The sequence below is a fragment of the Vigna umbellata genome, chromosome 10 (genome assembly GCF_029865625.1).
Source record: "Vigna umbellata cultivar VRB3 chromosome 10, Vumbellata_1.0, whole genome shotgun sequence".
NCBI lineage: Eukaryota > Viridiplantae > Streptophyta > Magnoliopsida > Fabales > Fabaceae > Vigna > Vigna umbellata.
This window is the reverse complement of record NC_142174.1, coordinates 16116377-16231260: the sequence shown is the minus strand read 5'-3', so window position 1 is coordinate 16231260 and position 114884 is coordinate 16116377. Positions and strand designations below refer to the sequence as shown.

General features: G+C 32.6%; 12 protein-coding genes, 1 non-coding gene and 1 pseudogene across 17 annotated transcripts; 4 read left to right on the top strand and 10 right to left on the bottom strand.

Moving 5' to 3' along the window:
- Nucleotides 1-176: 176 nt before the first annotated feature.
- On the bottom strand, nt 177-1839 carry LOC148192040 (uncharacterized). The gene has a single exon (XM_088099993.1). It carries the CDS (start codon nt 1509-1511, stop codon nt 177-179), a length of 1335 nt encoding a protein of 444 aa, XP_087956119.1. The 5' UTR covers nt 1512-1839.
- Nucleotides 1840-4852: 3013 nt separating this feature from the next.
- On the top strand, nt 4853-6537 carry LOC148192039 (AAA-ATPase At2g18193 pseudogene; annotated as a pseudogene).
- Nucleotides 6538-23760: 17223 nt separating this feature from the next.
- LOC124826015 (AAA-ATPase At3g50940-like) lies at nt 23761-25602 on the top strand. The gene is made up of 2 exons (XM_047298778.2): nt 23761-24921; nt 25035-25602. Exons 1-2 carry the CDS (start codon nt 23893-23895, stop codon nt 25407-25409), a joined length of 1404 nt encoding a protein of 467 aa, XP_047154734.2. The 5' UTR covers nt 23761-23892; the 3' UTR covers nt 25410-25602.
- A 1013-nt stretch (nt 25603-26615) lies between these two features.
- On the bottom strand, nt 26616-30688 carry LOC124826016 (AAA-ATPase At5g17760-like). 2 transcript variants are annotated; one of them, XM_047298779.2, is made up of 2 exons: nt 29584-30688; nt 26616-27474 (listed from the first exon to the last, which is right to left on the bottom strand). In XM_047298779.2, exons 1-2 carry the CDS (start codon nt 30571-30573, stop codon nt 26935-26937), a joined length of 1530 nt encoding a protein of 509 aa, XP_047154735.1. In that variant the 5' UTR covers nt 30574-30688; the 3' UTR covers nt 26616-26934. The 2 variants fall into 2 exon arrangements, with proteins under 2 accessions (XP_047154735.1, XP_047154737.1); XM_047298781.2 differs by having other exon boundaries at nt 26616-27444; nt 29584-30686.
- A 14872-nt stretch (nt 30689-45560) lies between these two features.
- LOC148192038 (heavy metal-associated isoprenylated plant protein 43-like) lies at nt 45561-46532 on the bottom strand. Its single transcript, XM_088099924.1, has 2 exons — nt 46250-46532; nt 45561-46130 (listed from the first exon to the last, which is right to left on the bottom strand). Exons 1-2 carry the CDS (start codon nt 46332-46334, stop codon nt 45802-45804), a joined length of 414 nt encoding a protein of 137 aa, XP_087956050.1. The 5' UTR covers nt 46335-46532; the 3' UTR covers nt 45561-45801.
- Nucleotides 46533-49494: 2962 nt separating this feature from the next.
- On the bottom strand, nt 49495-52801 carry LOC124833846 (S-adenosyl-methionine 4-1-methyl-2-pyrrolidinyl-3-oxobutanic acid methyltransferase-like). The gene is made up of 4 exons (XM_088100807.1): nt 52697-52801; nt 52144-52554; nt 50122-50376; nt 49495-50034 (listed from the first exon to the last, which is right to left on the bottom strand). The coding sequence occupies exons 1-4, from the start codon at nt 52769-52771 to the stop codon at nt 49660-49662; spliced, it is 1116 nt and encodes a 371-aa protein (XP_087956933.1). The 5' UTR covers nt 52772-52801; the 3' UTR covers nt 49495-49659.
- A 10652-nt stretch (nt 52802-63453) lies between these two features.
- LOC124833853 (uncharacterized) lies at nt 63454-64160 on the bottom strand. The gene has a single exon (XM_047308415.2). The coding sequence runs from the start codon at nt 64135-64137 to the stop codon at nt 63574-63576; it is 564 nt and encodes a 187-aa protein (XP_047164371.2). The 5' UTR covers nt 64138-64160; the 3' UTR covers nt 63454-63573.
- A 7639-nt stretch (nt 64161-71799) lies between these two features.
- LOC124833841 (lipid phosphate phosphatase epsilon 2, chloroplastic) lies at nt 71800-76724 on the top strand. Its single transcript, XM_047308400.2, has 4 exons — nt 71800-72291; nt 74313-74535; nt 75113-75186; nt 76371-76724. The coding sequence occupies exons 1-4, from the start codon at nt 71953-71955 to the stop codon at nt 76593-76595; spliced, it is 861 nt and encodes a 286-aa protein (XP_047164356.2). The 5' UTR covers nt 71800-71952; the 3' UTR covers nt 76596-76724.
- Nucleotides 76371-79457, bottom strand: LOC124833840 (mannan endo-1,4-beta-mannosidase 7-like). Its single transcript, XM_047308399.2, has 5 exons — nt 79021-79457; nt 78725-78919; nt 78356-78478; nt 77870-78072; nt 76371-77785 (listed from the first exon to the last, which is right to left on the bottom strand). The coding sequence occupies exons 1-5, from the start codon at nt 79339-79341 to the stop codon at nt 77326-77328; spliced, it is 1302 nt and encodes a 433-aa protein (XP_047164355.1). The 5' UTR covers nt 79342-79457; the 3' UTR covers nt 76371-77325.
- A 3163-nt stretch (nt 79458-82620) lies between these two features.
- Nucleotides 82621-86196, bottom strand: LOC148192037 (uncharacterized). Of its 4 annotated transcripts, none has more exons than XM_088100961.1 (5): nt 85841-86196; nt 85144-85307; nt 84238-84927; nt 83643-84080; nt 82621-83310 (listed from the first exon to the last, which is right to left on the bottom strand). In XM_088100961.1, exons 3-5 carry the CDS (start codon nt 84923-84925, stop codon nt 83120-83122), a joined length of 1317 nt encoding a protein of 438 aa, XP_087957087.1. In that variant the 5' UTR covers nt 84926-84927; nt 85144-85307; nt 85841-86196; the 3' UTR covers nt 82621-83119. The 4 variants fall into 4 exon arrangements, with proteins under 4 accessions (XP_087957087.1, XP_087957089.1, XP_087957086.1 ...); XM_088100963.1 differs by having other exon boundaries at nt 85144-85240; XM_088100960.1 differs by lacking the exon at nt 85144-85307.
- Nucleotides 86197-92676: 6480 nt separating this feature from the next.
- LOC124833854 (uncharacterized) lies at nt 92677-93370 on the bottom strand. Its single transcript, XM_047308416.2, has one exon. It carries the CDS (start codon nt 93300-93302, stop codon nt 92922-92924), a length of 381 nt encoding a protein of 126 aa, XP_047164372.2. The 5' UTR covers nt 93303-93370; the 3' UTR covers nt 92677-92921.
- A 2613-nt stretch (nt 93371-95983) lies between these two features.
- LOC124833848 (uncharacterized) lies at nt 95984-102135 on the bottom strand. Its single transcript, XM_047308408.2, has 8 exons — nt 101644-102135; nt 97740-101046; nt 97594-97666; nt 97397-97491; nt 97251-97316; nt 97081-97170; nt 96652-96828; nt 95984-96257 (listed from the first exon to the last, which is right to left on the bottom strand). Exons 1-8 carry the CDS (start codon nt 102012-102014, stop codon nt 96222-96224), a joined length of 4215 nt encoding a protein of 1404 aa, XP_047164364.2. The 5' UTR covers nt 102015-102135; the 3' UTR covers nt 95984-96221.
- Nucleotides 102136-105455: 3320 nt separating this feature from the next.
- Nucleotides 105456-105527, top strand: TRNAE-UUC (transfer RNA glutamic acid (anticodon UUC)). Its single transcript has one exon. It is a non-coding gene; the product is annotated as a tRNA-Glu (tRNA).
- A 187-nt stretch (nt 105528-105714) lies between these two features.
- LOC148192036 (gamma carbonic anhydrase 1, mitochondrial-like) lies at nt 105715-109197 on the bottom strand. Its single transcript, XM_088099882.1, has 5 exons — nt 108967-109197; nt 108730-108873; nt 106814-106939; nt 106573-106724; nt 105715-106323 (listed from the first exon to the last, which is right to left on the bottom strand). The coding sequence occupies exons 1-5, from the start codon at nt 109079-109081 to the stop codon at nt 106048-106050; spliced, it is 813 nt and encodes a 270-aa protein (XP_087956008.1). The 5' UTR covers nt 109082-109197; the 3' UTR covers nt 105715-106047.
- Between the last annotated feature and the right edge of the window lie 5687 nt (nt 109198-114884).

Genomic DNA, 114884 nt, shown 5'->3' with positions numbered 1-114884 from the left:
TTTTGCCCTACAGGTTGTGGACCGTGAAACACCAATGTTCCACTTCTTAGAAACTTTGTTATGGAGGTTATACAGATTAATATTTGGATTGTCTTTCATAGTCTTCTCTAACCTCCCACTCAACCATTTTGAAGTCATTAGACGGATGTTAAATTCTCTACTGCAAGTGTGGTTGTCTACTTTTTCCTTAGCTGCCATGTATTTTCAGCTGCCTTATATGCACAATATGCATTCCAAGGACATTTCCCTTTTGCCCCACAACATCTGACACGCACTCTTCTTTTGTCATTTTTATAAACCTTTAATTTTCTACCATTCTCTACTCCATAGGTTCTTATAGCTTCTGTAAATTCTTTTTTGTCACTGAAGTACGTGCCCACTTCCCATTTATATTGTTCCATAGTTTTGGGCATTGAAAAAACACCAAAATCCCCATGGTCATCCCTGTCATCATCTGTGTTATCACTTTCCACAACACTCTTCAAACTGTCGGATTCCCAATCACTGTCAGATAAACCCCTAGGTCCACCAAATTCAACTTCATTAGTACCTTCAAATATATCAAATCCCACTACATCTCCATGGTCAATCAATACATCCTCTTCGGACCCATTCCAACTGCTAACATCATACTCATCAGTTTCTACTCCATTACCCTCTACCTCACCCTCTACTTCTGCCTGCCCCTCCACATCAGACTGGACGTCTACATTCACACCATTTCCCTCTACTTCAACCTCTGCCTCCACACCAACATCCTCTACCTCAACCTGTGCCTCCACACCAACATCCTGTACCTCAACCTCTGCCTCCGCACCAACATCCTCCACTGCATCCTCCACACCAACATCCTCCACACCAACATCCTCCACTGCATCCTCCACACCAACATCCTCTACCATACCCTCTATATCAGCCAGTACATCAACCTCAACTTCTATCATTTCTGGATGAACTTCTGATTCAGGTTCTACCTCAGGTGCTATTGTCTGAACCTCTGCTTCACCCACTGCCTCAACATCTGCTACACCAATCTCCATCTGAACTTCCTTTTCAGCACTCTCTCTCTCAACTTCTCCTTCAACACTAGGTCTATCAACTTGCAAATCAGCACTCTCTCTCTCAACTTCTCCTTCAACACTAGGTCTATCAATTTGGGGTTCAGATATGCATTCCAACTGTAGAAGATACTCAGGTTCACACACCCTATGTATAACATAGAGGTGAGCTTCACCATTCAACATAGCAATATTAATCAGATGACAAGCACCCTTGTCATCTAATAAAGGTTCCAAACAATCTTCTAATACAGGACCACGACCCAATGAATACCATAAGTCCTTTACATTCCTATAACCCATCTCCTTTAGAATGCTTAATATTTCAAAATAACTCCATCGATCAGGGTCTATTTTTATAGTTGTGGTTTGACCATAGTGATATCCAAATGTCCCATTATTCTCAAATTTCCCCCCATGGTGAAACACGACTTCAATGCGTGAGTTGGCCATATTATCTAATATAAAATTGGTCACAGTTAGTTAATCTATGCTTAACCCTTAACCCAAATGATATCTAAGCAAAAAACAAAGCATAAACATACTACTGTACAGACCATAAACAACTCAAACAAAACAAAACCACATTTATGACATTAAATAAAGCAAATGCCACAACACAGTACCACACACTATGAAGGGGGACCACAACGACAACGTCGCAACAGAAACAAAGCAAATGCACTGACAATGGGGCACACAACACAGACAAACCATAAAATAATTCAAAACTTGTGGGGGGACCACAACGAAAGCAACGATACACAGAACAAAACCTACCATAAACGCACCTTCGAAAGTCGCTTTTTGGTTTTCGTTATTTACCCCACCACTGCTCCGTCTTCCCGCGATCACTGCATCCTCTGTCTTCTTTCTCGCACACGGACGTGCCCTAATCTCGAACAAATGAGCCCCAAATCCTTTATCCCCAATTTTTAATAGGCACGAATTTGAAAATGGGGAACCCTAACACCACGTAAGCACCGTATTGACACCTCACCAAATACAACTGCCACATCATCAGTCCACTAACTCCGTTTCCTTCTATTTAACGGAAGGGACTGATTAGAGTCAATTAATTACAAGTAAGGATCCATTCAACTCACTTTTCTATAAAGGGACTAATTTGAGATTTCCGAACCAAAGTGGGGACAAAATTGGGTATTTTGCCAAAAAATTTATGATCAATCTTGTTTATTTAGAAAGTCAATTGTGATAGATCTTTAAACGATCATAACTTTTGTTTTGGTTAACAAATTTACCATTATTATATGTCCATTTGGGATAGAAAAGAATTTTCAAGGTTGTGGCAGCCTGCATAGCTGACTATTTCTTCTAGATTTTTCTAAAAAGGTCGTTTTCTATTTTTCGTCAATTTATTTTGTGTTTTTTCTTCTTTTTTTTCAAATTTTGCAAAAATATTTCATATACTTAAACTTTGGATTTTGATCCAAACATTTTTGTGGGGACTTTTCATGATTTTTTTGTTGCTTTGAACAAACTTTGAGTCGTTTGGAGTTCTTTTTAATATATTCTCAGTTTTACCCTATGTTTGGATGTATATGGCGTATGACTAGGAGAATTAAACAAAATATAACCAGTCACATATACAACAAATAAATTCAACAATACTAATATCAAAAAACGAAAGTTCATAAAAAATCCAAAACTAACCTTGCAGGTGGGTTCGTTGTCGAAATAAAGCCCTACCGCTAGTGAGGGAGAAAGGAGCACATGCTTATGGTGGTTGCTATGGTGGAACTTCAATGGAGCACGAAAACACGAAATGAATCCCTCAAAACAAAATGACAATCAAGAGGAAACACATATTTAAGGTAAATGACACATGATTGACATTTGTTCTTCCTTGCACTCATGAATGAAGCAATTTGTTTCCCTAAAAGTGGTGGAGTTTGAAATCGCGTTCAGGATGTTAATGCTAAACTAAAAAGCTATACCAATTGATAAAAACTAAAGAAATGTCCAAACAAAGGCAACGAAACACTTTTGTTAAGGGAAATTACACAAAACTTACATTTGTTCTCCCTTGCACTCGTGAAAGAAGTTCTTGGTTCAAGCAGAAAAGAAAGCGCAAATAAATAATGTAGTGGCGCTGCTTTTAAAAAATAATTACAATGTATATGATGTTAAAAAACTTCAAACTTTGACGTCTTATACCTTTGTAACGTTTGAAACTAGAGCATTCAACGTAACATTTTCACTTTCGCACTGACCATTTTTTCATGACATTTATCCAATATGACATCGAAAATTGAGAGTTTCAACCTTTATTGAGTATAAGACATCAAAAAAGTATAAATTCTGACTTTTTGAAATTAACATTTATTTACAAAATTACTATCAATATTTTTTACATTAATTTTTTTCGTATTTCAACATTAAACACAATACAACACGTCAAAGACTTATTTTGTAATTGTACTTAAAACAAAAGAAAAAAATATAGATTTATATAATCCCATTGTAAATTAAAATATTTTCATTACAAATTTCAAACTTAATTATTATAACTTTGACATAGGTATTTAAATTATTATAACTTGAAATAGGTATTTAAATTATTATTATTAATAGTCAATATTATGTTTATACAAACCAAACCAACCTCGTATTGATTTTTTTTTATGTATACAAGCCTTATATCTCATATATTGCTAAGAAACTTTGAAACCAACAAGATAAATTAATTTTGTTTCACATATATCAGTATAGACAAAATCAAATTTAAATGGTATCCAAATTGAATTTTATTTTCGAAATATTAATGGAATTTTATGAATAGAGTATAGAGCTGTCAAAACGGGTCATCCGACCTGGTCCAGTCCACCACGGGTTGGTCACTTAATGAGTCAATCCAACCTGGTTCATTTATTAGCGAGCCAGAAAAATTCAAACCCAGTCCGACCGACCACGGGTTGATGGTAAACGGGTTGGCTCACTGACTAATTAATTACAATTTTTTTTAAATTAAAAAAATTTTACAAATTTTCTATAATTCAAATCTAAACAAATTTCACTCTCAACAGGTGTTTAATTAATTTTGAAAATAAGGAATTTAAATAAATTTTTCAAGCAAAAAAAATAATAAATATCTTTTTATAAAATTAAAATTAAATTTTATAAAATAAAATTAGATAGGTAGTTTGATGGGCCGGTCCACCACGGGTTCAACCCGCATGAGCCATGTTTAAATGAGTGGGTTAAAATCTGACCTGCATAAAAAAAAATATAATTTTTTTAAACTCAACCCAACTTGAATCATAGGCCATGTTGGCCCCGGGTTATAACCCATTTTGACAGCTCATGACATTATTATAATTAATCATAAACAATTAACAGTAAAGGCAATTTATATTCCTAGATTTTGCATGAAAAGATCATCTCCATTTCATTTTCTAAATAAAGAAACGTAATTAATATCACTCGTTTTAGCTTTAAAATGATATATGTTTTTCAAAATTAAAACATAAGTAAAAACAATGTTTTTATTATATCCATAATAAATAACAAAAATTAATTTTTTAATCATGTTAGTAACGTGAAGTACCAACGGACTTGATAATTAATCTCCATATAATAAAACTCGAGATGGAACTTATTTGTAAAATAAGTTTGTAAACTTACTTTATATTCTCATAATTTATTTTAAACGAGACGCTTCATTCATAGAATTAGGTTACAAAAATTGAAAAAATAACTATAAGAAAAGAGAAAAATATTAATGGAGCAATGAAACCTTGACGATATATATATACTTTAAATACAAAGAAAGAGCATATTTCTAAAAATAATATTAATAATACTTTAACATTAATTACAAAGAAAATTAAGAGAAACGGCTACGCGGAGTAATAATGTAGTAAAAGACAAAATCAAAACTTGAGGTGCAAGAATTGAAATTAGTATGAATACCTACTGAGTTTTACACAAATTTCATCAATCCTTGGTTCCTCTCTTTCTTGTATTCCCTAAAGTTTACCAAACCATGGTATCCAACATGCGCAAACATCTTCCTTCGTTTGCATCAGCTTCGTCGTGGTTCGAGGTGTACGCTACGTTCTCCACATTCACCATGCTCCTCAGAACTGCATTCAATGATCTCATACCCCACCAAATTCGATCCTTTCTTGTCTCAAAGCTAGAAGCCTTTTTCCATAGCCAACCAAATAATCAAATATCTCTCCGAATCAACGAATTCTGGCACGATCGGTATAATGGAAATGAAGTTTTCCTTGCAGCGCAGGAGTATCTCCCCACCAGGATTACCAGCACCTACAAATCACTCAAAGTTGGTAAACGAGAAAACGAAAAGCACCTGAATCTCGCAGTGGATCCAAGCCAAGAGGTGGTGGACGAGTTTGAAGGCACCAAGTTCACTTGGAAGTTGGATGAGAATTCAGACGAAAACTCGCGCGATTCCTGGAAGCAAGCCTTTGTACTGACCTTCGACGAGAGGAACAGAGAGAGAGTGTTGGATCGGTATATCCCACACGTCCTTAAAACATACGAGGCCATGAAAAGTGAGAAGAGGATTCTGGAAATCCATTCCAGGAGGAGTTACGGATGGACCGACTGGGAGTTATCTCATCCTGCCACATTCGACACGCTGGCCTTGGATCCCGAGTTGAAGCAAGCTGTAGTTGATGATGTAGATCGGTTCCTGAAGAGGAAGGAATTCTACAAGAAGGTGGGAAAGCCTTGGAAACGTGGGTACTTGCTGTATGGACCTCCGGGAACAGGAAAATCTAGCCTCATTGCAGCCATTGCCAATCACTTGAAATTCGACGTGTATGATTTGGATTTATCTTGTATTGCTTCTGATTCAGACCTGATGGAAGCCATGAGGGATATATCTGGCAGTTCCATCTTGGTGATTGAAGACATAGATTGCAACAAAGAGGTGCATGATCGATCAAAACCAAAACAAGATTCAGATATTGAGAAGGAGCGGGGTGAGGGTAGTGGGAAGTTTAGTCTGTCGAATTTGCTGAATTTCATCGATGGTTTAAGTCAGGCGGTGGAGAGGGGTGGGTTATAATATTCACTACTAACCACAAAGAGAAAATAGACCCGGCGTTGCTGCGCCCTGGTCGCATGGACATGCACATTCACTTGTCCTTTCTCAGAGGTAGGGCGTTTCCGATTATGGCTTCTAATTATTTGGGTATTGAAGGACATCATCCTCTGGTTGAAGAGATCAAAGGAATGTTGGAGAAAACACAAGTCACCCCTGCAGTTGTAGGAGAGCATCTCATCAGAAACGAGGACCCTGACCATGCTTTGGAAGCACTTGTTGAATTTCTCAAACAACAGATGAAGGAGACCCAATGAACTCTGCTAAAGAAAACTATTTTCTATCTGTGTTTTTCTTTTTAACTCTGTTCAACTTAAAAGAGAGGCAAGAACATAATAGAAAATTATGTATGAATTATCAATTATAATTTATACTACAAATGCTTATTTGCTTTCTTATACTAGAAAAATGTTTTTTTAAACACAAGTTTTTTACATTCATTTTACATTACATTTTTTTATTTTTTATTCTTTTCTTTTCTAAAAAAATACAAAAATTTATTCTTTTATAACCTTTTTATTAATGTAAAAGTATGTCATACCAATTTTCTTTATATTATATTATATTAATGTGTTCCGTGACTTCAGTGCTTCTTTCGTTAAGTATTTTTTCTTCTCCCCTTTTGATGTAATATGTGACGTCCCAAAATATATACATCAAACTTATATAATAAAGACGTCATCACTTATTAATATAGGAAAGCAGTCAAGAGTAATTTAAGGATTTCAATCATCCTTAGAATAGCATGGAATTGAAAACTTAGAGTATTAGGGTTTTCTCCCTAGAAATTACATAGAATTTAAAGCTTTAAACGTACAAAAGTTCATCAAAGCTAACTAATAAAAGCTAGTGAATCTAAGCTGCAGCATTGCCTTCCCCATCAAGTACTGGTTCCAACGTATCCTCCTTGCCATCTGCTCCCGTATAACGAATTATACGATCATCGCACATACCCAAACACAAACAAACACAAACAAGTAGGGTAAGCTAACATGCAACCAATCATTTATGAAACATGCATGCAAACCTCATATAATAATTATGTCATACATACTCATACCATCATACAACAATCACATCATACATACTTATCCATTACTTTGATACACATGGTAAAATGATATCACAAGACGTGTTACTTTATAACCCGACTCGTCCGGACTAGAATGATTACCGAGCTATGGCGGGTCTTGCACTCGTGGTGGCTTTATGAAACTTGGCACTACCGCCTTATGAAACTTGGCACTACCGCTTTGTGAAACTTGGCACTACCGCCTTATGGAACTTGGCACTACCGCCTTATGGAACTTGGCACTACCGCCTTATGGAACTTGGCACTACCGCCTTATGGAACTTGGCACTACCGCCTTATGGAACTTGGGCACTACCGCCCGGCCACAGTCACGAGGTTAATCCGTTATCACTCACCTTGGATCATATGGAAGCACCCAAGACTAGGACCTCCTGCTACTCCTCACCACATGGTTCAATCCTCTCTACATGAGAAGAAAGGCCATTGGAGTTTCAGGATGACCCCCAAAACTGAGCTACCATGCAATCATTCTATACACCCCCAAATCACCACCATGTATCCTCTCCTTGAGGATCATGGAATTACGTTCATGAATCATACTATTACCTTGAAACTTAACCCAAGACATGAATAACCATATACCATCATATTATCACAGTGAATCTAACATATCTCATACATTCACATACTTTCCACATAAATAACATCATTATAGTTCACAATCATGTTCAGATGCATAAATTCAAATGTAATAAAATCCAATCATTTCAGAAATCATACAAACTGAATATATTCCAACAGATATATTACACAATAATTTAACAATACATAATCTGTTCAATAGGATTTAAGTTAAAAACTTGTCGAGTAGACTTCCAGGAAAGAGAGGTGCGTCACAATGGACAACTTAAGTACCAAGTCTTTCCTTAGCCAAAGTGTTCCTCAACTAGTTTTTAACAAATTTCTTATTTACAGATTCAAAATAACAGCATACAATATTTACACCGAATTTCAACATAGATAAACATACAGTAAGCATTAACAGTATTTACACAGAATTTCAAGATATGAATAGTAATAAAACAATACTAAATCATAATATAAAAGCATAGAAATACTAAATCATAATATAAAAACATAGAAAAGTTAGCTCCCCTACCTCTATTCCAGACTTAATCTCCTGCTCCGAATTTGTTTCCCCGAAACCCTTCAGAACCTCTACTCTTCTTGCAACTAAAAATTTCTCCCTAATTCTTTCTTCTCTATTTCTCAAGCTCTCACTTGATTCCTCTTTTCTTGGTGCAAAATAACCTTCCCTCCTATGGCTATTTATAGGTAAAAAAAAAAATTTACTATTCATTAATATTTTAATATTATTTTTATTATTTAAAAATAATATTTCAATCATTTTCTCACCAAATCTGATCCTAATTTCTACCTACTACTTTCTTCCATGCTAAGGAATCCAAATGCTGAAAATTTATTTTTACTATTCACTTTTTACTATTTACTATTTACTTTTTACTATTTACTATTTACTTTTTTTTTTTACTATTCAAATTAAAAAATTTACTAAATAAGTTACCAAAAATTTGAACCTCTCCTTCTAAAATTACTATAATTTTATATCCAAAATTTACATTTTTCTATCCATTAAAATTATTATTACTAATAAAATACTAAAATTTACTACTATAATTATTTTCTTTTTCATGGGTCTTACATTCTCCCCAACAACAAAAATTTTCGTCCTCGAAAATTCAATACATCAAGAAAATAGTTGAGGGTATAATTGCTTCATTTCTTCTTCTAACTCCCATGTAGAGTCACCTGTTCTCCTATCCCAAACTACCTTGACTAGTTTGACAGTTCTCCCTCTAAGTTGTTTGTTTTGGCTCTCTTCAATCCTTACGGGTTGCACTTCTACTGACAAATCCTCTCTGACTTGCACATTTTCAACTTCAAGTACATGAGAAGAATCAGACACGTATTTTCTCAGCTGAGATACATGGAACACCGGATGCAGGTTTGCTAACTGGGGTGGCATGGCTATCTCATAAGCTACCGGTCCTATACGTCGTAGGATCTGATAGGGACCAAGGTACTTAGGAGACAACTTCCTAGCCCGAATTGCTCTCCCTACACCGGTAGTTGGAGTCACTCGGAGAAACACATGGTCCCCAGCTACAAACTCTAACGGCCTGCGCCTCTGATCAGCATAGGACTTCTGCCTGTTTTGAGATGCTCGCATCCTTGCCTGTATAAGCTTCACTTTCTCTGTAGTCTGTTGAACTATCTCTGGTCCCGTTAACACATACTCTCCTTCCTGAAACCAACACAAAGGTGTTCTACAACGTCTACCATACAGGGCTTCAAACGGAGCCATACCGATACTGGCCTGATAGCTGTTATTATAAGTGAACTCAACCAGTGGTAATATCTCATCCCATACTCCTAGGTGGTCCAAAATACAAGTCCTCAGCAAATCTTCGAGCGATTGGATTGTCCGCTCAGACTGCCCATCAGTTTGGGGATGATAAGCCGAGCTCATCTGAAGTCTGCTTCCCATCTCATTCTGAAGGGTTTGCCAAAACCTGGATGTGAACCTCGGGTCTCTATCTGATACAATACTCGAAGGCACTCCATGCAACCTCACTATCTCCTTAACATATAGTTGTGCCAACTTTGTCATAGACATTCTCAAATCAATTGCCAAGAAGTGAGCACTCTTGGTCAATCGGTCCACTATTACCCATATTGCGTCATGTTTTCGAATAGTGCGTGGCAAATGGGTAACAAAGTCCATCGCGATGCTATCCCATTTCCACTCGGGAATCTCCAACGGTTGCAACAAACCTCCAGGTCTTTGATGTTCCACTTTTGCCTTTTGACAAGTCAAGCAAGAAGCCACAAATTGTGCCACGTCCCTCTTCATACCCGACCACCAGAAGGACTTCTTGAGGTCTTGGTACATCTTTGTCATGCCTGGATGCATGCTAAAACGGCTTTTGTGACCTTCTTCCATGATTAACTTCTTCAATCCTGAGCTGCTAGGAATACAGACTCTGCCTTTAAATCTCAAAACACCGTCGACCCCCAAGGCAAAATCTTTACCTTGTTCAGTTCCAATCAAACTAGCTGACGTCTGAAGTTCAATATCCTTCGACTGCTCTTCTTTAACACACTTCAACAAGTCATTGGATACCACCAAATTATTGCATCTGATGCTGTCAGCTTCAAATTCTACTTGCAACCGCAAATCTCTGAAGCTTGCTACCAGCTCTAATTCTCTTATCATCAATGAGGAAATATGCACTGCCTTTCTGCTCAATGCATCTGCCACTACATTGGCTTTCCCAGGATGGTATAAAAGATCAAAGTCATAATCCTTAAGGAACTCCATCCATCTCCTTTGCCTCATGTTAAGCTCTTTCTGATCAAAGAGATATCGCAGGCTCTTATGATCACTGAACACCTGAAATTGCGCACCATACAGGTAGTGTCTCCAAATCTTTAAAGCAAATACTACAGCCGCTAATTCCAAGTCATGAGTGGGGTAATTCTTCTCATGAACCTTGAGTTGTCTTGACGCATACGCCACTACCCTCTTCTCCTGCATCAGCACACACCCTAATCCCTGATGAGAGGCATCACAGAAAACCTCAAAAGGTTTACCTGTGTCAGGGATAACCAAAACTGGAGCGCTAGTCAACTTTTGCTTTAGTTCTTGAAAGCTGACTTCACACTTGTCAGTCCAAACAAAAGGATTATCTTTTCTGGTCAATTGCGTCAACGGCGTTACTATTCTGGCAAAGTTTTTGATAAAGCGGCGATAATAGCCCGCCAAACCCATAAAACTCCTTACTTCAGTAACAGTCTTTGGCTTTTCCCACTGAAGTACAGCTTGTACCTTAGCTGGATCCACAGCGATTCCACTAGCTGAAATGACATGCCCCAGAAAAGGAACTTCTTCCATCCAAAACTCACACTTGGACAGCTTGGCATAAAGCTTTCTTTCTCTCAATATCCCAAGCACTGTTCTAAGGTGCCTTTCGTGTTCTTCCCGAGTCTTAGAGTAAACTAGTATGTCGTCTATGAAGACAACTACGAATTTATCTAAGAATGGTCTGAAGATCCTATTCATGTAATCCATAAAGATGGCTGGAGCATTAGTCACACCAAAAGGCATAACTACGTACTCGTAGTGGCCATATCTAGACCTGAAAGCCGTCTTCTGTACATCATCGGCTTTTACCAAAATCTGATGGTAGCCCGACCTCAGATCGATCTTAGAAAATACAGTAGCTCCGTGTAATTGATCCATCAAATCATCTATTCTCGGCAACGGATACTTATTCTTGATTGTCAACTTATTCAGCTGTCGATAGTCAACGCACAACCTTGAGCTACCATCCTTCTTCTTTACTAGCAACACCGGCGCACCCCACGGCGAAGCACTCGGCCGGATAAACTGTTTCTCTAACAGTTCTTCAATCTGCTTCTTCAACTCAGCCAACTCGGCTGGAGCCATCCGATAAGGGGCTATAGATACTGGCCCTGCTCCTGAGACCAGATCAATAGAAAACTCCACTTCCCGTGGAGGAGGTAAACCAGGAACTTCTTCAGGAAAGACATCCATGAAGTCATTCACAACCAGAAGGTCTACACTCTGGTTCTCATGCATTGAAGAGTTTAAATCAAAAGTTCCATTCATATGGAACAAGATTAAGAAACAGCTGGCGCCCTCAAAGATGTCTTGCCTCAACACACCGAGTGATAACGACAGGTCTTCACCTTCATCGGGAAATATTAGCTTTTTCTCACCGCAGTCTAAGAGAATACGATTGGCGGCTAACCAATCCATTCCTAGAATTACCTCTAGACCTTGCAAAGGTAGACAAATAAGGTTCACTTTGAACCTACGTCCCTTGACTTCGATAGGACATCTAGGACACACATTAGATGTCTTAACTAACCCAGCTGCTGGTGTAGACACCATCAGATCGCATGGAAGCTCTCTGACAACTAAACTAAGCCTTTCCACACAAGCCTTCGACACAAAGGAATGTGTCGCCCCCGAGTCAAACAATGTAACACATGAAGCTCCAAATAACAAACAACTGCTAATAATCAAATTACCTGCACTGGCTGCCTCAGCTCCAGTCAATGCATAGACTCTCCCTACTGCTTGTGGTCGGTTACCATTCTCCTGGATGGATCTTCCAGTCTGGCGTGGTTGTGGTCCTGCCCTTATAGTAGTAGGACAATCTCTGGCATAATGTCCCTCTTGCCTGCAGATGTTACACTTCCTATACCCTTCTAGCTGAGGGCACACAACCTGGAGGTGTGGTCCACCACACTTGAAGCATCTCACGGGAGTGGCAAAGCTGGATTGCCCCGATAACTGAGAGGAATAACCCCTGGACCCAGAGGAAGTAGGTCTAGAGAAAGGGGTACTCCTAGAACTGGAGCCTCCCCTGGATATCATAGGTCCGCCAACCCTTAGTGGTTGGCTCTGTTGTTTCTGAGGTCCCTCTGATTCCTTCTTAGTCTTCTCCATGTCACGAGCCATCTCCACCAGAGCAGAAAATTCTCTGATGCGTAACCCCTTCACAAGTAGCTTGATATCACCTCTCAAGCCGTTCTCAAATTTCCTGCATTGCCACTCTTCATCTACCGCCATAGTGTTGAAGCGAAGCAGATGTTTGAAACGATCAACATATTCTGATACTGTTTTGTTGCCCTGTACCAACTCCAGAAATTCCACTTCTTTGGCAAATCTGACACTATCAGGGAAGTACTCAGTGTAGAACTTGACCCTAAACAGCTCCCAGGTAATAGGAGTCTCACTTCTTTCCAATATCATCCTCATACTGCTCCACCAGTGGCCAGCTTCCCCGGTCAATAGATACTGGGTGTAGGCCAGTTTCCTCTCATCAGGACACCCCTTAGCCTCATAGATTCTTTCCATGTCCCTAAACCAATGATCAGCTTCGTCAGGGCTACATTTTCCTGTGAATCGGGCTGGATGATGTTGGAGAAAGCTTTCCAGACTCCACTCTTGAACAGAAATAGTGGAAGAAGAAGCAGTTGGAGTGGTTTTGCCATTAGTCAACACTTCCATGAACTGCCTTTGAGTGTTCTCAGATGACACTCTTGCATTCTCAGCAGCTACCCTAGCAGATTCCAGATTTTGTAAGGCTATGGTGTTCTGTTGAACCAATGCAGCATTCTGCTGTTGCAACGACTGAAGAACCGCATTTAACATCTGGTTAGAGTCAGGTTGATCAACTCGCGGAGGAGAAGGATGAGGAGACGTAGGTGCCATCTTCTGTTCACACAGAGAGAAAGACCATTAGTCTAACTCAAACTAATACACGAGACCAGGGTACGCAATCACAAACGAAGCACACCCACAACCTACAGGTTTCTAAGGAAGGAACTGCTCTGATACCATTAATGTGACGTCCCAAAATATATATATCAAACTTATATAATAAAGACGTCATCACTTATTAATATAGGAAAGCAGTCAAGAGTAATTTAAGGATTTCAATCATCCTTAGAATAGCATGGAATTGAAAACTTAGAGTATTAGGGTTTTCTCCCTAGAAATTACATAGAATTTAAAGCTTTAAACGTACAAAAGTTCATCAAAGCTAACTAATAAAAGCTAGTGAATCTAAGCTGCAGCATTGCCTTCCCCATCAAGTACTGGTTCCAACGTATCCTCCTTGCCATCTGCTCCCGTATAACGAATTATACGATCATCGCACATACCCAAACACAAACAAACACAAACAAGTAGGGTAAGCTAACATGCAACCAATCATTTATGAAACATGCATGCAAACCTCATATAATAATTATGTCATACATACTCATACCATCATACAACAATCACATCATACATACTTATCCATTACTTTGATACACATGGTAAAATGATATCACAAGACGTGTTACTTTATAACCCGACTCGTCCGGACTAGAATGATTACCGAGCTATGGCGGGTCTTGCACTCGTGGTGGCTTTATGAAACTTGGCACTACCGCCTTATGAAACTTGGCACTACCGCTTTGTGAAACTTGGCACTACCGCCTTATGGAACTTGGCACTACCGCCTTATGGAACTTGGCACTACCGCCTTATGGAACTTGGCACTACCGCCTTATGGAACTTGGCACTACCGCCTTATGGAACTTGGGCACTACCGCCCGGCCACAGTCACGAGGTTAATCCGTTATCACTCACCTTGGATCATATGGAAGCACCCAAGACTAGGACCTCCTGCTACTCCTCACCACATGGTTCAATCCTCTCTACATGAGAAGAAAGGCCATTGGAGTTTCAGGATGACCCCCAAAACTGAGCTACCATGCAATCATTCTATACACCCCCAAATCACCACCATGTATCCTCTCCTTGAGGATCATGGAATTACGTTCATGAATCATACTATTACCTTGAAACTTAACCCAAGACATGAATAACCATATACCATCATATTATCACAGTGAATCTAACATATCTCATACATTCACATACTTTCCACATAAATAACATCATTATAGTTCACAATCATGTTCAGATGCATAAATTCAAATGTAATAAAATCCAATCATTTCAGAAATCATACAAACTGAATATATTCCAACCAGATATATTACACAATAATTTAACAATACATAATCTGTTCAATAGGATTTAAGTTAAAAACTTGTCGAGTAGACTTCCAGGAAAGAGAGGTGCGTCACAATGGACAACTTAAGTACCAAGTCTTTCCTTAGCCAAAGTGTTCCTCAACTAGTTTTTAACAAATTTCTTATTTACAGATTCAAAATAACAGCATACAATATTTACACCGAATTTCAACATAGATAAACATACAGTAAGCATTAACAGTATTTACACAGAATTTCAAGATATGAATAGTAATAAAACAATACTAAATCATAATATAAAAGCATAGAAATACTAAATCATAATATAAAAACATAGAAAAGTTAGCTCCCCTACCTCTATTCCAGACTTAATCTCCTGCTCCGAATTTGTTTCCCCGAAACCCTTCAGAACCTCTACTCTTCTTGCAACTAAAAATTTCTCCCTAATTCTTTCTTCTCTATTTCTCAAGCTCTCACTTGATTCCTCTTTTCTTGGTGCAAAATAACCTTCCCTCCTATGGCTATTTATAGGTAAAAAAAAAATTTACTATTCATTAATATTTTAATATTATTTATTATTTTAAAAATAATATTTCAATCATTTTCTCACCAAATCTGATCCTAATTTCTACCTACTACTTTCTTCCATGCTAAGGAATCCAAATGCTGAAAATTTATTTTTACTATTCACTTTTTACTATTTACTATTTACTTTTTACTATTTACTATTTACTTTTTTTTTTACTATTCAAATTAAAAAATTTACTAAATAAGTTACCAAAAATTTGAACCTCTCCTTCTAAAATTACTATAATTTTATATCCAAAATTTACATTTTTCTATCCATTAAAATTATTATTACTAATAAAATACTAAAATTTACTACTATAATTATTTTCTTTTTCATATGGGTCTTACATAATAGATCGTAGATCGTGATGTTTGCGATATTTCCGGATATTAAAAAGATAAGAATGGCATTTCGTGTTCATAAAATTTTATAAAAAATAAATGATAAAAAAGGAAAATTATTGGAGTTCTTGTTACCATTAATCTTACACTTTCCTTAGCTAGCTATATGTTTCACTTAATCACACCACTTAAATTCAAAATTGTTGGTCCCATAAAATATATATACGTAAAATTGGTATATGTTTTAAATATTCTTTTAATTTAAATATATTTTGTATACAAAAAAATTTATACATTTATATCAAAAATTTAACATCCCAAAATATTTGTTGAAAATTTACCACTACCAATAAATATTTTATCAATAATAAAAATTCAAATTTATTAACAGATTTATTACTAAATAATATTTTCATTTTGTAATTAAAATTCACATTTTATTTTACTAACAATTTGTTTTTTTTCTATAATTTAACAATTTCATGTAATGGTATTTAAAAAAAAAACTACAAATATTTTTTCTTTACATGTAAGATAGATAATAAAATTAGTAATCAAAATTCTTCTTAACGAGGCAAACAATAGATAAACACTACCATATATATTGTTTTATGTAGTGTGGGTTTAGATGAATATTATTACATTAGTTGAAAATCAAGGTCAACCTCGACCAACCATAATATTGTTTTGTGTTGTGCGGATTTAAGGTAAATATTATTTCTCTATGGAATTAAGAGAAGTGAATAGATATAAATATAAATTGTGTATGAAATTCACTAAAGTAATATTTTTGTGAACTTTTTGCATTACTTTATGTAATCATTTTCGTATTATCTAACCACCAAAAAATATTTATTTTAATATTGTATACTCCACCTAATTAACGAAAATAAAATTAGATTAAATATTTTGAATATTTTTAAAACAAAATTATATTATTAAAAATTACATATATTTTGTTATTAAAAGAATTTAAAATATCTCTGTATATTTTTTCCATTTTACCATGCTATATTACTTTTGTAGATGTGTTAGTTATTTTAATCCGGATAAAATAATGAAAATATAAGATAAATAGAATTTTAAACATGAATATAATTAGAAAAGTCCAGATGTTATGATTCTAATCTGATCTTTGTAAAGACAAATTAAATAAATAATTTAATATTTAAGAGTGGAATATCACACTTTCGCTTTATTTAATAGTTATGTCATTATATTATTAATAAATAAACTTATATCTAATTGTAAAAAAAAAGTTAAATATCTATAATTTTAAAATTTATACGTTAAAAAAAACAAATTAAAAGTTTAGTAGTAAATTCGAAAAAAATTAAAGTTCATCAATAAAACTTATTAAAAATCCAACATTAAAATTTGAAAAAAAGTTATTAATATAATATACCTATTAATCTAAATTATAAACCATGTATATTTATTACGTTATATTAGTAATTCCGTATATAATTGAAAAGTAAATGTGTAATTAATAATTTTTATATATAATTGAAAAGTAAATGTGTAATTTTTATTTTGGGTATAAGGTTGAGTTTCTACTTAAAATAATTTTTTGGTCTTTATATTTCAATACTATCTTTTCCGTGTTAAGGTAATATATTTACCAATTCAATGAAAATACATACCTTGATGTTAAAACAATTCATGTTCAACTATTAAAGTAGTTAATGCTATAATAAAAGCACAATTAAATGGGTTAACAATCATACTTTTAGCATTTTTATAATTTTGTTTGTGAACTTTTGATTAACTTCAGTCTAATTACGACTAAATTTTTTTTAAACTTGATTATTAACTTGTTTATGCAAAATATATGTTTAGCTTATTTTAATTGTGATCGATTGATTTTTTTTTCTATGTTTGAACTGTCGGTTGCACTATTGCAGTTGGTTTCAAACAGTTAGTCGGTATATACAGTATAATTTTAAAATTTAGATTATTAAATTAGCAAAATTTAAAGTTTAACAACTGTTTCGGTTTGTGGGATCTTCCAAACTTTGTTCATCTAACTCCTTGTATAGGGCACCAATGTCCTTAACTCCGTTTAGATGCCAAAGTCAGTCAAGATGGGACAGTCAAGCAATAAATGTATATTAAATATAACCAACCTACCGTCAAATTTGTATTTATAGATTTTGACACGAACTTCATATTAATGTCCGCATGTTTGTGCTTTAACTTAAGTTAATTATCTTCAATCTTAATTTTTGTTTAAGATTTATACCTTGATAAGTGTGAAAAAGAGTTGTTTTTATACTTATAAATGAGCTCAATCTTGTAATTATTCATGTTGTTCCTCATTGAAAAGTTGTAATAGGTAGTAGATTGTTATGTAAAATATTGTACAGGAAATGGTGTATTATTTAGACTATGTCAGCCAATTTTCGCAAAGCGAAAGCCAAAATTCGCACTGCCAGAAGAAGGAAATTCGCATAGCGCACACCAGTACCTGTGCGCTGAGCGAATAACATCAGTTTAAGTGCAGCAATTAAGAAAATTCGCATAGCGCACCGGTACATGTGCGTTGAGCGAATTAATGAAGTTAAGTGGCTTTAAAAGATGTGACAGAAAGACAGAAACATTCTTCTGACAGAAATTCCAGACAAAAGAAAGAAACAAAAACATCTCAGGAACTTCCGGAGACTACTTCAAGGCATCAAGACACCATTGTTGCAAGGGATTGCTTCAAATGTGTACGTTTTAGATGACTAGGAGTAGTTAAATTTCTCTTTCGTTGGGATTGGATGTAATGAACTGTGATTTAATTTTCCTGCTCAATATATCGTTGTTCGTTCATATGCTCTTTCTTGAATTTATTATCATTGTATGAAAATATAATGTTATTTGAATGTCTTTGATTACTGGAAAGTAACTTTGAACATGAACGTAGATAGAGCACTTAAGTGATTGGGATCTAGGGATAGACTCAATAACTTTCATTCTTAACATCAGACTTAATGCAAATTGTATGTTAAATTGACTAAGGGATTATCATTTTAATATATTAATTTAGAACTAGTTGCTAAGGGATTAGGACTAGTATGCCTTGATATGAATGTTTGAATGAAGTAATGAAATATTGAACAGAGTTTTATATTCATATGATTCATGAAACTCAATTCCAACGAAGTTTCTTTTAAATATAAATTCCTTGCACACCAACTGTTTGATAAAATACCAAAAATAGTTTCTTGTGTTGTTTTGTGCATTTTGATGTCTAATTGAGTTATAAAAGGAAGAATTGTCATGTGTTGCACAAGTCCCTTGGGAGACGATACTTTTACTTATTCACTGTATTACTTGGAACAATTTGGTATACTTGCCAAAACAGTTCATATTACTCGATCAACCGGTTCGTTAGGTGCTCCTGATTGATAAGATCGTCCAATCTTGAATTGAAGAGAGAGTCATACAATACAACAATAATTCTTTACATAAGTATAAATATGTTTAATGGTAAATTAAACAAATAAGCTAAGATACTTTCAGTATTTATTTTCTCTCTTAAGTGAATGCACATAAACTTAGAGAGGTCTTAAATAGATTTTATATTTATTTTAATTTAAAACATTAGATTCAACATCTCGATCTCAACTTGTATGAAAATAACGAAATACAAGAAAAAGTAGAAGAGAGAGTTGAAAAAAAAAAACATACGAGAGCGAAACACATTTTACTATATATAGAAATATATATTAGACGAGACCCATCAATTTGGCTCCCTAACATGATTTGGTCTTGACTCACGTGGGTTAAGGCCAGAAAAACTCACAAGACCGAAAAGCCTCTCATTAAAAAAAGCTCACAGGACCAAAATATGTACAAAGGTCCTGTGCGTTAGGGTCAACTCAAAAGGTTTTTTTTAAAAAAAAATGTTCATTTTAAATACAAGAAAAAATGTAACTAATCCTAATTTATTACAAATCTAAGTGTTATAAATTTTTAAAATGATCAAATTAGATAGACCAAAATTATTGTCAAAAACATCTATACAAGTTTTCTAAAAATAAAAAAAAAATGATCAAAGAATTCTTAATTAAATTGACAGATCAAATTGATCAATTCTTAATATTGTAATTAGTTTCTTTAACTACACTTTTCATATGTGAAAAAATAAATAAAATACTGCAACTTGAATCTTAATGAACTAACTTATAAAATTACAAAAAATTAAGAAAGATAATTTAATTTATATATACCAATAAATAATAATATGATGTAATAAAATACTTACTTCTTTAGACGTCTTCTCATATAATACAAATATTTTTTGTATTGAAATCATGTAAATTATACTTTTGGTTTCTTGGTTAGTAGGTGGTTAATTTGTTCATATAGTTATAATTATTCTATGCGTCCAACAAATAATTTCAGCCTTCATTCTTTTAATTATTTGACTTAGTCTACATATATTAAAAAATTGTTAAGGTAAGGTGATGATGCGAAAACAATATAAATATCTACGTGACATTAGTTTTTTTTTGTTTATTAAATGTAAATGAATTATAAATACTTTAAAAGTAAAATTATGAAAAAAAAAAAACATTATCTAACCTGAAGCAATAAGCAAATTAAATTGACGCATAATTCAAATCTTCACAACTTCGTGATAGGTTAATAGTAAAAAAAAATTGTCCATTTTTTAAATATATAAACTAAAATGGAATTATTAAATTTATGGAAGACAAAATTATCCATTTTTAGAATATGCGAATAGAGAATTGAACGATTAAAACTATGGACTGCCAAAATTGTCTATTTTTCAAATATATCAAAATTATAATTAAACTATTAAATTTAAAAAAAAACGAACACTACCAAAAATATTAAATTATTTGAAAATTATATTTAAAAACATTCGTTACTTGTAAATTACTACTGGTGATATACATATATATATATATATATATATATATATATATATATATATATATATATATAATTATATATAATTATATTATTACGATTAAACATATTTTTTAAATTAAAATTTTTAAAATGATTCATATTAACTATATTAAACGTTAAAATGAACATTTTTGTCTTTTAATATATTGATGGTATAATAGTGTAAACATTTAATCATACAAAAAAATAATTAATCACATCCTAACTTATAATCACCATTAATATATAATTCACGTATTAATTAATCATAAATTAATAAAAAGAAATAAATATCTACGTGGTCTAAATAATTTATATTTTTAAAAAAATAATTTAATGAGGTTAAATTCACCTTAATCCTAATTCTAATTCATTTGAGAGATGATTTTGAAGATTGAAACTTTTTTCGATCCTTCTTAAAGGATTTCTTAAAGTAAAATTTTTCAAGAATGGATTACAACTGATCCATGAACCATGAGTGAAGTTTAACCTTTAAAATAGAGTTTTTTTCACAAATGAACTATCGCTTCAGGTTAGATAATGTTTTTTTTCTTCATAATTTTACTTTTAAAGTACTAATAATTCATTTACATTTAATAAACAAAAAAACTAATGTCACGTAGATATTTATATATATTGTTTTCGCATCATTATCTTACCTTAACAATTTTTTAATATATGTAGACTAAGTCAAATAATTGAAAGAATGAAGGCTGAAATTATTTTTTAGACGCATATAATAATTATAATTATATGAAAAAATTAACCACCTACTACCAAGAAACCAAAAGTTTAATTAAAAAAATTACATTTAATCTTTACATGATTTCAATACAAAAATATTTGTACTGTATGAGAAGACGTCTAAACAAGTAATTATTTTATTACATCATCTTATTATTTATTGGTATATACAAATTAAATTATCTTTCTTAATTTTTTTTAATTTTATAAGTTAGTTCATTAAGATTCAAGTTGCAATATTTTATTTATTTTTTCACATATGAAAAGTATAGTTAAAGAAACTAATTACAATATTAAGAATTGATCAATTTCATCATTCAATTTAATTAAGAAATCTTTGATCATTTTTTTATTTTTAGAAAACTTGTATAGATGTTTTTGACAATAATTTTGGTTTATCAAATGTAATTTGATCATTTAAAAAAATTATAACACTTAGATTTACAACAAATTATGATTAATTACACTTTTTTTTTATTTACAATGAACATTTTTTTAAAAGCCTCATGGGTTAATCTTAGCCCACAAGATTTTTGTAGATGTTTTATTCATGTAAACTTTTTATAAGAGACTTTTTGACTCTGAGTTTTTCCGGTCTCAATCCATGTGGATTAGGACCAAATCATGTTAGGAGACCAAATTGAGGAATGAATGTTTTTTCAAGAATGAATTAAAGCTTATCATGAGTCATGAGTCAAGTTGATATAATATGTTTTATATAATTAATTGAAATTTGTTTGCATTACTATCTTACAAGGAAAATAACTTTTATTGTACTAATCTATTATTTAAATTGGAGTGCAACGCTAAAAATGTATGAGAAGAACCAACTACTTTTTATTAATTCATTTAAATAACATAATAGAAAAAAAGTATCAATACTTCTATACGTCGTTATTATTATTATTATTTAGATGATTTCGACCTAACAACTAAGAATATAATAAATTAAAACATCTATTTCTTCTCTTAAAATTGAAAAAGACAAATATACTTTTGGTAGCTATTGACATCATATAGTATATACTCTAAATCAATGACCAGTATCACATTAGATAGCCACTGGACAAAATTTACTTTCGTACACAGTAGAAAGGAACTATCTCAAATAGAAATGATTTTCATTGGAATTAACACATATATGTCGATGAATTGACTCTTTGTTACCTAACAAATACATATCCTTATATATTTTATTCACCAAAAAATTTATTAGTTTATTTACATAATAATAATATTATTATTATTATTATTTTATGTACATTCAAACTTCTAAAAGAAAACATGAGATATTACTATAGTCATTATATTTTTAACTTATTTCATATTTTTTTCTTCTCTTTTGTTCATTTTCATCGATCCCTCTTTTGAGCGATGTGTACTTTCTTTTTTCCACATCTCATTGCAATTGTTTTCAATGTGCTTTTGATTTTTATGGATTTTATTTTTAGTCAAGAAAGTTATCTATAAATGTGACATTGAGGTTTACTTTACATAAGGAATTTGAAATCATTTTCAAATTAAAATTAAGATGATAAATTAATGATTTTTTATATGATATATAATTTTGTTACTTTTAATCTAATCTAAGATTTAGATTTACACTTAAATTATTCTCAACAATTTTTATATTTAAATTTTTTTAGCATTTTTGAAAGGGATTTTAAATGTGTTTGTTGAAATTTTATATTAAATAAATTGATATGATTTAGATAGTAGAAATCTTATCATAATTATTTAAAATTTATTATTTGTTAAAATATATTATATTAATATCCATTGTCAGATCTTATGAAACCATCATTAATATTTAATTCGTAGTATATGTTTAAGAAAATGTATTTTGATTCACGTTAATAAATAAGACGAATTAACACTATATAAATAACATGAATCTGCACTTTACAAACTATTCTTATAAAATGAAATAGGTATACTCTTTAAAAGTGGTTCAGATTCATTTTTATGATTGGTTTGGAAGGGAAAGTCTACTTTGCCTCTGGGACAACGTTCAAACAGGATGGAAAAAAAATGCTTATACCAAACAATAATGCTACATTAGTAGTCCACAGCGACGGCTAAGAATTAAAGTTTTGATCTTTTAAGTTGTTCCTTTGCCACATATCTTCCTAGAGCTGAATCATTACTTAACCTAGAAGTTTCTCAGGTAAATTTCTAAGAATATGCATCCGAAATGATTTCTGTATGGAAGCATCCTTTTACGTTTTGAGAAAACCAAAAAGTATCACTGTATAGTTCCAAAGATTCTTAAATTATATCTTATTATTTGATTAATACTATAATATTGTAATTTAATATTCCTAGTGATTCATTGATTTAGACTTAGGTGGGGATATGTCTTGATGAGAAAGAAAAGGGTCTCAGTCTCATCCTTTATTATTTATACCTGGTTGTGGCACTCTTGGTGACTCTGTCTAGCTTTGAAATTGTAGCATAAACCACAACCCATTCATTTCACCATGAGACCTTCTGTGGGGAGTTTCTCTTCCTCCTTCACAAATGTTCGTTCTGCCTCGTCATGGTTCGAGTTGTATGCAGCTTTCTCCACATTCATCATGCTTCTAAGAAGCGCAATCAACGATCTCATACCCCAACAAGTTCGCTCTTTCGTACACTCCAAACTGAAAGGTTTCTTCTCAAACCGTCAAAAAAGCAACGTTGTCTCACTTCAGGTTACTGAACTTTGGGATGGCCACACCAACCAACTCTTCCAAGCCGTCCAAGAGTATCTCCCGGCTAGGATCACCCACTCTTACAAATCCCTCAAGGTTGGGAAAATTTCAAAGCACAAGAACATAGTAATGGCAGTGGATGGAAATCAGGACGTGGTGGATGAATTTGAAGGCATCAAGCTCAAATGGAAGCTGGTTGAACAAAACTCCCAAAAAGAATCTGATAATCGCGATCCTCTTCGTCCTCGCAAGTTACCTAGTTTCCAGAGGGAGTCATTTACTCTAACCTTCGATGAGAAGCATAGAGATGTGGTCATGAACAAGTATCTCGTGCACGTTCTGAACGAATACCAGGAGATGCAAGCAAAGCAGAGAACCATCAAGATCCATTCCATTGGTGGTGGAAGATGTTGGCAGAAAAGCGACTTGACTCATCCGGCGTCGTTCCAGTCGCTTGCATTGGATCCAGAGCAAAAACAGGGAATCATTGATGATTTGGACCGGTTTTTGCGGAGGAAGGAGCTGTACAAGAAGGTGGGGAAGCCTTGGAAACGTGGCTACCTCTTGTATGGTCCCCCAGGAACAGGAAAATCTAGCCTTATTGCTGCCATGGCCGACCACTTGAAGTTTGATGTGTATGATCTGGAACTAACCTCTGTGTTTTCTAACTCAGACCTCATGCGGACCCTGAAGGAGACAGCTAACCGCTCCATCATCGTCATCGAAGACATTGACTGCAACAGAGAGGTGCATGTTCGACCAACACCAAAAGCCTTTTCAGATTCCGATTCAGACGATGACCACAAGCATGTCAATGTTCGTTTTCTAAATCAGCACCTTTCCCTTTTTATTTTCTACAAAATTTAAAAGTTTCTCCAAGCTCTCTTTTTTTTTGTTCAGAAAATAACTGACTAACTATCATTGCGTAGATTAAGACAAGCAGGTTTACTCTGTCGGGTCTGCTTAACTACATGGATGGGTTATGGTCGAGTGGTGGAGAGGAGCGGATTTTGATCTTCACCACCAACCACAGAGAAAGAATCGACCCTGCGTTGCTGCGCCCTGGTCGTATGGACATGCACATTCACTTGTCCTTCCTCAGAAGCAAGGCATTTCGAATTCTAGCTTCCAATTACTTAGGCGTTGAAGGAGATCATCCACTTTTTGAACAAATTGATGATCTGTTGGAGAAAATAGATGTCACCCCTGCAGTGGTAGCGGAGCAACTAATGAGACACGAGGATCCTGACGTTTGTTTGGAAGCACTTGTTCAATTTCTCAAACAAAAGGCCAAGGAAGCCTAATTTTAGACTAGTCATGTTTTAGAGTCTTCTCAACTGTATCATCACTCGGATAAGATGCAGAACAAAAACCAGTATCTTTTTGTTCTGTAGTGTTTTAGATGGGTAATTGTGTGTCTTGAACAGTGGTAAAATTCAATGCCGAAAACGATTTCGGGATTCTAAATCTATGATAACTTTTAGACTTATGCATAAAGTACGACACTAGTTTTGCTGGGAAGTTTATATTTTACAAAGAGTTAAGAGAACATGCCGTAGAATCTTGGTTTGGTAGGTTCAAAACAAAATTATGAGCCAACAAGACTAATTAAAAATAGGGAATTATGATTATTCTCACACGCTGGGGTTACTCATACTCTACAATCGCGCTTTTACTACTTCTAATTTGCTTTACAACTTCCTTTAAAGTAAGATGTTTCGTTACATTGTGGTTCTTATGAGCCATGTTTAGACTGATATTTAATATGTTAATGGGGAATATGAGATGTAAAATATTGTTATTTGAAGACGTGTTTAGCACTTGGATATTTTGAATTGCTGTTTTGGTACCATGTTACTGGTTGAAGAAAGATCCAATAATAGTTGTCCCTAATTTTTTCTTATTTGGAGGTGATACCGAGTGACTGACTCTTACAGATCATGATGTTTATTTAGGTATTACAAAAGGCAAAGTTTCTTGTTATCATTTTGTCTCCTTTCGTTTGTTTGTATATCGTGACTACTGCTTTTAAAGTATGTTCCGACGCTATATCAAAACCCTGTTTTTTCTTTTTAATGTATCAGTCTTAAACCTTTTCAAATTCTCTCGTTTCGCATAACCTGTCTTTCTGAAAGATCCATGACAAGGGAAAATCTGTAGCTGGAGGAGTGTGTCATCATCACGTGTCAACAGGTGTTTCGTCTTCAAGCCTGGTGTCGACCTCCATTTTCGTGAGATGGAGAATATGTGTGTCTTGGGATATAAAGAGGTCTTGTGGTGAAATCTGTTGTAAAACACACATGCTTGTTTTTTGTGTTATGGTGCGTAAGAAATAAGCATACATATTTATTTGTTAATGTGAAATCTACAAAACACCGTGCTCATCTTTAATTCATTTCATCAATTAATGATGGATACACATTACATGGACAGAAAAACAAAAGAACAAGTATATTACGGACTTCATTTTTATAACTTTTATTTTATATATTTATGTAATAAATACTTCGTAGGATGAATTAACAAGATATTACTCTCAAGAACCTATGTTGCTTGAATACAGTGGGCAGTGTCCGTTGTTTGGACAACTATACACAATTACATGTACGTACATATATTGTTCATTTACCGATACCAGCAATCACACAGTGCTACCCTTTCATTTCAACGAGAGTCTGAAGTTTTGGATAGAAAATGTAGCTAGCTAGCCTCTTAGCAACTGATTAAAAGTAAGAAAAGCCCGAAGCCTACATCAGCGATTTTAGTTTGCGGAGACAAGTAGTAGTAGCTGCAACAACCTTATTCGACCATATATCTTGGACCAGGAGACTAAAAACTACGCTCTCTTCTCATTCTCCTTGTCCTTCTTTGAGTCACACCAATGTTGCTCTTGCTAATGCCGACACCTGGTTTTTGCTTGCAACCAACCTTGCGCCTTTTGGAAGGTTGTGGTTTCTCAGGACCATAGTTCTCGCAAACATCACCCTCCATCTTCTTTCTCTTCAGTAGCTTCACGAATGCTTCAAGTGTGGCCTCCGCGTCCTCGTTCTTCATCAATTCCTCTGCCACTTGCGCTGGGGTTATCTGTATGTCCTCTATCAGCCCCTCTATCTCTCCAAAGAGGGGATGTTCAGAGGGAGTTTCCAAGTAGTTTGAGGCCAAAAGCTTGAAGCCTTGGTAGGAGCAATAGGACATGTGAATGTGCATGTCCATTCTTCCGGGCCGCAACAGTGCTGGGTCTAGTCTCTCTTTGTGGTTGGTGGTGAATATGATTATTCTCTCGTCTCCACAACTGGACCATAGCCCATCAATGAAGTTTAGTAACCCCGACAAAGTCAACTGCATCCATCCATCAGATTCTCTGTCAGCCTATCATCAATTTGACTTTACAAACTTTAACAATCACAACAACAACATTGAACTTCATAAACGATAGTGTACGTGCACGTTCTTTTTTTACTGTCAGAAATTATCAGGTTAAGTGCATAACAATTTGAACTTGTAATCTAAACGCAAAATTCTATTTTATTTCAGTTGACCAACTCATTCAGATGAGAGTAAAAAAAATTATAAGTTCAGATATGTTGACTGTCAAATCCATGAAAACAAAACTGTCTGAATAGTGGGAGAGTCAAAGAAAATGGAAAATGTTATTATTGTCACATAAAATACATATGATGTTAGATCATAGAAGTTATTTCAGTTATGTTCATTGTGAGTTAGTTATGTACACATGTTTCAGTTAGGGGATGTATCCGGGAAAGTATCCGTAAATAGGGATGCAGTAGCCTGTGAACTCATATACATGCTAAATAGAACAGAGAATTTTTCACCCTGTGTGTGGAGTGACAGGTAACGACAAAAATTAGCATATATAGCAAGCAAGCAGTGATATAATAATAAAATAGGACATATGTAGAAAAATTAGAATGTAAAAGAGGAGTTTGAAAAGTAGATGTGAGTAACATAATCTTGCTTTCATAGGTGGAAAGATGCTAAATTTACTTAAAAATTGGATAACATGTTGTAGAATAAAAAAGTAGCGCACGCGGCGGGTTAAAGAAAATTGAAGGCGACAGTAACAGTGTTGCTTTTTATACATGGATGGTTTTAATTGTGATGAAAATAAGCAATGTAAAATATTCCGTAACATGTCCTACCAAATTAACAGAGAATAAAATATGACAGCAACATGAGTCCATAATAGAAGCTTTACACGGAAGATCGTCTTGTGTGGCATCCACCATCCAATGACATTTAACAACGACATTCGAACCACAGGTACTTGTACTCTTTCTCTCGCTAATTGTCAAACACAAAACAACAAAAAAGAGGAAAAGAAAAATGAAATGGCCGAACGAATTGCGTGGATTGACAGTGAAATGCCCATTTTTGATCCTTTGGAATTGAAAGTGGCATTTGGACGATGTGGCAAATGCTTTGGATGGTTTTAATTTAACTTCTTCATTCACTGATAGTCTTTAAATTACCATCAACACCCAATTACTAAACTGCACGGTAGTCCCCACTAACCAATTCAGGGCGTGCTTTTATAAACGGCATGTTTCCACTAGCAAGAGAAATGATAGAAAAAGGTTTCCACTCCAATGAGAAAATGAGTCTAATAACACATGGTAAAGCAGTGAACCTGTCCTGTCAAATTCTATAACTCTATCTATTGTTGCATTCTACACACTTAGATCAGAACCCACGTGGTCGGCTTGCCTTTTGGAAAACAACCATTTTTGGCCAAGAATTCCCCTTTGGTGCTTTTGGTAAATGTAGCAAAAGGAACACAACGATTCGCATTTTCTTACGAGGTCGACCAGACTACTTCTCTCTTTATTCTTTTTAACTACAAATTTCACCTTTTTATTTATCTTTGTTTACTTGAATGTATTTGGAAAGAGTGATAGAGTGAATTTGAAAATAAATTATTTTGTTGCTTATTTGACTAAATTTAGAAATAAGTGAGAGTAAATTTAGAAACAATTTTTATAAAAATTAGTATAAAATTTGATTAATTTATCATATTAAAAAAAATTCTTCCAAATTAACTGCTATTCACCCTCAAATTCACTCGAATAAAAAAAAAATATTTTTAAATTCTCTTAAATCCAGAATAAAGCTTCCTAAAAAATTTAAAAACAACAACTAATATGATATGATAAGTATTAGCCACTGTGACATGAATACTGGTTCAAGAAATCCATATTTTTTCTGTCTACAAACATCATAACTTTTTATTCCGTTAAAAATCACAATTAGCAGCATAATTTTTAAGACATTAATTATAGAAATCAACCGGTGGATGGCATTTTTAGATAAGTGCCTAAATTAATCTGTTTTAATTCATTGAATACAATGATGAGAAAATCCAAATGTATTAATTGCAGGGATAAGAGAGAGGTGAAAGTAGAATGAATGAAAGGGAGGATATGATAATAGAGAGTAGAAAAGTAAGAAAGAAATACTAACCTGTACGTCAGTTTGTTTACGTCCATCTCCATGGCGGCGCTCTGGGAGATCCACACTGCAATCAATGTCTTCAATGACCAAGATGGACCTGTTAGCGGTGGCGAGAAGAAGCTTTCTGAGGTCGGAATCCCTTACAATGTTCCCGAGTTGGAGGTCAAAGATGTCAAATTTCAAGTAATTGGCCATGGCAGCGATCAAGCTGGATTTGCCAGTCCCAGGAGGGCCATAGAGCAAGTAGCCACGTTTCCATGCCCTCCCTACTCTCTTGTAAAACTCCCTCCTTTTGACGAACCTGTCCAAGTCCTCTATCACCGCATTCTTCAGGTCCGGCTCCATCGCCAGCGTCTCAAACGTGGAAGGATGCTCCAGGTTTATGGAGTCCCATTTGACCCCGCTGAAACAGTAGGAAGTGTTGAGCGTGTGCATCTTCAGCACGCGTTCCTCGTCTTTCATCTCCTTCGCCTTCTCCAGGATGAAGGGCAGATAGCAGTCCAGCACCATTTCCTTGTGTTTCTTCGGGAAGCTGAGCTCGAACGACCGCTTTTCGGATCTTACGGAGATGTTGCTGTTGGTGTGGTCGTTGGGGTTGTTCTTCTCGGACTCGGCACAGATGAATCTCCACTTGAAGAAGGCGCCGTTGAAGCAGTCCACCACCTTCTCACCCTTTTCTAAGCGAATGGTTAGTTTCTTCTCCTTGGGGCTCTTGCTGATCTTGAGCCTCTCGTTTTCGGGGCTGACGCGGGTGGAGAGGTAAGCCTCCGCGGCGTCGTAGACTTGGTTACGGGCTATGCCGGTGGACTCTTCGATGATGAGGGTGAGGGTAGGGGAGCGAGGCCTGATGAGGTAGCGGAAGGTGTTGAAAAGGTAGCCGCGGATTGGGTGGGGAATGAGCTCGTTGGCCATGGAACGCAGCAGCATGATAGAGGCTGTCATGGAGGCGTAGGCTGAGAAGATTGAGGAGGGAGAAGGCATGTCTCTTGGGGAAAACATGGTGGTATGCGGTGGCTATGGCTAATGCTATACAGAAACTAATCACACACTACACAGAGTTGGTAGAGCAGAGAGAGAAGAGGGACATATATAGAGTATGTTGGGCTTAGAAATGTTATGTGTTTGGTGATCACAGCTATGGGTTTTGATTGGGAAGCAGAAGGTGCATGTATGTGTGGAAATCCTACTGTGCATGTCTTTTCCTTTCCTTTTTCCTTTTATTTTCATTTCAATAAGGAAAATGTTATTTGGACAACAAAAGTTTGACACAATTTTGACAACGGCGACGTGGCAGCTGTGCATTGGCTCAGTGAATTGAAAACAAACCAGAAAAAACCCAAAATACCCCTCACCCCGGTTCACTGAGCCAATGCACAGCTGCCACGTCGCCGTTGTCAAAATTGTGTCAAACTTTTGTTGTCAAAATAACATTTTCCTTTCAATAAATATCTGTGTGCTGTGTTTTTTCTCTCTCGTATAACGCTTATAGATGTATGTATGTGACTCACCCCGGCCTACACTTATCTCCTTTCATTAAGAAAAAATTGAATAAAATTAACGAAAGTGAGACAAATCTCATTAATATATACTCTAAGACTCTAATATCATATCGTTTATAGAATGATATAACTCTAATATCATATCGTTTAAAGAATAATTATGATGTATTATTTTAAATAATAGAATAATATATATATATATATATAAATATTCTATAATTCTCTATTTATTAAAGGAATGACAATTGCATAAATCTGCACAAAATATAATAATGTCTAAATTATAGTCAATACAATATTGGATTACCTAATATTTACTAATAGAATATTTGATATATTTTAACATCCTCACCCAAGTTGGTGCATAGATATCACACATTTCCAACTTGAATATAGACTCATTAAACAAGTTTCTTGACCTTCCTTTGGTGAGAACATCAGCCAACTGCAATTATGATCTCGTGTCCTTAAAGAAAACTGTGAGCTGCAAAAGTAATAGTGTCAATCACACCAATAATCCTTAGTAACCACTAGTGCAGCGAAGGGCTTTTACCGCGGTTCATTTTCACTATACGTCGCGGTTCTTGAACCGCGGCATATTCAGCCGCGGTAGTAAGTCAGACACTTTATACCGCGGTTCGAACCGCGGTATATAGGCTGCGGAATATGCCGCGGTTGTCTAGGGAACCGCTGCCTAAACCCTAAAAAAAATTTAAAAAAAAAATTAAAAAATGCACTATATGCCGCGGTTGAACCGCGGCATATAGGCCGAGGAATATGCCGCGGTTAGTGTCAAAACCGCGGCCATATGTCTCGTTTTTAAAAAAAAACGAAGCACTATATGCCGCGGTTGTGGTTAGAACCGCGGCATATTCCCCTGCAGTTTTTTAAAATTGCAGGTCTGTTTTTGTGATATCCACTACCACAAAAACAGACCTGCATATAAAAACATTTACAGAAATTCAATTTCAACATAACAAACACATGTTCAAATGTATTTCAACATCAAATAAAGTAGAGAGTCTAAGAAAATTCTATCTAATCAAATGCATTGTTTAAATCTAAATCTAAGAGCTATTGTATAATCTAACTATATACTTCGCAGCAGCGTTCCTAATGAATAGTAGTGACTTCTCAGGAACTGGTGTAGTAGTCTTGAATCTCTGCAAAAGACAATTCATTTTAATTAGTGTATATGAATTCAACATTTGTTAAAAAATCAAAATTTGTTAAAGTTAAATATTACCGTTTCCCAGCTTCTTGTGATGTGAGAACGAACAATATGGGTCATCCAATACATTACATAGTATCCACACTCATATGACCCATTTTGTCTGTTACACTACAATATATCATCACAGTTGATAATAGTTAGTGAATAACATTTGTTATAAAACAATTCTAACAAAGTCAGACTTTAGCATATGTCAAACCTTGAGAGAAATCCAAGCAATCTTTCTACTCTTAGCAATTGATCTCCCGTCCATCATCAACAGTTCTGTAAAACTCTTATCAGTCCATCCATTGCTCGCCTTCAAATTCATGAGCCTTAACACCGCTGATAAACGTGTGAACTTAGTTGAACCGACATACAAAGGTGTTTCCGCATCAGTCGACATCGTCTCATACACATGAGCTTTGGCAAAATTTTCTGCTCCAACATCGCGGATCATGTCCTCCAATTTGTCTTCATCCGGTCGATCTTCTTCCATGGTGGAATCAGTAACATTTACACTTTGAGAGTCAGTGGGAAAATCCATTTCTTCGCCGTGCCAGATCCATGTTGTATAGCATCTTAGAAAACCATCACATATAAGATGTTCTCTAATTTGAGTTGCGTTCAACTTTCTCCCATTCAAACAGTTCACACAAGGACATCTAAACTTCACTTCATCATCAGTTCTCCCCTCATTACGTTGCGCAAATTGTATAAATTCCTCTACACCTCTCTCGTACTCAGCACTAATACGTGGTAAATTAATCCAATTTCGATCCATATTCCTAAATATTACATAAATAATATTTTAAGGTTTATAAATAATACAAGAACTACAACACACATTACCAAAACTATAGCAAACACCATTCCATACATTACCAAACTATAACAATTTCATGCATTATCAAAATTAAAGCAAAAATTATACCATACATTACCAAAACTATAGAAACTTCATACATTATCAAAACTATAGCATTATGCAAAAACTAATGAAGAAATCACGTTAAGAATGCAAAAGGACATAAATACCTGGAAGAGGAACGGCGGCGGAGAGGGTGAAAAACGCAACACAAACGGCGGCGGAGAGGGTGAAAAACGCAACGAAATCACGATTTTGATCGGCTAAAACTCGTTTTTATCGTCAAAAATGAATAATGACCGAACAATCTTGAGTTTAAACGGTGAAAAACGCAATATCTGAGATGATTGGTGGTTCGGAGAAGAAGAAATCGCGAAAACAGTGAGGCACGCGAAGAAGACGATCACTGTTCAAAGTTTTAATTTTTAACTCTGAACGGGGGAATCTACCGCGGTTCACTACTTAACCGCGGTATAATGTAGGTATATGCCGCGGTTTCACGCCCAACCGCGGCATATAGTGATTAAATAAATAATCCTAAATGGCATTTTTGAAATTAAATTCAAACTATATGCCGCGGTCCAGCGGGCAACCGCGGCATAAACCTCGAAATATTTCAAATAAACATTAAATTAATTTCATATAGGAGCATATGCCGCGGTTGCTCGTAGAACCGCGGCATATACCCCTGAAACGTGTTCAACACAACTGTCTCCCCAACTGCCTTTCAGAGAATTTCAGAAGTTACAGGGGGTATATGCCGCGGTTCCCCAGAGAACCGCGGCATATACCCCCTGTAACTTCTGAAATTCTCTGACTGGCAGAGAAGTTGAGACGTTACAGGGGTATATGCCGCGGTTCTCTGGGGAACCGCGGCATATACCCCCTGTAACTTCTGAAATTCTCTGACCCAGTCAGCACCTGCAATAAATTGGCTGGGTATATGCCGCGGTTGTGCAGAGAACCGCGGCATATACTCTGTTATTTAATTTTTTATTCATACGTGGAGTCAAAGGCAATGGTTGACTGGGGTATATGCCGCGGTTCCCAGTAGAACCGCGGCATATATGTTCGTTTTATTTACAAAACTGCCACCGCGCACCATTATGCTGCGGTTTTCGTTGAACCGTGGCATAATGTGCGCTGTAAAAACCCGATTTTTTACTAGTGAACACATGCATGAAAATAGTAACATTGAGGAGGTGAATGAAGGAGAAAGTGAAAGAAGAGAAAAACGAACGAGAGAAAAATAAGATTCAAAAAAGGATGAAAATGACCTAAAGTAGTAACGATAGCTTAACAATCAATTAGCAAGAAAAATGAAAAAAAATAATAAAAAAGAGGAAGAAAGAGACGAAATAATTTATTTTATCGTTTGATGTTATCTATAAATATTTACTTAATTACATTTCTTAACGAATTTTTTATGGTCAATACTTATAAGTAAATGTTTGCATTGATCAAGTTGATTGATAAATTTAATTCACCGATAAATTTATGTTTGTTGATCCAAGTGATTTATATCAAATGTGTGTTATCAATAGTAATTTTATGATTTTTAAAGTGATTGTTGAAATAATATTTTGTATAATTATATGTAATAAATTGTATATTTTTTATAATTTGAGTGTGTTTTAACGATGAAATAAAATTGTCAAGAAAGCAGGTCATGTACAACTCAATATTACTACTTTCATAATCAACGTTTTAGTTTGAATGATTTGACTAAAATTTCAGAACTTTAAATAACTAAATATCTTCATTTTAAAATAAAAAAGTTATAAATAAAATAATCAAAAGCATGTTGTAACTTTATCTTTCCTTATTTTATTATTTAGAATAGAATGAATCTTTCTCAAACACTATCTTCGTAACGCGACACTCTTGAAGTTTCTAACTATCAAACTAATTTTAAAAGCCTTGAAAATGATTTAATCGATATTTTTTTGACAGCAAACCCAACCTGAGAATATTTTTAGTAAATCTATCTGATTTCACAATCAACCTTAACCAGTCATAAACACTAGCTCGTCATTGATTTTGTCTAGCTATCTTCCAGTTCATATTTTCTTCCGGTTCTACAGTTGTAATGGAAATATTTCTTAAAATACAGAATTAAAATGAGAATCACAATATTAAATTGTTTTACTGGTATAATATTTGATTGCTAACTGTGCTTGATTGAAAGAATAAAATCAAGAAGATGAAGAATAAGGTTGTACACGTATGGTGATCAGGGAACAGTCACCAAAATCGGTAACAGATTTTCTCAGCAATCTCAACCAATGTGCGAACGACACTCCCCTTTCTCCACCATCACGCCCTGTCTCATGCAGAGTTAGTGTCAGGCTACTTTGGATTTTAGTTGTTGCGTGCAGCACACTTACTCCCAACTGATTCTCTTCTGTGATTCCATGCAGATTTTTTCTACGAAGCATTTCCATACCTCCAAACTTTTTGATGATTAATTCACACCAGACAACATGTGCATGTCCACAATTCGCCATGCATTTCAATCCCATGAAGAATGAAACATACACGTCCTAAAACTTTGTATCCTGTAACGAACTAGTCCTCGTGAACACATCAAACGAATTCCAATTTCAAACCTAATAATCATGTCACGTACCCAATGAAATTTCAGCAAATTTTATGACTTGTTTACAAGGAATCTTGTGTGTGACACGTTGATAATTCAAAATTTAATATTATTGCTTATTTTATTCCGTTAACTTTATTTGCACTCATGAGAGGCATCACTGGTGTTACCTTGTATATATATATATATATTTTACTTTATATGAACTAATGTCGGCGTGTTGAATTGAAAATTAGCTCGCTCTGATTTTTATAATACTGAAACATGCATGACCAAACCTGACTGTTTTTTCTTTATCCGTGATTTGTCTGCATTAAGTTGTTAAATGATAAAATGATGAATTAAAACAAAGTGAATGGGGAAAGGGAGGAGAAGCATGGGTCCCTGTCCTTGTAAACTGCGACTGACTACTGTGTATTGTCCAATTCTCGATTGGTTTGATAATGTATACTGTTGGATGGGCCTTCTGGCTCACGGCCCATCTCGTTTTCCTTTTTCTCTTTTTATTTCTTTCTTTTGTACTAACTGAAGACACATCACATTAATAACAGTTTTCATTTCTCTGGATAGTTCTCTTGCACTTTACTCTCTCCTTCTCTGTAATTCATTTTTCATTGTGTGCATATCTTTTATCCTTCCATCCTTCCGCATCACCGTGCTAGGGAAGATCTGCAGAAGCTCTCCTGTCAGGTATGGCACCTTTACTTCTCTCGATGGATAATTGGTATAGTATAGTTATCGAGTCTTCTCTGTCTGGTATATATTTCATCTACTGTTTCAATATGGTTAGCTTCCATTTTCAAGAAATAATTCCACGACGTGTCGAGTACTCAACACACAAATGCCTCACGAAAGTGACAGCGAATGGGCTCCCAGATTTCTTAATGGACATCCTTTGTCTTGTTCCTACGAAAAGCTATGGTGCTTGCTTATGTACGAGATGCTTTATGTAATGACTCGCCTTAAATAAACAACATGCATGACCAGGAGCAAGCCCACTTCTATTATACCATAGTCGGCATTCCCTCCTCTCGATTTTGGTGAATAGAGAAAGAAAAAGTTGTTTCATCATCATGTATCTACGTGCTATACGTGTCTTGGTACATGCCACGTATATACACATTTACTGTTATTATATAGTTTGATTCCTAAACCTAAACTAATTTATAAGACCCTTCGGAGTTGTAAATTTGTTTATAAAGACTACACATGTGAAAGTTAGAGTAGCTAAGTAGGTTCCGAGTGGATTAATGGAAAAAGTGGCACTTTTTCTACATTAAATATGGTTAAGGAATGGAATAATTAAAGATCAAAGATGGAGAGAGTGATTTTGTTCCGAAAGGAATCTGCAAATTGGTAATACGGTGGACCAGTAAATGCCATAGAGAAACAGCTTTCTCTGCCTTTTGGCTAAGATCAAGTAAATCTCATGGAAAAGAGACCACTAAAAGTTGAATCAAAAGCAGATTTAGCTTTGCAACTCGTTGTCATTGTGATCCTCTCTGTTTCTATGCCATGAATCAGTATTTTTATAAATATGAAAAAAATGTGAGTCACAAAAATTTGTTCTTATAAGAAAAGCTTATCCAAATCATCTACGTCAAGACAAGGTTGTGACGGATAAGGAGAAGTAAAATTAGTATAATTTATGGAAAATTCTTTAATATTTTTTTGACAATTTTTTAACAACAATCTATACAATAGTGTGTGATTGATCGGTTTTAAATATGCGGACCAATAAAATAATTATACATATTATAAAAAATTGTTAAAAAAAATTATTAAAATATATAATTTATGCATTTTCCCTAACCACTCGTAATCCCAAGAACTCGCCGACTACTATGTCTTTCAGTTTCGTCCGATGTCACCACCAAACAACACTACTTTCGCACGCACTTCACTTTAGTCAACATGTTTTCCATTTTTAAAAACGAAAATACATTTTATTTCAATAACAATTTAATGTGATAACTTATTGCATTAAATGCAAAATAAAAAAGTTGTGAAACAAGATACTGCATAAATAAATAATTAAGAAAACTACTTTTGTCAAGGATGTTTGAATGATGGTCTCTGTCTAAAAGTGAGAAATAAAAATTTGCAGCTTCTTAAACAGTTTATAACATAAACATCAACCTAACAATTAAAACCAAATTTAAAAATCAGTCGCATGAAGATTATTCCAATTATATAAAGGATATTTTAATTATGCTTTTAACTGTATCTTTGTATACACATGATGTTAGTATAAGATATTAATAATTTTGTTTTTCATTAATATACTGTTCGGAATAAAAGTTATTGGTATTAATCCATTTCTTGTTGACAAAAATATGGGTTTAATAGTATTAAGCATATATGTATTGTGTTACTTTTTAACATTTAATATTGACGTACTTTCTTTTATAAATAAATGCTAGTAATCATGATAGTGAAAATATAAATCTATAATTTCTCTTATTTTTTCTTTTAAACTTTTTAACTCAATTTTAAAATTTTCAAGAGTTTTAATAAAAAAAAATATGGCAGTCTCTCAAACAGAACATTCAGTGTTTTTTTTTTCATTTTCATCCTTATTTAAAGGATTATTTTTATATGAATATATTTTTTTAATTCATTATATTTATTAATAAAATACTTTTTTAATATCTTATTAAAAATAATTTAAATGTAATATTTGTTGATTAAAAATATATTAGTATCACATTAATAGTATCTGATTGGATGGAAACCAATTAAGTGTTAGGATCGAACTTGAATTCTAACACTACAATAATATTGGAAATACAGCTGTAATCACGAGTTTTCCTATGTGTAATAAGATCCTACTGAATAGGGGGAAATTTATTTCTTAAAATTAAACCATGCAAAATAAAGATAGGAATCTTCATCTCAAAATTGGAATAAAACAAAATGTCACGTAGTTTTCTTTTTTCTTTCGCTGCCAAAAGTATGGAATAATATATATTATGTTTAGAAAAATGTCAAGTCTTATTCAATTTTCTTACCAAAGTGCAAATGATTTTTTCAACTATTAATCAAGGTAGTTACACTTCAAGAAATGCAAACTTTAAAGTTGAAATGTTAGCACCGATAAAGACACACCAGTTTTCGTACTATCCCTTAATTTGAGAGAGAAATGGTAGTGTTTTAGAAAAAAAAAATTACTTTTTTTATTCTGCAAAAATATTTTGTTCTTGACTTAATCCATGTCATTCCAGAATTTTTAAGAGAAAAAAAATATATAGTCTTTAATTTGATCCATCATACTAAATTCTTCTTCTAAAAAATAATTAGCGACAACAAATATTAATCTGAGTACGATAAAGAAGGTTGTCTCTTCCTTGACATGTAGCTTAGTCCACACATAACAATATTAATATTTTATTTAATTGTTTTCTAAAATAGAAAGTTATTTTTTTATTATTATAACAGAAGATTTTATTTAACATCTTAAATCTAATTTTTTATATCATATCGACATATTATAATGGGAGTCTAATAAGACATAAATCTTAATATTTTGATATGGTATATTGTAAGTCGTGGATTTATAAATTCTTTCTTAAGATCACTCTTCGTGGAATAAGGGAGAGTTCTTCCTAGGTAATAGAATGACTTAAATGCTTGCTTCGTCCCCATGTTAAGAGTTAAATTTATGTTTAGTATCCGGTTTTAAAAATAAAGACATTGGGTCTCTATGTTATAAAAAGTATATGAATAAGATCCATAAAGAAACAACAAGTTCAACAAATCATCAAACAAAAAGTTGAACAAGAGAGAGAAAAAACTAGACAGCAGAAGAGAGAAGAGAAACAATATGACAATCAGCATGGACTTAACGCCGTTGCTGTCAACTTAACGGACAAGACCTTATTCATACACTTTTCAACATAGGGACCCAATGTCTTCATTTTTAAAATCGGGTACTAAACAGAAATTCACCTCTTAACATGAGAACGAAGTAAGCATTTAAGCCTAATAGAATCAACAACATCAACCATTTATTAGCATATAATTAATATTACAGAAGGGATGACAAATATTTTACTTAAAAAATTTATTTTAATAAAAGAAAATATATTTTGACCTAACTTTACATTCATTTAACACTATTTTTTATATTTTTATTTTAAAAATTATTTCAACTGAATATAGGTGTAAGAACCTAGAAAATAGAATATTAGAGTAGATAAGTGTATTAAAATAATGAGACCGAGTATTTTATTATAAAATAATCTTATAATATAAATAGAATTTTTTAAAGTTCGGTTCATTATTTAAAATACTTTTATCTCTCTAAAACATTATTATCTTCTCTTTCTCTCACATCTCTCGAACTTTTCTTACGTTTGGGACACTTATTTGTCCGATCAGATTTTCAATTAGAGTAAATAAGTTTCGTTCCCTTTTTCTTAGTTCTTTTTTCCTAAATCGGTGATCATGCAAAGAATTTGTCCTTGCATGTGATATGAGTCCTTCTTTCTTAATTCTCAATTTAGGTTCTAAGGTTGGTTTTTCCTCATCAATCAATGATTTGTATGTTTTCTAGGTTTCCCTTGCGATACAAGTCACGGTCGGGGTATTTTCTTGAGCTGTGCAAGTTTAATAGAGGTAAGGGAAGCTAGATAATTGCTTCTAATTGAAGTATGTGGCGTGAGTTTATGACTTATGATGATTTAATTGTTTAGTTGGAAAATGTGGTTTTGTGTTCATAATAATTGGAGTAATTGGGTGAATTCATGTTTTGTATGTTGATGGATGTTGTAAATATGTGGAATTTGTTGTATGTATGTTTGTGATGTTGGATTTGATGTTGATGAATTGAACTGTACAAATTGGACTGTTAAAGGAGAAAGTAATCTTAGTTATTGATTATTTGGTAAAAAATTGAGGTTTAAGGTAGTGAAATGGTTAGAAATGGTTGGTGAACTGTTTTGGTGAACCTGGAATTGGTTATGAACTGGTTTGAGTCAAGTTTAACATTTGGAAATGTTAGAAAATTGAGTTAGAAGGGTGTGGTGGTAATGAGATAGAGTTCTACTTAGTTTAAAACTCAACTTTGAGGAAGTGAAGTAGTGAAACTTGAGTTTGGGGTTCTGTGTGCAAATGGTCAGTTTGGATAGTGTTGGTAAGTCAGTTGGGACTTGTTAGAGTCCCTAAATTGCTTGAAATTGTACCACAAATGGTAGAATTCAATTTGGGTCTCTAAGTTGAGTTTTTGTAAGTTTTTGGTTGAGATTTTGTGATGACTTGTTTATAATGAGTTTAGAATGGGTTAGACACTCTTGGTTGAGTATAATTAGTTGTATAACACAATCTAGGAGGGTTAGAAGTTAGGAAAAATATTTACAATTGGTCATTTTAGGTGCAGTTTAGTGTTGTAGAGTTATGTAGACTCGTTGAGCGAGTGAAGTCGCTCAGTGAGTGGCTGAGAGGTGTGGCACACTGTCTGAACATTCGTACAACGAGCAGGGTCGTTGAGCGAGTGCTTGGAGAGTCTGGACCATTGTCTGTAGGATTCGCGCAATGAGCAGGGTCGCTGAGCGAGTTCTTGGAGGGTCTGAACCACTATCTAGAGGACTCGCCTAGCGAGTTGTGTCACTAAGCGAGAGGTTAGGGTTTGGTATCACTATGAATTTATTCGATCAGCGAGCAGGGTCGCTCAGCGAAAGGGTTCGTTGAGCATCCTGTGAGTGTAAGCAGAGGGAGAAAATTAAATGTTGGATGAAGGCGATACGGCTTTATAGATTAGTTAGATCCGTAGTGTATATAGTTTTGTACTATATGTGTAGTATATAAAGTATAAATTCTATGATTATTGTGGATAACTGAAAAGTTTATACTTATATTAAAATCTGTTAACTGTTCTATTATATTAGATATGTGATAAGTCGTCTTCTATAATTCCTTGCTATATTTTTTTGGACGTTAAAAATAGATGGAAATGTTGCTTAATCAAAATTAGAAGAATTACCTTTTTGATTTCTCATATTTATAGAAATAGTTTTGCATAACTTCTCCTTTATTCGGTGAGATTGGAAATGGGTTGAAGATTAAGTTATTCGGCAGTATCAAAATATCTTCTTTTGGAAAATTATGATTTGACAATTATTTAATGTAGCCAATTGACAACTATTTATAATAATATAACAATGATAACATTTGAATTAACAAATGATATTTTTATAAATAATTAAATAAGTAGTTGTATGTGTGATATGAATAGTGAGTATATCACTAGTGTATTTCGTTCCACGTTGTGAAGTCACGTGTTAAGCACGATATACTGATGATTTTATTCATTAGAACAATGTTTATGTAAAACGAAAGACAGACCCAATGGAAGAAAAGAAATCTAAATGAGGTGGAAAAGATTTCGGAGGAACTATATTCGCACTTTGTCCTTTTTATAAGATTCATACAAAAATGTTAACCATAAATTGAAGTAGAAAAGCGGTCAATTTAAAGTATGTACAATGCAGACATACGTAGATTACTATAAAAAAGCTACTTACGTCAAAATGAGCGGTTGGATTAAATTAAAAAAAAAAGTTTTGCAAAATGTGAGTTAAACAAAATTCAATCCACTTAATTTGTGGGTTAACAAAATTCAAATCAGATTGAATGTGAATTGGCTCGAGACCAATAATAATAATTTTTTATTTTTTATTATTTTTTACAAGTTTTTTTATTATAATTAGTTATTATTTTTAATTATATAAATGAATATTTTTATATTTAAATACATAATATTGTTGAATAAATTTTTTAAAAGTTTAGAAGTTTAATTTTTTTTAAGTCATATAGGTTACTTTGATTTCAATTATCTTTATAGTATAATAATGTTTAGTGGAATAAGTCAGTATTTTAATTTTTGTCCTAATCATGCTTATGTGGACAGATTCATGTTATCAAAGTGACTTCACCTGTAAAACACCTTCAAAGTAAGAAAAATTTAAAATCTATAAGAATAAATTAATAACTAGTTAGTATTCCCTGAAGAGTATGTATAGGATTAATGATATTAGTTATGATTGTTGTTAATATGTGAATATTCTTTTAGTATATGTATTTTGGACTATTTATAATATATGAGATTGACATCGTTTTTTATCCAAAACTTTAAGGCAATGAGTTAATGAATAAATCTTCAATCTTATATGGTATTTTACTTTCTCATTTTTACCTAATATGAAACTTAGACTCACTTAGATTCCAAATAATCTTTTCCTAAAGGAATAGTCCCTTTCACATTGGTATCTAAGCTTAACCTGACTCTGATACCACTTGTTGGCTCTATTAAGGAGGAGGTTTACTGGAGAGATACAAACACCAATGAAATCTGAGCCTAACCACATAAGAGATTGACATCACTCTTTACCCAAAACCTTAAGAAAATCGGTTAATGGATCTTTAATCTTATAGGGTACTCTACTTTCTCATATCTACCAATATAAGACTTAAACTTAAACTTGAATTTCCAAAATGATCTTTAGTATATTATTGGATCACTTTAAATGAATAATAATCACTTTCAACAATTTCGTATACAGATTTAGAACATCATCATGCAACTCTATAAAATCATTGAAAAAAAATCCTTCATTTGTGTGGATTAATCTTTGTCAAATAGATTTAACTCTTTATTATATTTAAATTATTAAATAACAATTAAAAAACTGTAGTCAAAATGATTATAGATGAATCTCTCTCAAATTTGTTACTAAACTCGGGAGCTTGATCGTGAACTAGTTATAATTATACAAAAGAGGCTAAATTTGACTTATTCTTGAATTATAAAAGAAAAAATAAAAAAAAAAATCAAATAGTCAATCGGTCCTTAATGAATAAAAAAAACAGAGTAACTTTGAGTAAGAATGTCCGGAAAACATTCAAATGTATTCAATTGGTTAAATTTAAATTATTTCATTTGAATAAAAAGATTTAAATTTATTAAATTTTATTTTATTTATTTAGATAAAGTATTTTAATTATTATTCAAGGTAAAAAAATATTCAAGGAAAATAACTATTTAATAATTTAAAAATATTAATATCAATTTTTTTTATTGGTTAATGTTATATTTTGTCAAATAGACAATTTAATTGATGTTGATTGAAATTAATTAAAATCAACTATAATTATTTAAGTTATTTTTATCATATTGTTGACTTTCTTTACTTCCAGATTAAATGCTAGCTCAAAAAGTGAAGTCTAGATTAAATAATATGTTAGTTGATTTCTTTTAGTTAATATTAGAAAATAAAATATTAACAAAATTTTAATAAGTAATAATATTTGTAACAGACACTACACTTATAAGCTTAATAAGTTAAATCGAATAAAATAATATTTATAAACATTAAGAAAAAAAAAGTTAAACTTAACCAAAATATAGTGGTCCCAATAATAATATTCAAACCAAAATTGAAAAAAAGAAGAGTAAATTACATAAGAATTTCAAAAATTTCTTTTTATGTGAAGTTTCAAATTATCTAATTTTAAATATTTTAATTGTTTTCATGGTTTTTTTTTAAAACGTTTTACTCAAACAACACAATTATCATAAACCAAAGTTTTCTTTATAAAAATAATTATCTTCTAAAAATTCTCCATCCAATGTAAAGATCTTGAATTGGTAGGTAAAGATTAGAGTGATTAAATTGAGTGATTTCTTGAAGAGAGAATTATCATGACACACAAGGTTAAAGGTAGTCTCAAAATTTCCAAGTGAAACCGCTATAGCACCCCTGCCAGAAAATTGCTTGTGATTGAAAAAAGAAGCAGCATAAGACTTTTATTACTCTCTCTTATCTACATTGCATCTAATATGGTTATGATGTAAATTGCAACCAAACCATAAATTGGAATGACATGATAAAAATCCGTCTCCACCAGAAAAAAACCGAACACACATAAAAACAAATCATCCTCTCATAACCACCACAGAAACTTTCTCTAGGTTGATATGCAATTTTTTTAATCATTTAATTTATATATAAAAAGAGTTGTATGAAAAATAGATATTTCCAATTTTATCTTATTTATAAACAACCTGTTTGATTTTAGTGTGCATACTTTTTTATTTTTTTTAAAATAGATTAAAAAAAAAGAAAATGAATTATTTAATTGTTTCTTATTCAACGATCCGGATAAAAACAACTAAGAGATTTTGTACTTTTTTTTTATTTTTTGATAGAAAAAAAGAAATTTTGAAATGTAAAAACAAAATTTTTGCCTCTATTTGAGCTTCCATATTTGACTCTACTTTTTCATGGTATTTAGATTCTTCGTCTAAATTTTTATATTTAGACTTAGTATCATTTTAAGCCATTCAACTTGAACATCAACGTTAATACGTGTACAATTTTGAAAGAAAAGTTTCGATATAAATATATATTATATACTACATATTACAAAATTTATAAAAATTAAACTGATTCATTTTTAATTCAACCCATAATAAACCAATAATATAAAATGTTGCAAAAAGTATTAAACTACATCACTCTTAAATTAAATGTTAATGTTATTGTAGAAAGTAAAAACCACTATTACGGTTCGTTCGTGTTAGACAAATTATTTTGTTTTGTATGTTTCATTTGACAAAAACAAGAAACTTAACAGCTAAACACGAAATAGATGATTTTATTCTCACATTCATTAGCTGTATTAGATGTATTAAATGTAGGAAAATAATCGAATTGACTTAATCAATTTTGCCATGTTCTAAAAATGAAAAATAAGAATCAAACTTAAAACTGTGTTCATGACTCTTGGAAATGATTCATCATTCTTTTTTCTTCAAAGTACACAGTTACTTTTTAATTGATACGAAAGAAATGACTTTAGAAATTTACGATGCAAAAGTACTTTCTTAACCACTAACAGATATTATTTCCAATCTGCCTGAAAACAATAATAACTTCTTCATACCAAACAAATTCTCCATTTTTTTTCCCACTGGTTGTGCCCTTCATATTTCTCTCTCCTTTGGTCTGAGTTTTGCTGAAAACTGCGCATTCTGCACTTGTGTTCGTGGTTACAATATAATGCAAGATGGATTGGGCTCCTCGTATCTGCTCACGTACACCACCACCGGTTGGTGTGGTGGGTAGTAATACGGCATCTGCGTGTAGGGCTCATTCGGTTTTTGCTCTTGTTTAACTGGGTCGGGCTTCTTCTTTTCTTCGGGCTTTTTCTCTTCAGGCTTTTTCTGGTCTTGTTTTGGAGGGGCCGGAGGAGGCCCAACACTCACAACTTCGGCATGCTTCCCAGCTTTCCTAATGCGAACTATTATGTCGTATGGGTCTGCATCCCCTGTCACGGTTAACGTACCCTTCCCTTCATCGGCTTCAATTTTATCCACCCCTAAAATTGAATCAAAAATTAAAATTCCAAAAGATAATAATTTTATTAAAACAGCGCATGAATTTTATTTTATCGAAGCTATGAAACAAAGATTAAGGAGTAGTGTTGGGGTTGGTTACCTTGAAGTGAAGAAACAGTCCTGAGGAGTTTCCTTTTGCATTTGGCGCAAGTGATATCAACCTTCAAGACCGTCTTCTTAACCATGGAGAAATAATCACTCACCTGCTTCTTTTGATCGCGCTTGTAAATAATGCTACCGGCTTTGCCAACTTAACAACAATGCTGGTGTTGGAATATTGAGAGATATATTATTTCAGGTGAACCAAACAAAAGAATGATGAAACTAACAGCTTTTTCTTGTATGGTTGTTTACCGTCCTTGGCTAAACTTGAAGAACATTGTCTTTTGTTCTGTTGGCGTGTGTGTAATTCTACCTGAGGTTTCTTTCTTTATGATTTTGCCGTCTGTGATTTGTTACAACTTGCATTATCCTTGTGAAGTGACATTGTTTGAAAGCGAAAGGGTTGGAATTGTGCATAGATATAATAGAGAAAACGCCAATTCTCACATGATTAATTGGAATTCTACTTTTAATATGCTACCCTTTTTTTTTCAACTTAATTTGATGAAGTTCTCACAACTGATTGGATAACTGAGCTTATTATTTGGTTTTATGTTGATATTTGGTGAACTATAATACTTATTTGACACTGTCAACTTGGCCAATGCCAATGAACGGTTGAACCAAAGTCCTCTTTTTGTTCACAGTGTACTCATTATACACATCCTTTCATTTCCGTAAAATGGATATCTAATTATTGACCGTAATTAGTTAATAAATTAGCGACTTGATTTGTTTTTCTTAACGTATATGGTGTTAGGATAGTTGCAAAGCGAAATATTTACGTTCAACAAAAATTAAAAGGATGGACGAATTGGTTTCTTCATAAAAGTTTATGTTTTTTATTTTTTTTTCTTTTTTTAGTATTAGAGTTATAATAAAAATCATTTCTTTTATAATATCATGATATAAATAAAGAAAATATTATAAAAGTTATTTTATATTCGTTCAAATCAAAAGATCATATCTCTAAAATTCTTAATAATTTAAAAGAGATTAACTAAATAATAAAATAAATTGAGATTACAAATAGGAGTAAAGAAAACACTATTCTTAAAAGGTTTAATCCTTTACTACATCCCTATTTATGTACGAATTTCTCAATTGGGTCCTCGTTTTTTAAAGTGTATCAAAATGGTCCCTAATTTTGAAAATTGATATCAATTGAGTCCTTTCCGTTAAGTTGGCTGAACGACGTTAAAAAAATTGATGAGTGGATGCTGAGATGACAAGCGAGCGCTCGTCCACCAGCGAACGAACGCTCGTCCAGCAGCGAACGAACGCTCGTCCACCAGAGAACGAACGCTCGTCGACCTCTTACTGCTGGACAACCGTTCGTTCCACACTGGACGACCGTTCGACCGTTCGTTCGGTGGTCGACGAGCGTTCGTTCGCTGATGGACGAGCGTTCGTTCGCTGGTGGACGAGCGCTCGTTCGTCATCTCAGCATCCCACTCATCAATTTTTTTAACGCCGTCTAGCTAACTTAACGGAAAGGACTCAATTGATATCAATTTTCAAAATTAGGGACCATTTTGATACACTTTAAAAAATGAGGACCCAATTAAGAAATTCGTACATAAATAGGGATGTAGTAAAGGATTAAACCTTCTTAAAATCACAAAAGATAAATACGTTTTTAAGTCACAGATAATTAAGACGTCTCTCTTAAGTCACATAAGAGATATTTTTTTCTATGGGCTGCGGTCTTTTTGTAATTAGCTTCTTTCTAATTTTTTCTATGGGTTGCGGTCTATTTGTAGTTAGTTTCTTTCCAGACTGTTGTTTCCCGCACCTTATCGATTTTCTTTTTTCATTTCATTATAGTTTTCGAATTTATTTATTTTCGAAATAAGAGTGGGTGGGTTTTTTTCTAGATAAGTAGGTGAGTATGTTCCAAAAAAAATGCTTTCAGAATTGATTTAGAATGTTTCGGAAAATAAAATCCAGAATAATATAGTGCTGGAAAATTTGATGGGGTACAGTAAGAAATAACCTTCTTTCTACTCACTCTTAAGCGCACGTTATTGGCCCAAAAATAGTTTGAAGGTTCTATTTATTTGACCAACAAGCTCAATGAATAAGGATTGCTACCAGTTTAAAAATTATGTATCAGTTAAAACTGTTATTCACTAATAATAAGGATGTATATGCTAATCACATTTTTATGAATCATTACTCAAAAAAAAATTAATGAAGGTAAATTATGGAACTTGTAATTTAATTGCATTCGAAATCATAAAATAATCTTTCTAGTGGAAGCACACTCACAAATAAAAACACAGTACAAGTATTATTACTTCACATGCAATTTTTCTAGTAAAAATTACAAACTTTCATATCATTTTTTATAAAAAAAATTAAAAATCATCTTATACAATTTTTTTTAGCGAAAACTGGAGATGCAACTTTTTCTAGCAAAAATTACAAACCATCTTGTGCAAAACAATGAAAAAAATTGCAAACTCTTTGACACACAACTACATAAACCTAAGAGACTTTTTAAGTTGTGATAATTTTTCTCAAATCAGGTATTCATTTTTGTACTAACTTTTTTCTAATCTCTTAATTGTATTATTTGATGTAGATTTTGGTGAACACTCACTAAAAGACTAATATACTTCCATCTCACATACTTTAGAATGAACATTTAAAATCTTATAAATATATGTTCAAATCACTCTTGTCTATATGAACAAACTTATTGACGACAACAATCTTTTCTTGTCATCTGTTCTCATTGTCCTGCACATCAGACATGTTGTCGATAATTTTTACACTATTAACTCACTCATACTCAAGATAGAATTCATCACTAACGATCAAGTCACTCAATCACACATGTATCAACGAAGTTATTATAAAAGGAATCATGAAGACTAATCTCTCTTCAAAAATGTAACACACAGTTGATTTTGGTCAGCTTCACAAACTATCCTACTTCCTCCAATAATTAGAACCTAAATGAAATCACAATAGAAAAAAATTAAAATTAAATAAAAGTACACAAAAAAAATTCAATGTTTCGACGCCTGTTTATATATACGAATACTTATTCCACATAAATTTTTTTAATAAAAACTGCAAACTTTCATAAACTTTTTTAACAAAAATTGTAAATATTATCATACAATTTTTCTAACAATAACTACAAAAATAATCTCGTATAATTTCTTTTACAAAAGCTGGACAGTTTAGAATTTAGTATAAAATTAACATGACGAAAAGTTGATTTCGCACAAATCCATTCATTTTCATGTAAAGAGAACTACTAGTTTATAGTACAGAAAGAAACCAGTGGCACAACACAATAAATATTACTAGTGAAATTAGACACACGGCGACCGCGATGGAGCAAGTTTTTTGGGGTTGGTTTTAATAAGAAACTATACAATTATACAAACAGCATCATGCCGATCTTGCTTTTCTGATCAAAGATATGGTGACATTAACAAAATGATTTTTCTCCTCAGACATTGTTTCAGTTAAGATTTGTTGATAGCGGTAAAAAACCTCTTCGACTATAGCTTCTCCAAAGTGACTTACGAGCAAAGGCTCTGCGACGGCCCTCATGCACTTTGCGACGTTGTATCCTCCATTTCTGAGTGATTCAGACAAATTACCATATTCGGAATCATCGTAGGCATTCCAAGGTACTACAGATACTTCCATAGCAGTAATGCTGAATGAACCTTCCTTTTCAACCTCAAGTTCTACTTCAGTTGGAGAAGGTGTGTATTGAGGGATGTTGAAACCCTCCATTTGCTCCTCTTTTATGATTCCCTGTAGATTGAGATAGATTGTAAAAATTAAACTAAGATGATTATTAATGAATATTTAAGAAAAAAAAAAGCATTATTTTATATGTACCTTGGAGACCATGTGATTAAGAGCCCTAGCCAAAAGCTCCCATATATAGCAACACTCTTTGCTAGAAGGGTCATGGCTTCTTCTTCCCAAAATTGTGAGAACCATACGACCCCCTTCCACCATTTCTTCCCCACGACATTTGAGAAACAACCACAGATCCTTCTGATACTGTTCGTAATAAGCCTTAAGGACGTTTGAGGGACTGGTGCTCGACATATAAATGTTGCCCTTATTGTTCTCTACACCTTCAGGAACCTAATTAATTAATCATCATCAAACAATCATTTATTCTCATCTTCGATTTCTAATCATTCTCTCACAAGATGGGGTGTTAATGAATATTATTAAATTTAATCTTCCAACAACTAAATATAGTACTACAACCCAAGAAAAAAAAGATAAAAGTTTATAATGTTTACGACCGGTGATGTAGTTTAATTAAGACATTTTAAGGCTACGTGTGGCCTAAACCCCACTCATTTAAGGTTTCGAATAGATTTTAATTTATTTTTACGTAATTTTTTGTAACTTAAATTATCAAAACAACATGTAATGGTGAAAGATATTATTTGCTGAAAAATATGTGTATATTATGTGTAATTTAAATTATTAAACAAAAAAATTATCGATGAAATATAGTGTTTTTTTATATTAAATATATGTGTATAATTTTGTTGAAAATATGTTCATAAATTTCTATAGTACAGTATATTTTAGATTTTGTAACGCACTAGATAAATATTTATTTTTGTATAAATAGCATTCATAATAAATAAATATTTTGATATATTTAATTTAATTTTACTTTTTTTACCAAATAAATATTTAAAATAATAGATTATATTTTGACATTTTCTATGATTAATTTGAACTGTGATATAATTTTTTTAAATAGTAATACATTCTTGTAAAAAATATTGAAACAGATAACCGATAAAAAATTAAATATACAAATAAAGATAAACATAGTGTTGAAATTGTCAACCAAAAAAGTTAGACTAGTTATTATTAAATCAAATTAAATTTGAATTATGGTTGTCCCAAAATTTTTTATTTTTGTGTTCCTAATAAAAAGAAAAAAAAATTATCTTGAAAGAACTTCAAATAACTTTTAAATAGTGAAATGGAGAATTTAGATAAATATTTAAGAAAAAATTACAAAAAGAATATTAAGATATATTTATCAATAATGGAAAATATATTTCAGTATTTATAATGTAAAAGTTTGTGTTTAAGTGATACTATTAAAAAAAATATAAGAAAATTTGGTTTTTGCAATACACTTTTCTGTGTCGACTTCACAAAAACATAGTTATTGAGATTATTGAACTATGCAATCTATTCTTATACTTCTGATGAGATCAGATTAAGTTTAACACTACTCTTTTTGCAAGATGATAAACTGATTCATTAAACTATTTAATTAATTTTATTATTGAGTTTATGTGACTCGTGATTTTTTTAAAGTTTTTTTATTTTCACTCGTTCTTTTAAAAGATATTATAATTTTATTTAAGAAATAGTCTGACACCAAATATGGCTATATGAAAATATATATATTGACTCATCAAGTCTTCAAAAAAAAAAAAAAAAAAAGACCTTCGGAGATTACTTCTTTATATATATATATATATATATATATATATATATATATATATATATATATATATATATATATATATATATATAATTTAAGGAATTTATTTTTGGTTTCCAATCAGTTTTTCACATGGCATATTATTATATTATTTATAGTATTTATCTAAATAATATTTTTTAATGTTTATAATTTGACATGTATGAAATAAAAAAAATTATTCAACAACTCAAAATAATAATATTTTAATTATATTTATTTTATTTTATATCTTAAAAAATATATTGTTATACTATTAAAAGTATTGTTAAATGGGTGTATTAGGTATGAAAGTATTATTTTTCTATTTTTTTTTAACTTCTTAAATATATTTTCTGTATTATAAATCGATTTTGAAAGCTGATATAATTTTATTATTGAAATACCTTGGATAGCCACATAAGGCTGTAGGAGGAATGGACAAAATGGAGAGTTTTGTTGGGAAAGATTCTGCCGTAAAAAGAGCCGGGAACCCCATTGAAAAAGCATGAACCCATCCCATGCTCATCTTCCATTTCATTCCTCAATCTCTCTTTGAAGCTCTCAAGGGACTTGAAAATGTTGTTGAAATCGTTCCCAGGGAGATCGTTCAGGTAGATCTGGTATTCAGGAGACTCATGCTTCAGTTCTCTACAAAGCTTCTCCACCACTTTTATGGCTTCAGACATCACAAGCAAAGTGTTCGGTCCAGAAGAACAACCCAAGTCCGCAATTGCTAAGCGTTTCGGCCGCATGCTGCGGTAGAGCCTGCTCATCGCTTCCTCTCTCATAACTCTTGTCAAACAAATTGCCTTCTGCTGCACTCGTTATGAATTCATTCAGATCATGTAAGAATTTCTGATCTTTGCTAAGTTGTCTTGGTATATGTGAAATACAATCACCAATGCATCGGAGAAAAAAAAGAGATAGATTATTTTACTTGCTATTATAAGTTTATACCTGAACCAAGGAGTTGCTTGCGTAACTTGTTTCTCCGGTGCCTCCATTCATGTGCAGTACTTGTGTTACTTCCATTCTCCTTTCTCCTTTCTCCCTTTCACTCCTCTTCTGAGGTAGTTGATTTTTTCAGATATATATATATATATATAGAAACACGGGTATTTGTAAGTTAATTTCATTTCTGAAAAAAATATATAATATTGCTCTCAGCATGGGTGAGCTCAGCGAGTGAATTTAATATTGAACGATAACATATGCAAATTAAAAAAAAAGGTAGATCAATATTTAATATACATAAAAAAAATATTCATAAATTATACGATGTGGTAATATATATCTGTCGATAAATTATATCATCGTTACATTACTTATGAATATATCCATAAATAAACGAATCAGTGTAATTCATAAGTAATTTCTTCAGACAATCAAATTTATTGGCAGATTCTAAACCATCGATAATAATTAATAATCCGCTTGAAGTAAAAAAAAAACAAATAGCTTGTGAATATGAAAGATCAGATATTAAAATAAATTAAATTAAATAGAGACCGTCATAACTTGATAATATACTATGGTCAATGTAATTGTGAGGGTATTAATATAAATGCATGACAACAGGTCTGATTACCATTATCGTTACGATGTATAAAAGAAAATAAAACATGATCATCAACTCGATTCCAATTAATTAATTGATGTGGGGAAAAAAGGCAGAACTCAAATCAATGATTTATTTAACTTAAAAATAGGGAAAATTTTACAAATTAATAATTGGATAGACGGGAATTATAAAAGTATACTTTTTTCGTAACTATACTTACTTCCCTCCCTCCTTATGATTCGTAAGACTAGCGAGTCATTGTAGTTAACAGTTTGAATAGTGAGTGAATTTATGTTTCTGTATATGTTGATATTTATAAAACTTAATAATGCGTATTAGTAATAGTAAGTACATTTTTAGTGTTAGTTTTACTCACGCTTATTGGTTTTTAGGGAGTTTTCTCAATTGAACAGCTAAACCAAACAAGAAAAAAAAATTTTTTTTTATTTTTTTGGGCCTAGGAGTTATTAGTTGGTAGACAATATGATGCACCGTTCTTTATAATAATTTTAGAGTAACAATAATTTCAAAAATAATTGAATCATTAAAGAAGTAGAAAATCCTATTTGTTTAATATATAAATTTATATTTGCCACATTAATACGAGTAAATAATATAATGATACTAGGAAAATTAAATAAATATTAACGTCTAATTTTTATTTAACTATTCAAATTTATTCTTTACCTGTCACAAAGTAAAATAAGTGAATTTTATTAATGATATTGATCCTTAATTTTATTTTATAAAAAACTTTAAAAACAATAGATCTTATTACAGAATTGAGAAAGTTATGACTACTTCCAACTCCATATAATCTTTGAGTATAAAGTCATTGAGACTTTTACAATAATCTAAATTATTTGAAGTTAATTGATGAAAATTATGCTAGCTAATAAGAAAGTAGGTTTATTGACCAAAACACTTATTTAATATTGTTTGTGGTTTTGTCATTCTAATTCTCTTTTTTCTTTATATTCTTTAAAAAAGAATTATCTTTTTCTCTTCTTATAGTTCTTCTTATTGAACTAATCGAATAAAAAACTAAAGAGTTGTTTATATCTATAGATAATGGATCCATTACCACGAAAATAAGAGTAATATATTAATACAAATTTGTTTATAATATGTTAATATATTATATGTATATTCTTTTATTAAATTTAGAATACGTGAATATAACAACAAATACATAATGGATCAGTAAAAAAATAACTAATATACTTCGTCATAATGTTATAAAAACATTTGTGTTTAAATACTTTTTTTCTTAAAAGTAAATATAAATGCATAATTTACGTCGTATACTAATGCTTGAACCTCTTTTTGGGATCGTATCCCACCGACTTGCAATCTAGAGTCCGAAATTCACTATCATGACTATAATGGCGTTGCTTAATTTTGTATGAAGATCAACAAAATTTGTGTTCACATCAAAGACGCGTTTATAATATGGTCGCGATGACCATGCAGAATCCAAGGTTTTGACGTAATACAATGACGTTCTCTCTCTCTCTCCTCACATGAAAATGGCATAAAAAAAACTGAGTTTGTTTGAGGTTGAAGATTCATATCTGTTGTTTCTGTAGACCATGTGTTGTTCTTCGTTTTTAGTTTTTTAAAAGTGCATCACAGTCACCATAGTACAACTTAGGGTTTTATTTAAGTTTATTCATCATTTTGTTGTTCACACTTTCACAATCATTTTTCGTGTTGTCCCCGAATACTTTTGTTTTTATTTGATCGGTTAAGGTTGTGTAAACCATCACACCAATTCCCAAATCATTGAATAATAATACCTTCATAAAATCATAACTTAATCACATGATTTGATTAAAAAAATTTAATGCCGTGTTAGAAATAAAATAGATCGTATTTAATTAAACTAAACAAAAAAAAGTTATATAAAATAAGTTCATGCTAACTTTTACAATAAATAAAATAAATTTGAATTACAAGAAGAAAATTATCATCAAATTATAAAAAATAATTAGGCGAAACCAACAATCGAAATGATAAAGATAAAAACAATTTAAATAGACTTAAGATATGAGAGGAAAGAATATGATTTCAAAACAAAATGTTTATCTTATATATATATCAAGATCAAAGAATAATGTTTATGTTATATCATAGTATTTACACAACTTTGAATAATATATCATTCTTCCTCTTTTGACGTTATCAATAATGAGTGATAAAAATAGTTTGACAGCACTATTTGGTGATAGAGATTATGATAATTGAGATTGAGAGTTAGAATAGAAAATTGAGTTGAATTATTAAGGTAGGAAGCAATTGGACAAAAACATTCTTTGAAATTAGGAAACAAAAGATAATATCACTTGTGAAAAAAAAGTAATTTACGTTATAGTGATTTAGTGTCTGACCATAAAATATCTCACAGAGAAAAATATATTGTGATATTTTTATAATTAAAAACAACTTTTTTCATTGAACGTATAAGGTTCCATGCAATTTCCTTATATTTTCTGCATGTCTTGGGTAGTTTTTAGTTATTTAAAGTTTCAAAATTTTGAAAATTAAAATATGTCTTTAGTTTTTAATTTAATACGACTTATAGTTTTAGACATTATTTTTTATACTTTTTCATTTTAAAACAAATTAGTTTAATAAGAGTAATTGTAAAAGGTAATAAAAATGTTGCTGTTTTAATTAAAATTATATTCATATTTTTTTTAAAATGAATGTTAAAAAGTAGAGCTAAAAATTATTCGAGTTACATTTTTATTGAACATGTTTTATTTTCAAAAGTTTAAGATAAAAAAACTAGTTGCTGCTGTGGCAAACACCAATAGTTAGTATAATTTTTCGAAAATTTAACACTAGTGCAAAACTTGCATTTAAATGTATAAATATCCTATAATTTTAAGAAAAATGTAACTTTTAAAAATAGGGTTAAATATGTTTTTAGTCCCTAAACTATTGGCCGTTTCTGGTTTTCGTCCCTCTTTCAAAGTAAGGTACAATTTGGTCCTCATTAAACAGTGTTTAGTTTTCGAGGACTAAAACGAACGTTTCGAAAAGAATGAGGACCAAATTGTACCTTAGTTTGAAAGAGGGACCAAAACTAGAAATGGCCAATAGTTTAGGGACTAAAAACATATTTAACCCTTAAAAATACAGTGGTATTTTTACAATTTCTGAAATAATATAGACTAGTCTATATATACTTTGATAATAAGATTTTAGACTATATAATTCCAATAAAGAATTGTATAAACTACTATTTTTTTTTCATCCAATATGGTGAAGGGTTACATGAGTATTTATTTAGCTTACCAAACCTCTTCTTGTCTGTCTCTTCTCATTATTATTGCAGGGAATATTATAATCACGGTATATTCACACTAAAAATATTTTAAAAGTGCATTGCAAGAATCCTTTTGTACTATATTCACACTAAAAATATTATAATCACGGTACTATAAAAGTTGTAAAATATAAGTGTAGTGAAAAACTGATAAATAATTTGATATTAAAAATTTCAATTGTTTATTGTTCGCGAAATTCCCCTGTGACATAATTTTTATCATAATTACGATTTCCTTTTGTTCAAAAATCAGTTCTAGTAAAAAAAAGTTTTTAACTCGCACCTTTGGTTTTTTTTAAACCGAAACGTATCAAAACACGGTGGCAATTTCGTAATTTTTGCGAAACTATATGTCTCGGTTCAATTGGAATCGATGCTTAAAGGGTATACTGTCTCGGTTCTCTGACCAACCGAGGCAAAAAACTCTGCTTTCCTTCTGTAAATTAGCTTTTTCACCTGTCAACTTTTTCAAAATAGGCTTACTGCCTCGGTTCTCTGACCAATCGAGGCAAAAAACTCTGCTTTCCTTCTGCAAATTAGCTTTTTTCCTGCCAATTTTTTCAAAATAGGCTTACTGCCTCGGTTCTGTGCAGAACTGAGGCAGTATGTCCTGCCAAAAGTTGACATCCTCTGGATCTGAACATTTCAAATCAATTTTTTTAGCCTTTACTGCCTCGGTTCCATTTGAACCGATGTCATAAGACCTTTATGCCTTGGTTTAACCACGAACCGATGCTTAAAGTTTTTTTTTTGCCATTTATAATTCTTTTTTGAATTTTTTATGATAGGTTTAGGCATCGGTTGTCTTTAGAACCGAGGCAGTAAAGTCTTATTACCTCGGTTGTCTACTTAACCGAGGTAATAGCTTCTTCGATTTTTAAATTTCAGACCTTTCATTCTCCCTTTTCATTCTCCCCTTTCATTCTCCCCTTCCACAACCTTCTCACCACCACAATCCTCAGCTCCCACCAAACAAACTTAACCTCAGACTCACCATCCTCAACTCGCTCCGCCGCCGCTGCCTCCACCATCAGTCGTCATCGCTGCCTCCACCATCAGTCGTCATCGCTGCCTCCACCATCGGTCGTCGTCGTTGCCTCCACCACCGATCGTCGCCACTGTCTTTACTTCTCTCACGCGAACTACGTTGTTCATTGTCGCCTTTGGTTGTACGTCGTCGGCATTGGTTGTTCGTCACCGTCTTCGGCCGTTCATCATCGCCTTCAGCCGTTTATCGTCGCCTTTGGCCATTTGTTGCCGCCTTTGGCTGTTTCGTCGCCGCCTCCGTTGTCCCAAATAAAAAAGAAAAAGAAAATATTTTGAAAAGCAAAAGTCCTCATTTTCTGAAAAAAAATAAAATAAAAAAAGGCATCTACCGCCTCGGTTCGAAACCAACCGAGACAAAAAACTCACACATATTGCCTCGGTTCAGAACCGATGCAAAAATGTTACCCCTTTTTGCCTCGCCTGTATATACCTCGGTTCAGGAACCGCGGTCATAAATCCAAAACAACCGAAGCAATAGCCCTTCGTTGCACTATCCTATAATTTTCATGTAATGACAGGAGTTTGATGTCTAAAAGTAAAAATATAATAAAAATAAAATATGTAAATGAAAAAGTCATTATTCCAAAAGGAAAAATTGATTTCAATTTAAATTTTAAAATACCATAACATAATGAATATTAAAAACACGACAAAGGTTCAAAATATAATGAAAAATAAAGAATAGAAATTTTATTTATTATTAATTTTTTTATAAATTTAAGTATGATTTGAAATAAGAAAGTTAAGTGATATATAAAGAAAACAAAATCCAAAAACATTACATCTTAATATTTGAAGATAAAAATAAGATCAATTCTTTTATTAAAATAATTCATATATCGGAAGTGATAAATCTCCTAACTCTATTTTAGTAAATGAAAATTTCAACACTAATATTATAGTTGATAATTTGTCTTGTTTGACTACATAGACAAGTATGTTTTCGTATGGATATGTAACTAGGATCACTGTAGACAACTCATACTAAAATGTGATAATTCTCTTCCATCAATTTAGTAAAAAAAGAAATATAAGATTTTATTTCAACTTTTTTTTTCCTTCATTTTCATTGCTGCTTAAGGTTGGTGTATTCTCATTCGTTTCTTTTTTAATTTTTCTTCATTATAGTATATTTGTAAATGTAGAAATAGGTTGGATATGTAATAAGATTTGTATATATAGACTGTTTTGAAGAAGAGAAAAGAGAGATATTAGAACTATGTGCTCTGTAAGTGGAAATCGATTTTAAAAACGCGAGAAGATATGAATCGGATGGCAAAAACTGTTTCAGCTTTTATTGGACGTGGATATCTCATGTAGGCAAAAATCGGTTTTCAACGTACGATTCATGTTTTTCGAGTTTCGAAAACCGATTTCAATTATTGTTTTTTAATGATTTAATGTTATAAAAGTTTTCTGTTTATATTATATGCATTTTTAAATTTTCTTTCATTATAATTATTTTTATTGTTGATAAAATTTTATTATTTCGTACACATGTATTTATTTTAATTAATTAATTATTTATATTTTTATTAAGTTTTGTTGATTTAAATTATTTTATGTTTTTTTTTGTTTTATAGTTTTTTCATTTTTATTTTAATTAATTATTTATTTATATAAATATTTCAATTAATTGTATTTGTTTTGAATGAAATAATTTATTTTGTAAATATTTAATATATTTTTTAATTTTATAGAATTTATAGTTTTTTATTTGTAATAATATATTTAAATATGTTTTTAATTTGTTATATTAATGAATTTTATAGAATTTATAGTTTTTTAATTACTTATATTAACGAATTTTAAATAAATTTATATTTTTAATAAATTTAAAATATTCATACAAATTATGGTATAAAAATTATCTATTTAAACATTTATAAATAATATAATTAAACTTTGTAAATTAATCTAATAAAATTTTACATTCAAAATAAACAAACTTTTAAAATTTTAAATAATATAATAAAAGATTTAAAGAAAAAACTTTTACATTATAAATAATATAATTAAACATTTTAAAATAATCTAACAAATTTTAAAATTATCTGATTAAACATTTATAAATAATATAATTAATGTAGTGAACTTTTACATTATAAAATAATCTAATACAATTAAACATTAAAATAACATACTTTACAAAACAAGCATGGATTTGAAATTGCGAAAAATAAATTTTAAAAAACATGTTGTATGCCTAATGTTTGGAAATGTGAGAGGAAAAAACATCGAATCTCCAAATATGATTCTCTTGACATCCGATGAATGGAGAATTAGATTTCGAAATTCGATGTTTTATTATTATTTTTTTTTCATATGCGAGATATACATATTTTCGTATCAATACACAATGAACTTAATAGTCTCATTAATTGTGATAATATTTGTGAAATTTGGAGTGTAGGATGAAATTTTAAAGGTACAAGGTGAAACACCCTAAAAGGTAAGGAGTGTTTCATCCTACACCTCCAAGATCTCATCCTACACCTCCAAAAATTTCACTTTTAACCTTCTGATATCTCATTATTATCCTACACCTTTAATTTTATAAAAAAAATTATTTTTAATTTAATAAAATTATTTTGTTTTCTTCTTTTTCTTGTTAAAAAGACTCTATATCACTTAATAATAACTAAATTTAAAATTCAAATATTATTTAATATAATTTTATATTTTAATAATTATTAAAATATAATTTATGTTATAATAATAATTATATTAAAAATATAAAAATAAAAATAATAACAAAAAGTAAATTACATTAATAAAATATTTAATATATTTAAATATATTAAATTATATTAAAATATTAAATTAAATTAAATTAAATAATTATTAAATTTAAATAATAAACAAAATTTTAAAACAGTTATTTAACCAATAACAAATAAAATTATATTAAATAAAATATTTAAATATACTAAATTATATTAAAATATTAAATTAAATTAAATAATTATTAAAATTTATATATAAAATAAAATTTTAAAAACTATTCTTTATCGGATATGGATATCCGATTTATAACTTATCGGATATTTATATCCGATTAACAAAAGAATTTTATTTTTTAAAATTTTAATAATTATTAAATTTAATTTAATATTTTTAATATAATTTAATATATTTAAATATGTTAAATATGATTTTAAGTATTATTTTTATTTTTATTCTTATTTTAGTTATTATTTTTCAATTTTCTTAATAGAACTATTTTAAAAATATAAATTATATTTTATTAATTATTAAAATATAAAAATATAATGAGTAATATTATAATTTTTATTTAAGTTTAATATTTATTAAATTTTAAATAAAAAGCAAAGTATTAACATATTTTATAGATTTTAATATATAAATAAGCTTTTTAAAATTTTCATTTTTATTTAAAATTTAATAATTATTTAATTTAATTTAATATTTTATTATAATTTAATATATTTGAATATATTAAATCAAATTTATTTTTATTATTATTTATTATTATTATTATTATTTTATTTTTATGTTTTTAATATAACTATTATTATAATATAAATTATATTTTAATAATTATTAAAATACAAAATTATTTTAAATAATATTTAATTTTATAATAAATTAAATTAAATAATTATTAAGGTAGTCAAGATTGTTTTTAATAAAATAGAAAAGAAAATGGAAAAATATTTATTAAAGTTAAAAATAAAGTTTTGTAAAAATTGGAGGTGCAGGATGATGATGAGATGTCAGAAGGTTAAAAATGAAATTTTTGAAGGTGCAGGATGAGATCTTGGAGGTATAAAATGAAACACCCAAAGGTAAGAAAGAAAATGAATTTTAAGCTCAAACAAAAAATTGGGTCCAGCTACCGAATCACAGAGGACTAGCCCAATCGTAAGAAAGAAAGGGATCCCTATTGAAACACATTTTTACTATTTAAACCTCCTAGAGTTAGGTCTATTGGTCGGTTTGATTAGCCTTAAAATCAGTATTTTTAAAATGATAACTTATTTGAGGCGCATATATGATTTTCTTATCGAAGAGAGGTAGAAAATTCGGAAATTATTGATTTTTAAAACAAGCATATTAGAGAAATACATATTATAAAATACATTTTTTAAAACGAGCATATATGATTTGTATAATTAAGCATCAACTCACAATCAAAACTTGTTTTTATGTTGTGATATTGTTTACACCTCGTACTCCATAATAAATAGTTTTTTTTTCTTTTTTTTCTAAGTCGATTACACAAAAACCAAGTCTTTATTAGGTATACCGTAGGGAAAAGTGAGTTTTTATTGAGTAATATTACAAATGAGTTTTTATTTTATTTTTGAATGATTTTTGTTTCGGGTGTGGGGTCAAGTAACTTCTAACTCATTCACAATTTTCTCTTTTAAGTCGTTTGGGTAGCAAAATCCTTATCTTGTCTTTGTCTGCTCCAACCATCCAGAGAGATACTTGTCAAAGGTTCTTCGATATTAAAGTCAGCAAATATTCTGGAGTCAGAGCAATAGTATTAAATGCACAGTAAATATAAACAACTACCTCTTACTTTGATCTATATTTATAGTTTTTGAAATATGAGAGATTAATGATACATTAATCTCGATTCGATCTTAATCCATTACTCTTAAACACCATTTACCTTAATCTAGAATACTTATTTGTCGAGTAAGACCGTCCAATATCGCTAGAGCTGCTCTATCCTATCTGTCGAAGTTCAGGTAATATTCATCCGCTGTTTAGCTATTCCTTATCTACAGGGTCATCTAACGTATGTGATACTCATTATCCTCCAGAGTCGTTCCCTCCTACGTTACAATTTTAGCCATATTCAGTTTTCTAAAAGGATAATGATACTTTGACAACATTTTAACACTGTCTACGTGTCATTCTGTGATTGGTCCAAAATTATTCCAGAATCAATAATAATAATCATAAACACCAATGTAAACCAATCACAGAATGACACATAAACAGTATTAAAATGTTGTCAAAAAAATGTTGTCAAAGTATCATTATCCTTTCTAAAATAACTTGAGAAATGTATTTGAATGCAATATAATAAAATAATCATGTATACAAAACGAAGACATTATTAAATAACAAGAGCAGCAGAAGATCTAACATTCCATTAACGTGTTTTTATTTCATGTGATGAAATTTAAAAAGAATCAATATTTTATTTCTCCTGATGCTAATATCATGTTATCCGAACTTATTTTTGTTTCTTGATTAGACCAAAAGAAGCACCATCCATCGATTTCATATTCGGAATATAATTTTATCTCTTAGTTGGTATTACCATGAATAATCAATTCCAGAAGCAATGAACTTTTCAGTTCTCTTTTGTTTGCAATACATAGTTAAGTGCAGAATAGGATCGTTATTGATTCCGATTCTTTCAAAATCCCTATTATGCTCATCTACCTGGATCTTCGAATATATTCTTCCTCGTTCCAATAGCATGTCATTGTAATTTCCCCATACTTCTCCTTTTAATTTCTCTTTGTAACTCAATTTTAAACAACTAAAAGCAATAATTAATATACACATTTTTCAAATGAAAGATCATCTCTTTTTAAGACGTTCCTCTAATATTTTATTCGATGGTATTATACATGAAAAGTTCATATCTCTGGCAAAACAATAAAACTGCAGAGCAAGTGCAAGACATCAATTCCTCCAACGGAAAAAGGCAAAAATTATAAGCAATCTTCTTGTTTAATTTATTTTTACATATAAGAAGCAATAGAGAGTGTGGAAGGGAAGAAAAGAAAGGAATTAATAGAGTGCATACTGCACTTGATTTCATTCGCTAGTTTAGTGATTGAGATTCTGATTTCAAAGACTAATTAATTCCCTGTTTGATTTTGTGTTTATTATCATTGCTTGTTAATTACAAAGCGAAATGGCCAACGACTCTTCCCTCAGTAACCTCGTCTGCTTTGCAATAAACGCATCTATCGTGCGCCGGAACTCCTCGTTGCTCAGCTTATCCTGCGGATACGATTTTTCCCGCGCCTTCTCCGTCTCCGATCGCCGGACTTCTCGTCCCGCCGTCTTATTCCCATACTCGCCCTTTCCCTCCGACAGGCTTTGGCAATAAACTTTTCTTCTATCAAGATGATCTGCTTCGGCGCCCGAATCGCTGTCCTTACACGTGTCACCGATCTGCCGGTGCTCTGCCTCTGCCACAACCGGCTCATCAGAATGGGATTGGGTGAATCGGCGGGACTGGGCGAGAAGAGCGGCGATGATGGCGTTGAAAACGGCGAAGACGAAGAGAGGACTGCGGAGATAGTCGGCGGAGAGCCGCAGAGCTAAAGGGAGACGCGCGAGGAACCACGTAAGGAAGAAGAGAGCGGCGCATAGTTCGAAAATGCGAAGTGTCTTGGTAATGCTGTTAACAATGCTGCGTTTCCCTACTTTCATGTTGCTCAACTCTATTGCATCCATGGCCTATAAAGAAAGAGAGAGAGAGAGAGCCTTTCTCTTTCCACGTCTTCGTGTTCTTATATACACAGATTGAACTCTGCCACCGCCATTTTTTCTTCAGTAACACTGTTTTGTAATTAAGAGGTTAATATCTTACACACGGTACATGCAACCCCTTAATTAATCACATTATATTTATATTTTAAACTAACACCATATCAAATCAAATATAAATCTCCATAAAGTAGCTTTGTGTGGATGAGGGAGAGTATGTGATGGACTTTACATTTAATTTGAGGTTTTATTCCATGGTATATGCATGGAATAAGTAACTTTTAACTGCCAAAAGACTCGTCTCAAGTTCATGTATCCTTTACTTATTCTGTTCAACAACAATCTCTCCAGATTCTTTATCCAAAAAATAAAGGAGGCGACTATAATCAACAAAATGCTATGTATTTATACTTCTTTTTTTATGTAACTTTTATATAGTTTATTTAGTTAACAGGGTAAAGAAAGAGAAAATTAACTTTACACAAGGCGCTTCAATGGTGATATGCAGGAGTTCCGCACAGATATAGAAAATGAAAGAGGAAAAATAAAATAGAATTCATTAGGGAAGAATTTCCTTTAAAAATTTATTTTTTATTTCTTAAGTTGAAAAGAGAAGTTGTTTATTTAAGGTAGGAAGTTAGTTGAAAGGAGCAGTCAAACATTGAGTCATTCTGAGCTTGCATGTAATATAAGAAAAGAATCAAAAACTGCTCCAAAACTCTCTGCGACTGGCGTACCAAAATTAAACTATCAGTCCTGCTGCTATCTACTCATCTGTATCTTTATTTTGCTCTTCTCAATTCAAGAAAGTGACTTATTTCTTGTATTTTAGGTTGCTTCTTGTTCTTGCACTTGTATATTTACTTTTCGATTTATAGTAGCCATATCTATTACTTGAGTTTATTCTTTACAAGCTCTTTATTTTTCAAAGTTGAGAAAAATTTAGTTGTCACTCTCATAATTCATTATATTACCACTGGCGTTTCCGTATTTGCATAATATGATGATATTCTCTTTCACTTTACTTTCCCTTTATTCTTTTCTATCCTAGTGTTATATTATTTGTCACGTATCTTTTCTAAACACAAATGAGTAAATATGTTTGTATATGTTTGTTCTAGACCCTTTGAATTATAACATTTATCTTATATTATATTTAATGTAATGTCACTTCAAGTTTTCTTCTTTATTTATAATGAAATTGTGTACTGAGTAAACTTTTCAACCAACATTTTGTTTTGTGTCCTGTGGTACATTGTGCAGTTGAGACTTTCGTGTGGTGTGTGTGTGTCATATAAATTATTATACGATCCTTATATCAATTCTTAAAGAGGTAGGCACTGACAAAATGTATTACCAGCTTTATGTATAGGCAGCATAGCTCTTGAGAAGTAATACGTACGGAATGAGAAAGAGAGAAAACGAGTAGTTCAGTATATGAATAATTATGATTTAAGGCTCCTTCCTTTTGAGCTTGTGAATTATAATAAAAGGTTAGTTAAATATTTTTCTTTATAAATATTAATTTTATAACTTTTTAATTATTTATATTATTCTAACATTAAGAAGAAAAAAAATATATATATTGTTTCTACATAGCCGAATGGTCTATCTTAATTTTTTGGTCTTTTAAGTTGTACAAAGTACTTCTACCATTAAGTCAAGTTTTGTTTTAGTTAATAAACGTTGGTGTATTAGTTCATTATATTTTTAATGAGTTTTTACTTCTTTTTACAGGCCTAATCAATATCTAGTAACTTGATGAGTCTAGGGTTGATGATGTATTTAGGAAGTTACTTGATTCCATCTTAGACATTATATTAGCTTAATTGGGTGTGTTGCTTGAGCAATTGAATACCACAATTATTTCATAATGTAAATAATTAACGATTATGAGTTTGATATTAATTTTTTTTCGGAGTTTAATCACATTCAAATTGTGATTTTTATTTATTTATCATTATTGCACCCATACATTCAAAGTTGGAGTATAAGTGAAAGATATAATTATTGATCTAGTATTTTGATTCAACTATTATGTTACTATCATAGTAATGTCAAAAGTTGAATTCTAGCAGTTTTTAAAGAAGAGATTATATTGTGAGTTGAAATGGTGAATATGATGGTTTGACCAAGGCTATATTAATTATTTTGATATATTTTAACAAAATTAAAATTTTTTTTTTTCTAAAACTTTGATACAATTTAATTTTCAAATTTTAAAATGGATGGATATAATCATTTTGAACCATTGTCGGTAGCAGGACAACCGGTATCGTAGAGTCGCGCAGTGGAATAAAGTAAGCGGAAAGTTAAGATGGCCCGTTTTTTATAAAATTAGTTTTCTTAGAGAAAATTTATCGAACAATTGATGTGCGGAAAATGTAAAGAGTGTAGGGAGTAGAAAAATTCAACACAGAATTTTTATCCTGGTTCGAATCAAAAGATTCTACGACCAGTTGTTAATCACTATAAAAATTGATTAACGTTTTCACTAAAAATCAGTTTCACAGATTTACAATAGAGTGAATGAAACAGAAAGATAAAACCTTCCTTCGACGAACGAACCGGAAGGGTGCTTCCTTCGACCAACGAACCGGAAGCGATCAATCTACACTTTCCTTCGACCAACGAACCGGAACAGTGCAGAAACAGTCTTCCTTCGACCAACGAACTGGAAGAACAACAGCGTTGCCAACTCGAAGAGAACCGCTCCGACCTTTGACCCACAAAGCACGAGCTTCTCCTATTCACGAGACCAGAGGCAATGCAATGAACTAGCTTTTTGGAACTTCTTCATATCACATTGTATTCTCAAAAAGCTCAGAGTTAACCCTCTAAGGGTTTTACAAAAAGCTCAGAGTTTACAAACCACGGGTTCAACCCGGTGAGCCGGGTTCTAAGTGAACCAGGTTGAAAACTAGCCCGTATAAAAAAATTATATTTTTTTCAAACTAAACCCGGCTCCAACCAATGGTGAGCCGGGTTGACTCGCACCTTACAACCCATTTTGACAGCACTAATTAAAATGTGTCTAATGATACAAATTAAAAAAATAATTATTTATTTTTAAAATTTATTAATTTTAAAATAGTTTTTAGGAATGCTTATAATAGTTTAAATTGATTAAGAAAAAAGAAATTATATGGGAGATAATTATGTATATGACAGTATAAATTATTTGTATTAACCATATATATTATTTTTATATATTATTTTTTAAATAATATTATTTTAAGAAATAAAAGTAAAATATCTTTTTAAAAATTTAACTTTATAAAAAGCCAATCAAGTAATTAAAAATTAGAAAGAGATCAAATAAAAAATAAAAAATTAGTATAAAGAATAATTAATACTTTAATATAAGTTACTATTGAATAATATATTAAATGTCCAAATGATTATAATTATAAATGTATAAAATTAAGAATACACTAGTATAAAAACAGAGTATAACGTCACGCGTTCAACGTCCAACCACTAAATAACCAATGTTAAAAATGACCGGTGACATTTTTGTAAATAAATGCAATTATTAAACGTCGTTTAGAATTGTAATTCGACCTAAAAAGATATAAAACGCCGAATGCTCTAGTGTAAGGATCGAGAAATTCAGAGAAAGTGGAGAAGACATGTGTATGCATATGAGTGGACCGATCGGTTTTGACGATAGTATATAAATGAACTTTTCAAAATTTCGTGTCATTCTCTGCATGCACTTCTTCTCTCCAAACTTCTGAGTTTTCCTTTCTCCTTCTTCTCTCTAGAAATTCTCACTCTTTATTCATCTGATATCAATCAGGTCGTACCTGAACTTTCCTGGTGTCAAAAGCTTCCTTCTTCACTGATCAAAAGAAATCTTTGAATTGGTAAGTTCATCTTCCTCTCAGAAATTCTGGTTGCTGTCACATGCAAGCCAAGTCTCGAGTTGCATGTGTTCATCAACTTTCTTTTCTTGTTTCTGACTTCAATTTTGGTCCTATGTTTGGTCTTTTCTCACCAAATGGTGATCTATAGGTGTTCATAGAGTTTCTTTCAGTGCAAGCATCAAGTTGGGAAATTTGGGGTTGAGTTGTTCAGATTTTCTAAGGTAAGGGAAGCTAAATAATTTAACTTGTATGTTTATATGTTTGTAATGAATTGTATGATTGATTGAAATGCATGTTGAATTTATGTTTTCGATTGAATGTGTGAGGACTGAACTCTATGAACTGGACTTGGGGAGTATTATGCAGAAAAAGTGTTCGCCAGTGTCAAATTGAGGAAGTAAGAGGGTGAAAACGAGAGTTTGAGGTTGGGAGTGATTTTTGGCAGTGAGATGAGTTTGAACAAGTGCATTGTGACCTGTTAGAATCATTAAGTTGGCCAAAAATGTATAAAAGTGGTAAATTCTGGTGTTCTTCGTAATTTTGCAGAATTTTGCAGAATTATGCAGAACGCGGAGTGTGCACAGTTGGTCGTTCGGTCTTGGTCAAGCGCTCGGTATTATACTAGCATTTATGTTAGTGTTAACACTCGGTATTATACTAGCATTTATGTTAGTGTTAGCGCTCGGTATTATACTAGCATTTATGTTAGTGTTAGTGCTCGGTCTTATACTAGCATTTATGTTAGTGTTAGCGCTCGGTCTTATACTAACATTTATGTTAGTGTTAGCGCTCGGTCTTATACTAGCATTTATGTTAGTGTTAGCGCTCGGTCTTATACTAGCATTTATGTTAGTGTTAGCGCTCGGTCTTATACTAACATTTATGTTAGTGTTAGCGCTCGGTCTTATACTAGCATTTATGTTAGTGTTAGCGCTCGGTCTTATACTAGCATTTAGGCTAGTGTTAGCGCTCGATCTTATAATAGCATTCGGTTTAGTCTTGGTATTCAACCTAGTTTTAGTACTCAACTTTAATATAGTGTTAGGCTTTCCCTAGTAGTAAGCCTTCACCAGTGTTCGGTCAATTGTTAGGTCTTGTCTGTTATAGACCGTTCGGTTTTGTCCTAGGTGGTGAGAAACTTTGGTCTCCAACATAGGGTTCTCGGTCTTATGACTGAGGATATGATTGTTGAATGAAAAATTATGTTAAATGATGGGAATTATGTTTTTAAGTACTGTGGAAGAGAATTCCAAGGCGGAATGTCTCGTGAATGGATATTGAATGGTAAAGTATGAATGTGGATATCGTGCTAAGCTGGTGTTTATCCTGATATTCTGTGATTACTCATACTCAAGTAGAGAGGAGTAACTCATGTGTGAGAATGACAGGAGGTCATTTAACCTCCAGGTATCGAGGTAATCTTCATTAGACTTACCTTGTGTGGTAGCTTGATGGGTGTCTTGCTGTTTCACCACCACAAGTGCAGAAACATCTGTAGCTACACATTCATACAATCCGGATGGTTAAGTCAGGTGTTCGGTCTATGCATGAATACAGTGTTCGGTCATAACTATTTGAGTGCTCAGTTTGTATATGCTTGCTTGTATTCAGTTTTAGTATGTAGTAGTGTTCGGTTCAACATTATTTGAGCTTGAGTAAACTGTATGTATGTGTATGCAATTAAATTACATTAGCTTACCCTTATTTCCTGTTTTTGTCCATGTTCCTGTTCGGTCCTTCTCTTGCAATGATCACCTTTGGGTGTGCGTAGAGGTAGAGGAGTGCTCGGTGGAGCAAGCTTTGGAGGAAGAAGAAAGACCAGTCGTTTAGTAGTAATTTACTGTTTAATCTTGTTAATAGTGGTGTAAAACCGGTCGGTTAAGCACATAGTTTTGGAATAGTGTAGGACTTTTGTAAAGTTTTAAATTTTATGGTTATTTTGTAATAACTGTAAGGTTAACTTTATTTCCAGTAACTGTTTTACCATATTATTAAATGATGACACCTGTATATAGTTTTATGCTATATTTTTGGGATGTTACACCCAACGTTAGACGTTAAAAGGTTAGTGAATTCAATCACTTTATATTGGCGCGCGATACACTCTTCTCTTCTCAAACTTTTCTCGAATGAAGTTTGACGACCATCACATGTAATCTTTCTTTCATTTGATACAAATGCATGTTAATTAACTACTTTATGTATGATTTTCGTTTGTTTTGACCGATTATTTTCGTGCTCTTGTCCTTCATAGGCGCATTCTGCTTTCTCTGTCACTGGTGACGACACTTTATTTCGACGAACCTACCTTTTGAAGATTAGTTTTCATTTTCGTTTTGAAGAACTTATTTGTTGAACTTATTTGTTGTCTTTTTTGTTGAACTTGTTTGTTGTTGTTTGGTTGAACTTGTTTGTTGTTGGTTATTGTTGTTTGTTGTTGACGATACACTACACGTTCATAGAATATCAAAAACTGAAATTTATTGTTTTTCTACTTTTCAAGTCTCATAGAGTTATAAAAAAGGATCACAATTAATTAAAAAAACAAAAAAAAAATATTAACGTCGTATATTGACAAAATTCGACATTAAGTTAACATCGTATATTGACAAAATTCGACGTTAATTTAACGTCTCCTTAAATGACGTCGTTCACGAATTCATCGTTAAAAGCCCAAAATATTCGACCTTGTACGCGATTTTTGTACTAGTGATAAAAATATAATATAGAATGAAGGATTTAATATTTTAAATATAAATTGCACTAGTGACAAAACATAGTTTATTTAAAATATTAACTCCTTCATTCTATATTATATTTTTTATTACTAGTATAAAAATCGCGTACAACATCGAATATTTTAGATTTTTAACGGCCAATTCGTGAATGACGTCATATCGTTAAATTAATGTCAAATTTTTTCAATATACCATCGAATTTTGTCAATATACAACGTTAATCAATTTTTTATTTGTTTTTTAATTAATTGTGATTCTCTTTTTACAACTCTATGAGACTTGAAGAGCAGAAAAACAATAAGTTTTTGGTATTTTATAAAGCAAGAACTATGAACGTGTAGTGTATCATCAACAACAAAAACAATAACCAGCAACAAAAAGTTCAACCAAATAACAATAAATAAGTTCAACAAAAAAACAATAAACAAATTCATACAAAGATATACCTATACAATTTTTATTTGGATTAAATATGTTTTTAGTCCCTAAACTATTGGTCGTTTCTGGTTTTCGTCCCTCTTTCAAAGTAAGGTACAATTTGGTTTTCGAAACAAATGAGGATAAAACCAAAATTCCGAGGACTAAAACGAACGTTTCGAAAAGAGGACCAAATTGTACCTTACTTTGAAAGAGGACGAAAACCCGAAACGGCCAATAGTTTAGAGACTAAAAACATATTTAACCCTTTTTATTTTTATTTTACTCTTTATAATATAACTATTACCTGATTTGGAAACATATAATTGTTAATTATGTTTTAAAAATAATAAATATTATATATAAAACTGTCACATAATTTATTTATTTATTTAATATTTATAATTTTTATCACTAATATTAAGTTATTTTTTATTATTTTTACTTTCTATTATATATTAAATTAATCAATTTATCTGAATATAAGTATTCAAAAAATATAATTTTAATAAATTTTATTTTGAATATATATGATTATAAATAGGAAAGTGACAACTATTTTGGTTTTATTTAAGAAAATAAGTCGTCTCCTATGTTTTGGAATTGTGGACAGAGAATGAACTGGTTTGTTGGACTTTCCGTGGAGCGTCTTCCTTCATAGATAATAAATAAATACCACAGAGAAAGACTAGCTCTTGTGATGTTGGACTGTAGCCCCATCTTCTCCCATAAACTAGAGAGGATCTTTTTCCTCTCACATGGCGGCGGCTTCTTCAATTTGCCAAGCTCCCTTCACTCTTTTTCAGGGGTCAAATTGTCTTAAACGAAGAAATTTGAAAAACACTTCACTTCCTCGTTGTTTTTCTCCTTCAAGATCCTTACTTTGTAGTGGATTTCTTTCAAGGAGACCTCTTTTGAGGAGGAACTCGTTCTGGGTATCGAAAACTATGGATGAATCCGTGAGAACTTCTGCTTTCAGAGACGGAGAAGGGGATGAAAACATCCAAGTGTTTGAACAGGAAGCTTTCATCGATGGACCATCCCCGTTTCAGTCAAAGTTTTTGTCGCATGAGGTGGAATACAAGCTCAATAAACTGGTTCGTAATCCTCCCTTCACGTTTTTCAATAATGTTTGGCCACTAAAGTTCTGAATATTCACTCTTATGATTCCCACCCCAAGTGGAGGGAATGTTTACTCCTTTAAAGGAAATTTTCTATATATTTTCTTAAATGTATTAGGTTTCTTTTGACATGGTTTCTGAAATGCACGGTATTTGTAATAAGGAATGAATGTTAGCAGAACTGGAGTGTGGTTCCAAGAGAAAAAAGATACATTTGGTTGTTACATTGAAATATTTTATTTTTCTTTTTTCACACGACTGTATAATCTGTATCATGTTATTGAAGGTGAAAAAAGAATCGAAATCCATGTTATAAAAAATTTTGTTTGCTACTATTAGGTTCATATGAATATGCTATCCAATCTCGGAAACATATCATACCACCTCTTTTTACAACCCAAGGTTTTCGAATCCAGAAATTTCAATTGGAGAAAATGCTATCTGAGAACAATTAGTCAATCATGGTTTGAGAATTCTTGTTGATAGAATGCAAAGGAAAAGTTTTCATTGTGCTATTAAAGGGCGCGTTTAAAATAGTTTCTATGCTGCGATTCCAGAGGGCTATTCCTGCAGGCTCAGCGTGTCTATGCTATAACTACAGAAAGTTGAGTTTGGCCTCTGGATATGGAGAAATCCGTGAGTTCTCGTTGTCTTTGGCCCCCTTGGCCACGTCTTCAATTTCATTAAGTCAGTTCGGTAGCTGGGTCCAATACACTTGTGATGTGTAAACAATGACAGTTGTGTACCATAGTCAGTAGCTAGGTATGGATAAGGAGGCATAGAATAGATTTGGTTAAGTGTGTTTGCCAGCATGCTGAAGTGAAACCAAAATATCATGATCAATAAATAAATAATGCAGAAGCTACTCAGTCTACTCTTAGTTATATGAGAAGGAAATAACAAATTGAATTGAGTTTTTCAGTAGTTTTTTAGCTTATGGATGAAACTCATTTTATTTTATCTTGTAATTTTCTTATATGAAGAAGCTTATCTAAGTAGGATCAACTTGTTAAATATTCCCTAAATAAAGAAAGTGCTGATGGATTACTTTTGGGAAACACATCCTTAATACACGCTCTGTATTAGTTTCTACTGAAGTAGATTTGTTTTTACTTATCTTTTTTGCTATGTGGCTTGAATAAAAAATGGATGTAAGGGGGGAACAAGAAACAAGAAAGAATGCCAAAAGCTCAGAATCTAAGCATACCCAGCTTTAAGAGCATATCCTTCATAGTCATGGCTTATTGTTCAATTAATAGAACAGCTAATGTGAGGAAGCAGAAATAGTGGTACTTTAACAATGTTGTATTTTTCCAGAGGCCAGTAAAACTTTGATATGATTTAGGCATCAATTGTTATGCGTTCAAACACTTCGAAATGTGGGATTTAGACATCCCATTATACCCAAGTTCCTCTCACATTACCACTATGTGCATTCCCTTAACAAATAGCCTCTGTTAAGGCTTTCATGCAGCAACTGCACATCCATAAATGGAGCAAAATATCCTCTAGTCACTGACTTCATGTTATATTCCTGGTATTGAGAACATGTCCAGCCAAGTTGCCTGCAACCTATTAGTGTAACTGATATATTTGAATTATTCACTGATTCTCCCACAGTGTTCTTAGTTTTCTATATATGTTCTTCAGACAATGGGCGGGGTCTTATAAGACCTCGTTTTCCTTCTCACCGCAATTTTGGAACTCCTAATCACCATATTTGGCTATGGGGTTTTTGTCTCTATGATCAGTTCTTGTCTTAAGTGATATAGTTTAAAGTTATGTGTACAAATAAATTCTTTCAGTAGGATTTCATATAGTAAACCCTTTTAGTCGTACAAAACTAAGTTTAATATGGTTGGCTTGTTTTTATTGAAATTTAAATTTCAATAATCTGTTTGAATTCCCATCTTAAGGCTTGGTCATTGTAAAATTATGTCCACATTAATGTTTAACTATATTTTTATATGCTAATGCATTTAGTGCTGATATTACAGAGCAAGTGGATAGTAACTGCCCTCTTTGGTGGTTTCATTCTTTGGAGGCATGATGCAGAAGCCTTATGGTTTACCTCAGGGTCAATTTTGAATGCATTGCTTTCTGTTTTACTCAAACGTATACTGAATCAGGAACGACCTTCAACCCTGAAATCTGACCCGGGAATGCCATCTTCACATGCACAATCCATATTCTTTGCTGTCTTCTTTGTTATTTTGTCAGGTAATATCTCGTAACAGTTCTTTGTTCAGAAAAAAATAATTTGCCAAGAGAGGTGGTTTACAAATCTTAACTTTGTGATAAATAATCTGATCCTTTCATAAATATTTTTATATATTGTTTCTGGTAGGTAGCAATATAAAGCGATTGCACATTCCATTTTTTAGTATAGGTTCCCTTTTCTGGAAGCTCAAAAGGTTATTGTGATAAAAAATTTGGTGGTTAAAGGAGCTAATCTATAGTTTTCGCGCTTGTAAATTTTATTTAAGTGTATCTCTGCCTTTTATCTTCAGTATTCTATGTTGTTAACATGGGAAGTGTCTGGTTTTCTGTTTTACAATTACCTCATGAAATGAAGAACTCCATTATTTTAGTTTCCTTTTCAGTGATGACAATACAAATTTCCATGGCAGTCATGTGAAAGACTCAAATACAAGCCAAAAAAATCTTTAATTAGAATTGTTTTGTCTGTTACGGCAAGGAAGTGCCGATGTTTTTAGATTTCTTTGTTTTTCTTAAAGACGTATAGAATTATATGGTTTCACTATGAACATTTGCTGTTTCTCTTATTATATTGCAGGCGTAGAATGGCTTGGGCTAAATGTATTTACCATTGCCATGAGTGGATTGGTCCTGACATTTGGTTCTTTCTTTGTAAGTGTATAATATTTCCATTTAAGCCTTTAGTTTGTTGCCTCGTATTTTATTCCTTGTGCTTTTGGTACCTTAAAATTCTGCTATTCCATATTATACATTTAAAATGGTTATCTCAATTACCATATCTACATTACCTCTTCATTAGGTCCATGAGCATCACTACAATAAAATCCCTAAATAATGACTAATTTTAGTGGCAGAATATAATTAGTCACTATAGTGACCAATTTAGATATCAATCTATAACTAAAAATTGGTAACTAAAATAGTTTATAAATTGGTCTCCTTGAATTGGTCACTAACATTCAAGGTTTTGGCTATCAAAAGAATTGGTTTTTAAATTAGTTTATAATAGAGGCCAATCTAGAGACCAATTCCTTTGGTGCTAAAACCTTGGTAACTTATGTTAGTGACCAATTCACTGTATGACCAACTTAGAGAGACCAATTCACTATAGTGACCAAGAGAGACCAATTTATAAACTACTTTAATTATCAATAATTTTTAGTTTATAAATTGATATCTAAATTGGTCATTGTATGACCAACTTAGAGAGACCAATTCACTATAGTGACCAAGAGACCAATTTATAAACTATTTTAATTATCAATAATTTTTAGTTTATAAATTGATATCTAAATTGGTCATTATAGTGACTAATTATTTTTGTCATTAAAATTGGTCATTATTTAGAAATTTTATTGTAGTGATTATTACGAAGTATGGTATACTTTTCTAGGCTAGAACATTGTAACCTGGTTTGTACCATTCAATTTCACAATTTATTTGATGTTTATTGTTTTCAAAGTGATGTGTAAATTGTATTTGATGTAAATATAACCATACAAAATGAAGTTAGCAACTTTGAAGAATCTCTATTCCTTAAGAAAATAACAAAACTACTAAGACGAGTTTTCTATGAATTTTTATCTCGCACAATGCTCTCTAAGAATTAAATCCTCTTGTTTTCATTTATATGCTTGTATTGTTAATATGAATATCAGCATTTTGTCACACACTGTACATTACCCTAGCTTAGTGAAATCACAAAGGAATTGATAAGAAGTATTCTTTTTATGGTATAGTTGAAAGTTCCATTGCTCTAGCGTACTGAATCAGATTACATATAATTTCTGAATTGATCATAGTATGAGTTGCTTATGCTTGTTCAATGTTTCCAGTCGTACCTGAGGGTGTCGCAACAGCTTCATACAGTGAACCAAGTGGTTGTTGGAGCTGTAATTGGGTCCATTTTCTCTATTTTATGGTACTGGCTGTGGAACGGTTTTATACTGGATGTTTTTGTGTCTTCTCTATGGGTTAGAATCGTTGTTGTTTTGGGGTCTGTGGGACTCTGCATAGGTTTTGTTTTATTTACTATTCGTTATTGGCTTCAAGATGACTAGAAGAACTTCAAGACGTGTAAAACATTTCAATGCGTTTTAATGTGTTAATGACACATTTCATTTTCTTTCTTTCAAGATTAAGGTTTTATGTTATGTTGCCTGGTTATGAAATGAAACATTTTGCGCCAATACTTTCTTGTAGTGATGCCTGGTTTTCTATCTCTTGCTTTCTTAGTTAGCTCTGTTGCTTTTCCTCGAAGCTTCTGGTTGGGCTTCAGCCCTATAATTTGTTAAGAAAATGAGAGCTCGAGAAAGACACCATCCATGGACTAAAGTATCAATTTTCTTGAGTTACTTTAGTATTATTTAAATAAATTTCATTTAAATCAAATACACAAGAAAAAAAATATTAAACATAAAATATGTCAAAGTAAACATAACTTGCATTTATAATATGCTTTTAATTCAAACTTTAGGTTATAATGACATGAATGGCATTCTTTTGGTCTCGTTTCAAAGTTAAAAGTAAAGTGAGGTTGGCAACCAAGAAGTAGACACCATGGAAGAATTCACGAGCTGCTTGTGCTGTGTATTGGAGTGAAGGTTAAACAAAGAAGGCACACGTGTAACCAGTGGCTATAACGATTCATCTAGAAGATATTCTGATGGGCCATCCTCCATGGCCGTGTATTGGTGAGAAACCCGTGTAACACAAAGGAACAAACTTGAACTGTGTGTAATAGGCTAGTAGTAAGTAGTAAGTAGTAAGTAGTAAGGTAGTAATTCCGTTTCAGTTGCCGACGTGGCTGCCTCCGTTTCCACCTCCAGAGCCAGAAAACCCTTTGCTGGATCTTCCCCTTCGCCATCGCCGCATGTTCGCAACCCTCGCGAAGATCTTCCGAATCAGATAGAGCTTCCGAGACTGGCGCGCAATGAGATCGGCCGTAGAGGAACTCTGGCCAAGCATGATCCCATACCCGTCTTGGAAAGATTCCATTCCCCCGGTCAGAAGCTGCCAGAACAACGCTCCCCCTGCTGCTCCTCCTCTCTTAGCCGAAGCGTATACTTTGTAATACACTGCATTGAACACTTCATCCCTCTCGTACGCCTCGTACCCGGAACCCCTAAACGATTTCCCAAACTCCGCTACCAGAATCGGTTTCCTTATAGCGTATTGCGCGTCCATGAAGTGAGCACTGAGCCAGTTGTTCAAGAACGAAAGCTGATACTGCACGTTGGAGCTCGATACCCTGTTTATGTTGCAATCAAATAAAAAATATGATTTTGATAATGTTATTAACTGAACTTTCTAGTTAGTTACTAACTAAACTAACCACTGGTCGGGGTAACAGTGGACCGTTGCAAAATCAATGGCTGGGATTCGGTTATTTGCAATGAAATCTGTGCCTATGTTGAAACCAGGATTCAATCTTTTTCTCTGTGGTGTTGATTGACCGTAAAACCCTTCTAGTCCTGCCTCCAATAAGTGATTTCTGTCTATCGATTTCACAAACCAAGCCATTTCCGTGATCCACGCCTATAATCAAACAAAAAAGTGTCGAGTTAACGAGTCAACTCATGATTGAGAATGAAACCAGGACCGTGATTGGCGTCTTTAATACACAAGACACCACTTTAGGTTAATTTGTCCTAATCACATCATCCTTCAAATTTTCATTCCCTTTTTTTTAATAAAGTACTATATTTTAGTGCTAGATTTAGTTTAAAAATGGAGCACTGATATCTTTGAGGGGGAAAGAGCTAGAAGGTAAAAAAGAAAAAAGAAAAGGGTGGAATGGAAGGGGAATAAAATATTTGACCTGAATAGTCCTTCCTGAAGGATCCGATGTACACCTGGGTTCATTCATAAGCTCCCACGCCATGATTGTTGGGTCATCTTTGTAATGGATTCCAGTAAATCTGTTGTATCTGTTAAGAACAGTCTGTGGAAGATAAACAAAATTCAGAGCTTGAAATTATGTTTCCCAATAACACTTTTACCTCAGAGGTATGAGCAGAATAAATGCCAAAGTGATTATTATAATGAGATTATTTTAGTTTATATTAGATGGTAACGGTGGAAGGAACACAGATTAGAAGAGAGAGAAAAAGTATGAGGACTTGTCTGGTTAAAGGATATTCAAGGTTTTAATCTGCAGATACCAAGCAAGACGAGAAATTGTACTAACCCTGACATGGTTCATGTAGTAACCCTTAACAACAGGGCTCCTGAAGAAATCATCATCTGAAGTGAGATACTGTCCGTGACTTCTAGCCCAGTTCACATACTGCTTCTTGCCTCCGAAGTTTTCATAGTTGTTCACCAAGCTCAGTATCAGCTTAATTCTGTACTTTCTGGCCTCAGATATAACGAAATCCAACCCCTTCATACCAGCAAACAGAGAGAAATTGAAACTAAAAGTATAACCACAACAAGAAATGACATGTTAAAAGGCAAAAAATGTGACAAGTCTTGGTCTCTTACCGTGAACATTTGCTCATTATAGAAGCCAGGGGAATATTGTAGAGGTCTATAACCACCGTCACTGAAGGCCCAAGTTCTAGCAACAGTAAGGCCGTGACTTGCTGCTTCTCGGAAGGCATTTGAAACCTTGAACCTCTGAGATGGGTCAGAAGCTGTGTACATTAACCAGTAGGCGTTGAAGCCATTTGCATAGTAAGGGTATCCATTCAGCATGAAGTGGATGCCTCTGGTTCTGACGAAACCATCCCTTGCTTCCACGGTGGCCAGAATGGCCAAAAGAAACACAAAGGCAAAATGCTTCATCTCTTTGTTCAGTCTCATGTATGGGTTCTCTTCTTGTTTATATGCTTGGTAGTAGTATAGAGATAAGGGAAAAAGCAAAAGTACGGTTCTTCGGCAGTTGCTAAGAATCTGAAAAGTGAAAACCGAGTTTGTCTTCTTAGATTACAAATTCAGTTTTGTTCAGAAGAAAAAACAAGAAAAATGCAATTATAATACATTATGTAATTTTTAAAACATAATTACTAGAATAATGTGATTTTAGCTGGGATATTTAAATAATCCGTATCCTAGATTGTTTTATTGCAGGTTAGGGTAAGGTTAATTAAATGTTCATTTAATAGATTCTCATTAAACGAAAATATATTTGTAGGTTTGAATGTGGATGCTATTAAATAAAACTTTAAAAAAGAAACCAATTTTGAAAATTAAAAAATAAAAGTTTCGTAAAAGCGGGGACATAGAAGTCCACAAAGGATTCTTATATAACTACCGACACCGGATTGGTATAATGTGAAAATCTGGCAACCCAACCACTGTACTTTTTAACGAGGCATTATGAAAGAGAACAGTGTTACCAACTTTTGCAATGGAAAATGACAAAACAATAAAGGGGAGGAACGATTTCACTTAAAACCCAGCAATGATATTTTCGTCAATTTTATTTAGTTGTTATCCAGTAAATAAAAAATAATTTATTCGATATGTTTTTTATGGATATGAAATTAGAGAAAAATATTTCTTTCGAATTGAACTATTTTTTTGTTTGAGTATGAGAATTATGTATAACCATATCATCTTCAATGGAGTGGAGGCAGTGTAATTAAAACAGAAGATTATGCGACTAACTGGTTGAGCTGCACCGACAGTAACCCTTCGTGTTGAACACATGCATAACAATGGTGCATTAGATGCCACAGTCACTGAAAAAAATGGTAACCTACTACAATTTTCACTGCATAACAATGAGAAATAAGAAGAACGAGTTAATTGACCATAATAACATCATTCGAGTGACTTAAAATCGAAACCTAAGATAACACTGAAATTGGACCCATGGTTGCAGCATCTTCTGTTATAGTAGCGTGAGTTTGATGGGTCCACCACTACTGTAATGATGCCATGTCTTCTTCTGTCCCGCCCCAACCATGGCAATAGACATAACCCAGTCGGTAGAAGTTCTTAATAATATCTAACATTCAGTTCCTCAACTAACTACATTTGTGTCTGGGGTTTGCTTTTAATAATAGAATAAAGAAACATATGTAAATAAACAAAACATACTAAACTGTTTTATAATATTTTTATATCTAATTAAACCTTTTTGTTGTTTAAATTTGTGGTATCCTGTGTGTTGGGACTGAAACTTCATTCTTAATTGATATGAAAATTTAATTGAAAAATGGAATATTAGATCTTAATTAAAAAAATTTGAATTTATTATCAACTTAGAACTTAATTATTTTTTTAATTTTTTGAGTAGAAACAAAAAATGAAAACAATACAATGTAAAAAATAGCATTACTCAATTTAGTATTAATTAAAAATAAAACAAAAAAATTTACTAAAAACTTAACTAAAAATATTTAAATTTATAATTCCTTAAAAGTTTAATTTGTACTTAATTATTGAAATATGTTTGTGTATGATATAATGTCTGATTTGATCGGTAAGCTAGGTAATAAGTCAGCACCAACAACAAACATGATATATTAACCGAATGATATATATTTATAGTTGTTCAGTATATTTCTTAAGTTAATAATTTAGCAGACGAAATGAACTGTAAGTGTTGGGTTATAATTGGGCCACCGCAAACATTAGTGTATTAGACCAACATCAATTTAAAACTCACAAAATATATGTATTATTGGACCAACATCAATTTAAGGTTCACCAAATACCTATAAATATAAGGGTAAACTATATAGAGGTAAAATTAGCTTAATTAAGTTTTGATACTTACTTGTTAATTAACTTCATTGAGTAAAATTTGACTTGAAAGTTGAAGTGTCTTTAGTAGATACCCACTCTCGGTTTGAACTTGAAGAAGTTGGAGCAAGTAATTCGAAAAAAAAGAAAATGTGATAACATAAAGGTGTGTTTCTCGGTCCTACTCATTTATATACAGAAATAATTTGTGTGAAGAGTTTGTTTAGAAAGATAAACTAAGAAGTTTTGTTACCAATAATATACAATTTACTTGTATATAAAACTATAATATCACATAATATAAAATATTAATATTTAATGTTTATAGGTTTTTTTCTTATCGCTCAACTTATGTTTACTCAACTTTATTTTTTTACTTAATAAAACTTTCAAGTCATACTTCTTAATAATAATAACAATAATATATAACTAGAAGAAAATATATAATAAAAAAAGTATTAAAAGGGTATGTAGGTTTGTGATGAATAGGATGGGAAAAGAAGAGGAGTTTGGTGGGGATAAGTTGAGGCGTGGCGTGGGTCTGAATGCGTGAGAAAGAAAAGAGTGTTTTGTTTATGAAAGATATCTCCACGATTGGCGCAATAAATGAGCAAATCTAACACCTTACCACATCATCTCATGCTCGTGCATTTGTCTCGCTTTCCATTTCTCCCATTAGATTTTCACACGCACGTCACTTCACCGTACACTTGTCATACACTGCTGCAACTGGTTTTCGTTCGGGTTTAATGTTTCTTCAAACTGACAACACATTCAAATTTACAATTGTGATTTATAAAATTACAGAGGAAGATAGGCTGAAATTTCTAGAAGAGTTTCATTCACAAGATAAATTTTTGAATGGAGAGAATCCTTTCATCAAACTTATACCAAAGAAAGAATCCAAAGGGTTTAGCTTAGGGGATATAAACTTATCTCATTAGTACAATGCATGTATAAAGTGGTTGCAAAAGTTATAGCCAATAGGCTGAAGCATGTCTTACATGAAGTTATCAATTAGTGACATATAGTGCATTCTTGTGAGAAAGCACTTTATTAAAGAATGCTCTTATAACTAACGAGGTGATAGATGTAAGTTTGGTGGTATAAGTATGGAGGTGAGACCAGTGGATAGGTATGTAGATGTGCTGAAGTGTAAAATTCTTCAAGTATCTTTCATTTAATTAGGAATACTGATTGGGGCAAACCTAAAAGAATCTACCTAAAATGTGGTCAAGTAAAAGTATTGTAAAAGAAAAGTTCTTTATGAAAGCTTAATAATTTAAGTTTTGCTTTGAACCCTATCCTTATAGGGTTACCTTACCATTCATTAGGTAAAATAAGAGAAGATTTGTTGCTCAGATGGCTACGTTGGTTTAGTTGTCAAGAACATGGGAAAATTTAACAACATTTATTTTTTTAATAACAATAGCATATACAGTAGAAAAATTCTCCTCTGTCAGTCCAAATACTAGAGATCTCTACATCAGAACCTTTTTTATTAGGAACAACAGTGATTTATTGCAAAGCAAATACGTAGAGTAGGATTATTGCTATTAACAGTCATTTATCTGAATCGATAAGGGAATGCATCTGTGAGCTATGTCAACCTGTAGTGTCAACGAATTACCAAAATTTGTATTTTACTACCACAAACCAACATAGACAAGCTCAAATTCTACAAGGACATTCTTCACTGCTGGACCAGAGAATTATCATAACAGCATTGTGCCGGATGGATCACAAGGTTAAAGGTGGTCTCAAAATTTCCAAGTGAAACCGCTAACCTCACTGCCAGAAAATTGCTACTGATAACAAAAGAAGCTGAACATGTAATGGCATGTAAGACTTTTATTACTCTCCCTACCTACCATAATTCAACATTGCATTATGTTGTAAATTGCTTGACTGCATCATCATATTCAGGAGTCAGATCACGTTCAGTAGAGGATGATCCTATATCCATAGGGAGATAAGACCATGCTAATGCAGCCGTACTAAGAACAATCACAGTTGTGATGGAACCCCAAATCCATCTCTGCCTCTTGTTTCTTCTTTGTCTCTCACGCCGTGTCATCTCTAGATAAAACAGCCAAAAACTCTAATGAGATTAACAAATTAATCAAGATAAAAGAAACAAAATCATAAATTGGAGTGACCTGATAAAACCCATCTCACAAACTTGAACAGACATAAAAACAACCAGTCCACCATATCCCTAAAACACATAATTGTACCAATCTAATATAGATAAATTAAATACACAGCATAATGATAATTGTGCAATGAAGAAAAATAAATTAACAAATAAAAACACTAACACAATGGAGATAGTTAAATGAAGAATAAAGAATAATCGATATGTTTCCTTAATCAACACAATTATGGACTAATTTAATGACGAATCTCACCTACTACTTCCTGGTTCCTCTGAGACATCTCCCTATTCATGGTCTCATAACAATGGAGACGTTCCATAAGTCGAGCAATATCAAAGTTCTTTGCCTCTAGTTGAGCTTCCATCTCTGCCTCTACCTCTGCCCTGGCAATTCCTTTTCCAATGGTATTTGATATAATTCTAGCAATATAAACTTGTTGACATAGATCTTCCACCCCATCAGAAATTAGCTGCTCATCCTTCGCAACAGAAGTAAGCTCTGCAGGCAATATAATCCCTGCTTGATATAATCCTTGCCTGATACTTTCCCATTGGCTTCTCATGGTATTTAGAGATTCTTCTGCTTTCTTCCGCTTTTCAATCTCTATCAACATACTTAATCTCATTTCACGTAATTCAACTTCAATATCAACATCGTGTATAGAATTTTGACTCATGGTGGAAGAAAATTCTACAGAGAAAAGTGTCAAGTAAGTTAATAGACACATAAATATATCTTGCACACTACATATGACTATAGAATAATATTTTTCCTCTCCTGATTAGTAAATGAATCCACCCTAAGATTGTTAAAAGAAATAACTAGCAGTAAATCTAACCCAATTTACCTTCCCATGCATCATAATACTCCCCAATAGGACTGCTAAATTTCATAGAAAGGTCTGTTGCATTTTCTTCCCCATCTGTGTTGCTTGCAAAACTCATTGAATCTGATGGATCAAAAAAGTCTTCAACCTCTCTAGCTCTGTCCAAATTCAATGTCAGTGACTTGTCCTTGAGTAAATAATCGGTTAAGATACTACTTTCAGTTTCTCTGGTACAATTTGCAGGGTCACCACCATTGCTGCTATCCAGTTTGCCGTCATAGACACCATTCACCATATCCTCTTTAACAAGTTCAGTGTTTGTAAAAGTAACATGGAGGTCACCAGCTGAACTTGCAAAAACACCATCAAAGTTCTTGTCATTAACATTTTCATCATTATGAATATCCACATCAGAATCAGAGGAACTCTTGATGAGAAGACTTGGGCCACGACGTTTGTGGTTGATGATGTATGGTGAAGGAGGGAACGAGGAAGGAGTTTCCGGAAGGGGTGTCACCTCAGGAGTGGAATAAAGCGTAGGCTTCAATGGAGGACGAAGAGCCTTACTTTTATTGGCAAGTGCTTTAGTACTCCTCTCGAGCTTCTGTGAGTTCGGAATAGGAATGAAAGTTCGAGTAGATTTATCAACCGGATTTGAATCTCCCGGCTCTATCAACCTATCCAGTGCTATGGCAGTAAAACTTGACATTGCTGTACAATCCACAAAGCCATAAATTAACTTGGCACAACTATATAGTCTTTAATCTTTGACAAATTATTTGCAGTCGAAAGCAAAAAGCATACAAAATTTTTCTAAAAAAGCTTAGAAAAGAAAAAGAGATTAGAATTTCGTTTAAAAGGTAGGAGAGAGGCAAATCAAAGCGAATCTCACTGGATCGTGGCAGGTCAGTCTGCCACTTACAATACCTTGTTGCGTATTTAAGTCGTCCGCTTGCTTGATGGGAATTGCGCTTATGCTTATTCACCTTACAAGGTTCACCAACGCTCTGGGGCAAAACCCCTACTGGTAGGCAAACAAACTCAATAAAGTTTCACACCCAAACACAGATTTTAGCAATCTTTCCACAGCCCTAATGCAATAATTCAAGGACACAATTTCATTGTATGATTGAAGCTAAACACAACTAACAAAATTGAATTTTGATTTGTTCTTCTTGAGTCAAGGACCCAATAAGAGAAGCAAGGGAAGGATCATCCTTTCTCCCCCAATCCAAACCACACAAGTTGATAAATAGCATTAAAGCGGGTCAAAAATTCAAAACACATCTTTTTTTTTCAAATAATCTAATTTAATTTTTTTCATAAGCAGCAAAAATACAATATTATTGTCTTAAATAATAACAAAATTTCATGCGTTATTTCCTCCTCCCCTTGACATACAAAAAAACAAAACATATAACAGAAATGATATTTACATATTATTTTCTCCAGAAAACTCCGGAAACAACAATAAAACAGAAACCGCGTAGAGAGAAACCCAAACGAAATAACCGGAAACCTAAACTGGTCTCAGAAACACAATACAATGCAAACAACCATTCCAAAGTGAAGAAAACTTCAACAGAGAAAAAAAGTGCTAGGACGCGTGAGAAAGAGAAAATACCTAGAATAGGGAAAAAGTGAAAATGAAGGAGAAAGTTGAGCGAGAAAGAGAGTGAACAGTGTAACAGAGGAAGAAGCGGGAAGCATCAAATTTTGCAAACGTTTCTTAGTGTTATCGGTGGCGACTGTTGATTTGTTGTGTTGTTTCTGGCACGCCAGCGTGCTTCTTGCAATATATATATATATATGTATATATTTAACACCCGACCAACCTAACCTATCTTCCAAGAAATCAAATCGTTATGTTTTGTGTCTGTTTTTCCTTCTATTTTATTGGTAAATCTGTTTTTGAGCAACCTTTGTATGACCAGTTTTAAAAATAGAATCTTGGAGAGAAAGATAAAGTTATGACCGTCTCATGAGTTTAATTCTAGTTTTTTCCTACTTTATCTGTATTCTTCGTACTTTTATAATCTTTTTTTCTTTTTGGGTTCCTTCATCTGTGGACCCTCATTGGCCCAGCCCATTAAATTTCATGGGATCAGAATAAAAGTTTCAACCAAACACTACTTCAAAATTTGAAAATTTTGAACGTGACATACGTTCTTAGATATTTTTTTCAGCTTCAAGATTTGAAAATTTTTAAAATGAAACCTTACTTTTATTTTGAGTTTTTAAATTCAGTTTTTATTTTTTTTAAATTGTTACAAATTAAAAAACGATTCTTACGTTTCACTTCAGCTTCTCAAATATAAATTATAAATAAAAAAATAATTTATTCATTATGCTAAAAAATAATAAACATAAACATTTTAAATTTTGGTATAAATTAGACAGTAAAAAGATATAATCATAATAAACACACGTGACATGAATAATTTTTACGATAAGAATTAGCTATCATGTTAATATTTCAAAAAGGTATATTTAGTTTCTATTAAACAAAAATAACATATACTTAAAAAAATAGCAAAATATTGAAAAATATCATACATAATTTTCTTAATCACGTAAAAAATACAAGTGCGTTTAAAAATAACATAATAGCTCAATGGTGATAAATATATAATGTTAAATTAAGCATTAGTTTTATAAATTATTTTTCTGAATATTAATGTTATAATACATGTGTTTGGAAATAAATTATTACAATTTTTCATATAGATTATAGTTATTTTTAAATAAATTTTTATTAAGTATTACTATAAATTTTGAAGTTATGATTATGTCTTTAATCATCACTATTAACAATCAATCATATCAACTACAGTATTTTATACTATAATATTAATCTTATCATATGGTTGATTTAATTTTTTTGTTTATTTTTTTTATTGATGTCAACTTAATTTAATTCTAGTAGATATTAACAATAGTACTAATTGTTAATATTAGTTGAAAGTGTCTTAATTAATATTAAAAAACCATCTAAACAAATCACTTATCTGAAAATAGCATTAATATCAATGAAAAAATGATTATAACATATATCATGATAATCAATCGAAAAAATGTAACTCTTAGTAAATAACCTATTGACAAAGAATATGACTAATATTAAATGTCAAATGACAATTGTTACCATTAGTGTAAAATGAAGATATTATATTGGTTGGTTGCTGAAGAAATTATGTGATAATTTATGGTGAAAATTTGTAAATATAAAAATCATATTACATTGTTAGTTTAACCAACGTAATATTTTCTGTAAAAATAAAATAAAAATCAAAAATAAAAAATATATTAATATATTACTTTTGAATAGAGAAATATTATATTACATTGGTTGTTGAATAGAATCAACATTGTTTTGTATTAGCCATTAATAACTTAAAATTTGATTCAATTACTTATTAGTCTATTAACGTATACTCTTAAGGGTGTTGTTCCCTACACCACCACTCCTTGCTCCCAGCACCTCTCCGTTCCTGATTTTTCCTTCAGTAAAATTTATTTTTAGGGTTAATATTTATTACCTTCTACCACTCCAACAATAACCCATTTCTGGTCCCCGGATGAATGCATCCGGCGCGACAATATCAAAAGTTATTCTTCGCAGACAAGCTCTCTTCCTTTCTTTAACGTTTACTTCTTTCTTTCTCTCTTCATTATTTTACCGTGTGTGTTGTGAGAGTCTGGCGGACTTTCATTTGGTGGTGTGAGAATCCAGCGTTGCGAGAGTTCGGTGTTGGTGGTGGTCGTGCTTGAAGGTGAAGGTGCAGTGTTCCTCCCCTCCCAGGTGCGTAATAAACCCTAAAACAAACATTTTAACCTTAAACGAATGTGAGCATCCGTCAACGGATGTCAACATCCGTTGAAGGTAAAATGGATGTCGACATCCGTTTTGACCTTCGCGGCGGGCGACTGAAAAACAACAGCAACACATGTTAAAACCAAATAGATTTACAGATTTAAACTAATCTAGGATGGAGATGAAAAACCAGATCCCGCTTGATCTACGTCATCTGCACCAGGAATTAACACCAACAATGAAAGGAAACAAACAGAAAAGGGAAGAGAAGGTTGAAAGAAAAGAAATAAAGGAAGAAGAAAAGCTTAAACGGAAATGACAAGTGAAGAGAGAATCCGTGAAAGATGGTGGTGGGGTGCAGACGCGAGAGTGAAGAAGAAGTGAGTGGTAAAATTAGGGTTTTGAAATATGTTAAAAAATCCCAAAAGGTAAAAGTAAAAAGTTAAAATAGAAGGGTAGTTTGGAAATAAAATAAATTGGGAAGGTGGAGGAAGTAAGGAGTGGTGGTGGAGGGAGCAACACCCTACTCTTAAAATAAGTCACGCAACGCTAGCCAACTGCAGCCCAATCCTACTAACAATCGATCGGTCAACTCTCTTAACCGCTTAGTCTGGATATCATACTATACAAACATAGTAATGATTCTTTGACACACTTTAATTTTTTACATTCATTTAACACTATCTTTTTTATTTTGTATTCTCTCATTTCTTAAAAAAATACAAAAGTTTCCGTTATGATCATTTTATCTTTATATATATGTATGTAAAAGTAATCTATTCGAGTTCTCTTCCCTTTTCGTGTTTTTCATTCTTCTTTGCAAATGTTTCCCATCTCGCTTTTCATCATTTTCCCACATAGCACCTCCACTCACTGCTTGTACACATGCATATGTCTCCTTGCACTGCCACCACGACTGCCTTCACACAGCGTCTCCACAAGAACCCGCCCTGGGTTGAGCGCCTCCACACTTGATTTTGGTCCAACACTACCTTCGGCTGCTTCTTCGTCTAGCCCTTCTTTCGCTCCATATTTTGGTCCAGGCCAACGTCTGTCTTATTCTGGTCCAAACCCTCCTTATCGCATGTGTTTTTCTTGGTATTCTTTCATGGCCGTTTTGATCTTCTTCCTTAACCTACAAAATTTTCCCTCACCTCACTTTTTCGTGCCCTGACCATTTTCTCTAGGATTTTCCCGCACTTTCCCTACCGCGATTCCTCTATACAGAGCTTTCCAAGAATGGCCAAAGTACAAGAAGATTGTGAAACTTCTCATCTAATATCAGGGTAATTGAATAGTTTTTTTAAACATAAATGTAGCTATGCTATGTTATGTATGATGTTAATGTGTTTTCTTCATATTAGTAGCCTCTCAAATAATAATTTGTTGATTAAATTTACTGTTGAATGTTGAAACTTTTAGTATTAATATTAATAAGTTATAGGAGTTTGAAATCTTTTTCATCTTAAGTAAAATAGGAGATAAGTAACTTTAATTTTGAGAAATAATAAAGTGAATTATGCGATGAGGAAGTTTTTGAGTAAAACAAACAATTTCTTGCAAGATTCTTTGTACACTTTTTCTACTTAGGAAGGAATAGTCAATATTATGAACCATAAATTACAACAAAACCTTTTTGAGTAAAGTTAATGCAGATAGCATTTTTTAACATATATGGTTCTGACACTGTAGGTTACAGAAACTTATGCTCACATTCTAAAAGTTATTGCACACCTCAATTACTAATCTCCACATTCGCCATTAAAAATCCTTACGAACGAACAACATTAGTTCTTGAACATGTTAATAAGATAGGTTCTAATGTACTAGAATGCTTTTGATTGATAATTGAATATTGTAAAAAGTGAAAAAAAAATCACATACATCGATTTTGAATTATAACTTATGCAATAGCTTTTTTTTACTTATAAATATTTGTCTAGTAATTGATGTTAAATTATATGATGTTACATAAACATAAATTATAAAATATTCGTAAGGTGTAATACATCACCTGAAAAAAAAAAATCAAAAACAGTAAATTCTAACTCATTGGCTCATCTAATATTGTATTTAAGGTGAAGATAAAACAACAGAAAATAATGATACCGATAATGTATATGAAAAAAATCATAACATCGGAGAAGAATCATTATTATAAAAGCAAAAGAAAAAAGCTTATATGATGCGTCACTCATAAATAGTATACATATATTTGACTCAATTGGCATACATTCCCCACTTTAAATGAGAAGAATTATTCTTCAACAATTCGATGTGTAAACAATATAAAATCGTTGAAAAAAAAAATTCCTTCATTTATGTGGATTAATCTTTGTCAAATACATTTAGCTCTTTGTTATCGATCCTATTTAAATTATTAAATGGCAATTAAAAAACAGTTTTTATATTATCATTCAATTCATATAACAGGACGTTATTTCAATATTTTTTTTATTTCCTTTTTCTTGTGAGGACTAACTCAATTTGAAAAAAAGTCAAAATGATGAATCTCTGTCAAATTTGTTACCAAACACGAGGGTTGATTATGAACTAGTTATAATTATACAAAGGAGGCTAAATTTTACGTATTCCTGAGTTATGAAAGAACAAATAAAAAAAATCAAATAGTCATCGGTTCTTAATTAATAATAATAAAAAAAAAACAGAGTACCTTTGGATAAGAATGTCCGGAAAACATTCAAATGTATTCAATTGATTAAATTTTAAATGATCTCATTTGAGAAAAGATTTAAATTTATTAAATTTTACTTTTTTTTATTTAGATAAAATATTTTAATTATCATTCAAGATAAAAAAAATTTATTCAAACAGAAAATAACTATTACTAATTTAAAAATATTAATATCATTTTTTTAATATTGGTTAATGTTATATTTTGTCAAAATAGACAATTTTTATTGATGTTGTTTGAAATTAATTAAAATCAACTACAATATTAATTTAAGTTATTTTTATCATATTGATGACTGAAGAGTTTTTTCTTTCTTCTTTCTTTCTTTTACTTTCAGATTAATGTTGACTCAAAAAGTGAAGTCGAGATTAAAATAATATGTTAGTTGATTTTTTTTTTGTTAATAATAGAAAAAATATTAACAAAATTTTAGTAAGTAAAGTATTGATGTCGATCGCGATGATAGAAAAACAGACACTTATCGACTATTAATAAAAAAAATCTTTTCAATATTGGTTGAATTTTTTTGGACTAATATTAAATAAATAATAATAATAATTTGCAACAACAAAATGACCTTAATAAGTTAAATCGAATAAAATAACTCTTATGAACATTAAGAGAAAAAAATATTTAAACTTAAGCAAATTATAGTGATCCCAATAATAATATTCAAACCAAAATTGAAAATAAAATAAAAGTAAATTACATAAGAATTCCAAAATTTTCTTTTCATTTGAAGTTTGAAATGATCTAATTTTAAATAATTTAATTGTTTTCATGGGTTTTTCTTTTAAAAAAAATGTTTTACTCAAACAACACAATTATCATAAACCAAAGTTTTCTTTATAAAAATAATTATCTTCTAAAAATTCCCCATCCAATGTAAATAATCATGAACATGTGAGTTATTGGTAGGTAAAGATTAGAGTGATTAAATTAAGTGATTTCTTTTTGTTTTCGCTTAACTAATTTAATTAAGGTTAACTTTATATTATTTTGTTTATTTTATAACTAAACTCATCCTTCTTTTTTGGGTGTACTTGGGTTACCGGTAAATAAAATAAAAACACAATTTACCAATAATATAATCTAAAATAAATTATTTAATATTATACTTTTGGTGAAATAACGATACTTATGTAATAAAGCATACAATACCTAAAATATATAATACCTTTATAACAAATTTGCCAGACAATTAATATGTTTATTTTGTGTTCATTAAATAGTTAGGTTAGGTTCAACAAGTTATTAAACTCGGTTATTTAATTAAATTATAAATTATTATGCTTGACCAATACCCACGGACTGAACTTAATTCACCAAAATGTAGTGGAATTAAATGGATTTCAAAATGTGACGTGACTTGTTACATCCTAAAAGTAACAATGGTGGAGAGATACTGCTAATTGTGGTGAGATGACCATCATACACATAGCAACAGTGAAAAAGTCATTACATATAAAATTCAATAATATGTAAAAAAATCAAATCTATGAATTCTTTTTCCTAGTTTTGAAACCCCCTTTTCAAAAATCTGTTTCCTGGTTCATTCTCCAAGCATAACACACCGAGTTAAAGTATTTAAACTGTTGTTGTCCATGATATAGAGTATGAGAATACATGCAATTGCGTAAAACGTTGGAGGATATATACATTTGCTTTTCATTCGAGTTGAGTGCATGAGAAAATCAATTTTTTGACAAGTTAATATTAAATCATTCATATACGTTAATTTATTATTATTATACCACACAAATGCATGAAAAAAAAGCATAAAATTTATGATGAAATCAACGTTCAAAATAAACTTGATAATTAAGGGTCAAATAGCCTTGTTCTCACTTGATAACGTCATGAGGGCGGTCAGGGATTGCGGCTCACTGCATGGATAATTCATCAGGTTTTTGTTTTTGTTGCATATAGTCACCATTTTCTAGTATTCATATTCTTACATGATTTTTACACAAACCATCTCTTATAAACATTCATAAAAGATGACATCATGGGAAGAAGAACGATGTTGTATGTGCAGTGTGTTTTTATCTGGCCTCCGACAATTCAACTTGTAATGATAAAGCATAAATATTTATGTCATCAAATTCAGCAAGAAACAATAGAAAGTTTCATGAACATCTTATGATGATTTGACACGAGAATCAAACGTTAATTATTCTTTGAAGAAATATAGCACTAACTTACACTTGAGTCTGAAACCTGAGATGAGTAATCATTGTAATAGATGACAGGTTTATTGGAATTGGTATCCCACATGCCTCCTTCCTTCACATACTCAAGATACCTAGCAAATTCAGGCCTAGCTGTTGTCGTCTTCTTCCGCCGAAAATCAAAGAGGCTGAGAAGTGGGTGAATCTTCTTCTCCTTAGGTTTACTACTTCCCTTTCTCGTGGGGTTTCTCTGCAGATTCATCTCACCAAAGGTTGAAGCCATAGCTCGAGAAGGCAAACTTGTGCTCCTCTTAAAATCCTCATTTGAAGTTCCACTGCCACCATGTTCTTTATCTAATTTCTCATACCTAGAAGGGCTTTTCCGAGTGCTTGTGGATCTAAACATGTTGGACTGTGTTGAGTGAGAAAGAATGGTTGAGTTTTAGACGATGAAAGGAAAACGATTGGTGAGAGATAAATATTGTGTGATGATACAGGACATTTTATATATTAGGTTTGGTTCGATTTTTCTACGTCTGTGCTCTTTGGTGTTATCCTTGGTGTTTTGTTTTCAATGTTTTGTATACAAAACATGAGGAGTGACTAAATTTTGGCTGACTTTGGTGCCGTCCCAACAAAACTCCATCCACAATTAATTGAAAGTCAAAAAATATAAATTGAGAATATGACATTTTAGTTTTTCTTGGCATACCAAGCTTTGTTTCCTCAGTCAAAGTGCCATTAATTGATGTCTCCATTAAATATTTATTACTTGCACATGAAAACATTGACACATTCAAATGAATTGGTGGGAAAACTTGACAAGATGGCGTGGCTGAGAAAGTTGATGTGAGAAACGAAACCATAGTTAGAAAAACGGTTTCATAAAACACACTAATACCATTTATTTTATCCTCTATGCTAAAAAAAAGACAAATACATAGTTAGAAAAACAGTTTTAACATATGTTATTATATTATTATATAAAAAATAATATTGTTATAATTATAATAATAACACAAGTTAATGTAATAACAAGGGAGAGAAGATATCGAAGTCAATTTATAACAATTGTGTTTTTCATAATCTGCTCCACTTCTTTTTTGTCAATTTCTCTGTACTTTTGTTTGACCCCTATAATCAGTATACTTTATTTTTACTCACTTTCTTTTAGTTCCTTCCTTTTTTTTTTTCCAATTTCTAACCTATCAAACAAAGTGTTAAAATTTAACCATCGATGCCTGTATAATCTATGATGTTATTTTGGGACAATTTCTATTTAGCACTTTTAATAAAATAAATGCTCATGATGGAGACATCGTTGTGTAAGTTCTAAATAAAATTCGAATCAATCTGAGATGCCTACCAATATTCTTGACTGCAATTTAAAGTTCTTTTGTTATACATTAACGACTTGGTTGAGTGAAGCTTTGAAAACCTACCCACACACGCAAGAAATGCACATGCACAGTTCGTTGAAAAAATTACTGATGGATAATTTTATTATGTTGCTTGTTATTATTGTTTTCACCACTTGATATTATAGAAGGATTGAATTTACATTTTTAATTAAGTTTAATATAGCTCAAATACACTCCTAAAAACTACCTAAATTAATAAAAAGGAAGAAAAATATAGGAAAGTGGCATTTTAAAAATTGAACTTGATATTAATTGTTTAATAAACTGTAGTGGTAATATTCCCAGTAGTTAAGTATACCGTCTAATTAGTTTTTCATTGTTATATAATTGAGTATGACAAAAATTAAGTCTTTTATATATCAATAATGTGTACATTATTGATTATATTTTTTTAAAAAGTAACACTAATTGAATTTATAATATAAAAAATCCTTATTTTTTGGTTGGGGTGAGACTTGACTATAAGCTGTTCTGAATTTGAGAAGTAGCCCAAAGAAACAAACCACTATGACAGAGTCTGCCAATACTTTCCAGTGGCCTGTTGATAAGAAGATTGTAACATCAAATACAACCCAAACAGTGTTGCAACAATTGTCATTGTTTTCGTGATGCTTTTCAGTCCAACCTTCTAATGTATGACATTTAGCCGTGTCAAGTTTCAAAGTTTTATATCTAAGGTAAACTCAAATTCAGTTCTAACAAGAGCCAAAAGTTATTGTAAAAAAAATCGGCTTTAGTCCCTTTTCACTGGCCAATGACAATATTACTTTTGTTAAATAAAATAATAATATCTTGCTAAATATATACTGGGATGAAGACTAAAACACAATGACTGTTCAGAATTACTAAAATGTCTATGAAATTATAATGATCATAGAAATAACAAAAATATTTGTATACGGACAGATAAAATTTATAGCATATTACGTATATATTTATTATTTGATAATAGAATAGTGAATAATAAATATTTTAATACTAATTTATAAATAAATTGACTGTAATAAACTTTCAAGTATTTATTATCTATAAAAAATGAAAATGAAAATTTAATTTATTAAATTTAATTTAATTTATATTTTATTAAATTTAATTTAATTAAAATTAAATTTATATTTATATTTACTTTATATTATATTATATTTTATAATATTTTTTTATTATTTTATTTTAAAAATTTATAAAATATTTTATTTTAAATATCTGTAAATATTCATTGATATATTCGTAAGTATATTTTAAATTAATATCTGATGATAATAAATGGATAACAAATGAATTTTTTGTTGTTGCAAATAATATGATAGATAATAGAATGACACTACTTCTGCCTAACATGTCATCCCTAGTTGTTCTAATCCCGACAATCCCTCTCCAAAATTAAAGTCTGAATTTAGCGCCACCTTGGACACATTCTCCCTCTTTTAAGCAGTTCGATAGTTGCGTCCATGCCTATGGAACTAACTAACAAAACTTAATGTGACTGAAATTTTTAACAAATACGAATGTTAATACATGATAATAAGATGTGCAATATGAACAATAGCTAATCTTGCACCACTAAAACTAGGGTAAGTAGGCAATCTTGTTAAATATGGCTTCGATAACATCCAACGAATTTTGTCCACTTTCTTTCTTGGTACCTTTTTTTCTTAAAGATTATTAATAAGTGATAATAACAAATATTTTGCTCATACAAATTGCCAATTTAGCTTCTACAGCTTCATAATTTATGTATCTATTTACTCTTGATGAGACTATTACAACAGAACATATACTTTGACAAAATAATTATAAAAGTTTTTGGAAGCTGGGACTGCGTGCCTTCCGGCAAAGGTGAGGCTTCTATACACAATTGCAAGAGAAAGGGAGAGAGAAAAACCAGACCTGGGCCGCCAGGCATGTTACCGCTCCTCTGAGTTGAATTTGTTCCAAGCTTCCTGAAGTAGATGAAGTATAATAATTAGTGAAGTGTATGAAGCTTAACCGAACTACAAAGCTTTGTCATTAAATAACTAGAGATGAAGCATAAAAAGCAATAAACTTAAACTGCCAGGTGAACTCATCAAATAATGTGATAAATGAATATTATAAGTGAAATCAAGTTCATTTCATTTTTGGCCTACTCATGATTTTGTTTTGCTTAATCCTACTAATGCTTTTGTTGTACAGTGTAAAGTGTTCATTCTAAATAGTTTACCTTCCACAGTATCCACTTAGTGAACCAGGAACATTTTTCCTACTCCTTATCCATACCAGGTACAGGACATTTTTTTGCAACAAAAAAATGAATAAAACTAACAAAGTCAAAGATAGCTTGTATGCATTACACACCTTCAAAAGATCAAAAACTTTTTCACATATGTATTTGTGTTGAATACTAGCCCCACGTTGCTGTAATTTGTCAGGATGAACACACAGGGTGGCCTTCCTGTAAGCTTTCTTCACAGCAGCAGAAGTAATGACCTCCGTCAATGGGATTGATTGCCACCCAGAATCAGGCCCAAGGATCTGACAAGTAAAAAAAGTTAAAAATGGAACCAATTTTAGATTATTATGGATGGTTGCTCATCGCAACTCAAAAGGTTACAAATTGCAGAAGTTTTAAACATCTTGATCAAGCATCCCAATAGATACATATCTCATTATGAGACACGTCACCTCGACCTAAACATGACAGACTATACTTTGTTTATTTGTGCGAAATTGGGAGTAGGAGGTTATAGAAGCAGCATAAACCTAGTTCAGAATATGTGCACCTACATATTGCAATGTAGAAAGTAAGGCACGCAAGTTTCCTTCTTTTCCACCTGACCACCTCCTTACTTCAGCATCCAGAGTCTCTGATAGTCTCTGCAAACAGCAGCAGACTTGAGTAACCAATGAGCCACATAAACAACAATTTATACAAAGAGAAAAATTATATGGATCACATTTCTCTCAGCTTGCTCCTTCTGAGCTAGAAGGTCACGCATATTCTTTTCTGCCAAAGCTTTTGCCTGAAATTTGCAGAAAATTCATCATTATGTCATTGTGTATGTGCATTTATATTTGATCATCAAAAGATTGAAGATCTTACTGCACGCTCAGCTGTTCGGCGATGCCTCTCCAGTCTAGCTCTACATCTCTGAGCTGATTCACCTTCTCTTTCTGATCTCTCAGAAAAAGAGGCAGCTTTAAAGAAATTGAAATATTTAGCCAAGATTAATTAGCAGGATATGGTAAAATATTAAACGAGACTACATACTAAAGCATTGCAGGAACAATTTTACATACCACCATAAAGAGAATATGGATGTCTGGAAACCGTTGAGGGGCTAGAGTTCTGAAACTGTGGATCCAGCATATCCTATTATTTAATTCATTAGAAATATGATGGACAATGCACAATTTATCAACAATAGATTTAAACAGATACTTACTGAGGATGAAGAGTCCTGTCTTCCACAAAAATTGTCAGATACAGATCTCTCTAACGGTTCTCTGGACTCAAACGCAGTCCTTTCATTCTTTAACTTCTCCAGGGCCCGGTCTTGAGCCTCTGCAGTTGCTCTTTCTACAGCAGCACGTTCTGCTTTCAATCTTGCCTCTGTAGTTTCTTTATCAATGTGTGACTTGTCCCTGGCCTCAGCACATGCCTTCTCAAGTCTTTCCCTGGCCTCTGCCAGAGCTTTGTACCGTGCTTCCATAGTTGCTCTTTCAAATGCAGCCCTTTCTTCCCTTTCACAAGCTTCAGCGTATGCCCTATCCCGAGTCTCAAAAGTTGCTCTATCAACAGCCATTCTATCTTTTTCCCTTTCCCTTTCCCTCTCGGCCTCCAGCACTGCTTTCTCAACTTCTTTTTCTCTATCCACCTCCTCTTCCATCTTTCTAAGACGATCATTTTCCGACTCATTTTCTCTTTTCATCCTTTCAGTATCTTTAATTATTGCAGATTTTTCATTAATACTCTTAGTTTTGCTTTCTGTGGATTGACCAATATGAAACAACTGGGCAGTTTTCTGAGCATTTACAGTCTCCTGAACAACAGGTTCAGCGGTTTCTGTGCTCCTTCTGCAATCAACCTTTGTCACTGTGTCTTCCTCCTTTTCTGACTGGGTTTTTGAATGCTCTGCATCTCCTGCAGTCATTTGTTCGGGTGCACTGAACTTTACATCATCCAGTTGATTTTCCATCCCTACCCCTTTCAATTGCTTTTCTCCAACTTTGCATTCAGTTCTCATCTTTCCAATATTTCGGTCAGCAGCAGATTCTTTGAATACCTTCAGTTTCCTAATAAATTCTTCATGCATGGAGGCTGATTGAGTAGCTAGATCTTCGTCACTCTCTATTTCCCATGTCTCATCAGTTGCTTTAGCATTCTTCGTGTTTCCCCCGTCTTTCCTTTCCTTGTCATCCAAAGCCTTGTTCAGTCCCTTACATTTTTCCATTCCACCATCTTTGTCCATATTCTCAGATTGCTCCAGGTGTCTATTCTCATTTGATACAGCTACACTCCCTTCCATGGCAAATGTTTGGCTTGATGTGCTCTCGGTGACTTTTTTCTTTTGATCCTCACTCAGCATCCTATTAATCTGTTCTTGCACTGGAGTTTGATTCATAACTTTCTGAATCCCTTCCCCGTCCCCTGATTCTGAAAGTCTATTTCCTTCTCTATGCCCATCATAAAAATCTTCAAATTCCTTTGTACTTTGATCTTTTTCATATGCCTTATTTTCCCTCTGCTTAGAAGCCTCTTTCAGCCTTATCTCCTTTACTTCCAGTTCAATGTCTTCCTTAAGCCACTTTCCATTCTCATCCCACCTGAAGGCAGGTATTACGCCTCCATCACTTTCTTCATTTTCAAAAGAACTTTTGAAGCTTTTCTCAATTTCTACTCTTTCGTGAGCTTCTTTCAGTCCCTTATTCATCTGAATCCGTTTACCTAGTTTCGATCTCATTTCTTTTTCACTTTTGCATGTTTCCTCAGTGTGATCAGATTCAAAAACCACATTTGATCTTTCAACAATATTTTCCAGATTCCCAGAACCTTTCAGTTTTTCCTCCTGGTCAGTTTGTCCTATAGCAAAAGCTTCACTTTGTGTTTTTTTATTTTCCTCCATTTTCTCAGAGTGCTTGCGCCTATTCATGTTCTGTTGTTGCTTTTCAACATCCCTTAGTTTCTTCTGATTTTCCCTGAGTCCCGTGGCCTGCTGAATGTCATTTGCTATTTGTCTATCCACTTCTATGAGTTCATGGATTTCTGCTTGTTTATGCTCTCCGTGTCCCATCTCACACATGTCTTCCATGATTGCGGATTGGTCAGCTTCAATTACTTTCTTTTCACTTTTTCCATGCTGGTGGGCTATTTTTATACTCTTCTCATTTTCTTCCTCCTCAAATACTTTGGGCATTTTTTCCCTCTTCATGTGCTCTCTTTGCCTCCGTTTCAAATTAGATCCTTCAGGATTCATAATGTTTTCATCATGTTCACGAGCCTCTTTTGTTGTTTTATATTTTTTCTCGTACTCCTCCACCTGATAATTTCCTTCCGTTGCTTTTACTTGTTTACACTTTTCTAGCACATTAGATGTCTCTCTTTCCTTCTGACCATGCTTTTGAGCTCCAGTACCTTGCATCAAATTCTTACTCTGCTTTGCAGTTTGAGTTACCATTCTAGATTCTTCCATTCCCGCCAATTCAAAAAATTCATATTCATCTTTCCATGTTCCAACTTCTGTGCTTCCATCGGATTCTATAGATGATCGGGATTCCATTTTGTCTTTTTCCTCAAAAATGTTTACCGCTCTTTTCCCTTCTAAATTGTCTATAGCTTCTGGGGAAGCTTTCTTAAATTCCTGCCTGTCATCTGTGACAGATAATTTTGCATTTGAATGTCTCCAGTCATAACTTCCCAGCGCTGTCTCATCATTCAAGCTATTTAATCCAGTGATATCCTTACAAATCTTTGCTTCATTAACTTTTACATCATAACCTGATTTTAAATAGGTTTCACAATCCCATTTCTTTCTCCCTTTTAATTCTTTGGTACTCTTAAGTTTTGCTTCTGCTCTAAGCATTGCTTCATTCATAGCATCAGCAGAAGCTGTAGCAGACGAATTCATATGATCCTCCGCATCAAAGAAAGGTGGTGAAACAGCACCAGGTGTCTCTTCTGAAGCAACCAGTCTGCTGTTTGAATGAAGTCCACACATGTCCTTCATTGCATCAAGTACAGGAGGTGGACGAGATGGAGGAGGCACTTGAGAAGGGATACTTCTGAGGTTGATGTCAGACACACTTACGAACATCTCACCAGAATGAGAATCCTTTTCGCTTCCTCCATTTTGAAGATTTAGATCACTGTCAAAAGTCTGTTCCCCAGAGGTAAAATTGCGTAGTTTTGACATGGTTGTTGCCCTTGGGTGGTCTCCCTTCACTTTCTCGGCACTAAATTCCATATCAAGATCAAGATCAATATCATCAGCAACTTGACCGGAGGAATCGGTTCGATGCAATTCTGTAGTTTCATCGTATACTTGTCCGAAACCAGGAACAGCATGCAGCTGACTCGACTGATTTTTCCCCTTTGACATATGTTCATTGCTTGTACCATTGACCTTATTATGATACAGAATGTTCGATCCCACATTACCATCAACAGAGTGGAAAATATTTCCATTCCAAAAGCTTTGATTAATTGCAGATTGATCTAACTCTTCAGAAAATGAATCAGTTTCTGCAGGACTCCTGTAAATGATGAAAGTTCATGATTACATTGCAGAACTATTTGCATTGAATACAGTCTAAGCAACATTTGAATTTGTTGACGTAAACTGAAACCAATAATCTGTGTGTATGTACTTAGCGCAATTAAGCAAATTTAACAACATGCACAAAAATACTTTAAAGCATAAGACCTGGAATTACAGATATCAAGAGTCCACGATTCCATATATCATAATAAACTACAACTAGTTCACCACTTGAACTGTTAATCTCCAACACACTAATCCTGTTTCACTGGAAAAACAAAAGTGACTAAAGATCAAAGTCCTCAAGAGCAAAAGCGACCCCCAATTTCATCACAGAAGAACTAATTTTCCAAGCACACAATTCATTAAATTAAATCACAAGAACGCCCCACCCCTAACCAAATGCGACGATTTCCCTCCATCAAAGTCATTAAATCACTCTAAAAGAGCCAAACATAAAAACGAGCAAGAAACTCAGTTGCCAATCCTCTAAACTACTCCTCGCATAAAAGAAAACAGAACCCGCGAAGGGATCGCGAACTAAAAAACGAAGTAAGGTAGTTAGCTAGGAGAGTAGCAGCATTGGCATTACCAGGCTTCTTCAGAGGAGGCAGCGTTGAGAGCAGTGTGGCGGTGAAATAAGTTGTCGGACAGAAGCTCAAAATCCAACGCACCGAAAACTTCGGTGTAGTTGAAAGAGTGGCTTCGGGGATCGAAGAAGGCATCGGCGTCGTGGACGGCGGGAAGATCGAGCAATGGAATGGAGGAAGCGCGTGCGGTGTGGAAGCTTCCGAAAATCTCACGGTAGTCTTCGAAACGAGGGGAGAGGGTTGAAACGCCGAACTTGGGAGGACCACCGTAAACGTCGTCGTATAGAGTCTTACTGGAGGAGAAGGTCCCATTGCTGTTGATCTTGTTAGAGAGCGTGACGCCAGCTTTGTTCGGTTGCCGAGAATGCGCCATTGGTTTTCTTCTTCTCTACGGTCACTCCTGCTTCTCTGAGTGGAGTGAAGTGTAGCGTGGTGTGCAGAAACTGTCAGGGAACGACCAAAAGAGAGTGAAAATTCCAAGGTGTAAAACATAAAGATGAAGCGTGAAATGACGATAACGGTCTTAAAACAGTGGACATTTCTTTGAATATTTAATGAACAAAACATAAGTTTTCTTTGTTAATATTCACCTTATGGTTTCATTTATTGTTTTTATACTTTTAATTTGTTACCATGTTCTAAAAGGTGAAAATGAAATGATGAATTTAATGTGGAAAATGTGGGTTGAAATATGGGAAAATCTATGTTTACTACAAATGAAATGAAGCGAGATCCATGCCGATTTATTTATGTTAAAAACAAGCAGACAAAAACAAAGGTGATGCATTCCGGTACTGTCCTATGTTGTATAATTGGAGTTAGATTTGTTTGTTTGGACTTTGTACGTTGTGGGGTAAATGTCTCAATCAACTTTTTATTCTTCTTTCCTCGATTATAATCCACCAACTTTATGCTTATTTTAGACCGTTGATAAATTAATTAAATTTTGTAAAATTAATTATGTATACAAGGCGCCTCGTTCCTAATTTTTATTTGAGTGTTTGGATAATATATATTAAAAGGTGATTTTAAAAGATAACTATACTGTTTGAATAGTTTGAATTAAAATTGATGTTGAACGGTAATCATGGAAACAAACAGAGCCTTGTAGAAGATGCAATGGAATTAAAAATAAAGGTGCAATGGAATGGGACCTTGTGTTGGCCACTTCATATTTACTATTAAGTCACATTGTTGGATATATTCACCTTTCCAAACTAAAAATAAAAAGTAAACGTTCTCTTTATTGCCCTCTTTTAATATCTATTTATTTTTTATTATAATATAAAAAATATTAAAAAAGTTATTTTCTTATTGAGATTTATTTTGTTAACAACAATCTCAATTATTAGTCTTTTTTAAATATCACATGTCAATAAAGACCTAATTTATTTACGTTTTTATTTATGATTTATGTATCGTTTGACCCTCCCCATTTATGAACCGAACGTCTACCTGGGTCGAACATCGAGACTGAGCGTCCAAGTTAACGCTGCCCGACCACACATGGACCGAGTGACCCTCCAAGGTCGGCCATTCATGAACCGAACGTCCACCCAGGTGGGCAATTAGGACCGAGCGTCCAGTGTGACCGGACAGTAGAACCAGATGGCCGCCCACCCAGGTTGACATCCCTGCCCGACCATCCTTCCCAACCGACCCGCACTTGGTCGACTACACGGTTAAACGCTAATGTTTCATTAAAGTCCTTAACGAAGATTAAGGTATGATTGGACCGTTATCAGGCCCACGAAAGGTAAAAGTCCATTACAATCAGTATAAATAAAGGTTCCAGGTAAGAGTTCTGGTCACGTTACTGACTTAAGCGTCGGAGTGCCTTTGACAGGTACACGACCGCCCGGCTTGGAAAGCGAGGAGGGAGAGGACGAATACTACAACCAGGACTTGAAGACGAGAGCCCGTTCGGCCCTTCCCAACGCGTCCAGCCCTCAGCCAAGAGCAAGTGAAAAGGCGTCCGTCCGATCCATAGCATGCGATATCATCCGTCCGCCAGTCTTTAACGTTCGTGAGTGTTTTAAAGTATTTATTTATTTTTTCTATTTATTATAATATAAGGAAAAAAATATTAAAGAAGTTACTTTTTTTACTTATGTTTAACTATTTGATATTTTCCATTTTTCTGTCACATATTTTTAGAGAAGTAATTTATATTTTTATCCATGATTTATATTTAAAATATTTTTTTATAATTACTTCATCATTTAATATAATTTATAATTATTTCATTATTTAATATATTTTATTTTTTATTTCATAAAATAATATATATAAATAAATTATTATTTTTTCTATACTACTCTTCTTTTTATGATATTTCATTACTTAGTCATTTGATAAAATAAATTTTTAAAAACATGTTTTAATTTCATTTTATGAAATACTATTATTTAAAAAATAATAATAGTTTTATCTTATATAAATTATCAATAATAAAACATATTCACATTAAATTATAATATAAATATTTTTATAATGAATATTTAATTTAAATTTATATTATCTAATGAAAATTGTATTTAATAATTTATTTCAATGTTTTAAAATATATATCTATTATAATTACAACTGTTAAAATTGATTAAAATTTGTGAGTCAACTTGACAGTTTGAACCAGATTAAATTAAAAAAAATTACAAAGACAAAAAATGCATTTGATCCAATAAAAATTTGAGTTATTCTATCTAAATTCAATTCGTGATAAGTCGAGTTGGCTTATCAATTCAAATATAAAAGAAATCACCTTACTCTTAAAAAATCACATCACACTTAACTTAATAATCCAATTAAAAATACAAAGAATTTTTTAAAAAATGAGAGAAAAATCCAAATTTAAGATTATTTAAATTTTATTTAGATTTATAACTTAATATGAAAAGAATAACGTTATATTTATTTAAAAGTTTTAACTAAGTTAACATTGTAAGCTAAAATTTGATGATTAAAATATTAACTTAAAAATAAAAATTCATTAAAGATAGTCAATTGAGTTGGGTTATAAGATTAATCATCTCCAACATTGGTAAATATTTGAAACGTACATCATGTTACTAAGAATGAGTTAAAAATAACATTTTAATCGGAAAAAATATATTTCATGACAAATGACCAATTCAAATAGTGCATATTTAATTTTCCTTAAGTTTATTGTGTAATAAATATACTTACTCTGTTGCGATATATTAGTGTTGAGAATGAAGATTTTATTCAAGATATTGGCATGTGATTTCTGATTAGGACATATGTTAATTCATAAAAAAAAAATACTTGTCTCAATAAAATTGTTTTGTATGAAAACATAAATAGCCAATAAAATATAATCTATACTTATATATAACAAAAATACACCTCTTTAATGTTTTATTTTGTTGTTTTAATTTTACCCTTTTAATTATTATTTTTAAAATTTAAATAAACATGCGTATACAGACATTATGCGTATGTGTGTTTTTGAGCTAATTTTTTATAATTAATTTAAATTTTTAAGAAAACTAAAAAATTTGAAATAGAATACACAGTAAATATTTTATTTTATAATAAAAATATTATAATTTTATTTAGTTAAACTAACAAAAAAGACATAGTTATACTTTGACTTTCCGTAGAATCTTTTCTATGTCTAATAATTAGAATTATACTGATGTTATTTTTTTCTATGTCTAATAACTAAATTATACTGACGTTATTTTGAGTAATATTGTGCTATTTATTAATTAAATATTATCAAGACTCTTTCAGAGCATTGAAGCGAGAAATAATCTACACTTTACTTTTACTGCGAATACTATCAAACAATTCCGTTGTCGTCCAGCGGTTAGGATATCTGGCTTTCACCCAGGAGACCCGGGTTCGATTCCCGGCAACGGAATTTTTTATTAATAATGATGATTAGAAAGAAAATGAAATATCTTAAAAAATTATATCAATTTCCGCTTTATAAAATTAAAATAAATTAAATTCATTTTTATATTAGATATCATTATGTTTAAATTATTATATTTGATTTTATAAATAATTTAAATACATAAATAATTTATAATGAAATGCATAGCATGGACAGAAAAAAAAAATAATAATCCATAAGTACTGGTTCATCCAACATATCTGAACTGATATCTTTATTTTAAAGTACATTCCCAACTACAGTGCAGGAAGCTGCACATGTGTCCATTGATGACTGTAACTATTACCAAACTGTTGAATTGCGATCATTATCCAGAAACAAAAAGTAAGGCTTCTTATTAAACACAGAGATGAATAAAGTCACGTGCAGCATGTGTTGACATTTGATATAACAGCAAAAGCTCTCCAAACTTATAGGAAATGAAAGCAGCCAGCCATTCTCCGGAAAATCGAACATAAAAGATACTAGAAAAAAAAGAAAGAAATTAAGCCTTGGGAGCTTTGTCTAGCAAAACTTTATCCTGAAGGTTAAGCTCAGCGGGTGTTTCTTGACCACCACCTAGTATTGAATCATATTCCTCACCACGTGGAGCAAATTTCTTGCTAAGAACTTTTACAAATTCTGTCTCCTCAAGTTCTTTTGCATTTTCAGCAGCATGAGCTTGAGCCAAATTGGAATAATTTAAGGCAGACTGTGAGAAGAAGGTCATTTCATCTTCTGTGAGCTTCCTCAGGAACTTTGCTGGATTACCTCCCCAAACCTGCAATTAAAAGCAGTCTTTCAGTTTAAAGATACAAGGACAATCTCATGCCTGATATACATTAGATGAAGAAGACCTTTTGAACCATCCATTTAAATTTAGGTCTGAGTGGTTAGAAAACTTCCATTGATAACTCCAAGAAATCATAACACGTGTAACTTCATTTAATTTAAATATTCAAAAGACAGAGAGAGCAGAACAAATCACATTCCCATTCTCTCCAAAGGAAAACAGAAGGTTCATACAAACCTCTCCATAAGGGATCCTCGTATTCTGCCTAACAAGGGCTCCAGCAGCAACCATGGCATGTTTCTCAACATACACACCATCAAGCAAGGTTGCACCCATGCCAATAAATGCCTCATCCTCAACAGTACATCCTTGTAACACAGCACTATGACCTAAAATCACAGGTCAAAACTTATACAGAGTTCACACTAAAACAATGCTTAAGTCATTCACAAAATAATAATTCATCACATTCACTCACCTACAGTAACATTATCTCCAATGATTGTTGGTAAGACTTTTCCAGTTAAATTAGACTTGGCAACATGAACAAGAGAATTGTCTTGTATATTAGTTCCAGATCCAATAACTATGCCGTTAACATCACCTTCACACAAAGCATAATGTTCAGTCAGAGGTATAAAATAGCGAGAGAAGCACAAATATAGGAATGAGGAAACTGGGAAACATCAGAACTCAACTCCCGGATATATAGTATGCAATATGCCTGTAAATGATTATGAGTACATGCATATAACATAGCAAACGCAGAGGTACAACAGGTGCCTTTCACAGTCCATTGGAATGTGAGTTGAAGCAATGAAAAGTGAATGAGGAAACAAACGTCTGGTCCACACTATCTTACTCAGAAAGCAAAAGGAAATGCATAGTAACTTAATGCGTGATTGGATATGTTTTTGATGATTAATTTTTAATCAACATGATTTATTAAAGTAATTCTGAGTAAATGTGAGTTTGGAGTAATGTGATTTTTGGTTTAGATTAAAGATATTGGAAAATTGGTTTAGATACAAAATACAGCTGGGAAAGTTGCAATAAAAATTGATTTCAGACAAGTAATCGCCCAAAATAGGTTTTAAGGTGCATACACATACACACTATTATGTAGGCGTCTTTAGTATTGCAATTTGTTAATTTGAAATAATATGCATAAGATGAGGTCTTAGAAAATGAATTAATATAACAGTAGCATATAAAGCAACAAACAAAAAGATACAAATAAGAGAAGTAATTCATAATGCAACACAAGTTTGACCTACAGCAAATGTGACAACATTGACAGGAAACGGAACTATGTAAAGTAATCTTCCACTATTTTTTTTCTGTTATGATGTCAGTATTAAAAATATTGATATAAGAAAAAATATTTAATTGAAAACGCCTATGGTTCAAGTTCAGCAATTTTAGCCATTTTTGGGTGTGAGCTGCACGTGCCTCATTTGTCACTTCAAATTTATCATTATTATCTTTGTCCTGTAGTATGGCATTGTGGAACTTAAAGGACGTCACGTAACCTTTCTGGTCTTCAGGTTATTGTAAACTATAAAATGAATGTTGACGCCAAGGATTTGGAACCACAAGCTTGAAAGGTATACACGGGACAGACATGATGACTCACATTAGTGTTGATGTAAAAGATATTGCTAATGAAATCAATTAGACTGGAGTCTAAAACTTGAATTGGAATCATGTTTACCAACAAACGTGGATCCAAGCATACCCTTGGCAAGAAATGAATTTGAAATTCCGTGAATGAAGGTGAGTGTTCGGATATAATAGAGGTACACTTACACATTTTGGTCCAGCTTGAATAAATTTCTCAATTGGTGCTTATAGAAAAAGAAAAAGAAAAAAAAATGAAAGAAGCCTATCCATAAGCTAAAACTAACTTTTACATAAACTAATTTATTAATATCACTCAAATTAGCTTTTCCAAAACCTTATTTTAACTTGTGCAGGAGCTGATTTTTAACTTACGAGAGAAGTCTATGACATTTATTGTTTCTTCTAAGAACAGAAAAGTCTATTTTGAAGGAAAAGTTCACTTCACTTGCAAAATTTTCCGTTAGCAAGAAAATTACTAATTTCTCACCAGCCACACTTCTTCCTAACACATGCATTTCAGACAAATACAAATACTGATAGTGTGCCCGTGAGGCCGAGTCTCTGAACATTACGATTCCAGCAATTGAAGGAGAACCCAAAATCACTTAAAACGGTTTGCCATTCTTGTAGTTGTATTGTATCAAACAAGTGTAAAATAGACATTCATTTGTAAACCTATACGTTCCCAGGAAGGCTAATCTCAGACGAAGTAAACAAACCCTAGTCACTGAAAATAAAATTTGGAAACAGCGTGATGGTGGTAGGGTTTACCTCTGAGAACACATCCATACCAAATGGAGGAAGCTGGGCCGACGTGAATATCGCCGAGGAGGGAGGCACTGGGGGCCACAAACGCATCCTTGTGAACGGAGGGACATTTGTCGAAGAGATTCATCAGAGGTCGATGCCTAGAGACTGTAAATTTGAAATCGAGATAAGAAACATTGAAGATTGAAATGAAACCCAGATTAAATGGAAATGAAAATGAAAAGTTGAAGGAAATCATACGCTGTTCTTGGAAGAGGTAGTTGCCTTGGAGGCGAGAGCCAAGACGATCGATGGCTTGGCCGGTCTCTCGGATCCAAAATCCGACGGCGTAGAAAGCTCTGCCTAAGGTTCCCATTCTGCTATTACTAGTGGTTCGGGTACTGCCGCTTCACTTCTGCTCCGATCTTCTCTTCTCTCTCTCTCTCTCCTCTTCTGTTCTCTCTTCACTCACACCTCTAATTTCTGGAAAACATTTTCACTATTTACATAAATTTTGTACAGACCAAAAAAATAAATTAAAAGCCACTTCCATAGGTTTAGAAATTTCATTTACCTTTTCAACAACAAAAAAAAGAGAGAGATTCACCTTCTTACAACCTGCTCCCCTTGTTTGAAATTAATACCGTAGGGTTGTGATTTAAGAAAATGTAAATAAAGGCTACTTACTCCGTTTTTATTAAAAAAATATTTAATCCCTAGTTTAGGATGTGGTCAAAGTAGTCATATCCTTATTTGATCAATATTGTCTCGTATTTTCTAAAAACGGTTCAAATTGATTTTTTTTACTTATGGAACTTTAAAAGTTTAACGGTGTAATGTCCATCTTAGTTAGTCATAAATGATCTGTCTAGTCTAGTTATATGGTAACTGATCAAATTGTCCTGACAATTGAATATGGTTTTCTGAATCCAAGCACACTATCCTTGGCAGATTCTATTTGAATGTCTCTTGTCTTTAACTAGCCTCATCAACCAAACCAAAAGACTATGACTCTTGATAATCTCCAACTTGAAGACGCAACATAGTGTTTCTCCTCCCTTTTTTTTTTCTGATTTAAGAGTGTTTCACAAGAAGGAGATTTCAGATTGTAGTGTTTTGGGGTTTCTTTTCTTATGTTTCAGATCTTGCAAATTTTAGAAATTTCAGATTATGGTTTTGAATCAAGGTTGATTTTTATGTTTTTGGGTTTTTTTCTTTGTTTGCGAATTGAGTTTCTTTTCTTGGATTGATTTCGCGTTTTAGGTTTTGGTGTTCATTATCTTGCAATTTGGGATTTCTCTTTACCTTGCTCCCTGTTTTTAATTGCTTTGTTATTTCAGCGTTCAATGTGTTGGGTGGTGGTGGAATGGTAACTCCCCTTTGCTTTTTGTATTTTTTTATGAGTGAATGGACAGAGGAGAAAGCGAAAGAGAATGGAGATTTTGGATGATGATGATGACTGTGTGAGTTTTGAGTGTTATTGTGTATGCGTTGAACTTGAAAAATGACAGTGCTAGAATGGTGTGTTGATTGTGGGTTCGAGATGAAGAAAGGGATAATAGATTGTTGTTTTTCTATTTGTACATGTGAGATGTGATAATGTTTGTGTTAAAAGAATGAAGATTTATGGTGATGACGAAGGTGAAGAAAAGGTAGATGATGGGCATGGTAAAGGAAAAGGAAACTTCTTCAATTTTTATTTTTAAAATTTACTTCTTAATTGACCTCAGCATGACATGTATTACAAAACTGGACACCTCATTCACTTCTGGGCAAATGGACAATTACGTCCTTAGATTTTTAATGTTGTAAGGAGAAAAAATTAACTTGGACCGATTTTACAAAATATGAGACAATAGTAAAATAAGGTATTAAAAAAATATACATGCATTATTACGGAGTAGCTTTAGGAAATGAGATAAAATATGAAAAAAATTATAAATTCATTTTTTAATTTTAAAAATTAACGTGAAATATTTCACGTTTTTACACTAAAGATATATTTTACCTAAAGTTGAAACGAGTTCTATTTTTTGGTAATGTATATTAAAAAATTATTTATCTTTCCATAACATTAGATTTTGAAGTCGTGTTTGGATATTCATTTGTAATTTTTTAAGCAGAAAATTCAGGTTTCCAAACATAACATGTAGAAAGAAGAGAAGGAGTGGATTGTTGTCCTATTAATCTCAAACTAAGTTCTACGCATACATTTAATCAGTCTTATACACATTTTAGAGGGAAAAAAATTATTTCCTAAACAGTGAGCACTACTACTTTTTTTTCTTGAATCATAGAAAAATGGATTCTTAAGTTAATATTAACTAACACTACTAATTTTTTTCTTGAATCGTATAACCTATTTCACAACTTACATAAACTATAATGTATACAGATCTATTTAACAAATAGTTCTGTTAAACAAAATAATTATACTTAACATTAACATGAACTTTTAAATATGCTTCTTCTCTCTTTGAATGAAACTTAGGGAACTGGGTCCTATTTGAAGTTTGAAACTTCATAAAATAATTGTTATAAAACCATGTTAAAATAAATAAAAAATAACTCTATAAGAATTTGTAAAATATTTAAATGTTAAAATTTAGTAAATAAAAAACAACTCTATAAGAATTTGTAAAATATTTAAATGTTAAAATTTAGTAAATGATTTTGTGATTGAGTTAACTTAATTAAAAAAAACTTATTTAAGTTTTAATTTATTTCTAAATTTGAGTTTTTTAATGATTTAATTAAGGTTTAAATATTTCATAAATTTAAGTATTTGTAACGATTTAATTAAGTTTTAAACTCTCGGTAAACTTATATATTATCAAATACAATTTTTATAATTTTCAATGAGCTTGTGTCGTTTAATTTTGTTTCCTTATTCAATTAAATGATTGTTATTTTGTCTCGTTATCATGTTTGCCTTTTGTAGATATTTTGTAGGACCGAGAGACTAACTTGTTCTGACGCATCTTCCTTGTCTTTGGTCGTCTGAAATGCTTGAATCATCTGTCCTCTTTTAATTTGGGCCGCCTACTCTCTTGCAACTGCTCGGTCTCCTGATGCTAACCGTTCCGTCTTTGGCGTTGACCGATCGATCTCCTTCTTGACGGGGGGAGGTACCTGCAAAAGGCTCTCCGACGCTCAAGTTAGGCGTGTAATTGAAGAGCTTTGGCTCTTAATTGAATGGTTATCACTATTTGTGTATTTGAGAATATCAGTATGAGTTGAGTGTGAGTAGAACGTAAGTGGAATGTACCTGACCTTTGGCCTTGTCATTGTATTTATAAGTGTTTCATTAGCCAAATAAAAATAACCTTACCTGAAAATCCGGTTAGTTACTCATAAATATCTTAACCGCTTATCATATCTTTAATCAGATCTTCAATCAGATATTATTGATTATTTTATATTCTGCTGGACCCTTGGCCCAATAACTTAAACGCTGGCCCAAAATCCATTCGGCCTGGTTGACCTTAGTTAATGTAGTGGATGATGGCCTGGTTGACCATTGTTGTGGTCGTGACTGATTGATTAACAATTAATAACTGATCGGTATACACTATATCCGATACATGCCCCCCAAGTCTGAGTTAATCGTTCGGCTTTAGCCATGATTAACTATAGGACTTATGAGTTTGAGGGAGACTGTATTTGTTGTATTGAGTAATGCCCTTTTAGATTACTATTCATCGAGCAAGGCTGGACCGATCGGTTTAATGGCAAGATGCTCGAGAAGTTTTCTTTTGGAAATTTTTCCCGTGCAGTCGAGAATCATGTGAGCAGGACCGTCGGTTGAGGAAGATAGTTAACGATCCCCCTTCGGTTTATTACCTAGGGCTACTAAGTGAATGAAGCGAATGACCGTTCGACTTTACTACCCAGGGTTGCTGGGTAACTAGAGCGAATGACCGTTCGACTTTGCACTAGGAGTTCCTGGAGAACTTCCTAGTGAGAGGGCTTTACCTCTTTTCTTTGTCTTTGACCTAGGAGTTCTTCCTGGGGAAGAGGCTTTACCGTTGGACTTTGCACTAGGAGTTCCTAGAGAACTTCCTAGTGAGAGGGTTTTACCTCTTGGCGTTGTGATTTGCAGGATCCTATCACCTGCACTAAGAAATATAACAACTCGAATTTTACATGGTGAGAAAAAGAGTAGTCAAACAAATCAATGCATTAATGTCAAAATAGGTTGTTATAAGGTCGGTCGGCCAAGCAAATAAGACTGTTCGATCTTTTGTTGAACGGTCAACGACAAGGAATCCGTATTAAGATGTCTTGAATGAGTTGTGGGTGCTTTATGCTTTGTGACCGAACGGGAGAGAGAGAGACCAAGGTCTGCTCGAGATATACCCTGAGGCCATGGTAGGCCGAGTAGCTGAGGTCGAAGGGCCGAATATGTGTAAGGCCGAATGACCGAATACCTGTGAGGCCTAAGGACCGAATACATGAAGGCCGAATTCCTTTCAATACATGAGGCCATGGGAGGCCGAACGGTTGAGGCCGAGTGGCAAATACCTTTGAGGCCGAACGACTGAATGCTTAAACACTTGAGGCCATGGATGGCCGAGCGGTTGAGGTCGAAGGGCCGAGTACCTGTGAGGCCGAATGGCCGAGTACCTGTGAGGCCGAATGACCGAGCACCGAGCACCTGTGAGGCCGAATGACCGAGCACTTGTGAGGCTGAATGGCTGAATAGTTGAGGCCGAATGGCCGAGCACCTGTGAGGCCAAATGGCCGAATACTTGTGAGGTCGAATGCCTTTGAATACTTGAGGCCATGGGAGGCCGAACGGTTGAGGCTGAGTGGCAAATACCTTTGAGGCCGAACGATCAAATGCTTAAACACTTGAGGCCATGGATGCCCGAGTGGTTAAGGCCGAAGGGCCGAGTACCTAGGAGGCCGAGTGGCCGCATACCTATAAGGCCGAATACCTTTCAGGCCGAATGGAAACTCTGGTTGGTAAGTCGAACGGTTTGTAGGGGTTAAGTTCCCTTCTCTCTCGATCGTTCGGTTTGCTGCGATTGTGGCTTGCTTCATGCAATTCTGTTGATTTAAGGCGGGCCGCTCGGAAGGGACTCGTTCCACCCTTAGCGCCGCAATCTCCTCTGATTCAAAAAAGTACCTGCCTACCTTTCTGATTTTTTACCTCAACATTATTGTTATTGATAGTTATCTTTAATATAATAATCTCTCTGATTATTTTAATCAAACCAAAAATGTTTCGGTTACAACAATTAGAGAACTATATTTATAGTTATATTATATGATATATTATATATCATATATAATAAATAAGACATCAAAGCCACTATTTAATATCTTTAATATCTATATAAAATAATTATTATAATATCTTTTATCAATCAGATATTTAAATTTTACTGTAGTTTATCATAAAACTCAAACAATGCTATAAAATAATATCCGGGCGTTCGTCTTGGTTCCTTGTAGTTTCAATGGGATGCCGCTCAGTCCCACGGTGGGCGCCAAAATGTTTCGGTAGATATTTTGTTGGACCGAGAGACTAACCTGTTCCAACGCGTCTTCCTTGCCTTTGGCCGCCTGGAATGCTTGAATCGCTTGTCCTCTTTTAATCTGGGTCGCCTACTCCCTTGCAACCGCTCGATCTCCTGATGCTAACCGTTCGGTCTTTGGCATCGACTGATCGATCTCCTTCTTGACGAGGGAGGGAGAGTTGCCTTTAAAAGGCTCTCCGACGCTCAAGTTAGGCGTGTGATTGATGAGCTTTGGCTCTTAATTGAATGTTTAGTGAATGATTATCACTATTTGAGTAGTTGAGGATATCAGTATGAGTTGAGTGTGAGTAGAACGTACTTGACCTTTGGTCCTGTCATTGTATTTATAAGTGTTTCATAAGCCAAATAAAAACAACCTTACCTAGAAATCCGGTTAGTTACTCATAAATATCTTAACCGCTTATCATATCTTTAATTAGATCTGCAATCAGATATTCTTGATTATTCCTTTGATTATTTTATCTTCTGCTGGACCCTTGGCCTACTAACTTAAACGCTGACCCAAAATCCATTCGGCCTGGTTGACCTTAGTTAATGTAGTGGATGGTGGCCTGGTTGACCATTGTTGTGGCGGTGACCGATCGGTTAACAATTAATAACTGATCGATATACACTATATCCGATACACTTTTA

Coding starts and splice junctions, on each gene's coding strand:
- LOC148192040 (XM_088099993.1), bottom strand. CDS start 1,511: ATGGCCAACTCACGCATTGAAGTCGTGTTTCACCATGGGGGGAAATTT.
- LOC124826016 (XM_047298779.2), bottom strand. CDS start 30,573: ATGTTTTCCCCAAGAGACATGCCTTCTCCCTCCTCAATCTTCTCAGCC. Junction 27,475..29,583: donor GTAAACAAACTGACGTACAG/GTTAGTATTTCT, acceptor AATTGATGATAG/GCTGACAGAGAATCTGATGG.
- LOC148192037 (XM_088100961.1), bottom strand. CDS start 84,925: ATGTCAAGTTTTACTGCCATAGCACTGGATAGGTTGATAGAGCCGGGA. Junction 84,081..84,237: donor GTATTATGATGCATGGGAAG/GTAAATTGGGTT, acceptor TTTTCTCTGTAG/AATTTTCTTCCACCATGAGT. Junction 83,311..83,642: donor GAGGAACCAGGAAGTAGTAG/GTGAGATTCGTC, acceptor TGTTTTATCTAG/AGATGACACGGCGTGAGAGA.
- LOC124833846 (XM_088100807.1), bottom strand. CDS start 52,771: ATGGAAGTAACACAAGTACTGCACATGAATGGAGGCACCGGAGAAACA. Junction 50,377..52,143: donor GCCTTATGTGGCTATCCAAG/GTATTTCAATAA, acceptor TTAATTAATTAG/GTTCCTGAAGGTGTAGAGAA. Junction 50,035..50,121: donor TTAATCACATGGTCTCCAAG/GTACATATAAAA, acceptor CTCAATCTACAG/GGAATCATAAAAGAGGAGCA.
- LOC148192036 (XM_088099882.1), bottom strand. CDS start 109,081: ATGGGAACCTTAGGCAGAGCTTTCTACGCCGTCGGATTTTGGATCCGA. Junction 108,874..108,966: donor CTACCTCTTCCAAGAACAGC/GTATGATTTCCT, acceptor TCAAATTTACAG/TCTCTAGGCATCGACCTCTG. Junction 106,940..108,729: donor GTATGGATGTGTTCTCAGAG/GTAAACCCTACC, acceptor CTTTGTGTGAAG/GTGATGTTAACGGCATAGTT.
- LOC124833841 (XM_047308400.2), top strand. CDS start 71,953: ATGGCGGCGGCTTCTTCAATTTGCCAAGCTCCCTTCACTCTTTTTCAG. Junction 74,536..75,112: donor CTTCTTTGTTATTTTGTCAG/GTAATATCTCGT, acceptor ATTATATTGCAG/GCGTAGAATGGCTTGGGCTA. Junction 75,187..76,370: donor TGACATTTGGTTCTTTCTTT/GTAAGTGTATAA, acceptor CAATGTTTCCAG/TCGTACCTGAGGGTGTCGCA.
- LOC124833853 (XM_047308415.2), bottom strand. CDS start 64,137: ATGGATGCAATAGAGTTGAGCAACATGAAAGTAGGGAAACGCAGCATT.
- LOC124833848 (XM_047308408.2), bottom strand. CDS start 102,014: ATGGCGCATTCTCGGCAACCGAACAAAGCTGGCGTCACGCTCTCTAAC. Junction 97,492..97,593: donor TCCATATTCTCTTTATGGTG/GTATGTAAAATT, acceptor ATTTCTTTAAAG/CTGCCTCTTTTTCTGAGAGA. Junction 96,258..96,651: donor AAGTTTTTGATCTTTTGAAG/GTGTGTAATGCA, acceptor CATCTACTTCAG/GAAGCTTGGAACAAATTCAA.
- LOC124833840 (XM_047308399.2), bottom strand. CDS start 79,341: ATGAGACTGAACAAAGAGATGAAGCATTTTGCCTTTGTGTTTCTTTTG. Junction 78,920..79,020: donor ATAATGAGCAAATGTTCACG/GTAAGAGACCAA, acceptor GCTGGTATGAAG/GGGTTGGATTTCGTTATATC. Junction 78,073..78,355: donor CTTCAGGAAGGACTATTCAG/GTCAAATATTTT, acceptor GTTTGATTATAG/GCGTGGATCACGGAAATGGC.
- LOC148192038 (XM_088099924.1), bottom strand. CDS start 46,334: ATGGTTAAGAAGACGGTCTTGAAGGTTGATATCACTTGCGCCAAATGC. Junction 46,131..46,249: donor GACTGTTTCTTCACTTCAAG/GTAACCAACCCC, acceptor ATTCAATTTTAG/GGGTGGATAAAATTGAAGCC.
- LOC124826015 (XM_047298778.2), top strand. CDS start 23,893: ATGAGACCTTCTGTGGGGAGTTTCTCTTCCTCCTTCACAAATGTTCGT. Junction 24,922..25,034: donor ATGACCACAAGCATGTCAAT/GTTCGTTTTCTA, acceptor ATCATTGCGTAG/ATTAAGACAAGCAGGTTTAC.
- LOC124833854 (XM_047308416.2), bottom strand. CDS start 93,302: ATGTTTAGATCCACAAGCACTCGGAAAAGCCCTTCTAGGTATGAGAAA.